The 144,179-nt window shown below is 34.5% G+C and overlaps 3 protein-coding genes across 4 annotated transcripts; 2 read left to right on the top strand and 1 right to left on the bottom strand.

The window, feature by feature from the left end:
* The first annotated feature begins 3,120 nt into the window (after nucleotides 1–3,120).
* On the top strand, nucleotides 3,121–89,791 carry LOC100255257 (protease Do-like 7). Of its 2 annotated transcripts, XM_002271787.5 has the most exons (24): nucleotides 3,121–3,816; nucleotides 3,895–3,965; nucleotides 4,362–4,496; nucleotides 15,756–15,814; nucleotides 21,306–21,342; nucleotides 31,804–31,929; nucleotides 41,547–41,636; nucleotides 46,043–46,108; nucleotides 46,207–46,263; nucleotides 46,363–46,428; nucleotides 52,061–52,168; nucleotides 55,347–55,427; nucleotides 61,919–61,968; nucleotides 77,379–77,544; nucleotides 82,303–82,821; nucleotides 84,380–84,562; nucleotides 84,661–84,766; nucleotides 85,131–85,301; nucleotides 85,384–85,463; nucleotides 85,541–85,768; nucleotides 86,854–87,069; nucleotides 87,218–87,375; nucleotides 88,622–88,733; nucleotides 89,269–89,791. In XM_002271787.5, exons 1-24 carry the CDS (start codon nucleotides 3,531–3,533, stop codon nucleotides 89,443–89,445), a joined length of 3,348 nt encoding a protein of 1,115 aa, XP_002271823.2. In that variant the 5' UTR covers nucleotides 3,121–3,530; the 3' UTR covers nucleotides 89,446–89,791. The 2 variants fall into 2 exon arrangements, with proteins under 2 accessions (XP_002271823.2, XP_010660333.1); XM_010662031.3 differs by lacking the exons at nucleotides 3,121–3,816; nucleotides 3,895–3,965; nucleotides 4,362–4,496; nucleotides 15,756–15,814; nucleotides 21,306–21,342 and adding exons at nucleotides 29,832–29,874; nucleotides 29,953–30,080.
* A 3,425-nt stretch (nucleotides 89,792–93,216) lies between these two features.
* Nucleotides 93,217–93,693, bottom strand: LOC104881591 (uncharacterized). The gene has a single exon (XM_010662167.1). The coding sequence runs from the start codon at nucleotides 93,691–93,693 to the stop codon at nucleotides 93,217–93,219; it is 477 nt and encodes a 158-aa protein (XP_010660469.1).
* A 26,969-nt stretch (nucleotides 93,694–120,662) lies between these two features.
* Nucleotides 120,663–121,436, top strand: LOC100243237 (uncharacterized). Its single transcript, XM_003633670.4, has one exon. It carries the CDS (start codon nucleotides 120,666–120,668, stop codon nucleotides 121,230–121,232), a length of 567 nt encoding a protein of 188 aa, XP_003633718.3. The 5' UTR covers nucleotides 120,663–120,665; the 3' UTR covers nucleotides 121,233–121,436.
* The last annotated feature ends 22,743 nt before the right edge of the window (nucleotides 121,437–144,179 follow it).

A 144,179-nucleotide genomic window follows, 5' to 3' on the forward strand; every position in this document is an offset into this window, starting at 1 on the left:
CACCTTTAGTATCTTTAGGTTCTCCTTTTCACTATCTATTTTGCCCATCAATCATCTTGAGCTTTATTATTTCATAATCTTCTCAATCATCTTTTGGCTTGGAGCCACACTTTAATGTTTAGTGTTATTCTAGTCACATTTTCAATCATCACAACTGTGTCTTACTATCACATATCAAGCTCTTTATATTTTCTATTAGTTTTGTGCCCCAATCATCTAATCTTTTTATGTTTTTATTAGTATCCATAAAATCAAAATACCAATATATCTATGATTACCGATATTTTCATCCTTGGTCCTATTAGTGCTACACCCCAAGTATTTAATCTTTTTATGTTTCTATTAGTATTGTGTTTCAACTATCTGACCTTTTTATGTCTCATGTTACTATTAAGCCCTAACTGTCCAACTTTCTTTATGTTTTCTATTAGTGACACACTTAGACCGTCTAACCTTTTTATGTTCTTATTAGTGTCATTCCAACTATCCGACCTCCACTATGTTTCTATTAGTGTCACGCCTAAATTGTCCAACCTTTTAATGTTCCTATTAGCATCGCACCTTGATTGTCCAACTTTCTTTATGTTTCTATTAGTGTTGCACCCAAATTGCTCGACCCTTTTATCTTCCAGATAGTGTCGTGCCCTAACTATCCAACCTCCTTTATGTTTTTGTTAACGTCACACCCTGATTCTCCAATGGTTTTATATTTCTTTTAATGTTACACCTTGATTCTCTAATCTTTTTAATGTCTCCTATTAGTATCGTGCCTCAATTGTTGATCTTTTTCTACTTTCTTTTATCGTTGCACCCATATTGTTTGACCTTTTTATATTCTTATTAGTGTCACGTCCTAACTATCTAGCCTTTTATTTTTTATTTTTAGTGTTGAATCCTAATTGTCTAGCTTTTTTATGTGCCTTGTTAGTGTCGTACCTAAATTGTTTGGTCTTTTTATATTTTTGTTACCATCACACTTCAACTATCTGACCTTTTTATGCCTCTTGTTAGTGTCGTGCCTTAACTATCTAGTCTTCTTTTGCTTTCTTTTAGCACCATGCCCTGAAATTTCAACCTTTTCATGTTTTTCCTTTCATTCATAGCATTGAGTTATTCCTTTTTGTCCCATTTTATTTGTTAGAGCTTTCTAGTTGAACCTTAACCTTTTTTTATCCATTGTTTGACACTAAGTCACTTCCATAATAATTTGTTTCCTTTTGCCCTTCTCTTTCTGATGTTCCCATTTGCCCTTCTTGATAGCGTAGCCCTTAGTGCTTCATGTAGACATTGTACCCTATTATCCATCATATGAAATTGAGTCACTCCCTCGGTCATCTATTTCTTCTCTTGTTTCCTTTATAGTATGCCCATTCAACCATCTTAATAGCATGAACCCTAGTGTTTCACGTAAACATTGTCATAGTCCGCTTTGACAAAGCCTACTAGAGTTTCACATAGATATTTCACATTTCTCCTCAGCCACCCTTGAATACCTTTCATGATTTATAAAATGATAAATTTGGTGGTCTTTCTTATTCTCCAGAGCTCATTTTGTTTCACTTGTATATACACTCACCTCATTTGTGGACTCTATTGAAGAGGGGTGTGTATTTATAGACCCTAAATTTTGTCTTAAACCCATTATCACATATACTTATTATTAAGCCTTATTTTGTTTCCTTTATTTTCTTTTCCTTTTTTTCTTCTCTCTTCCCTCTTATTTATCTCCATAGTAACACCCAGTTTCCATTCTTCCCTTCCTACTTATCTTCATAACAACATCCACTTTCCATCCCTTCTTTCATTCATTTTTTTTCTTCCTATTTTTCCCCTCCACTTCACTACCACTATCTTCACTACGCCACCTATGTTGATGCCATCTCTCCACCAGCTTTGTTACATTGTTAACATCTCTCTTTTCTTTGTTCATTGTCAATCTCTACATAGCCGCCAATAAGGATTGATCACCACCAGTTCTTGCCCACTCCCACACTGCCCAACTTGTCCCCGAAAGCTCCACCTTCCTCTCGCATCCATGCCCATGGTTTCCTAGAGTTTCAAAATGGGTAAGGTGGTGTTTGTTTTTTACTTAATTCTAAATATAACCTTAATACTTAATAGTATTAAATATTAGGTTGTTTGTTTTTGTAGTATTTTATTTCTATTAAGTATTAAAAAGTAAAAAAAACCATTGTGTTATTTTTTCTATTTAGAAAAAGCCACATATTTTGACTTTTTCTATTTAGTAAAAAGTTTATAATAAGTCATGAAAAAGTAAAAAAACAAAAAACCTAAATTCTAAAACTAAATGGTTTTCAGCAAAAAGCCAAAAAAAACAAACACCACCTAAGTCTTCCCTTTGATCTCTATAGTTGTGGTTTATGGATTTTGGGCCCTTTAGGCTTTGATTTTTAAGCATTATTTTGGGCCCACATACTATCTCAATTTAGGCTTATTGATTTTGATTATGGGCTTTATTTGTGGGCTCTAGAATGTTAGCTTGAATTTGATTTGTTGGGTTTGGTGTATCTCATATGGGCTTGATGCCCTAGGTTTTTTAATATGCTTATGATGTAGGGTATGGCTTTGGGTTTGACTAAAATTTTAATGTGGGCTTGGATTTATATTAATTCGGGCTTGAGATTTTAATTTTACTTTCGCTCTTTTAGGCTTAGCTTTTTTTATTGCTTTGGGTTGTTATTTTACATGAGCTTCATTATTGACTGAGAGATGTTTTTTGAAATAGAATATGAAAGCTTAATGAAACTCCACGTGTATAGTAGAGACGTCGACAAGAGAGGGTGAGAACAAGATTCAGGGGGGAGGTAAGAGTGGTCTGAGGGGTATTTGAGCTTTTACTGGAGACCATGTTGCTATGTTTGGGGTACATCCTTCTCCTTTTCTTTCATTCATTTATTTTGATTTATTCTTTTCTTTGATTCAATTTTGTAAATATTGGGTGAGATGTATTTGAGCTCTGCTTTGTTTCAATTTTTGCATATGTGATATTTTGATTTTATAAAATATTTTTTTATTATTTAATTAAAAAAACCATAAATTTAACTTTTGGTGATTATGATAAATACAAAGTTTAAAAGCTATCGCTATGCAATCTTCCCCAAAAATTATAGCTTCAAAGTTTTATAGTTTTATTTGTTAAATAATTATTTGCGAATAATGAATGACCGCAAGGATGCGCAAATTGGAAAGATGCCGAGTCCTCAATCCCCGAGTCCCCGAGTCTCTGAGTCGCTGCGTCGTCATCCAAATCGTTTTGGTGGCGTGCTGAGATTGAACCTCGTCAGCACAGAGAGTGGACTTGAACCAAAGAGACAAAACGGCTGCTTGCACGTTCTTATAGCCTCATTCACTGACTCTCTCACTCGATTCAACCAAAACCCTTCTTCACTCTCACCCTTTTCCCCAAGATTATACCCCATTGTGAAGCCCTAGTCCCCCCAATTCTCCTTTCGCTTCTCCCAGTTTCTCTCCGATCGAAGTCCAAGAACCCCAAGATTTAGGGTTTTCTAATGGGTGATCCCTTGGAGAGATTGGGATCGGAGGAGGCCGTCGGAATGGAATCCTGTTTGAAGGAGGAGCTCTGCATGGAGATCGATCCGCCCTTCCGGGAAAATGTCGCCACCGCTGAGGATTGGAGAAAGGCACTCAACACGGTGGTTCCGGCGGTGGTGGTGCTCCGGACCACCGCTTGTCGGGCCTTTGATACCGAGGCCGCCGGTGCCAGCTATGCCACTGGGTTTGTGGTCGATAAACGCCGCGGAATCATTCTCACTAATCGTCATGTTGTTAAGCCTGGTATGCTTGGAGCTCAGTTTTTGACATCAATTTGTGTTGTGATTTTTTCAAACTCTGTTTTACTGTTATGGTTTATAGGGCCGGTAGTTGCGGAGGCCATGTTCGTGAATCGTGAAGAAATTCCTGTGTATCCGATATACAGAGACCCTGTAAGTACAACGTTTCTTGGTCCTATTATTTTTATTTTATTTTTTTATCAGAAACAAAGATACATTAAATATGGATAAAAAGTAGAAGGATGAGGGTCCTTCCAAAAAATATAAGAATCTGATCAGAATATAATTGAAGCTCCTCCGCTGTAAAGGAAACCTATACGTTCTTAGTTCTATTGTTTGTGATGATTACGGCTGTTTAGCATACTGGTTGAAGTGAGATGGGAACTAGAAAACAACTACCATCCACTATCCTTTTATTTGGAAGAGAATTACTCTGCAGGATTCAATATATGTCATCTTTTGTTGACTAAATGTTTTTATTTTTTTTTTTGGTATTCATTTGAGTATGTCAAGACACGAACCACTAACATTGCATGTACTTTCTTCTAGGTCCATGATTTTGGCTTCTTTCGGTATGATCCTGCTGCAATACAGTTTTTGAGTTATGAGGAAATTCCTCTTGCCCCTGAGGCTGCTTGTGTTGGACTAGAAATCAGAGTTGTTGGAAATGATAGTGGAGAGAAGGTATTTTCATTATATTTCTCCTTCCGTTGCAAGGTTGGATAAAATTCACATGCTTCTTTGTTTAAGCAGGAGAGGATAGTCTGTAATCAATTATTTAGCTTTTGAAGGATCTGTTTAGTTTTAGCATTATTATTATTTTATTTTTTTGCAATTATGAATAGTTGAGCAAAAACAAAATTTTAATATGTTACTTAACAAGGGAGGTAATTATTATCTATTAATTAAATTAAATAAAAAAGGATTGGGTAAATTTCCTTTCTTAAAAAGATTTTAAATTGCCAAGGCAGTGACATAAATCTTTTCTTTCTCCAATTGTCCTATGTTTTATATTGTCGCTGAAGATTTTTTATGCCCAGCATCTATCAATGGACTTTGAAGCATACAATATTAAAGAAAGAAAAAACCCAGCAATGTTATCGCTTTTAACATGTCTGGGGTGTAAAATACAATGCCATAAAAGTCCTTTTCTTCCTTAGTCTTTGGTTAGTTGTTGCTGTTTGAACATCTTTTTCAATTTAAATGTGCCACTATCTGCTGAATAGTCAAGTACCAGTGGTTCAAAATCTTCAATTCATATCCAATGATTCAGATGGATGCAAGGATGGAATTTCTCGGTTAATACTTCCCTTTTAGATCCCTCAAACCCTGACCACCAAGTGCCTAGATTTGGGGCACCACCATGCCCTTGGATGAACACCATGCTGGCTGAAGAGCAGCGCCATCAGCTATGCATGCACTTTGGCTCCAAGCACGTGCCTTTACCTCTATCATACTCATGCACCTATGCCCGTCTCTAGCATATTTACTTATATAAATTTTTGGCCTTTTTTAAGGAAAGAAAAAACCTAGAGCCAATTGGCCTTAATTCTGGAAAAGGAAAAAAAAAAAAAAACATTGATTCTCAACCTTTTGAAGGCACTTGCCAAATCCAGACAAGCTCTTCTGCTGTTTACCTATGTTTAGGTGGTTGTGGTTCCCACGTCTCCAAGCTCCATGCCCCTCATGATTTCACAACTCCATAGTGTTTTTTTACTTTGATGGGCAAACAAAAAAAAGTATTAATAGAACCTAAAAAATGGGTGCATTAAAGTACCCATGACGTGTACAAAAGATACCACAAGGCAAACGACAAAGAAGAGAGAAATAGAAAACAACTCCCTTCCTCTACTTAGAGCTCAAATAATCAATAAAGTCTGCCATAGACATTGAGATATCATCTATGTAAAATCTAGCCCACTCCAAAGAATTACATATAAAAGAGGTTATGATTGCTTGATTTTTTCATTCAATATTTTCAAATTATCTCCCATTTCTTTCCTTCTATATAGTCTAAAATAAGTACAAAGGGGCAACCCTTGGAGTTTTTTTTCTGCTTCTTTCCAATAACGGACGATCCTAACTCAAGAGAGATACTCTTACTAAAGAATGCACCATCCAAACTATTCCGAGTAGGGGGTAAACTAGCTGCTACAGGATTCTTGTTTTAAAACAGTGAAGGACGATATTGTCAATTGACTCTTCTTCACTTTTACATGTAACATCTGTTCAACATATATTTATAAAAAAGAAAAATCTGTTCTCCAACATTCATCACCTACTTTAAGCTAGTCTAGTCTCAAAATCCTCCTCAAGGTTGCTTCCTAGACAAACGATAACCATTCCAACTGAACCCATGGATTTTAAATTACACCCACAGGGAAGGGCTCTAACCTTCCTAGTGACAAAAAGGAATAGAAGAATTTGACTAGGAATTACTCATACTTCAAGTCCATCTAAACTAATCGATCCTCCTCATCCCTTCATATTGCTTTCTCTTTTAGTCTCCAAAAAATGCCTTTGTCCTTTCAAGTTCCTGGTTATGGAGTTGTCTTAAAAAAAGGGACTCCAATACTAAGCTCCCTTTTCTTCTTGTACAATCAAGTAATTAACCAATTCACTAAATGAGGCTTTATTATTTTTATTTTTAAAGTGCTCCCCCAAAGAAGTTACATTGAATCTTCTTGAGCCTAATCTTACCTTTCTTAGAACAAAAGGTGCTTTTAATTAGAGTAAGCCTCCCCCCACATAGCAAGCCTTTTTAAAAATCTCTCCTTCACCATAAGTCCATAGTGTAATACTTTGATTTCTTTGTGAGATGATATTTCTGTCTTTTGTTTTTAAAAATCAAGTTACTACTAAAATTAGAAGTAAATCTTTCTTTCTTTCTTTTTTTTTTTAGTATATAAAAATTATTTTAACATTTTTTTTGTATTTCACCAACTTTGTACTTTGTTCAGTAGTGTTTGCATGCTGAATTCTATATAATTGCCTTGTTTTTTTTTTTTTTTTTTTGTAGAATACTTATTTTGAATGTTTGGTATCCTCATTTTTATTTTTTTATAATTTGGTTGAAAATTTGAAACATATACTATCCAAATTTGTAATATTTTATAAAATTGCACATGCGCCTCACTTTACTGAAGTCCGCCCTTGGGTTGCACCTTGTGCTTTGGCCTTGGGAGACCTTTGTGCCTTCAGCATGCCTTGAGCCTTTTAGAATTATGATATAATATTTTTTGAAAGGTTCTATAGAAAATGCCATCTTCTTGGGATTTCTTCTAATGTGATGATTTATTGGGAGTGTTACGTATTTTTAGACATTTCAGCACTATTTTTATTTAATTTATTTTTATGTTGTGTTTGGGTACGATGCTTATGCATTTATTTACAAAATACACCTATAATATGCATATCTACATAGTTTGAAAAAAGCTTATGCTGTCTGCTTTATTGCTTTATTTACTTATAATTCACCACTACTGCACACATGTGCCAGCAATACTATACATTGTACATTATTCATCAAAAAAATATTATACATTGTACATTTGTTTTATGTCTCCCCTACTACTCTAGCAAAGGATGGACCATTGACTGAACCTGAATTTTGAGTCTATGTTTTCATCTCATCTCTACTAAAGTGAACCATTTCATGAGCATGTTCACATCCCTTCTCTCTTTGAGATCATGTCAAAAGAGCTTGGATGGAGCTTTAAAGCCTTTATTTTCCTAGTCCCCTCAGCGACCATCATTGTCAAATAGTGCATATGATCCCAAAAATTTATTAGAAGCTTTGTTTCCTATTAAGAGAAAAGAAAATTCTATTAGGAGAAGATTTGTTACAAATGGGTGCCTAAATCAATACTTTCTGTTTTCAAGCAAAGTTAAGATTGTAGCTAAATATGCTAAAAAGTTTTATTGCATTGTAAATAGAGGTTTTAAATATGGATGGCACAGGAGGTCTTGAGGCCTGACTCAAATGGTAAAGGTTGTGCTAGTATAAGTGTCACGTATAACACAAGGGGGCATTGATAGTTACATTTTAAGTGGTAGTGACAATTACAGTGAACGTAGTGACAATTACAATGACCATTATAGCATTCCTAGGAGTTTCAAGCTTATCTTTTCTTTCCAACCCATCCAATTACAGTGGTTTACTCTGCTCTTGATTAAATCATAAGAAGGAATCCTACCTTCCTTTTCTTATGTACTTTTTCCTAGGTTCAAGTTCCAATGAGGACCAAAATAAAAGAAAAAAAAAAAAAGAAAAGAAAAGGGAAAGAAAAAAAATTACCTATCAAAAGAACACGAGATATTTTACGACTCTATTATGAATGGGATAGTTTATAAGATATGTGGCATCCTATATCTTGTATTGCCAAAAAAAATGAGCTTTTTGACATACTAAGAAATATGTTCAGATTTGATGAAACTTTGAAGGTATCTTTTTTTTTTTTTTTTTTTTTTTTTTTTTGTGAAGGTAACTCTTTTTTGGTACATGGACTTGAACTTGGAACCTCCTCATCCCCACTCTTAACCCTTGCAACATCATCTAGGCCTCAACTTTATTAATTGTTTTTTTTTTAATTTTTTTTTGATAAGTAAAAAAGAAATGCATTAAAGAAGAGGCAAAAAGCCACAAAGCATACAGGGGTATACAAGGCGGCTAAGGCCTCTAACAACAACAAAACCAGAAAAGACTCACCTCCCCTTAAGTGGATGCTACCCACTCCAAAAAGCCTATAAGGGAGAGAGACTCCTCACCTAAACACAATTTGACCCAGCTCCATAAATTACAAATAAAAAAATTCTTTAGTTTCTGGATATTCAACACACCCCCGCTAAAAGCTAATCTATTCCTCTCCTTCCAAACCGTCCAAAAAGAACACAACGAGATGGATTTCGAAACCTTTTTCATTTTCTTCCCCACAAAGGGGCCCCTCCAACTAGTTATGACCTCCTTTACAGTTTCTGGAAAGACCCATTTTACATCTACTAACCCAAAAACAATATCCCACAAGGCTCTAACCATTATACAGTGTATGAGAATATGATTTACATTTTCTTCTTCACAACCACACAAAAAACAGTAGTTAGGAAGTTGCAACCCTCTTATCTGGAGCCTATCTAGAGTAAGCACCTTCCCCCACGTCGCCTCCCAAGCGAAGAAAGCGACTTTAGTTGGCACCTTATCCACCCAAATACACCTCGAAGGAAAAATGGTGTCATTAGGATTGACCAGCAAACTATAAGCTTCCTTGACCCTGAACTGGCCATTTCTTCCTCCCCTCCAAAGAACTGAGTCTTCCTCCAAAGAAGGCCTATGACCCCTTAAAACATGGAGCAAATCCCCAATCATATCCAACTCCCAATCATTAAAGTCCCTCAAAAAATTTAGATTCCAACCTCCTTGACTAGAATTTTGATCCCACATTTCCTCAACTGTTGCATTCCTATGAACAACCATGACAAAGAGGTGAGGGAAGCAGTGGGACAGCGCTATACCAGTACATCAAATATCTGTCCAAAATTTGATTTTGGTGCCCTTCTCAGTTAGAAACACCATGTTATCCCAGCACCAAACAGATTCTTTCAAGATCTCCGTCCAAACCCCTACTCCAACCGCCCCATTAGCCTTCTTTAACCTCCATCCAAGGCCCTCTTGCCCATACTTTGTCGTGATCACTTGTTTCCAAAGATTATCTTTGTTGCAAGCATACCTCCATATCCACTTACCAAGTAAGGCTTTGTTCAACAGGGCTAGCTTCCTTAGGCCTAGCCCACCCTTGTTCTTGTCTGTACAAACCACCTCCCATTTAACTAGATGAGTTTTCCCCTCCAAGTTTCCCACCCCCCCACAAGAAGTCCCTTTGCACTTTCTCTAGCCTTCTAGCAACAATCTTGGGCATTTGGAAAATAGACATTTGATAGATTGGCATGCTAGCCAAAGTGCTTTTTATGAGGGTGATTCTCCCCCCTTTGGAAATATATTGCGGTTTCCAAAGTGCAAGTCTCCTCCTTACTCTCTCTTCCACCCCATCCCACATAGAAGGAGCCCTATTAGGAGCCCCTAGTGGAAGACCCAAATACTGAGAGGGCAAGGATCCCACCCTACAGCCTAACTCTACTACCAACTCTTCAATCTCATCCACCTCACCAACTGGGATAATTTCACTTTTGTCTAAGTTAATCCTTAGACTTGAAGCAGCTTCAAACCAGAGGAGAATCCAACTTAAGTGAGTTAGGTGCTCTTTGCTTGCCTCACAGAACACAATTGTGTCATCAGCAAAGAATAAATGGGAGATGTTCAAAGTGGATCTACTACCACCCCGAATGCTACACCTTGATAAGAATCCCCCCTCCACAGCTCTCCTAATGAGAACATCTAGCACTTCCATTCCCATAACAAAGAGGTAGGGAGATAGGGGATCTTCTTGTCTAAGCCCCTTAGTGCTTGGGAAAAAGCTAGCTGGAACCCCATTAACAAGAACTGAGAATTTGGCTGAAGACAAACAACTCCACATCCACCCCAACCACTTAGACCCAAAGCCCATTTTTTGCAAGACCTTCAACAAAAACTTCCAGTTGATGCTGTTATAAGCTTTCTCAATGTCCAATTTGCAGATAAGCCCCTTCTCTTTTCTTTTCTGCCACAAGTCTATCACCTCATTTGCAATTAAGGATGCATCAAGAATTTATCTTCCCGTCACAAAGGCATTCTGGGTAGTGGAAACCACCTTTCCTACCACTTTCTTAATCCTGTTAGCTATCACTTTAGCCAACAATTTATAAAGCCCCCCCAAAAGGCTAATAGGTCTAAAGCCTCCAAGATCCTCAACCCCACTTTTCTTAGGAATCAATACCAGAAAAGTATTATTAAGGCTCTTAAGAAAAGAGCTATGCTCGTGGAACTCCTTAAACATTTCCAAAATCTCCACTTTAGCAAAGTCCCAACAGCTTTGCCAAAAGGCTACAGTAATGCCATCCGGACCAGGGGCTTTGTCCCCATTCATCTCCATCAGAGCCGAATGTACCTCAGTCTCTAAAAAAGGAATCTCTAGCTCCGCATCTTGCTGACTGATTTGATCAAGCTGAAGCCTCCTAATATCTGCCTTCCATCCCATATCTTCTGAAAGCAGTTGCTGGAAAGCGTTAGCAATTCCTTCCCTCACTTTCTGTTCCTCTGAAAACCACTCCCCATTAATTTTAACTTTGTCCAGGGAGTTGTTTCTACGATGGGCACTTGCCATATGATGGAAAAAGCCCGTATTTCTGTCCCTCTCCCTTAGCCAGATCTCCCTTGAAAGTTGTCTCCAATGAATTCCTCCAGAAGCACCCACTTTTTATAACTTTCTTTTGCTTCTTTTTTTGACTCTGTTTCCTCCACAGTCAAGCTTCTCTCGCATTCCACCCAATCCCAGAAATCCACTTGCTGTAGCGTTGAAGATTTGTTACAGTCCAACCTCCCAAACACCTCTCTATTCCGTACTTTCAACTTCTGTTTGATTTCCTTCATCTTAGCAACCAATCTAAAGCTAGCACTGCCCCTGACCTCAATCCCCCACCACCAGCTTCGAATAAGGTCTTTGAATCCCTCAACCTTAAGCCACATGTTTTCGAACCTAAAAGGAGCAGAGCCTCTTCTTATCCCACCCCCCACTAGAAGGACTGGGAAGTGATCAGAAACCGGCTGAGGCAATCTGCTTTGGAAAACTCCACTAAATTGGTCTAACCAGCTAGGGGACACAAAAAATCTGTCTAGTCTAGCCCATGACTAGTTATTGAGACCCCCATTCCAGGTGAACTCTCCCTCTGTAAAGGAAGATCCACCAGCCCAAGTTCATCAACAACCTCAGCAAATCTCCTCATCGTTGAATTTATTCTCCTTTGACTGCTCCTTTCACTTTGGAGGAGGGTGATGTTAAAATCCTCCCCTAGGCACCAGGGGTCTTCCCAAAGGCCTCTAATCGCCCCAAATTCTTCCCACAGACCATCCCTTTCCACTTTGGTGAACGGACCATAAACTCCAGTGAACACCCAGACAACCCCATTATCTACATTCCTAAATCTGCAGGATAGGGTGAAATGGCCCTCCTCCCAATCCAGAATGTCCAGAGACCTCTTGTCCCAGCAAATCAGAATACCTCCCGCAGCCCCCTCCGCATCCAGAGCTCTCCAATCTAAAAATCTCCCACAGCCTAAACTTCTCACAACACCCTCCGACATAGGTTGAATTTTTGTCTCCTGGATACATAGTAAATCCACCCTTTGGTTCCTTATAAAAGGCTTAATAATTTTCCTTTTGGAGCTATCGTTTGCTCCCCTCACATTCCAACTCAGGACTTTTAGCTTCATTGGGCAACTACGATTTGACTCCCTTTGCCCTGTGATGGGCCTTTCTGCTTATTCCCCCCTTCATAGTTTACAGAACACTCCAACCTCTTTAACTCCCTTTCGAATTTTGTCTTCTCCAGAAGCTCTTTGCTATGTATCTTCTCCTGTCTCTTTCTGATTTTAAACAAAAAGCTCAGGATTTCCTTTTCCAATCCCTTTGCCGGGAATCCCGAAAAGTGGTTGAATTTTGCCAGACTACTTTCCTCCCATTTTTCCTCATTCTCATTTCTCACAGCTTGGGTCTTAGGCGTGCCAGAATCCCCCTCCGTACCCCTGACTTTATCACTGATTCTATTAGCTTCTCCCAAGTCCCAGTAGCCATTGTCATTCTCATTGGACCCCTCATCCACTGTTAACCACGTTGTGTTCTCAACCCGGAATTCCTCCTCTATAACCCCAGAACGATCGTAAAACTCCCCCTTCGGAGCCCGATCAAAATAAAAAGAATTAAGGTGAGAAGCCCCCAAAGCCCTTTTTCCCCTAGAGTAGAAAACTGACCCATACCTCAAAGCTTCCTCTTCAAGAGCCCGGTCTGTCGTTGAGTAGCTAACATTCATTTGCTGCTTCCTGAAATCCTCTGTTTCCCAGGCAACAAAGGGCTTCGTCTCTAAGAGGTTCACTCTTCTGGAAATATTGCAATTCAGAAGGCAGGCCTGCTCCTGAGGGCCTTTGCTTAAGGCTTGGGTTATTAGCATGACTGGGCTGGCCCTTTCCATACCTTCAAGCCCAATTAGCTTTTGGCAATCCATTTCTACAGCCCACCTCCTAGACGATGGGCCTGCTTTTGATCCATCATCACCAGTCGCCACTTCTTTTAACTTTGAGCCCAAAGATCTATTAAGCAAGACAAGCCCACCAGCCCTCCTCGCATCTTTAGGGCCCACGATTGGGCCTGACGTAGTCGACCCAGACACCAGCACATCGGTGGAGGCCCAGTCCCGGATCGTCGGACCTTGGGCCCGGTTTACAAACATCTCTCGGCCCGACCCACTTTCCTGCGCACCCCTCACTTCAGCTGACAGGTTTATTATCTTAAGCCTTGCGCTTACCGACTCTTCCTCCACGCGTAGCCCCGGGCGTGAAACGACATCACCCCTAACCTCATCACTCTCTCGTCCAGACGCTTCACTACAAACCATTTGTTTTTTCCTCACTACCGGTCTGAACTCCCACCAGAGTGACAGGAAATAGACGTCCTCCTCCACTTCGATTTCCAACACACTCAACATAAAATCTCCTCTCGTTTTAAACAAGATTCGAGCCCACTGAATCTCCCCCAACGTCTTTGCCTGATCATTGACTGCAACAAAACCCCCACACTCTTCCCCCACTCTTCTCAAAATCGTTGGGCTCCATAGTGAGATTGGAAGCCTAACGATTTTGACCCAGACTTCATTTCTTACCTCCTCCCCTACCCAGCAGCCAATCCTAGGGTTCCATTGCTCCAGCCCCAACTGGAGCCCTCCCAACGATTGATTCCCTGAGGATACGACACGTCTTGCTTCTTCTAGATCTTCAAACTCCAGCAAAACCCTATCCTTCTCCAATCTAGTCGGCCCTAATTTTCCTTTTAGGCCCCAAGAGTTTGCTTATAATCTTCCCAGTCTCTCCAAGTCCTCTTCTACTACTGTTCTGGATTTCTAGCTCGCAACAAGGCAATGTTCCAATTTCTGCAAATTTCCTAGTGTTTCCTCCCTTTTAACCTTCACTCTGATTGAGTTTGTAATTCTCCAACTTGGTCTCTTCACTACTTCCGCATACGATCTCTCCAAGGCAGATTTCCCCATGACCCTTACTTCCTGCTTATTTGCTTTTCTGCCAATAGCTCCTTCCATTTGATGTAGTTTCTCTGCCATAGTCACCCATCCCCCTTTGTCCCCTTTGCCTCTCGGAATGAAGATACTGAAGCTCTTCCTTTTTGAAACGACAATCCCTAGCCGGAGAAACCACCCCGCTCTGTCTATCCCTCTCGTCAGGGAGTACGATCTCCCTTTGTCCTTCCACTCCCTTCCCCATTTTCCTTCTTTCTCGTCCTTAATGCAATGGATTAGGCCCTCCATGAAGAACCCTAGACTCTCCGGTCCCAATCGGACCCATGACGAAACCCCTTTCTTCTTCTCCACGATGAGTACTTGGGGTTTTCCTTTTCTTTCTTCTAATACGATCTCAAACACCTTGGACTCCACTGCAAAGCTGCTCTCCTTCCTTCTTCTTCGAATCGCTGCACTATCTTCTCCCTCCTCACCATCGCACTCTCTCTCACTCTCTCCCATCTCACTCTCTCTCAGTTTACCAATAACTTTATTAATTGTTATAACCAGCATTTTTTGTTTAGAAATAACTTAACGTCACATGATTTAAAGAACAAGGAAAATACTTTTCTTGCTTAAAGATTGTTAATGGAGTTGGTGGCACAAGAGTTTTGCAGAGAAGAAAAGAAGTGAAGTATGGAGAATGATCCTTCTATTTTTGTTTTGGACTATTTGGCAAGTGTTGAGCTATATGACCTTTGACATGGAGTGTTCAGTTCAATCTATGAAAGATGTTTTTATTAGTTCCCTTTTGTTCTTGTCTAGAGGTTATTTGATTGTTGATTGTTCCTTTTTGTTTAATATAATTGTTTGTATATGGTCCATATTATTTTTTCTTATTTCTTATAAGCCTTTTGGCACCCTTTGTATATTCCTTGTGTAATTGGGACGTATCCCCCTTTTTCTAATTAGCTTGTGTCAATATATTTCTATTTGTCTATTTGATGACATCGTGTATAATTCATGTTGCATGGGTTCAGGTATGAGTGTCGGATACGGGTATGTGTGTAGGTGTTGGATCCTTCACAACTCAAATTGTAGGATACAAGGACTAGGCTAAAAAAGATCTAAAATATGGACATGGGTACTGGGATATGACATAATAAAAGAAAAATCCATTAAAAGTAAATTGGAAGTGAAAATATCCTTTTTAAAAGCTTCAATCTTTTCCCTCTAATCCCTTTTTTTCCTCTTGTCCCTAAATATTCTTATAAAAAATCACTTTTCAGCTAATTCTTTCTTTCTTTTTTACTTTAATGTAATTATTACCAAGAAAGTTGAAAAAATAAAAGGATATCAACGAAAAAAATAAAACAACCACACCTAAAGTAAAATAGGAGTGTTTGACAGGGATCTACTTATAAAAAAAAGGAGTGTTTGATAAGAATTCCATACCCACATCCTCACCCATGTCATTTCATGTTGACACAGGTACATTTGATGAAATTGAAGGATCTAGGTATCATAGTGTATAATGGTGGAACATGTTATTAGCAGTGAATTTGTAATTTTTATTGATTGGTTTATTACATTTACTGCATAAAGTGCTGAGAATTCAATTTATGGCATGCACTTGTACGTTTGTTATGCTAGCTTCCTATCATTGGTGTTTAAATTTTATTGTCTTTAATCCTATTAATTGGGGGCATTATGCTATTTCTTGGTTGCAATATATTGGAACATGATTTGGTGTTTTTTGGTCTAATTTTCCTCTTTTTGAATTTTAAATGTACAGGTGTCTATTTTGGCTGGGACTCTTGCTCGTTTGGATAGAGATGCCCCACACTATAAAAAGTATGTTAAAGCTTTACAAATTTCTTTTCTTCACTTCTTTATTCTCTAAAGAACAATGCAAATGTAAAGAAAGTTTGATCAAACCACTAGTCTCTTATAGTGCTACTCCTTGCTATTATTGTTTTGTCATGTTCTGTGTAATGATTCTGTCTTCCTATTGATTATTGTCCCATTTGTAATGGTTATGAACTTATCACATATTAATCCTTTAGTGAGGTGGGATGTTGTGTGCAAACCGAAGACAATAGGGGGTTTGGGTTTGGGGAATATTTCTTGGAGGAATCTCGCTCTTCTAGGGAAATGGTTATGGAGGTATCCTAGAGAGGGTTCAGCTCTTTGGCATCAGGTCATTTTAAGCATTTATGGTTCACACTCCAATGGTTGGGATGCTAACACTTTAGTCAGATGGTCACATCGCTGTCCTTGGAAGGCTATTGCTCAAGTCTTTAAGGGGTTTTTTTTTATTACTCTATATGTGGTAGGAAACGGGGAAAGAATTCGGTTCTGGGAAGATTTGTGGTGGGGGGACCAACCTTTGGGAACCCAATATCCAAGACTATTTAGAGTAGTCGTGGATAAAAACATTTCTATTTCTTCAGTTCTTGGTCCATCTCGGCCTTTCTCGTGGAATTTGAATTTCCGTCGTAACCTGTCAGATTCTGAGATTGAGGACTTAGAAGGCCTCATGCGGTCTCTTGATGATTTGTATCTCTCTCCTTCGGTCCCAGATGCCAGATTTTGGCCATTATCCTCTTCAGGGCTTTTTTCAGTGAAATCCTTTTTTCTAGCATTATCTCAATCTTCTGGATCTCCTCAGAACTTTCCTTCAAAGTTCGTGTGGAATTCTCAAGTTCCTTTCAAAGTGAAGTCCTTTGTCTGGTTAGTGGCACACAAGAAGGTGAATACTAATGATATGTTACAAGTGAGAAGACCCTACAAAGCCCTTAGTCTTGATATTTGTATCCTGTGCATGAAGCACGGGGAATCAACAAATCATCTTTTTCTTCATTGTTCCTTGACAATTGGGTTGTGTCACAGGTTATTTCAGTTAGCTAAGATGGATTGGGTTCCCCCAAGGAGCATATATGACATGATGTCCATCAAATTTAAAGGCTTCGGTAATTCTAAGAGAGGGATAGTTTTGTGGCAAGATGCGAGCATAACTCTAATTCAGGTTGTGTGGTGGGAAAGAAACGCAAGGATTTTGGAGGATAAAGCAAGGAATTCAGAGTTCCTTTGAGACTCTATTGTTTTCCTTGCTTCTCTTTGGGCTTTCTGTTCCAAGACATTTAAGGGGATTCCCCTTAATGTGATTCAACTGGATTGGATAGCGGTGTGTACTCCATAAGGATTGGTCCTTAGTGGGAGTTCGTTTGTTTTATGTGTATTTTCCTGTAATTTAGTTGTCTTTGGTGGGAGGATTTCTCATCCTTCTTCTTGTACTTCTTTTTTATATTAATATATCTTTGTGGTGTTTCCAATCAAAAAAAAAAAAAACATATTAATAAGCTTTATAGCCAAATTACATCTTGATTTATTAGCTTTTCGATACTCCAGTTTTGGCGTGAGTACTGTTCCAACTTATGATTTCAAAAACTTGTTATTGTATTCGTGTCTTAACTTATGCTCAATTTTAATGAAAGCTAGACAGCCAATCCAAGGAGAATGGGCATTGAAAGCTCCTCTAGAGATCATGAGAGTGAGTCAATTAGGATTTTCTATGAGTTGGCAGGTAATAGTTGGCTCTTAAAGAGGTAAATACTAATGACATGCTATAGGTGAGAAAACCCCTACAAATCTCTTAGTCCTTAGTGGTACATAAAATGTGGAGAACCAATTGACCATCTTTTTCTACATTACCCATTAACATTGGGGCTTTGGCTTAATCTCTTTAGTGTAGCTAATATGGATTGGGTTCCTTTTAGGAGCATTGAAGATATGATGATCATCTCATTTAGAGGATTAGGGAATTAAATCAGAGGCAAGACTCTTTCGCAAATCGCTTACCTCACTGTATTGTGGATTGCATGGCAAGAGAGAAATGCTAGGACTTTTAAGGAAAAATACAGGTCGAAAGGGATATTGTGGAATCTTCAGCACTTCTACTCCTCCTTTAGCCCTCTTGTACAACTGCGTTTAGAGGAGTTCCACTTAATGTTATTCAACTTTGTTGGTTTTTGGTTTGTAAGTCAAAAGGGGTGGATATTATTGAGAGTTTAATTTTGGTTTTTGAAATATTTTGTACATGCCTTTATTTGTGGTTCTCCTTGTATAATGGAGGATTCTAGTCTTACTTTGATTAGGTCTTGTATTTCGTGGGAAGGACCTCTCATTGTTCCCTTAAACTTTACTGTTATCAATATATATTTCATTTCTAATTGGAAAAAAAAAAAGTTGGCTCTTAATGCTCAATTCTTAGCTTTACATGCAGTTAGGAGAGACCTTTTTGATGGGGGTTAGAAACCTTAAGAAGGGGACCTTTTGGTGATTACCTCATGGGCTTCTATTCAGTTTAGAGGTCATTGGAAATAAACATTGGATAGGGTTTGAAGCCTTGGTCTATCAAAGGACATGATCTTGTTCTTTAGTTGAAGGCCAATGTTAGCAAACTGGGAGTTCAAAGATATCTACCAAGAGAGAAGCATTTGTTTGTAAAACCTTGCCAATATATATATTGATCTTAAAGTCACTTGGAATTATAAGGTTTATAGAGGAAAAGAGCATACCTAGGGCTTTTGTGAAGCTAGAAGGATGATAAATTGGTTGAATAAAAGTCATTTAACATCAAAGACTTGAGAGCTCATTTCTATGAACCTTGAAGATAGAAAGATGTGAAAGATAGGGGGTTGTGGGAAGCCTAAGATGCACAACAAAGAACAAACAAATCCAAGAGAGATTTTTCTTTTTTTCTTTTTTTTATTCTTTAAATTTGAAATTTGAAATCTTTATTTATATAACATTCTCTTTCATAGTCTCCTACTTGGGCTATATAAGTGGGATTTTTGGGGTTTCTTTGATCTTGGGTCAAAATGGTTGCTATATCTAATAGTTAACTCTCAACTAAAATAGTGAACAAATTAATTATTGTAATTAAAAAAATAAAAAATTACAATTAGGCCCTATACAGGTAAATGTTTGCTCTATGCCCTTCCACCAACCATAGGTGACATTGGAGTAATGTGGAACTTGCCATCATATCAATATGGGTTCACATCTATAATTCTTGGACCTAATCAAACATCTTTAAATCACTAGTTACACTTTAATAAATAATTTATGAAAATCAATAGCTAGGTAGTAGAAATTTATTTATTTTTTTTTAAGGAAAAAGGAGTGAGGAATGGTCCACAAGAATATTGGATTTATACAATGGGCATAAGTGGTGAGAAAAGACAACAGAACCAAGACATAGCTACACCTTTTTTTGCAATCTAGGAAATCCAAAAGAGACATATTTTTTTTTGATAGGAAACGACAACGGGATATATTGATAAAAAGAAGTTACAACTAGAAGGATGAGAAATCCTCCCACCAAAGAAAAACAAGACTACAAGATCAAATAAAAGAAATACAACTAGAGAATAAGCAAACGGTCTATTTACACACCGCTAACCAATCAAGTTGTAACATGTTAAGAGGAATCCCTTTAAAAACCTTAGAACAAAAAGCCCATAGAGAAGCCAAAAAACGAATAGAATCCCAAAGACACCCTGAATTCCTTGCTTTATCCTAAAAAATCCTTGCATTTCTTTCCCGCCACACCACCCACATTAACGCGATGCACGCGTCTTGCCATAACACAACCCCTCTCTTAGAAGAACCGAAACCATTAAAATTAGTAAAGAACATGTCAGAGATGCTCCTTGGGGAAACCCAATCCATCTTTGCTAACTGAAATAATCTGTGCCACAACCCCTTGGTCAACGAGCAATGGAGGAAAAGGTGATCTACTGTTTCTCCATGCTTCATGCACAACTTACATATGTTGGGACTAAGTGCTTTGTGGGGTCTTCTCAATTGTAGCAAGTCATTAGTATTAAGCTTCTTGTGCGCCACCAACCAGACAAAGGACTTGACTTTGAAAGGGACTTGAGAATTCCAGACAAACTTAGTAGGGAACACTGGAGGCGACTCGGAATGTTGGGATAAGGCCAGAAAGAAAGATTTGACTGTGAAGAGACCTGAAGGAGATATGGACCATGATCTCTTATCTGGAACCGAAGGAGATATGTGAAGACGATCAAGAGATCGCATGAGGCTTTCTAAATCTTCTATCTCAGAATCAGTAAGATTTCGGCGAAAATTGAAATTCCAAGAGAAAGGACGGGAATACCCGAGACATATTTGAAAACCTAAAGAAACCTTAATCCACCCACATGTGATCTAAGACAAACATAATAAAGCTTTCTCTACACCTTTCTATGCATCTTGCCTACACCAATCAACCTTTATTGACGAGGAAAAAAATGCAAGAAAGATCAAAGAGAGAAAAGAGGTTTCTCAAAATCTAAGCCAACTTCCTGTTATTGCCATCACATACTAACCGCATAACTTGTGATTTGTATTGACTCCATACTGAGCAGTTCACATAAAAAGGGTTTATTCATTTATTTATTTATTTTTAATTTTCTTTTTAAACATATTTTTAACCTTATATGTTCAACCTTTGTGGACTGCACATATTTTCTTATCAAATATATATGGTATTGTTTGTTCATGAAGTAGTTAATCTCTACACCTTTCTATACATCTTGCATACACCAACCAACCTTTATTGACAAGGAAAAAATGCAAGAAAGATCGAAGAGAGAAAAGAGGTTTCTCAAAATCTAAGCCAACTTCCTGTTATTGCCATCACATACTAACCGCATAACTTGTGGTTTGTATTGACTCCATACTGAGCAGTGCACATAAAAATGGTTTCCTTTTTTTTTTTTTTTTTTTTTTTTAATTTTTAATTTTTAACCTTATATGTTCAACCTTTGTGGACTGCACATATTTTCTTATCAAATATATATGGTATTGTTTGTTCATGAAGTAGTTAATGTTTTGTTTTTTTGTTTTCTTTCATAAAAAACAAAATACGTATTAAATATGGATAAAAAAATAAATACGAAGGATGAGGAATCCTCCCTGAAATACAACAAACTGATCCACATCAGTGTAGTGGAGTCACAAATTCCTGACCCTCAAAATCTTTTCAGTTTTGCCCTTATATATATATATATATATATATTTTCCTACAAACAAAGCTTGTCTAATTCAATCATGATTTGGTTATAGATAAGTTGGCTCAAATTGGAGTTGTGCAGTTGCCTTTTATTTATCTATTTTTTTGGGGACTGTCCTAAAATTCTTGAAAGTCATGATGTAGTGTGCATTGTGCTATAAAAAAAATTCATCACTTGCTTTTGTGTCCAGAACTCATAGCAGTTAACAAATATATATTCTTTTGATAGGAAAAGCTTTAACAAGTATATTATGTGTGCAGGGATGGTTACAATGACTTCAATACATTCTACATGCAAGTAAGTTGCTTAGCACTTTATGCTTTTAATGGACCAAAAAGAAAAAAAAGAAAAAGAAAGACTATTCACTTTTTCTGGAGCTGTGTTAATCAGTTCATTCTTGTTAGTTTTCGTGCCATCAGTTTGTTTACCATTAGTAAGTTTTGGTTCATCATTATTTCAAATTGATTATGAGTCATTCCTCTTTTTTCCTTCCAAGTAAAAAAGAGAATTTTTCTTTCTTGGGTTTGGTGGGACCAGTTTCATATATGTATCCATGTGTGTGCGTGTGTACAAAATTATATATGAGCTATATAGAACATCATTTTCTTGTTAGTAATGAAAGATTTGTTGGGCATCATTTTCTTGTAAGGAAGAAAAAGAGATGTTGGTTATAAAAAGCTAAAGCTAGGAAGAAGAGAAATATAAGTCAGACAGATGCACAAAAGAAGCATATACCGAAAAATAATGCAAAATGGAAGAAGACTAAGATTGAATATTACAATTGAAAGGCTTCTAGCTGGAATTCTTTTTTGATCAGTGACTTCTGGCTGGAATTCTCTCTAGATTGAAGAGATAATGTTCACTGTTGTCTGATATGGGGCATAATGCAAAACCTTTGGCATATGGAATGTTGTGATTTTCTTTTATCGAAGACATTCATAGTTTTTGACGAGTTAAGTTAGCAAAATTTTCCTGCTTCTATTTATGGTTTTCTTATTTTACTTTTAGTTATTAATTTCATGGTTTCTTTGTTTTTGTTGTCATTCTGTAGTGTATATTAATTGGTCAAATTAGGATATTTGGATGGCTTGTGTTTCTGTTATGCATATGCATATATATGGATGGATAAATGAAAGGGTGGTACCTTTAAATTGCTTCATTCTAAGGGTAGTGGTGGCAGTATTTATTCAAGATTTTGAAGGGAGTGGGGGGAAGAGAAGAGGGTGTTGGGAGGGGTTTGCAGGTTTCAAAGTTGTTATTTGCTGATGGCTATCTGTTGTATTGTGAAGTGAATACTGACCACCTGCTATTTATAAAGTATGTCCTTTTGTGCTTTTAAATAGTTTCATGTCCAAAAGTTAAAATTTCTGGACAAGAGAGCTTATTCAATAGAAAGCATGAAGAATGTGCATGTGTTGTTTTGCTTGGTTAGAAGTGGGTAAATTGCCATCAACTTACTCAGGTTTGTGTTCTCAGCATCTTCCTCCCTTTAGGCTTAAGTTAAATTTTGATGTTTGTACTTCAACAGCTGCTGGTCAATTGCATGTTAGGAGGGTTATCAAAGGTATTGGAATGCTATTGAAGGAGATATTGTGGGGTTTCCCCATAATGATAGGCATTGGAGTGCTATTAAAGGAGATATTAAGCTTATTTAGAGATATTTTTTGCAAGGTGTACCTTTGAGAAAAGTTTAAATCTTACTTTCATGGTTTTGATTCTGAAAAAGGGTGGAGTTGAAGATCTAAAAGTTTTTAGATCCATTAGCCTTGTGGGTAGTTTGTACAAAATTCTAGTTAAAATTGTAGCTAATAGATTGAAGAAACTGGTGGTGTCGGGCCATATTGTGAAGGAGAAGATATTGGGCATATTCAGAGATTTTTTTTGCATGTTGTGCTTTTGAGAAAAGTCTAAATACTACATTTGTGGTTTTGATCCCAAATAAAGGTGGAGTCAAAGATTTAAAGGAGTTTTGACCCATTAGCCTTATGGGTACTTTGTACAAAATGCTATTTAAAATTTTAGCTAATAAATTGGAGAAAGTGATTGGGAAAGTGGTGTTGGAATCTTAGAATCGGTTGTGGAAGGGAGACAAATTCTAGATGTGGTTCTAATTGCTATTGATTAGAGATTGTGGAGTCTTAAAGAAGAGGAGAGTGTGGTTTAGGGTTGTCTGTAAGTTAGATATTGAGAAAACCTATGACCATTTAAATTGGAGCTTCCTCTTGGAGGTGATGCAGAGAATGGGCTGAGGAGACGGTGGAGAGAGAATTTTTTTTTGGGTGGGGGGTGGTTTAGGGGCGGTTTGGGGGCTTATGGTTGAGGAGGAGGAGGAGGTGGGGGATAGGGGGTGTGGTTTAGGGTTGTCTATAAGTTTGATATTGAAAAAACCTATGACCATGTAAATTGGAGCTTCTTCTTAGAGGTGATGTGAAAAATGGGCTTTGTGGAGAAATGGAGATTAAATTCAATTTTGCAGTTCAATGACAGGGTTTTTAGTTTTGGTAAATGGTCTTTCTACAAGATTTTTTAAGAGTAGCAAGGGTTTAAGACAAGGGAACTGTCTATCTGCTTATCCTTTAATTTTGGTGATGGAATCTTTTGACATTATCTTGAGAAGGGTAGGGGAGGGTGGGTTTCATGGTTGGAGGGAGAGGTGCAAAAGGAGTGGAGATTTTTCACCTTCTATACATTGATGATACTCTTTTTTTATTTTTATTTTTGTGAACTTTGTTAAGATAAATTCATCTCTATGGCTTGGTTTTTGCTTTGGTTTTGAGGCTTCTTTAGGACTAAAAATTAACTTGAACAAAATGAACTAATTCTAGTAGAGAAGTCCTTAATGTGGAGGAGCAAGTGTTGCTATTGTGTTATAAAGTAGGAAAACTACCTCTTGCTTATTTGGGCTTGTCCTTGGGTGCTCCTTTCGAGGCTTCGGTTGCTTAGGACATGGTAGAGGAGGGGTTCTACAAAAGACTAGCATTGTGGGAAAGGTAATACCTCTCAAAGGGAGGTAGACTCACCTTGTTAAGATGTAATCTTTTTTTTTCATCATAAACGAAGAAATATTTATTAATAGTAGTAAAAATACAAAAGAAGCCTCTATAGTAGTAAAAGAGGGATGAGAGGTCCTTCCCTCAAAAACAGAAACTGAACAAAGAAGAAAGCACCCCATTATAGAAAACAATATACAAAGAAATCCTCAACTATCTCAAACTTTTGAATCACAAACTACAGTCCAATTAAGTTATAAAACACTAAGAGGAACTCCTCTAAAAACTGCAGTACAAGAGGCCCAAAGAGAGGAATAGAAGAAAAGTAAATCCCATAACATTCCTTTCGATCTTCCTTTATCTTCAAAAATCCTAACGTTCCTCTCTTGCCACACAATCCACAACAAAGTGAGGCAAGCAATTCGCCAAAGTGTCTTGCCTCTAAGTGAATTCCCCAAACCTCTAAATGCAATAATCATCATGTCTTCAATACTCCTTGGTGGAACCTAATCCAACCCTACTAAAAGGAAGAGTTTGCGCCAAAGCCTAATAGTTAAAGGACAATGAAGAAAAAGGTGGTCAATTTATTTTCCATTTCCTTTGCATAGAATGCACCATTGAGGACAAAGGGATTTGTAAGGTCTTCTCAATTGTAGCTTATCATTGGTGTTTACCTTCCCATGTACTACTAACCAAACAAGGGCTTTAACCTTTGAAGGGGCTTTTGATTTCCACAAAAACTTGGTTGGAAGGAACAATATAGGATTTGAGAAATTTGACAAGGCCAAGAGAAAAGATTTAACAGTAAACAAGCCTGATGAGGACAAAGACCAAGTTCTTGAATTTGCCATAGAAGGAGAAAAATGCATTGAACTAAGGGAGAACATGAGTCTCTGAAGGAGTTCAATTTCTGTATCAGTGAGATTACAACGAAAATTAAAATTCCAAGAAAGTGGATAGGAATTACCAATGACAACTAAGACGGTGAGGTTTTTCATAGAAATAACTCTATAAAGACGAGGGAATTGAGAACATAAAGGTTGAGTACCCCACCATAGATCCTCCCAAAAATGGATTCTCTCCGCATTCCCCACCACTAAACCGATATATGGGGAGAAATCCTGGAAAACTTGAGCAATAATCTTCCAAGGACATCTGTGTGACCATATAACCACCATGTTGGCATCCCATCCATTAGGATGTGTCCCATAAATACTTGCAATAACCTTATGCCAAATACCACTCCTTTTCCTAGGGAACCTTTAAAGCCATTTACCTTAGAGAGCAATATTTCTCAAGGAAGTCTTCCCGAAACCCAAACTTCTCGACTCCTTTGGCCTTCAAACAACATCCCACCTTATAAGATGATCTTTTTTCCTTTCACCTACCCTACACCAAAGGAAATCCCTTTGCAGCTTCTCTATCTTTGAGGCTATTGATATTGGAATTTTGAAAAGGGAGAGGAAGTAGAGTGGGATGTGAGATAGACTTGAAAGAATTAAAGTAATCCCCTCCCCCTCCCTCAAAACCCAAAGACAAAAAGGTCTTTTTCCACCCATTCAACCTTCTCGATATACTCTCAACCACTGGATCCCAAAAGCCTACTAACTTTGGGTTCCCTCCTAATGGAAGACCCAGATAAGACAGAGGCCACTTTGACACTTTGCAATCAAGAATCAAAGCCAAACTAGACAACAACTCTTGGCTTGTATTAATACTTGAAAGGGTGTTTCTTTCTAAATTGATTTTCAATCCTGAGACTTGCTCGAAAACCGAAAGAATTAGCTTAAGGTTTTGAAGATGTTCCAAAGAGGCTTTAGAGAAAAAAAATGGCGTCATTTGCAAACTATAGTAAAGATATTTTAGTCCTATCCTTGCCCACAATGAAACCTTCAGTTAACCCAGTTTCCTCTGCTTTGATCATCATCCTGCTTAGAACATCTGCTACTAAGGTAAAAAGAAAGGAAGAAAAGGGGTCTCCTTGTCTCAAACCTCTAGTAGCCTTAACCCAACCCTTTGCATTTTTGTTAACTATGATTGCAAAACTAGTTGAAGACAAACATCCCCTCATCCAAGATCTCCATTTTGGGCTAAACCCCTTCCTTTCTAGCACATGGTCCAAAAAGCCCCAATCCACATGATCATAGGCCTTCTCAAAGTCGATTTTGAAGACCACCCTTTCCCCCCTCGCCCCGTGGCCTCCTTTTCTCATCCACCACTTCATTAGCTATCAACACAACATCCAAAATTTGTCTCCCTTCAACAAAGGCTCCTTGAGAGCTAAAAATTGTTTCATGGAGGACTCTGCGTAAATGCCTTGATAAGACCTTAACATTTATCTTATATAAGCTTGTAACCAGGCTAATAGGTCTAAAATATGATATTTTAAAGGTTTGACTTTTCTTGGGCATCGAAGCAATGAAAGTAGCATTTGTACTTTGATTTATTATCCCGTTTGTTAAGATGTAATCTTAGTAGGCTACCAATTTACTTCATGTTCCTTTTCGTTATTCTCAAATTGGTGGCTCTAAGACTAGAGAAAATTCAAAGGGATTTTTTATGTAGATTTTATGGGGAGGAGGGCTCTTGAGAAGAAACCCCATTCAATGAAATGATTGTGGATCAGCGAAGATAAAAAGAAAGAGGATCTAGGCTTCAAGGAGCTGTCCATTCTTAATAAAGCTTCATTGAGAAAATAGTGTTGGAGATTCACTTTGGATAGAGATATGCTTTGGTGAATGTTTGGAGAAAAGCTAGTAGGATGGTGCTTTCGGTTATGGAGGGAAGGTTATGGTGTTGGCTTGTGGAAGTCAATAAGAAAAGGATCGGGAGTTTTTAAAGCCAAACGATATTTAAGGTGGGCTATGGGAGAAGGATAAAAAATGAAAAAGAAAAAGAAAAGAAGGAGAAGAATCAAATTTTAGCAAGATGTGTGGGGTGGTGATTTGCTTTTAGAGGACTCTTTTCCATTTTTATCCTCTTTTGTAGCCTTTAAGTAGGCATGGGTAGCAATGTCATCAAAGGTGATTGCTTGGGTGCTTGGGCCACTAGGCTAGGTGAGGTAGATAAAAATTGCCTCTTGAGGACCTAGGCAAGGTTGCTTCAAGGAGGTGATGCCTAAGCAGTCGCCTTAGGATAAGGTGCAAGGCATGGAGGTAGATCGCCTTTGACCATGAGTTAAAATTAAACATAGATTATAATTTAATTCAATTAACATTAGATTAAATAAAGTATAAGATGGAATGTTATATTATCAATCACGGTGATAATGAGATGGAGAGCTATCAATCTAGTCTTAATGGAAGTGATGACAATTTTAATTTCAATGATGACTATGATGATGCCCAAACTTCTCTAAGATGGTCATTCTCTTATTTTGTTTTTTATTCTAACTTTTACATGTTTGGAAAATTTGAATGTGTATTTGGACAAGATGAATTTCTCTCAACAATATGATGTTTCTTATGATGTGGCATAAAATATTTAATTCTTTGAATAATTATTAATATTTTGTTAATTTTATAAGATACCACAAGGGATGAAAAATTAATAGTGTTGATTGTTGTAGACGATGCTTGTATTGTTTAAGTATCAAATAGGTATATTTACTTTTTATTGTCTTACAATAGTTGGGCTATTGCCTTTTTTTTCGCCTTTTGCCTTAGGCTAAAAAGAGTCCTATCGCCTTGACATCGCATTTTACCTTTGACAACATTGATGGGTAGATGATGCTCGTGAGGTAGAGGGCTAGTTTGGTCATGTGTATATTGTGCTTTTTAAGACATTTTTCAGATTGGGAGATGGATCATGTTGAGGAGCTTCTTCAGAAGCTCTATAAGGTAGGAAGAAGTAGAGGAGATGACAAAATGGTGTGGAAGACCATCAAAAGTGCGGAATTCATGTTGATGTCCTTCTACTCTACCTTGGAGTTGGAGGATGAAGTGTCTTTTCCCTCAATGATAGTGTGGGGCTTTTGGGCTTGTACCAAAGTGGGTTCCTTTTTTTTTTTTCCTGCAGGAAGCGGTTTGGGATGGTCTTAACTATGAACTTAACAGAAGAGGATATTTTTTGCAGGTTATTGTTGTATGTGAAAATGAAGAAGAATCAGTAGACCATCTCCTCATCTATCGTGAGAAAGCTAGAGGGCTGTGATGCTTTTTATTCTCTTTATTTGGCATTTCCTGGGTTCTCTCATATTTGGTGAAGGACTTTTTACTAGGTTAGAATATGAGCTTTGTGGGTAAGAAGAGAAAAAAGGCTTGGAGGAACAACTCCTCTTTGCCTTTTCTGGTCAATTTGAAGGAACACGATTGAAGAACCTTTAAAGGGGTGCAATGCACAAACCAATCTCTTGAGGACTCCCTTATATCTAGTCTAGACATGTGGTCTTACAGGTATTTTCATGATGAGGTTCAAGCTAGTCTACTGTCCTTGATAGATTTTATTTTATTTGCCTATCAAAAAAAAAAAAAAAAAAAAGAAAGAAAAAGAAAAAAAAGAAGAGGAATGCTGTTGATCCTGAGCTTAAACATGACTACTGATTTGGGTGTATGATGCCTTCTTGTGGAAGCCAATTTCTCAACTATATTTTTCATGGGTTCTCATAAAAAAAAGAAAAGAAAAGAAAACTATATATTTCATGGGTCTCCATGGGAGACATAAGTCTTTTCGCAGGTTGCTTGTTGGATGAGGAGTTGTCATGCTTTTGCTAGAGACATTGTTTCTTTTTTTATCTCGAAATCTAGATCAGTTAACTAGTGGCTGACCCTTTGCTCAATGGGGGTGTTTGATCTCTAGAGTTGCTTACTGGGAACTACCTGCCTTGATTTGTTTCTAGGCATATAATGGTTTGAGATGTACGGTTTGTACTTTGTTCCTCTAATTGTTGCTTTGTTTCTGAATGTTGCAAAAGATATCTTATCATTCTTGCATCGTTCTCTTTCTTAGTAGGGAAACTCATAATCACTGCCACCTTCCTCACATATCCATTTCCAAGTCAATGCCACATTCTAGACCATTTATTCCAAACCAAACCACATTTCCAATTCCAATCCAAACCTCTAAATCCAAAGCAAAATTCCTATCTCAAGGCCAGAAGTCCCCCAAACCCATAAATCTGAAGCTTTCTTCAAAGGTGCCAATACTGGAGCTAAAAAATTCCAGAAGAAAATCCTGTTCTGCATTGGGTTTGGGCCTGATCAACTTGCTGCCTTAAAGACAGCAATAGCTAAGGTCCTTGTACACTTCAGAATTCGTTAAATATTAATGTCCAGAATGAGATGGCATGGTTATAGGTATGAGACATGTTAGTAGGAAATTTGCCTGAGGGGTGTCCAAAAATGGAAGAGAGAAGCAGATTTGTAAGTTACTATTATAAGTATTTTTGTATATTTCTTAATCTATTTCTTTGTTGCATGGGTATTTCTATAATATAAATGCCTGATTTGCATTTTCTATGTTACATTTGCTTCATTTTTCCCTAGGGTGTGGATAGAAAAAAAAATTGGATACTTAAAAAATTCAGCTGTGTCTCAACATTCTAATTTTTGGGATTAGATGAATCAAGATGCAAAACACTCACACCTAATAGTTGTACCCAAGTCCATGTAACATAGGCTATCTGTAACTTTGTTTTATCAATTGACAATATGTTCTTTGCCTGGTATTGATAGGGGCATATTGTGTTGATCGGCTGAGCAGATACACTTCACTTATAATTGATGGGACCTTGGGGTATTAATTTTTGTATGAATGATTGGATATCTAGAGGTGGGATCCTAAGTCTTGTTTTTTCAGTTGTAGCTAACAAGAAATTTCCATGGGAGCTGCTATGGTGGTGGTATGTTCTTTTTGATGATATTGATAGAATTTGTCCTTCAATCTCCCAAATATATGATATTAACAAATTTAACCACAGGTGTCTTGGCCCAGTGGTAACATGTGACTGCTATATGGAGCGGATGCCGTGGGTTCAATTCTACCTAGTGACCAAAAAAGAGAAACAAATTGATAGATGTGCTTGTGATTATGGGAAGGGCATCTAAGGTTAATCACTTTATGATTCCTGGTCTTGTACTCCTAGTTCAATTAAGTAAACTGTCTTTCTAGAATCTAGACGAACAAAATTTGGTTAGTGCTGGTTGTCAGTCGTGTATTGTTTGTTTTGTTGGTGCATGTTTTTCTTTTCAATTTGCATTAGAATTCTATGTCTTATTATCCATTGTACTTCATTTTAGTTTAATAATCAGGTATAGGTCTTAATCCCTCTATACTTATGGGGTAGTTTTTTGTTTCCAGACTTGTACCTGATAGTTGATGGCTCATTTTTGTTTTGTTTTTGGTGTGATATATGCTAAATTCAGGATCTAGTTTTTCATTCAGCAACATTAGCTACCACTCGGTGCTAGAGATGTCCCTAGGTGTTTAAAAGGATACTTGATAGTTGTGTTGGGGTAAACTTCTTCTGTCAGTGAAACTGATTGCGAACCGTATCTTACCTCATTGGACTATTTTTTTTCCTCCATATGCGGTGAACCTTAGCTAGAAAATGCTCAGTAGTTTGGTAACTTTGTCTGCTTGATTTATTGTTAAACATATTATGTCAAGCTGCAATGCAGGTGAAAAACATATAGGGCTTATTTATGCCTTGTTGGTTTAGTTGCATCACAAGGCTGGAAAAAGATTAATACTGTCTGTTCTCACTCTCTCATTTTGGTTAAGAAACAAAACTTTATTAGATATGAAGAAAAATCATGGAAATCTGAGATATCCTTTTAAAGCCAAAACAAATATGTTCAAGAAAACAAACTATACGAAGCATCCATCTGAAACATCAAAACACAAAAAGAGGTAGGTATCTCTAATCAGGATCAATACCATCTTCTCTTGTTTCTGCTTTGTTTTCTAAGATTTTATTTAATCAGAGGAGATTTGAATGTGTGTGTTGAAAGCTGGTTCCCATCATGTCTTTTGAGGCAAATTGTCCTGTCCTGTTTGACTGACCTAAATGCAAGACTGTATTTTATATTGTTTTGAACTTCCATGTTCAGTTCTTTTCCTGAGAAAGGCAACACAATATTACTTTGAACTATGAAAGTTGGATTCTGGCTGATTCCTCTGGGGGTTTTCGAGATATAAAATAGAATTTGGCAGGGATTTGTTGTCTTTGTGAAAACTTGAATGTGATACTTATGCAATTTTCTTATTGGTCTTATTCTTTTATGTTGTCTATGGATCTTAATTGGAGAACAGCTGGGTTGGGTAGTCTTTATTGTTAGAATTAGACAAACAATTTAAACTTGTATAACTTCAGGGGTCTTTCACTTATTTTCGAGCATTTATGTTACTGAATGTCCTTTTGGAAAAAATTTAAAATTCCTGCAATAGAAATCAATTGAGTAGTCATGGTTCAAATTCTTTGAAAGTGTTCTTTTTCTAGTTTGGCAGTTGTTACTGTCACTGGCCACATGGTTCCCCTTGGATTAATGCAGCAGATAAATTTGTCTGTTTATAGATATGGTCTTTTGAGTTTTAGTTATAAAGGATAATGGCATGAATCATTTAAAGATCCTCAATGATGAGGACAACTACTGCCACTTTTATAGGAGATACTTAATATCAAGAAGGCCTCTTCTTGATCATGGTGGTAACTGAATTTTGCATCCTTAATCTTTCTATTGAAAAGAAATGCATATTCTGGTTTTTAATATTACAGTCTGCTTAGTTTCATCTGGGGTTAAATTTTTGATTGGTTTTCCATTACTTTCAGGCTGCATCTGGGACTAAAGGTGGTTCAAGTGGTTCCCCAGTAATTGATTGGAAAGGAAGGGCAGTTGCCTTGAATGCGGGGAGCAAGTCTTCAAGTGCATCGGCATTTTTCTTACCTTTGGAACGAGTGAGTGCTTTCATGTTTATTTGCTGCAACTTTTGATGCTATTTGCTTAATCAAAAACGAAAAAAAGAAAAAGAAAAAGAAATTGTCAATGTGCAAACATGTCCGCAATCCAAAATTCAAAAACATCATGCAAAAACATTTGGTTGAAACATTTGCCAACAATTATCAATCATCACTCATAGTATCAAATATTACATAAAATAGGATATTTGGATTATGAGAGTGTTACATAACATAGTATAATAATAAATGTAAGAAGTAATTTCACAATATAAACTATCATAGTATTGTTATATAATCATCACAATAAATGGATTATGGATAATAAAAAAAATAAATTAATCACAATATATTAGGTTTAAAAAATGATGTAAAATAATCTCCAGTATATCTTTACATTTTGATTTACAATACATGTATACAAAGAATGAGATCCCCTAAATTAGGCAACTTATAAAAAAATCCCTAAAATCAAGTAATTTGATTGCAAGATTCCTATATGGAAATTTACCTAAGGTTCCTATATGGAATTTACCTAGATTCTTGGTACAAGAATCATGAATCAGTTTTTACAAGAAAGGAAAAATATGGTAGGAGAAATTAGATATATATCGAGAAAAATAATTGTTGATTTCTGGGCTTATTCTTCTAACTCTCACCCTCGAGTTGGTGCGAAAATATTTTGCATTCCCAACTTGTCTAAGATTGTATAAAAAGTTGAACTTGGTAGGCTCTTTGTTCGTATATCTGTGAATTGTTTAGAAGAGGGGACATACGGAGTGCAAATCAGCTCACTATCAAGTTTTTATTTGATGTAATGCTGATCTATCTCCACATGCTTGGTTCAATCATGATGAACGGGGTTATGGGCTATATTTATAATGGCTTGGTTATCACAATATAACCTCATGAGTTCTTTTAAAGTGATGCCAAGGTTAGTAAGAATGATCTTTATCCAAAGTAGTTCACAAATCCCTTAGGCCATGGCCCTAAACTCAGCTTCTGCGCTAGATTTAGCCACCATTGGTTGCTTTTTACTTCTCCAAGTAACTAGATTTTCTCCTAAAAAGGTACAATATCCAGAAATTAACCTTCTATCAACAATTGATCCAACCCCATCAGCATCACTGTAAGCTTCCAATTCCATATTTCCTGTCTTCTAAAATAAGATTCCCTTGTTTGGTGTAGACTTTAAGTAACGAAGGATTCTATATATTGCCTCCATGTGAGATTCATGTGGTGAATGCATGAATTGGCTTACCACACCTACAACATATGCAATGCCTGGTCGAGTGTGAGATAAATAAATTAATTTCCTCACCAATCTTTGATAGAGGTCATTGTATACCATATCATCCTCTATTTTTCCTCCTAATTTATGATTTTGCACAATCGGAGTCTTTGTTGGTTTTCATCCTAGCATTTTTGTCTCGCTTAGCAAATTGAGGATATATTTCTATTTGGAAATAAATATTCCCCCTTTCGAACCTGCCACTTCAATCTCGAGGAAATATTTTAGAATCCCTAGATCCTTGATCTCAAATTCATTAGACAAACAAGTTTTTAGTCTTTGAATTTCCCCCTTGTCATTTCCAATAACAATAATATCATCCACATAAACTATTAAGGCAGTCAATTTACCAGAGGAGTTATGTTTGATAAACAATGTGTGGTCTCCTTGGCTTTGATGGTAGTTCATTCTTATCATTGATTTTGTAAATCTCCCAAACCATGCTCTTGGAGATTGTTTAAGTCTATAAAGAGACTTCTTAAGCTTGCAGACTTTGTTCTTCCAAGCCTTGTCACCAAACCTCGGTAGAGTGTTCATGTATATTTCTTCTTCTAAGTCACCATGTAAGAAGGCATTCTTCACATCAAATTACTGCAAAGGCCAATCAAGATTGGCAGCTAAAGACAATAGAATACAAATAGTGTTCATTTTTGCCATCGGTACAAAGGTCTCTTGGTAGTCATGCCATAAGTTTGGGTAAAGCCCTTAGCTACCAATCTAGTCTTATACCTTTCTATTGTCCCATCGGCTTGGTATTTAATTGTGAAAATCCACTTACAACCTACTATTTTCTTCCCTTTGGGAAGCTCAACTATATCCTAAGTCTAATTTTTATTTATTTATTTTTTTAAGGCTTGCATCTCCTCATTAATTGCTTTCCTCCAATTCTCATCTCTAAGTGCCTCTTGGATTGTGTTTGGAATCTCAACAAAAGACATTTGGGTAATAAAGGCTTGGTATGTAGATGATAAATGATGTAATGAGGTAAAATTTGAAATAGGATGCTGAGTGCATTTTCTAGTGCCTTTCCTCAATGCAATGGGCCAAATACAAATCATTATAGACACTAGAATGAGTATTTTCATTACTTGATTTAGGGTTGGATGATGGGATATGAGAGGATGTTGTAGATTTTCCCTTCCTCAAATACACTTTTAGTTTGGAGGTGTTTTCTGGCAGCATGTATTCCCTTTCTCTGAGCTGAATCTCAAGTTCATTGGCTGGAATTTCAGTGGGCAGCTTTTCTACAATTAGCTCTTCATTGGGAGTATGCTGGAATTTCTTATGTTCACTAGTTGATTCTTTAGATGAATCCAAGGCTGGAACATTTGGAACAATAGGGAGTGTTGGTGCAGAATCTGAAAATTCTGGGGCTGAAATATCTTGGACAGTAGGGGAACTGGATGTGTTTGAGGTATAGACATTTGACACGTTAACCAGTTGTGGAAGGACACCCCCACCATTCTCACCATTCCTAGGAAAAATTCCTGACAGTTTATCTTCCGTTCCTCCAATCTCCCCTTGAAGATAAGTGTGTGTGAAATATGGTTGACTCTTAGAGAAGGTAACATCCATGGTGATATATGACCTTGTGGGTGTATGGTAGCACTTATATCCCTTTTGATTGGAAGAATATCCATGGAAGACACACCTAAGAGCTCTTAGGTCAAGTTTGTCTCTAGATTGTTTGGGAATGTGAATGAAAGATACACACCCAAATATTTTTGGAGGAAGTTCCAATACCCTTAAAGTTAGGAAAAAACTTTGAAAGTACATCAACAGGGAATTTAAAGTCTAAGACTTGAGAAGGCATTCAATTTATTAAAAATGTAGCAGTCAAAATGACTTCCCCCCAATATGTTTTTGGAACACTCATTTGAAAAAGTAAAGACCTAGCAACTTCTATGGGATGTTTGTTTTTTCTCTCTGCTACCCCAATTTGTTGTGGGGTATCTACATATGAAGGTTGATGCATAATACCTTCACTTTGGAGATAGGTGATATGATTATGGTTGAAGTATTCCTTTCCATTATCTGACCTTAAGGTATGGATTTTGGTGCCAAATTGGGTGCAAATGAATTTGTGGAATATCGGGAAAATGGAATTAACTTCAAATTTGGATTTTAGGAGATAAACCCAAGTGGTATGAGTGCATTCATCAATGAAGGTAACAATCCATCTAGAACCCGGAATGTTTGGAATTCTAGAGGGTCCCTAAACATCAGTATGTATTAAACTAAAAGATGTTTTTTTATTGCTTATTGGAAAAGGCACACGATGGTGTTTTGCAATGAAAATCACGGGATTTAGTTTTACTAAACAATGTGGGAAACATTTTTTCCAAGACAAAGAAAGGTGGGTGTCCCAATTATTTGTGCCATAGCCATTATTCGATCAACTTTTGATGTATTGTTGGTGGGTAATAAGAGCTTGTGGGATAGGATCACCAATCTTCCAATGTGTATCAGGGTAGTAGAGTCCACTTTTCCTCTCATCGTGCCCAATCATCCTCCCCATTATCTGGTCTTGAAAAACACAATGGGAAGGGGTAAATGTTACAAAACAATTCAAATCTTTCGTGATTTTACTGATAGAAAAAAGATTACAAGACAAGTTTGGAGCATGTAACACATTTTGCAAGGTCAAAGGAGTGATGGAGGCTATGCCTTAACCAATTATGGAAGAAAAAGTGCCATCAGCAACCTTCACTTTTGGCCTACTTGAAAGTATTGTATAATTGGAAAAAAAAAATTGGAGTGACTGGTCATATGGTCAGTAGCACCAGAATCAATGATACAAATGCTAGATAAACAATCCTTATAGGCACTTAAAGCTTTGATATTTCCTGTTTGGATGAGAGAGCATGAGGCAGTTTTTGCTGTGGGAATTTCAGCACGTCTGTCAAGCTGGTTGAGAAGCGTTTTCAGCTTTTCATAATGCTCCTTGCTGAGTAAAATAGGTTCTTGTTCAATGGTAGGGATATTTTCATGAGAGACATTAATGGTGGCAGCTTGATGTGCCTGTCTAGATCTTGTGGCAGGTTTTCCTCTATTGCTTCCCCCTTTGCTTCCTAACTGAGGCTTGCCATATGGAGTTTCCAGCAAGATTCACGTGTATGTCTTGGTTTGTGACGATAATTACACCAAAGCGAATCTTTATCATCTGTTTTTCTTCCTTCTACTTTGGATCCCTTGACTTGAAATTTCCAGCCATAGCTAGTGCTGATTTTTCTGGAGTATAGCCTCCTAGCATCACAACTCTACGACTTTCTTCTCCAATCATATAGGCATAAACCTCCTGGATGGATGGACGAGATTCTTTCCCCAATATTTGTACTCTTACTTGGTCTAATTCAGGATTAAGACCAGCGAATAATTCGAATACTCTCTCTTGCTCCATTATCTTCTTCAATCTAGTAGTGTCTTTGGCAACTACCATTTTTTTGTGCTAGTAATGATCTAATTCCAGCCATAGGCTTCGCAATTTATTGTAATATTAAGTGGCAGACCAATTTCCTTGCTTTGTAGCATGAATTTGACACTTCAACTCATATACTTGTGCTGTTATTCCAATCTTGGAATACGTTTGACTGATGACACCCTAAATCTCTTTGGCGGTGGAGAGAAACAAGTATGTTTGGCTAATCTTCGGCTGCATGGAGTATAGTAGCCAAGACATGACCATAGAATAACTCATCCCATAATTCATACCGTGGATCATTGGAGTTGGGTTCTGATTTGACACCCGTGATATAGCCCATCTTCCCTGTACTTTTAATGAAAAGTTTGGCTGATTGGGACCATTGTAGGGCTATCATTGAGTTTTTAAGTGGTGATTTGGAGTGTAGGGCTATCATTATGATGGGTAGATAAAGGTGATAAGGTTTGGAGTGTAGAGGAGGGATTGAAGGGTAGGGTTGTTGAGAGGATGGTGTATTTTACTATTTTCACTAGTTTCAGACATTTTAGGGAAAAAACAAGGTTTCAGGTTTTTTTTTTTTTTTTTTTGGAGTAAACAAGAGATGACCTTGAGGGAATTATAATGGGAACTAAGGAACCAACAACAAAGGTCGGTTAAAAGAGTGAACGAGCTACAACAATGAAGGTTGTATGTGACTGAGCAATGAAGGTTCTATGGATCTTGGCAGAGTCAAACTTTTGGCTCTGATACCATGATGAAAAATAATCTCCCGTATATCTTTATATTCTGATTTACAATACATATATACAAAGAATGAGATCCCCTAAATTAGGCAACGTATAAAAAAATCCCTAAAATCAAGCAATCTGATTGCAAGAGTCCTATATGGAATTTACCTAGATTCATGGTAAAAGAATCATGGGTTAGCTTTTACAAGAAAGGAAAAATATAATAGGAGAAATCAGATATATATGGAGAAAAATAATTGCTGATTTCTTTGCTTATTATTCTAACAAAAAAAATTTAAAAATGAGATAAATAAATTTTAAGAAGTTTTTCATTTTTCATAAAGTCTAGAATTTAGATATTCATTATCTAGTATCATAAAGATAAATAAAATAAATGAAATCTAAAAAATAAAATAAGAATAAGAAATACAATTTCGCTATGTTGTGAAAAAAAATATACCACTAAAGGAATCCGAGGTCTGAGCACCTTAGGTACACTCTTCCTCTTCCTCCTTCCTCTCTTTTTCTTCTTTTTCTTCACCTTTGTTGTAGTCATTGGTTTTGAAAGCCTAATTTGGGCTTTGTTTGTTTTATTTCGAAGAGCAAAATGTACTGTTTTGATGCTACTCTTTTTTTTTTAATTTTTTTTTAAAAGGTCAAGATGATGTTGCTTTGCCTGTTTTTTTTTTTTTTTTTTTTTTTTTTTTTTTTTTTTTTTAAAGGAAAAAAAACTACTCTAAAACAATGTTTTTTGTTCTTTGTTTATTATTTTGAAAATAGGCATTTCAAAAGGTTCCCTCTAGCAAAACAACTCCCCTCTACTTCTTTTGTTGGATGCTTACCCTTAGAAAGAGATGAAGGAGAGATAGGTCCACACCTTAAGAAGGACAAAGGAGGAACCATACCTAAGAAATGGGAAGCCTTTGCCACTAGTCCTTTGTTAGTGATAGTTGTCTTCACCAAAGTTGACTTTAGTTGAGCCATCTCCCCTATAGCACAACGACAAAGATCCATGGCCCCCTTTACCATTCCTTTGATTGTTGGAGTGGTGTTACCCACACTGTGGCTAGGGCTTGAGGAAGCTAACTCTAGAAAATGGGCAAAGGTCTCTCCTGATTCATAAGAGGCCCAATCCACTTGCAAAATCTCCATTGGGCTTTGGGCTAGCCCCCTTTAAAACATCCATGCACACTCATTTTTGGCCCCAACCTCCCCAAGGCCCACTTCTTAACCCAGGTTTCCATTCAAGCTGTCAGTGCCTAGGCCGAAGAACCCCTCTCATTGCCTCGGCCTTTAATTGTTTTTGGGCCTACGTCTCTTTACCAACTCACTTGCCCTTCTTTAGGTCTAAAGCAGTTCAAATTTTATTGGGCTCTTTGTGGGCGATGCCCAACTTCTTGTTTAGGTCTCTATCCATCTCATGGCCCACCCCCTCATCTATAGTATCATTCTTCATAAGGCCATGGTTTAAAGTTGTGGTCTTGGTCATTGACTCGGGAGGTCTTGAGGCACATTGGTCTCAATATCTTCGATTGGTATCGATGGATACATAAAATATATTCAATTAAATATACTTTTATAAAATTTTAAGTTTAAGTATATTTAATGTTATTTAAGTTTACAAATCTGTTTTCAGTTTTTAATATTAAAATTTATTTTATTTAATAATTTCATATCAAATTTAATTAATTATAAAATTTTTAAAATTGTCTATCACCATTTGATTTAATGTTGATAATAGTAATTGTTAATTTTTCTAGTAATATATTATCTAACAAAATTTAATTTGTACACCTTATTTAATTGTATTAAAAAAGTTGGTAACTTATCTAAAATATAATTAAATTAAATTCTTATAAATTATATTTACATTTCTATTTATCTCACTTTATTCATTACCAATTGTAGAAATATCACTATATTCATCACCCATTGTATAAATACCCAAATACCCATTAGATAAATCATGAGAACCCATCACCATATAACCCAATACCCATTTCTTCTTTCTCCTCAGTCTTTTCTTCTCTTTTAGACCTTTTTTTTTTTTTTCGTTTCTCCACTACTGGATGAATAAAACCATCTACGATTTGAGTGAAATAAAACCACCTTTCTAACTCCAAAAAATACAGATTCCATTTCTAAATTAAACATTTTCCCTTTCTCCTCTTTCTCCTCAAGTTCTAGGCTGCTTCTCATCTTTCTCCTCAAGTTCCAGACTGTTTCTCCTTTTGAATCAATCCAAACCATCTCTGAGTCAAACTTGGATATCGGTTTTGTAGTAGGTTAGCCGAGGCAGATACGACTCGGCCAAGTTGTATTAGGTCTCAGCCATTACTTCAAACCTTGCATGAGGCTCCTTCTATCTAGTCAGTCCCCTCTGCTACATGGGCCCACTGTTGCTGCTCACTACGAGAAAATATTGCTTCATCCTTATCCATTTTATCCTCTTACACCAAGGGGTGATATATTTTCTTCCACTTTTTGTTAACCCTACTCTCATCATGGCACATGAAACTCCCTCCATGTCTTCCCTAATTTTCCAGCTTCTTACTAGTTGTGCTCAGCACCACTTGAGACAATCATGGCAAAATCTCACACAACAGTTGAATGGAGTAACAAAAGCTGCCCCCACCACAACCTGTATACTTCCTAGCACCTTCCTCCCGTTTGTTCTAATCAAGACACTCTTACCACTACAAGTAATGACTATAATTAGTATCTGCATCCATTGCCATGAAACCTCCACAAGAATCTCCCAATGGTTTAAAAACCTCCCATCCCATGGGAAAGTTGAAAGTCTCACAATCTTCACCCAAGCTTCCTCAGCATGAACTTCTCTAAAATAGCCAACATATGCGACCCCCTTGTCCAATATCAACCCCTTCTTGAACACTCTTATCCCTTCGTTGAAGACCCTTTTTTGCCTTAGAACTTAAACTCAAACAAGATGGGAGAACCTCTCATTGAGGCTAAATGGACATTCCTTTTCAACCTCCAATGATATCTAGCCCATGCCTATAGGAAAGGAAAAAATGGGGCCTTGTTGAGAAATTCCCCCATCTCCCCACTAGATACCAACTAAGAGCCCTTCAATTTTTTAAATGAGTTGAACCCCCCAAATTGAAACCACACTACATCTCCCACTTCCCAATAGCCCTTTTTCACTACACCTACAGAGTCATCTCACTCTCTTGGACCCCTATCACCACGCTCCTGAAAGGGGGATTTACCAGCTTTAGGCTCTTCAATAGGACCCAAGAGAGGCACTACTCTGAAGCTCCTCAATGTTTTGGCCAACAGACCCCTCCTCCTAAGCAACCCCTTTCCTTTTGGAAACACTAGGGAGGATTTCTTTTCCTCACTTGAGAGCATGAACACATAAGGAATCTCCCTGCTCCATTACTTCGAAGCTTCAACTTGTAGCTTTTCCCTCCCTTCATTCACAACCTATTGGAATTCTTCATGTTCTCACCCTCATTACAAACTTCCTCCCCTTCCAAAAGGGAGGACAAACCCTTTGCACCAAATCTGACCCATTGCGAGAAGCCTTGGCCCCTCTTAGGGATTGTTGTAGTCATCTTGCCTTTGGTTTGCTCAGTTAAGATCTCAAAAGATTTTTACTCTATTGCCTTTGGTTTTCTAAATTATGCAATTGTTGATCTCTTGTTTCTCCTTTCCTTGAAAAATGCCGAATTTATTCTTATCTTTTCTTAATGAGAGGTATACCGTATAATCTTTAAATTGAAAAGTCTCTTTCTTCTAATTTTTTTTTTCCTGCTTATTTGACTCGTATTCTGTTCAAAGTGAATTTCGAAGAATAAGATCCCCTAGAAAGTCAGAGTTTGTATGGGTAGTGGCCAATAAAAATGTGAATAAAAAAAAATATGCTTTGTTTAGAAAACCTACAAAGCTATTATCCTTATGAGCTGTGCTTTATGGTGGTGTCCACATGATATAGGTCCTAATGTGGGAAATTTTGTCACCAAAGCTTTGTCATTCATGCACAACTTTTTTATCCTGTCTAAATGTGTTGAAGAAAATAGAAATGTCTCAAACCTTCTATTCAAATGTTTTCTTTCGAACCCTTGAACCCACAGATTTCAAGTGTGCTTCGGCTTTTACTATAAATCTTTTTAGTTTTCAGCCGCTAATTCACACTGTTCACAATTTCCAGGTTGTAAGAGCTTTACAATTTCTCCAGAAGGGCAAAGATTCTTCTACAAGTAACTGGGAGGCAGTTAGCATTCCCCGTGGTACCCTTCAGGTTTGTTAAGTTTTATGTATGTTTCCTGTATTTAGTTTTTGTCAGTTGAAACTGCATTAAACAGGGAAATTAACATGTTTAGTGGATGGTATGTTAACTCTATAAATATTTGTGGGATGGGGCTGCCTTCTCAGTATCTGGGGCTCTTAACAAGGCTCATTCTGTGTGGGATGGGGTGGAAGAGAGGGTGAGGAGGAGACTTGCGCTTTGGAAACGGCAGTATATATCCAAAGGTGGGAGAATCACTCTCATAAAGAGCACATTGGCTAGCATGCCAGTCTATTAAATGTCTCTTTTCTTGATGCCCAAGACTGTTGCTAGAAGGTTAGAAAAAGTACAAAGAGATTTTCTTAGGGGAGGGGGAAACTTGGAGAGGAAAGTTCATCTAGTTAATTGGGAAGTGGTTTGTGCGGATAAGGATAAGAGTGGGTTAGGCTTAAGGAAGCTAGCCTTTTTGAACAAAGCCTTGCTTGGTAAATGGATTTGGAGGTTTGCTTATGATAAAGACAATCTTTGGAAACAAGTGATCATGGCGAAATATGGACAAGAGGGTCTTGGTTGGAGGACAAAGAAGGCTAATGGGGCGTTCGGAGTAGGGGTTTGGAAGGAGATCTTGAAGGAAACTGATTGGTGTTGGGATAATATGGTGCTCATAGCTGGGAAGGGTACCAAAATCAGATTCTGGACTGAAGTATGGTGCACTAGTACAGCGCTGTCCCAAAACTTCCCTCATCTGTTTGCCATGGCTGTTCATAGGAATGCTACGGTGGAGGAGATGTGGGACTAGAATTTTGGACAAAGAGGCTGGAACCTAAGATTTTTGAGGGATTTCAGTGATTGGGAGTTGGATATGGTAGGGGACTTGCTCCATGTTTTGAGGGGTCACAGGCCTTCTTTGGAGGAAGACTCAATTTTTTGGAAGGGAGGAAGAAACAGACAGTTTAGGGTTAAGGAAGTGTACAACTTGTTGCACACCCCAATGACACCGCTTTTCCGACAAGTTGTATTTGGGTGAATAGAGTTCCAACCAAAGTTGCATTCTTTGCTTGGGAGGCTACGTGGGGGAAGGTGCTTATTCTTGACAGGCTCCAGAAAAGAGGGTGGCAGCTCCCTAATTGTTGTTTTTTGTATGGGTGTGAAGAAGAAACTGTAAATCATATTCTTATACACTATATAGTGGTCAGAGTCCTATGGGATATCGTCCTTGGGTTATTAGGTGTTCAGTAGGTCTTTCCAGAAATTGTAAAGGAGGTCTTAACTTGCTGGAGGGGCCTTTTTGTGGGGAAGAAAAGGAAAAAAATATGGAAATCCATCTCGTTGTGTATTTTTTGGACGATTTGGAAGGAGAGGAATAGATTAGCCTTTAGGGGAGGGTGTGTTAGATATTTAGAAACTCAAGAATTTTTTTGTTTGTAATTTATGGAGGTGGGCTAGATTGTATATGGGAGAGGAGTCTCTTTCCCTTATAGGCTTTTTGGAGTGGTTAGCTTCCACTTAAGGGGTGATAAGGCTCTTTTGGCTTTCGTTTTTGCTTTTGAGGCCTTAACTGCCTTGTATACCCCCTGTATGCAGTGTGACTTTTTGTCTCTGGTTTAATACAATTCTGGCTTACTTATCAAAAAAAAAAAAAAAAACTCTATAAATATTTGTCATTAAATTGAAAAATATTGGTATTTTTCTTGGTTATTTCCATGTAGCATGGACTCTTTCAAAGAGTTGTGTCCTTGTTGGACACCATGCCGGACATTGTACTCCCAGTGATTAATGTTTTTGTGTGTGTGTGTGTGTGTGTGTGTATTCTCTCTTTGATAGGCCATGTGCTTATGGAAAGGTTAACAGAAATGAGAATCTTCAAGCCAGAAAAGATGACAAACATTTTGCCCAGATATTTTATGTGATATGTAGAAACAGTAGGGATATGATTGACCATCCTTTTCTTCATTTTTGTTATTTGTTGTCTTTTTTTTTTTTTTTTGTTCTTTTTGATCAGAAACAAAAACATTTTCATTAACAGAGTAAAACTGAAAAGGATGAGAAATCCTTCCCTAATTACAAACCTGATCAAAACAAAGGAAAAGAAAAAAGAAAAAGAAGACGTCAAAATGTCTCAACATTACTATTTTAACACTTTTGAACTACGTATTGAAATCCAATTGAGTTGAATAAAGTTACGAGGAATGCCCTTGAAAGCTATAGTAGTAGATGCCAAAATGATGAATAGAAATAGATTTAGTCCCATAACGCTTCAGATGTCCTCCCCTTGTCCTCAAAGATCCTTGCATTTCTTATCCAAATCAAAGTAAGACAAATGATTTGCCATACAACTTTGCCCTTATTCTTGCTTTCCAACTCCCTAAAAGAAATGGTCCACATGTCACATACACTTCTAGGAGGAACCAAAATCAAGTTTGCCAAGCTACAAAGCTTATTTGTTGTCTCTTTGGCATGACTTATTTGGCTTAAACTCTATCTTTGGTGGATTGGTGCTATAGCGGAGATTGTACTTTAGTTACATGGATCAAGAGTGTGAGAGGAAGATATCTTCGTTCTTTGCTGTTATTCAGATGATTGGAACATATCACATGAATTTAGATATTGATGGCAAAGGTAGACAAACCAATGGAGAAGTGGATGAGAAAAGATATTCGAAAGGCAAAGGAATTGTTTTTAAGATCAATTTTGACAAGCTTATAATCACATGGTTTGGGCCCTTTTAGAGTATGCATTAGAAAAGAAAGGTTTTAGGCATATGGAGATTGTGGATATTTGGATGCATCTTGTAACTTTCTAGAGTTAATAAATTGGCATGACAAGGGCTGGGTCAAGGCACCTAAAACTTTAGATAGGCTGATCCTTTCTCTCCTTTTCTTCTTACTTTAGTTGCATATGTTCAGAGCTAATTGATGTTGAAAGCAGAGGAAAAATGATAATCCAGAGATCTTTTTGTAGGTAGAAGTAGGATGAAGGTGGAAGTATGTTGATGACACCATATTTTTGTCAAGAGCTTGATTGGAAGGATGTATGGAGCCTCTTATTTTGTTGGTGTTTGGTCACACATTTCCATGCTCAAGTAAGTTTAGATGAGAATACCCTGTTGGGTATCCGTAGTGTTAAAGCCAAGTTCTTGTTTTCTCATCCTTCTTTTTAATTACTATTTCAAAGCATTGAAATTTTTGTTTCAGATAAAAAAAGTTGACTGCTGCTTTGTGATTACTATTTCAAAGCAATGACATTGTTGTTTCGAAAAAAAAAAGTGTCCTATTGCAATCATGTGTTTAATCATCTTTCCCTATACTGTCATGTTGTATTATGACTGTGGCACAAGTTACTTATTCTTGTTGGGATTGCTTGGGTGCCTCCCAAAAGTGTAGGCAGTATGATGATCATTGTCCTTTTGTGATGTAGAGGATGTACTAGGAGTAGAATTCTTTGGCAGTTGGCTAGTCTCACTGTCATCATATTGTGGCCCGAGAGGAATTGTAGAACACTTTAGCATCATAGGTGGAGTATTTCAGGATCTTTGTTGGACAAGGTTTATTTTTCCTCCTTTCTTTGGGTGTCACTTACTTGTACCTTTTTAGGTAGTCTATTGAGTCTGATGTTGGATTGGAGCTTTCCTGTGGGTTCCCTTGAGCTTCATTTTGATGGGTGCCCTTTCTGAAACCCAAGATTATCGGGGACTGGTGCTGTTCACAGAGATCATTCTGGTAGATTGGTTAGATTCTTTCCAGACCTGCTCGGATTGGGTTAGCTATAGATGCAGGGCTCCTTGCCTTGTTGGAAGGCCTGCTTCAGGCAAGACCTCTGGGTATTGATTATCTCCAGGTGAAAGGCCCTTCATCCACAGTCATCTCATGTATTCAGAGGAGAAGTGAGGCCATGGAAGTTTGCCATGGTTACATAAAATCATTGATTTTGGTAGAGGTTTTGGTTCCTCTTATCCTTGGATTCCTTGTTTGATACACTAGACAGCAGGGCAGTTGGCTAAACAAAGTTCCTTGGATATCTTCATCGGGGATATTATGCAACCTTAATTTGTGGTCTCTTAGTTCTCTTTTTGTTGGATACCGTAGTGTTTACTCATTTTGTTGAATTTTCAAATGTCTTTCAGTGATGGTTCATCTCTCATTTGCAAACTTCGAAGTGGTAGTTTCTGTTTTCATTTAAAATTGTAGTTACAGATGGATAATACCATTCTTATGATGCTTGATTTGCTTTTTACCTTGTATTTACAATAGAATCATATTATTTGATTGGAGAAGATGGTTTCATTTTCTCAAATTGGGAAATATCTGTTTCTAAATCTTGCAGACTAAGAAAAATATGCATGATGTCTTTTATCATTTAGGTGAAAATTTATGGATTATTATTGTTGTGTGATTTTTCATCTGTTATTTGTGATTTAGGTGACTTTTCTTCATAAAGGATTTGATGAGACACGTCGGCTTGGCCTCCATAGTGAAACAGAACAGGTATTTCTTTGTTATTCCTTGAGTTCTATTGTTTCCATGGATAACTGAAAAAATAGACTGGGTTCCTGAATGTTCTGTTGTGCTCTTCATTTTATTAGATGGTACGACATGCATCTCCACTAGGTGAAACTGGAATGCTTGTTGTTGATTCCGTGGTGAGTTTATCTTATTGGTCTTAAAGTTAAATATGTGGTTAACTGTTGGTTTTGTATTGTTCATGTTCTATGATTTCTAGCAACAATGGAGTGTTGCAGGTGCCAGGTGGTCCAGCTCATAAGCAGTTAGAGCCAGGTGATGTGCTTGTTCGAATGAATGGGGAAGTAAGTTATGACTTAAATAACACAGAATTCCATTGATGAGTTGCAGTGAGATATTGCTTAGTGATTTTAAGTCTGCCTTTTATTTAGTGAGCTGCTTTCTATGGCTAGAATTTCCATTCTTGTAGATGAAATTGTTAAATTAGAAAACCCATTTCCTACCTTTCTGTACATGCTCCTCCTGTTTTTGGCTGCACTTATTGGTTCTGGGATTGCTTTTTCTGTCTGTTTTTTGTGTCTGGTTCCATATTTGGAATCAGACATTACCTTTGGAAAGTCTGATTTGATATCATTTGAATGTGTTCTTAACTTCTCCATTGTATGATATCATATAGGGTTGTAGCTAAGACTACTTTGCTGCTTTCTTTGCTGAACATTCTGCATTGCCCCTTCTCTTTAGAGTTATGGATAAGTTGTTCTCTTGGGTTAGATTGCATTGGTTGCTTGAAGAGTGGCCTTGTGGCCATCTCTTTTCTTGGATTTGGAATAGTGGCCTTGTGTAATGGGGCTATCCTTGCTTTATTATGGGTTATCTGCCTAGATAGAATTGCTAGAATTTGTTTGTACAATTAAAAGTAAAGAAGATGCTCAGGAGAGATTGTGTTTCCTCTCAACACTGTCACCTAGGAGGTCCTTTCAACATTCTGTCTCTGGACTACACATTGTGCTTTTAGCCAATTTTTGTTATACTTCTTGTACTTAGCTCTCTTCCTTCATTTTTTAGATTCTACCTTTCTCTGTCTTTAACCATCTATATATATTATCACTTGATGGACTTTACTTAGGTTGAGAATGGACAAGTATTAGATGGAGGATGGGAATTTCTTTTACATATTTCTCTAGGTAACCTATTGAAAACTCCTCCTTGACTCCTTTTATTAAAAAACAATACAATATTTATAACTTGTCTCAAGCAAGAGAAAGAAACAAACATTAAATTCTTTACTAGCTATACACAAAATGTTCCCAACCCTGAAAGTGCCATGAAGAGCAACCATAGTCCATATTGACTTTGAGAAGTAAAGTCCTTTTGCTTCAAAGCTCCCATAGTTACAATAAAGAATGTGTTCAACTATTAGTTAGAGTAGAATGGTGTTGGTTAAGAAATTGCAACTTTCCAGGTAGGAACTAGATGAGTATACCATGAAGTTACAAGGTTGTACCTGCAGACCAATCCTGTAAATCAAAATAGGTACAAAAGTAATACATTTCTATTGTTTACTTGGATTTGTGAGTGGAAACATGGTGTGATGGTCCTGTATCAAGTGGTTGTACAACAAAGGTAATAGATCATGAAAAGAGTGGTTTATTATGTATATAATTTTGAGTCAATATGGATAAAAGATCTTTGGATATTATACTACTCAATTCTCTTTGAACAAATTATTTTTAAGTAATATAAGAAAAAGAAAAAGATGATGTTAAGAAGTATTCTCGCATTTATTGCTATTGATTGTTTATTCTAATTTATATTGCCTATGTTTGTATCATTTATGTAAAAAAATTTAGTCAAAATATGAAATTGAATGATGTAGGATTATAAAAATTATTTTTTTTTTTTTTTTTGATAGGAAACGACAACGGGATATATTGATAAAAAGAAGTTACAACTAGAAGGATGAGAAATCCTCCCACCAAAGAAAAACAAGACTACAAGATCAAATAAAAGAAATACAACTAGAGAATAAGCAAACGGTCTATTTACACACCGCTAACCAATCAAGTTGTAACATGTTAAGAGGAATCCCTTTAAAAACCTTAGAACAAAAAGCCCATAGAGAAGCCAAAAAACGAATAGAATCCCAAAGACACCCTGAATTCCTTGCTTTATCCTCAAAAATCCTTGCATTTCTTTCCCGCCACACCACCCACATTAACGCGATGCACGCGTCTTGCCATAACACAACCCCTCTCTTAGAAGAACCGAAACCATTAAAATTAGTAAAGAACATGTCAGAGATGCTCCTTGGGGAAACCCAATCCATCTTTGCTAACTGAAATAATCTGTGCCACAACCCCTTGGTCAACGAGCAATGGAGGAAAAGGTGATCTACTGTTTCTCCATGCTTCATGCACAACTTACATATGTTGGGACTAAGTGCTTTGTGGGGTCTTCTCAATTGTAGGATTATAAAAATTATAGCATTATAGAAGTACTTCTTTGTTGTATAATGAGATGAGAGAGACACAAAATGATAAGAGAAAAGGAAAGAAAAGAACATGGAATCCTTGGTGATCACTCGTAGGCTCCTGGACAATCGCACATCGAGTTCACCTTGAGTTTCTTAGAAATCTCACTTAAGAGGATATAATCACACCTCAAGAAGCTATGTAGCTACTGAACTTTCAATAATTTTTATTATAAAATTGAAAGACTACATAGATTTATGTGGTACTCATAGAACTCCTTATAGACTAGGACTTTATTTCATATTTAGAATATGACTTAGTTTCCTAAATAAATTATAATTTAAAATAAATAGAAAGTTGATTAAAAACTTTATTACTCAAACTGATTCTAATAAAAAAAAAATCAATTAAAAGTATGAGATGCTAAAATTAGTAAACTATACTAGACAAGTAATTTTGATTTTTCTTGATAGGTAAATAAAAAACATGTATTAAAGAGCGCCTAACAAAAATGATGGTCCAATCCCTGTACACTGAGAGTCTAAAAAGCACACAACTATACAACCTATACATTATCCAAGCCCTCTAAGAAATCCATAAGGGAAAGGTTTGCTTTCCCAAGGGTCTTAGCTCGTTCTAAAAATGTTTTCAAGAAAAAGTCCTTCAATAATTGATCAAAATGCTCTTCTTCCCTGAAAATTTTACTGTTATGTTCCTTCCAAATATAGCAAAATAAACCAAGGGCTCCATGGTCTCTTATGCCTTTATTGCAGAGCATTGTGATTGACTTCAGGAAAACCCACTGCAAGCCAATTAAAGATAGAACAAGGTCCTAAAGCTTAAGTTGTTTGATGGAATGAATTAGAATGTGACTAGCTGTCTTCTCCTTTACCCTGCGCAAACAGCACCTGTTGACCCATGTCCATTCTCTTGTATCATTTGTTAAAATCTTCTCCCGAGCAGCTTCCCACCCTAAGAAAAGACCCTTAATGGGTTGCAAGAATTCCAAATCTTATTAGCTGGAAATTTCTTAGAAGTCTCAGAAATTAAAGAAAGAAAACAAGACTTAATAGAGAACTTTCCACTCCTCACCCCCTTCCAAACCAACCTGTCTTTAGATCCCTGTACAACGGTGATATAAATGTGCATAAAACAGTTTTCCATTTCCCTCATCTCCTAATCATGACAATCCATTTTAAAACAAGGGTTCCAATGTCTTCTCCCATCCTCCACCACCCTAAGCTTTCCCACTCTAGCACTCCTATTGGAAGCAAAATTAAACAAGGATGGAAGTCAATCTTGCAACATATAGTCACCACACCATCAGTCAAACCAGAACTTATTTTTAAACTCTTAAAAACTTTCAACCGCATTTTTCCTTCTTTTGTGAATCTCCAAAGGCTGCTTCTAAAGTTGTTCCCCCATCACTACACTTCTTATTCTATCAATGATTGATTAAATAAAATGAAAGGGTTCCAATTTAGTGTCTTGAATGAAATGAGCAGACTAAAATCAGTAGTATTCTAATAGTTAGAATGGTAAAAAGATTTATATATGATACTATTCGTTTTTCATTTTTTCTTACAACAGAGGTCATAACTAAGATTGTTGAAAAGTTGCCTACATTTTTCGTATAGGGGTTTTTAACTTTGTGTTTAGGTTCAGCTTTGGTGATTTTAAAGTGGGATAATTTCTTTGAAGTCAATAAGTTTTAAATTTAAATAATTTAAATTGTGAAACTTGAAGGTTTAAACGTCTTATTAACCTTAGACTTTGATACTTCTGAATTTGCACTTCTAATTTATCTAAAACTTTTGCTTTTGGAGTTTAAATTTCGTAATATTAATAAACACCAATCACATACGAGACCGCAAATATATATATATATATATATATTTGCAATATATCATGTATCAGGACCTATGGAAACGATATCAAGTGGAGAAATATCGTTTGGGTGAAATTTTGAGAAAAATTGCCGATATTTCCTGATATTTTTGGTCAATCAACACTGGTTAAAGGGCAGTCAACACGGGCTTGGGGCGGTCAATGTGGGCGTGCAATAGTAAAGCTCAAAAATGCCTTTGATTTTTGTAGTGAAGGGGACTTGAACCCCAAACAAAAGGCTTAGCCTACCACTAGGGCAAGTTTGGCCCTTGTTAAATATATTGCACCAAACATATATATATTAAAAGTCATCATATAAACAATATTAAAAGAATATTTTAGAGAACAAATTAATTATAACTATTTTATAATTAAATGAAAAAATTTCGTTTAATTGATTACCAAAAATATAAAAATTATCATGATAATTTTCTTCATAGTGTTTTTAATATCATTAATAGATTAATTAAAAATTAAAAATTGTACATATATCATCATTTATTTTATATCATTTAATATAATTGAATTAAATAGATCATAATTTTAATATTAAATATATTTTAAAATTAGACATATTATAATATTATTATGAAATAATATTTGATGTAATTCAATAATAAATGTACACTTATAAAATTCAAGTTTTTTAACATGGCATACGATATTATTATCAAATATGATAAATCATATCCTATATATGTTACATTCTTCAACAAAACAACTTTAAAATGTCTGTTATACTTCTAATTACATTTCTATGGGGTTTTTCTTATATTTCCATAAATTTTGATCAATTTTAGGTCTATCGATATTTTTTTTCCAAAATATCCGTTGATATATCCGTAAAATCAAAGTACCGATATACTCATAATTACCGATATTTTCATCCTTGGTTACACCTCTTTCACCCAACAAGAAAGCACCCAAGAGACACCAAACAATGAGCACAAGAAATGCCACAGCCTCTTAGTTAAAACACCGTGGATGAAGATGTGGTTTGACTATTTGTCAATGAATAGACCCAAGCACCACCACTTAACTGAAGGCAACACTCTTCTCCTTAGATGGTTCACATTTAAAATCTTTCCCCAAGTAGCCTCCGAAGCTGAAATCCACTTGTGGGTACCAGTGAAGGGCTACACTTACTCTGTTGGAAAATGGTCTCTAATTTCTGATTCTAACAAGCAATAGAAGGATTTAATGGAAACTTCCCATGGTTAGTAAGCCTTTCCACTAACCCATCTTCACAATCCTTGAGCAACATGTTCCCTTGAACTTCTAACTTGTGTCAAGCTTCAGTACTTCGGAAGTGAAATTAATCTGTAGGATTATATGAATAGAAATTCAAATTATAACCATGTAAAATTGCTTAACATTTTCTGCCCTGTTTTAGATGAAAAACAAATGGCATAGAAAAAATGCCAAAGGGGGGGTGAAACATTACCTTCTCCGCCTTAATTTGTCTATAAAAGAAAGTTGGTTAGGACTGGATCGAAGAGCCTCTGTTTTAAGTAATTTTGATCAGTTTCTTACTTATGACTGAATATGATTGGTATTTATAATGCTGAATGTTAAACTTTCATGAGTTGGGATTAATACGATTGAAATCTGAGTGCAGGTAATTACTCAGTTTTTAAAAATGGAGACTTTGCTTGATGACAGTGTTGACCAGCCTATTGAATTACAGATTGAAAGGGGTGGCACATCCTTAACTGTAAACTTAAGGGTGAGATTTGCTCTTGCTTATATTTTACTTTTCCTTTGTTAAATTTACCATTATATGATATATTTGCTTTCTTTGGAGAAAAATATGTGGTGTTATCCTGAAAATCTTAAAACTTTTTAGGAGATGACCCAACATTATTTATCAGACATACTAATACTTAACAAGATGTGAGTGTATATTTCATATTTTTATGTGATAGAATTTGCTTGTGGTGCCAAAATCAAGTTTTGATTTGGATCTCATCATATCTATACTTGGGCTGACTAAGGAATTGGTTTGAACAACTTTACCCTTATTTAGGTACTGATGTTGTTTCAATCATCAAAATTTCTTGACCCATTGGATTCCAGCATGAGCTTATCAGTAGATACTTGGCAATGGTTGTGATGGTTAATGAAGTAAAGTATCATAAATTGAATAGGTTTAGTCTTCTTGAATAAGGTCAATGGCTGCAGGTTTCATGAGCAAGAGTGATTAGGTGTTAGTGCAGGGTAACCATGGTGTAAGGATGACTGGTAAATACTATAATACTAATAAAACATTTCGTATTAAAGGCACGAGTTTTAGAGGCTGAAAGTAAGATATTAGTTGCATGCACCTAATAGTTGGCAAGTAGGATGGTCAGATGACAACAGGTTCCTTATCATATAAAATCCTTGTGTTCTTTTTAAGTATCAATCTTCAGTGTGCAAAATAAATTATGTAATATTAATTTTCATTGCTGGCTGAACTCAACCAGAACTCATTACTACACTGTATGGCTGTATAAGTTTCTGATGTAATAATTTTTTTAGGGAAAAATTGAAAAACAAATTTTAGAAAAGGGACAAATTTTAAGATTGTGCTTTTTGATGAGCAGTTGTATCATGGTTTTGTGGAAGAGTTTTAGAAAAGGAGTAGAGAACATCTGATAGGCTGTGGTATCCTTGCTGTTTGGATCTAAGCCTGAGGAGGTATGGTTCTGGGGTTAGCTGTAAGGAAGGAACTTGCTAAGTGGTTTTGGCAGGGGGAGTTGGCCTGTACTCATTATGAAATTCTGTTATCTGAAGCAATTATGGATTGCACAGTGATGAGTGGGATGTTAAAACTATGGTAAGGAAGTTGCATTACTGTCCTTGGGAAGCTCTTCTAAGGCTTCCATGATTTCATATGTCATATTTGATGCCTTGTTGGTGATGGACTAAAGATTCCATCTTTGCAGGAGTTGTGAGAAGATGAACTGCTCTGTTTGTCTTTCCCTCATCTCTATTGCACTTGAAGGGGTAGAGGCTCTTCCATTGCTTGTATTTCTTTATTTTCATTTAACTCTATATGACTATATCCAGGAACTTTGAAATCTGGTGAAACTTGACTAATCATAAAACTGATCTTTTGTCCCATTTACTTTTTTCAAGAAATTTTATGTTTCACCTTCTTTCCCACATTTGAGTGCTGGTCCTTAAATCCCACAGTTCTTTTTCCTTCTTGATCTTTCATCTAATTTTTCTCTAAGAGTAATACCCCAATGTTTTTTTCTTCCGTTCCTCTTTTCTTGTTTGGGATGTACTTTTGTTGCATCATCTCTATTCTAGTCACCTTTTGATAAATCACTCTCCTTCCGAGTTTATGCATAAAAAAATTATGTCTCAACAGGAAATTGGATTGGGAAAATATGGGGAAATTGATGTAAAGTCTCTTGTTTGCTATCTTTGATGATCAAACTTTTGGTGGTTGGCATTTTGAGACAAAGTAGTGGTTCCAAATGCTAATAGGTAGCAAGATATTTTTGGAGGGCCTAATTGCTTTATGTGGTGAATTTGGAGTGAGGGATTAGGAAAGCTTTTGAAAATATAGTGCATATTATAAAAATTATGAGGATATCTCAATGGTGGGCTTGGAGTCGGGAGGTCTAGTTTTCTTGAGTCTGTGGATTTCCTATGTTGAGAGTTAAACTCTCCCTTTTATAGCTTTTGTATACTTCACATTTATATGGGCTCTCCACTTTCTTGGTTCTTTTGAAACATGATTATCTTAAAAAAGGTTTAGCCCCGTTCTTTTTTAATCAATTATTTCAAACTTTAAGGTGCCTAGGTGCTTAGTTTGTTTACCTATTTTTCTTTTAATGGAATAATGGTTCATGAAATGTAGAACAAATATAGTTATCTCCTTTGAATTTTCAATTGGAGAGTTAAGCTTGTTGTTACTTTTGAATGGTGCAAAGCTTTGTGGCCGGGAGGAAAAAGGAAATTTGTGTCTTTTGTTTTGGGAGGAAGAAGGGAGGAAATACAATGGTTGGAGAAAAGTGTTGATTTTAGATCAACTTTAGAGGAGAGGGTGACCATTGGTGAATAAATGCTTTCTCTATAAAGATGAAAAGGAATCAATTGATCACATTCTCCTTCACTGTGCCAAATCAAGGGTTATATGGCAACTGTTATTCTCCTTTAGCGTAGTTTGGGTGTTCTCTTCCATAGTCTAAGAGACTCTTTGAAGTTGACATGGTTCCTTTGTGGGAAGGAAATAGAAGTTGTTATGGAGAGCAACTCCTTTATACATTTTTTAGATGATTTGGAAGGAAAGAAATTGAAGTGCGTTAGATTAGGATGAGTTGTTTGTTTAAAAGGTGAAAGTCATTCTTAGGTAACCTTTTAGTATGAGTTAGGTTGTATAAAATGATTTTGTAGATTGGTTGCGATTGTACTAAGAGAGAGAGAGAGAAATCTCTTTTGGATTGCTGTTTGGTGTCCATTGTATATGATTTGTGTGCTTTGGTGTATTGCTTTCTTTCTATATCTATAAATTTTATTGATCAACTCTCTTTTGGCATTGTTGTTTGGCGCCTGTTGTATACATCCTATGTACTTTGGTGTATTGCTTTATTTTTGTATCTATACATTCTACTACTTAACAAAATAAGCATTTTAGGCTTGCTTTGGATGTTTTTAATGATGAGCACTTCTATCAGACCCCATTTCTTTTTTATGTTATTAATGTTGCTGATGGACTCAAATAATTTTTCCTTATAAGACATATATTGATGATCAGCATTTTAACATCTTAAAACTCCTTCAATGCTATCCATTTGGTCCTGTCATCCATCCTAGATGTGAACATTTACCTATTTATCGAGGATCTGTTGTTTACTTCACTATTTTTTCTGGAATAGTAATGTTAATATCCTACTTAAATGTGGCTTCAGGTTCAGGATTTGCACTCAATAACTCCTGATTATTTTTTGGAAGTTAGTGGTGCAGTAATACACCCTCTTTCTTATCAGCAGGTTAGTTGTGTTTTGTTGCTTTCTTTATATTTCACATCACAACATTTTAATCAGAGATAATTTTCGTACAAGGAGCATTGATTGGGTATGATTGGATGGCATTTCTGGTTGGTTACAAATCAATTAGGAATTTAGGCAATTATTTGGTAGATATACTCAATAGTGCATATTGCGTGCTTTTCATATGGATGCTCTTTAATAAGGTGACTTGCGATAAATTGACAATAAAACTTTACATACTATTTAGAGTCAGCTACATGAACCAGCCTTGTGTTCTATTTAGTGTCATATTTTCTTAGTTTACTATGTCTTATATTATAGCCTTAGTCTATGTTTTGTTAGACTACTAGCCAAAATGGGGTTTAGTCAAATGTGCATCAATTGGATAAAATGGTGCATATCTAGGCTAATTTCTCTATGCTAGTTACTAGAACTCCATCTGGCTTCTTTTAGAGTTTGGGCTTGAGGTAGGGTGATCTCTTATCCCCTTATTTATTCATTTTTAAAATAGCGGCTCTTAGTCGAATCTTGAGTAGAGAAGAGGAAGAGGGCTTTTATTTCGGGATCCAAGGTTGTTGGAAGGGGAGAGAAGGGGACGAAAGTGTCCTATCTTTTGTTTGTTGAGGATACCCTATTTCTCTTTGACAACAATCTAGAGCAATTAGAATATTTAAGTTGGGCATTCATGTGGCTTGATGTGATCTTTGGATTAAAAATTAATATGGAGAAAGTGAGCTTATTCCTATAGAGGGAGTAGAGAATGTGGAGGGATTAACTTTTGTGTTGGGTTACAAGGTGAGGAAGTTGCCCACTGCCTACTTAGGCCTCCTATTGGGAACTCCTCATTAATCTTTGAATGTGTGGGATGGTGGATGGTGTGGAAGAGAGATTTCGTAGAAGATTGGCTATGTGGAAAAAGTAATATCTTTTAAAGGAGGGAGACTTACTTTGATCAAAAGCATGTTATCTAGTCTTCTAATCTATTTCATGTCTTTTTCCCTTATTCCATGATGGGTAAGTTCAAGGCTTGAGTAGATCTAGAGACATTTCCTATGGGGTGGTGAGACCTTAGAGAAAAGACCTCTCTTGGTTAATTGGTTCATTGCTTCTTTGGAAAAAAAGGACGAGGGCCTTGGTATTCGTAATCTTTCCACTTTAAAAGAGGCTTTGCTTAGCAACTAGAGTTAGAGATTTGCAATATAGAGAATCCTTGTGGAAACATGTGATAGTTCAGAAGTTTGGAGAAGAGGAAGAGGGATGATGTTCATGGGGTGTGCAGGATGGCTATAGGGTGGAAGTGTGGGCGACAATCATAAAAAGCAGGCCTCATTTCAAAGTTGGGAATGATTGGAGGGTAAAATTTTTGGAAAGATAGATGGTGCGATGATTTGTCTTTGGAAGAGTCCTATTTGCTGTAATTCTTTGTGGCAACCACTAAAGATGATTGGGTGGTAAAGACATGGGAGTAGGTTGGGGAGGAGGTAGATGAAGTCTTCACTTCTAAAGATAGTTCAATGATTGAGAACTTGAAGAAGTGAAAATCTTTTTAAGGAAATTGCGTTCTTTCTCAATTAGAAGAGATGAGGAGGATAAATTGAGTTTAAAGGAAACTAAGTGTGACAAGTTCTCTATTAGATCCCTATATGAATCCTTAGCTAGGCAAAGTAGAGAGTGCTCCTTGTAGTCATAGTGTGGAATCCTTTGGTTCCAACAAAGATAGTCTTCTTTGCTTGGGAAGCGACATGTGGAAGAAATTCTACACTAGGTCAACTCAATAGGAGAGGATGAAATTGCTGAATAGATGCTACATGTGCAAAGGTGATAATGAATCGGATGATCACTTGCTTCTTCATTGTACCAAAGCAACAATGTTGTGGCAGTTGCTATACTCTCTATTTGGAGTGGTTTGGGTGATGCACTCTATAATTAGAGGAAACATTCTGTGTTGGCATGGCTCATTCGTGAGGAAGAAGCAAAAAAAGGTTTGGAGGGCCTCTTCCTTGTACTTGTTTGAATATTATGGATAGAAAAAAAATTAGAGGTCATTTAATGACATCAAATAGTTGGACCAAACAATCAAATCTTATTTTTTGTTCATTTTTTAGTATTACGTTAAAGTGTACATAAAGGACTATTGCATCCATGATAGACTTTGTAGATTTGTTGAGGTTCAAGGAGAGCGAATGGAGGTTTCCCATTTGTTGTTTGCGGATGATACTTTAGTTTTCTATGGGTTCTTATGTTCGAACGACCTATTTAAGTTGGTTCCTTATGTGGCTTGAGCCATTTTAGGCTTGAAAATAAACCTAGTCAACAAGAAGCTGATTCTAGTCGAGAAAGTGGAGTACATGGAAGATTTGGCTTTTGAGTTAAGTTGTAAGGTGGGAGATCTTCCATTCACTTATTTGGGTCTTCCATTGGGTGCCCTTCTAAATCAATGACGGCTTAGGATGGGGTGGAAGAGAGGTTTTGTAAAGAGTGACAATGTGGAAAAGGTAATATGTTTCCAAAGAGGGGAGACTCACTTTGATCTAGAGCATTTTATCTAGTTTGCTTATTTATTTCATATCTTTGTTTTGGATGCTAAGGAAAGTTAAATTGAGGTTGGAGCAGGTGCAAAGGGATTTCCCTTGAGTTGGCAATGCTCTATGGAGAAAGCCACATTTAATAAAGTAGGCTATTGTTTGTTCAAATAAGAGGAAGGGGGAGCTTGGTAGTTAGGTGTCTTTCTTTGCTTAACAAAGTCCTTCTTTGCAAGTCAAGCTAGCATTTTGCATTGGAAAGAGAGGCTTTCTACAAGCTAAACATAAGTGGGAAATACAAGGAAGATGAAGGGGGTGACATTCCCAACAAGTGAGGGGCAGGTATGGAGTTGGATTATGGATAGCTATCGGGAAGGATTGAGAGATTGTCAATAGTAGGGTCTCTTTTTTTGTGGGCAATGGGAGGAGGTAAAGTTTTGGAAGGTAAGTGGTGTGGAGATGAGTGTTTATGTGTATCTTTCCTCTCTTTATTTGCCTTAGTTGCATCTAATGAAGGAGGGGTTTGGAATCCTTGCTTCTCAAGGCATCTAAACAATTGAGATATCATGATTGTGGAGCAATTCTTTTCAAGGCTCCACAAAAAGGCGATGAATTGAGGAGGAGAAGATAAGGTGATTTGGTTGGAGACAAACAATAGAATTTTTTTTTTGTCAAATTCCTTTACTTTGTTCTAGAGTTTGGGAGATCAATGCCTTTCTTAGTGGGAATTGTTTAGAGTTCCTTGGTTCTGTATAAGGAGTTTCTTTGCTTGGGAGGCAACTTAGGAAAAGTTTTGACCTTGGATCTACAATGGCTAAAAAATGCTTCTTTTTCATATCTAGGAGGAAATCAATTGACCACATCCTTCTACATTAAGCTAAGATGAGGGTTCTGTGGCCGCCATTGTTTTCTCTTTTTGGAGTGTCTTGGTTGTTATCTTCCTCGGTTAGAGAGCCTTCTTAGGATGACATAACTTCTTTGTTGGGAAGAAACAAAAAAAGTGCAAGAGTAACTCCTTTGTGCATTTTTTGGATAATTTGGAAGGAAAAGAATAGAAGATCGTTTGAAAATGGAGGAGCTTTTTGACTGAAAACTGAAAAACATTTTTCTCTGTCATTTGTTATCTTGGACAAAGTTATATATAAATGAATGTCCAATGTCCTTAATTGACTTTGTTGATTGGTTGGGTTCTCATTGAAGGAGGGAGGGAGTAGTTTTTATTTATTTATTTATTTTTTATTTTTTTATTTTTTTATTGTCCCTCTTTCTTTTTGCTCGCACCTTTTGTTGGCCAATTTTATACATCCTATGTATTTTGGTGTACTTGTTTTGACTATCTTTTTATACAATACTCTCTTTATTTACTTATCAAAAAAGAAAAAAAGGTAGACTTCCTTGTCTAGAATTTTTGTTACCCATTACTTCTCATGCTTCTCTTTCCCTCACTCATCCTCCTCTCTCTCTTGCTCTTTCCTTTGCCGCTCTCTCTCTTGCTCTCTTTCTATGCATGCCTCCTAACCATTTTCTATCCCTCTTTTGTTAAATGGGATTGCCAACTATTTTAAGGGAAATACAAATCAAGAGAAGGAAGGTGGCTTTCAAAAAAGGGTAGAGAATTTAGAAATTCCTTGCTAAATTCATAGATTAAGATTGCATGTCTTTTATCCCCATGAGACTTCTGGCCATGAGGCTATGCCATGGGATGGTGCTAGGCACAAGGGTGTGATGTGGAGCAATTAAATGAAAAATACAAAGTGTAGGAATGAAAATATATAGAATAAATTAAACAAACAACACAAATGACATATAACAAAAAAAGGCATATAGAAAACATAGAACTTGGAGAGACTCATATCCTTTATTACACACTTCACACCGTCTGTCGTTGATACAAGAGCTTGGTCTTTATCTTCATTGAGAATATTCTCTACAAGATCTTTCCTTTCAGTTCTCTCCAATTAGCTAGCCATGTCTCTTCTCTTCAATGAAACTCATATGACAATCTAAAACCCCATCTAAAGTCAAGGTTGTTGCGTGGCCAGCGGCCAACAAAAAGGTTAATACCAATGATTCTTCTTCTTCTTTGTGGGCAATGGGAGGAGGGTTAAGTTTTAGAAGGGTATATGGTGTGGGGTTGAGCCTTTGAGTGTTTCTTTTCTTTCATTATTTTCCATAGCTAGTTCAAAAGAGGCATGGGTGGTAGATTTGTGTATTCAATCCAGTGAAAGGGGTGCTTAACTCCTAAGTACTCTAGGTGTCTAAATGGTTGGCAGATTGAGATTTTGGAATGTTTCTTTTTGAGGTTGCAAGCTTAGGTGGTGAATGGGGAAGGAGAGGATAAGGTGATTTGGTTGGAGACAAACGTGGAACTTTGTTCGTTAAGTCTCTTTACTTTGTTTTGGAACCTAGGAGATCAATGCCTTTTCTAGTAGGGGTTGTTTGGAATGGGTGGGTTCCACCAAAGGTGAGTTTTTTTTTTTTCTTTTTTTTGGCTTTGAAGGCGTCTTAGGGAAAAGTTTTGACTTTAGATCAACTTCAAAGGAGAGTTGGATGTTGTCTAATTGATGTTTCTTTGTCATATTTAAGAGTTAATTGACCACATTACGCTGCATTGTGGCAAGGTGAGGTTTTTGTGACCACTTTTGTTCTCCCTTTTTGGTGTTTCTTAGGTGTTTCCTCCTTCGGTAAAGGAGAAGATTTATGTATGATTGTAATGAAAAAGATTTTGACTTTACAGTTCAAACAATTTATTGATAGGCAAATGAATAAATAGATTAAAGATTTCCTCACAAAGAGAGCACCTTAGAAATAGGATCCTTATGCACCTTAGAAAGATTTCCTAACAAGGGACCATATAATCCTTCATTGTTCGAAAGCTCATCTGTTGTGGCAGTTTATCTTTGCACTCTTTGGTATTCAGTGGGTGTTGAACTATTTAGTTAGAGAGGTTCTTCTGAGCTGACATAGGTCCTTTGTTGGTAAAAAGAGGAAGAAGGATTGGAAGGCTGCTCCGTTGTGTTTGTTTTGGGCTTTATGGCGAGAGAGGAATAGGTGTGCTTTTGACAACTTTGAAAGCACGGATCAAACAATTAGACATTCTTTCTTGTATCTATTTTGGGATTGGGTTAGACCGTATATTGAGGGTGATTCTTTATCGTCATTAGACTCTATGGATTGGGCAGACTCTTGGTAGGGCGAGGTAGTGGGTTTTTGTGTCTTTGCGCCTTTTTTGTCTTTTGTTTTCTTTGTATATGGTGTGTATACTTTCTTTCTTTTAATACAATTCTTATTTACCTATCAAAAAAGAAAAAAAAATGTGTATATACGAATCTATAGATTTTTTACGTGCCTTTTGCGGTAGCTTTTAGTGGCACATTCTTGTCCCCAACTTTTTTCTCCAATAAAGGATCACTTGGTATCCTTTGTCTAAGGGTTTCTAGGGCATGTGCTAGACATGTATTTCTTTTGATTGAGTGTTGTGTTGTAATCTCTCTCTAGGTTTGTACAAAATAAAGCCACTAATTTACAAAATTGATCATGGTAGCATTAATTTTTTCCTCCTGCATTGCTATCTTAGCCTTTCTCAAGCATGCATATATGTATTTTTGTGTATGCGGATCTTTTTGCTTACCTTTCATTCTCTTTTTGATTTTTTCCACCTCTTAAATATCATATTTCTATCACCAAATTTCCTTCTCTCTCATTCCCTTTATATCCTTTTGGCTTGAGGGATTTCTTTTGCTTTTTTTTTTTTTTTCACACTATGAGGCCTTTAATTTTGCATTAGTCTCTATTCATTATCACTAAGGATATCATGGGGGCTCATTCTTCATATAATTTAATATTAAAAAAAAATTCCTGAACTTAATTTTATTTAATTATATAGTACTTGGTATTAATTATGTTTGAACCCCTTCTTTCTCATTTCCATGAACATCATGACTTATTTTATTGTTGTTCAATACACAGGCTAGGAATTTCCGTTTCAATTGTGGTCTTGTATATGTTACAGAACCAGGGTATGTTTATTCTGTTCCAGTCATGAATATTTATACCATTGGATTTCACATTAGTTAGTCTCATGCAGCGTACCATCTGCTACATATATTAATTACTTTGGATTGCATTGTCTGTGTTTATTACAAACCATATATATGATGCAATAAGGGAGACTTTGGTTAAACTGTATGATTTGATCTTTGTGGGAAAGTAAATAGTAAGATAAGAGCACCAAACTATAATGTTGTTTAACCAGTATGGCTGATGCTCTTGATAGACACAAAGAAAAATGGACTACATACCTTTCTAGACTTGATTACTTATTATTTACATGGGTGACACGACTTTGAAGGAGTTACCAACTCATAACATAAGATAAATGTGGATACATACCTAGGAGCATAGTTGTTAAAAACTTATGATACACGATAGGATACAACGATATGATACATTCTTATGGAAATGAATATGTATTGCAATCCTTATCTTATTTTATAGTGTATACTACGATACATACATGATACTTGATATTACGATACAACGATGAATACATCTTTAACTATTTTCTACAATTTTTTTTTAAAAAATAAATTAATTTTTTTAATAAAAAAATTTGTTATATTGATTCTTTAAAATATACTGAAAGATTAAAAATTGATCATAAAAAGGAGAAATAGGTAAAATAATCTTATATGACAAGCGACATTCTTGTTGTTAAATGCTATATTAGAAGTTAAGTAAGTTTATTTTTGCAATGAATATTAGAGAATTTTCATTTGAATGGTTTGAATGTTGACAATGAAAATAATGGTGATCAGTGAATAAAATTTTTTACTCAATATATTAGTTTTTTTTATTTCTTTTTTGGTGGAAAAAGAATGATGACAAACTTGAAAAGTTGAAACTTTGAAGATGACACATAACAACATCTATATATATATACACACACACACACACACACACATACATATATCAATTAACGACACAATAAGTGCATATTGTCACAGACTTAGTCATTCACTAAGTTCGTGCGGCACTTAGGCAAGTCAAGACGCTTGATCTTGCTAAGTCGGCCTTGCTCCCAATGCTTAGCTTGCTAGGCTAAGATGCTCACTACTCGAAAGCTTAAGAAGCGTAGTAGGCAACTCTTTAAAGAATGGAAGCTCTTATTAACTCAAGGAAGCCTTTACAAGTGCTTGGAAGCTCACTTGCTTGGTTAGGAAGTGATTTGGGTGGTGCCTTGGCCAAATGAGGGTCTCACCTATTTATAGGCACCAATGGAACTCTCTGGAACCTTGGAGGGTTCCTTACAAATCAAGAATATTCTAGAACTCCCTACACTAATCTATGTACAACCCTATGTACAAGAATATACAAGAGATCTCTAGAATTCTCTAGAAAGCCTTGGACTCCTCTCATGTCTTCCACCATAGTGTAGAGATGTGTGGACATCTCTAGGCATTTTTAGAACCTTCCACACTCTTCCAACCAATGTCTTAGTGTAGATGGCTCTAGGAGTCTCCAGAAGCTTCCCTCCTCTTATATAAGCCCATGGGGAGGGTCATTTGAAGCATCTTGTGACAATATGCCTAACTAGAATTTGGAACTAAAAATCATAGCTAAAATTTGAAGAGTTTATTATTATGGATTATCTGATAAATCTATATATTAAAGTCTGATTTTGTTAATTTGAACTTGTCAAAACTTTAACATTTAATGTTTTCATGTAATATAGTATAATTTATCTCTTTTGATCCTAAGGTCTTCCATAAAAATGGTTATATATAAGGCACTCTTTTCTTTCTCTCATTCAACCATACTTTTTTGCTAAACTGATCTAACTTCAACTAGAGATGAATTCCAAATTGTAACAACAAACTCCTTTAAGATAACATCGTTTATGGGAACACAAGAAGTATTAGGTGAGTTAGAGAAATGGAGTGCTCTGAAGTGGAGAAGAAGTTCTTTGAGGTTAGGTTTGAAGGTATCTGGGGGGTCCTTGGATTTCAGTTTTGGAGAGAACTCCAAGACGTGCATTCTCGGTGGTTTTTGAAGAGGAGGAAGTAGTATGGATTTTGAAACTGTTGAAGAAAGCTGTGGAGTTGAAGGCAAATTTGGGTTTCATACAGAAGTTTAGGGGCAGATTGAGGACTCATCTGATGGAAATTTGTTTTAGTAGCAGAGGAAGATTCATTAGAATCTTGGAATTTCTCACAGGCAGAAAAGCTACCTTTTTTATTGTTCTTGAAGGTTTCAAAGGTAGCGGTTTGGAAGCCCTTATGAAGTCAATCTCATCTGTGGTGGAGCGGCATGGTTTTGTTGTTTCTGGAGTAGTGAAAGTGAAGGCAGTTAATAAGGTGAGTTTGTGTGGGAGGTCAAGGGATCGTTCTTATGCTAGAGTTGTTGATGAGAGTGGCCCAAGGAGAGGGGCTCTCTCTCTAGTCGGGAAGTGGGCTAGGGCTGTGATTTGTGAAGGCTGAGAAGCAATTGAAGATTGGGGTGTTGCAGGTAAGGCTCTTGCAAGGTTGCTAGGGGTGAAGGGAGTGATCTCCATAACACCTTTTACAACCTCCAAAGGTATCTTTTTTGTGGATTTAGTAGAAAGAGCAGAATGGCTTCAGGCAAGAAGAAGAGTGTTTGGGTGGAGAGGTTTGGTTTGGAGCTTACGGAAATGGTCGCCGAGAGAAAACACTATGGTTCTTGGAAAGTTCCGAAGGGGGTGGTTAGAATTGTGGGGTCTCCTGTTCCATCTGTGGAATGAAACCCAGTTACGGTTCATTTTGAAGAGTTAAAGGTGGATTGGAATACTTTGAGGCCAGTAGATTTAACAAAGGCCAGAGTGAAGGTAGAAATGAACCTTAATGTGGTGTTGCCAACGTTGTTGGAGGTGATTGATGGCGCCTGGTTTTTCACTGTTGCAGTTTCAGTTGTTGGAGGGGAAGAAGATGAACAGCTTAAGCCTGTGTTGACTCACTGCAGAGGTGAGTTAGCTTCGACGGGAGGTGGTATGTGGCAATATCCGTTGCAGTCTAGGAGGACACATGGTGAGGCTAAGACAAGCGAGGGAAACAACTGTAGGCCACCATCTCAAGTCTCCATTTCAAATTTTAATGGGATTACAAACTGGGCTGATTTCTCAAAAGAGGAGGTGGCCCATGCAGTAGGTGATCTAGGCCCATTTGAGGAGGAAGACCCAAGTCTTCCCAAAGCCCTTCTGGTTAAGTCATTTGAGGCTAGGCTTTGTGAAGGCAAGGCTTGCACCGGTGGTAGCCCATTTCACGGTACAAATCTTGGGCCTTATACCCCCATCTTTGATAAGTTGGCCCATTTGGATGGCATTAGGGGGAAGGGATGCTGCAACACTTTCAAGGTGCTGGAGATCTCGGGGGAAAACACTAGGGAAGCTGCGATAAAGCATCTCAGTTCCTCTCTTTGTGCGTCAATGTCCTTTCTTAGCTCCTGTAGGAAGGGGGGCAATAGTTGGGCGAGGAGTTTGCCGCTACCTTATTCTTTTGGAAAGACGTTAAACTCATTCGATGGGGGTGTTGCAGCGAACAAGGGTTCTTCTCTTCAAAAGATTCAGAGGTCTTTGGAGAAGCTAAGGGAAGGATTGTGCCCAGTTTTGTCGTGTTCAAGGGATGTACCAGGAAGGGCTGAGGTCAGTGATGGTGTTCAATACTGTGAGAGTCAAACCCAGGTACAAACTTCCACTCCACGCTCCATGGTTAAAGGCTATGTCTTAAAGGGGGCTTTTGATCTGGCTCTTTCTACCTTACCCCCCACTATTGCTTTGCAGTCCCGTGGTCTGAAGATGGCTTCTTTGCCATTACCTTTTAACTCTTCATGTTATCCTTTTTCATCGGTGGCCGATCCTTCAAGGGTTAATAAGTCTCAACTTGCTTCTATTGGGGTTGTGTCTAGTCCTAAAGGTGTGGTATCCTCAAAAGTCAAGCCCAACCAAGAGTTAGAGGGCAGATCTTTTCATAGCTTATCACAAAACAACCTTAGTGATTCTTTTTCTCTAGTGAGGTGTTTTCTAGTGGAGTCATGTCTTCCTCAAATGGAAGATTTCGAAATTGAAGGCATCTCTCCTTCAAAATTGGCTTCCATTAAGCTGTTGGGTCAATGAGTGTCAAGATTGTGAAATACAATGAGAATGGAGTTCAGTTAGCCAAAAACAATTGTTGCTCTGTGGTAAAGGTTTACTCCAGAAGGAAGAAAAGATTTTCTTCCTCTGTCCTTAGACATTATTAGGCTCGATGGTCTTTTGGGTGGTTTATGGGTTTTTCTATTGTTATGAAAATCATAAGTTGGAATACTAGAGGTCTTGGATCCAGAAAGAAAAGGATCTTTGTTGCAAAAACCCGGATATTATTCTGTATAGGAAACTAAAAGGGAGTCTTGTGATAGGAGGTTTGTAGGCAGCGTGTGAAGGGTAAGAAACAAAGAGTGGGCAGTCCTTCCAGCTAGTGGGGCATCGGGAGGAGTGGCAATTCGTTGGGACGCTTTGAGGTTTAAGTGTACGGAGGTCATTTTAGGATCCTTCTCGGTAACAGTAAAGCTGGAGTCAGGGGATGATGGGTCTTTTTGGTTATCTTTGGTCTATGGTCCCAACACGTCATAGTTTAGAAAGGATTTTTGGATGGAGCTTCAAGATCTTTCGGGCTAAACTTTCCTGAAATGGTGTGTTGGTGGGGACTTCAATGTCATTAGAAGATCTTCTGAAAAGCTAGGAGGGTCTATGGTAACCCTAAGCATGAGGGATTTTGATGACTTTGTAAGGGATTGTGAGTTGATTGATCCACCTTTGAGGAATGCCTTCTTCACTTGGTCAAATTTGCAAGAAAACCCCGTTTGCAAAAGATTGGATAGATTCCTTTTTTCTATTGGTTAGGAGCTTGATTTCCCTCATTTTGTCCAAGAAGCACTCCCCAGATTGACTTTGGACCACTGTCCAATTGTGCTAGTTACCAATGCATTTAAATGGGGGCTGCCACCTTTTAGATTTGAAAACATGTGATTGAGTCATTTAGAGTTCAAGCAGAATTTAGAGTGTTGGTTTGAAGGGTGGGAAGGTCACAAATTAATGAAAAAACTTCAGTTTGTCGAGTCAAAATTAAAAGAGTGGAATAAGGTGTCTTTTGGAAATTTAAAAGATAAAAAGAAAAATATCCTTTTGGACTTAGTGGAACTGGATGAGAAGGAACAAGAAGGGATTTTTTTTCTCCTGAATTGGCAGCTAGGAGGTCTTTAAGAAAAGGGGATCTGGAAGAGGTGTTGCTAAAGGAAAAGGTGTTCTAGAGGCAAAAGACAAGAATCAAATGGATAAAAGAAGGGGATTGTAATACTAAATTTTTTCATAGGGTGGCTAAGGGCGGGAGGAATAGGAGTTTCTTTAAATCTTTGATGTTAGAAGATGGGGTGATCTTAGATAACATTGAATGTATTTCAAAGGAGATTAAGCGTCATTTTGGGAAGTTATTTTCCAAACCTTCAGGTGGGTCTTGGAGATTGGAAGGCTTGGATTGGTCTCCTATTTCTATAGAGAGTGCCTTTTGGCTAGATTGCCCTTTTTCAAAGGAAGAGATTCTCAATGCTGTGGTGCTTTTAAATAAGGAAAAGGCCCCTAGTCCAGATGCTTTCACAATTGGATTTTATCAAGATTGTTAGGAGACGGTTAAGGATGACTTATTGTGATGTAGGACAACCCTAGGATGGTTGCCTACACTCAAGGGTAGGTGGGCTAGGGTTTTATTTTTAGGGTGTAAGAAGAGGAACAAAGAATAAACTTTATGGTAGAGAAAATTATAAGATAAGAAATAGAGAGAAAGAAGAAACAATGAAGAAAAGATGGAAAACCTTAGAGTCTCACTAAGGCCTTCTAGGAGTCTCACCTAGAAGAAAATCAATGGAGTCTCACCATTGAGGGTTGCAACCTTGCAATGAAAGAAAGTATAATATTATTCATCAAAATTCATTCCTTTGATTTACATTGATTAGCCTATTTATAGGTTTCTCTAAAAAATCCAAAGTCTACTAGGACTCTAATAACCTATTCTACTAGGACTCTAATAACCTATCATGACTCAAATTCTAATTATATTATAACTCAACTAGCTAATCCTAATTAGACTCCAACAAATACCAATCCCTATTCAATTCTAATCAATATTAATCCTACTTAAAGTTTACTTAGGTCTTTCCTTTCTTCCTTGAATAAACTTTAAAAGGCTTTCCCCCATCAATTCTCCCTGGCTTGAAAGAACTCGGCTCCGACGAGTTAGATGCTTGATACAATTCATAGAGATCGGGGTTAATCTTCTGAAAATCCGTTGTTGTAATCCATGTATTCTCAGAATGTGGTTTGCCTCGCCATTTCACCAAAAATTTTTTGGTATCCACCTTGTCGAGTAGACACAAGTTGATCATCAAGAACATACTCGATCTCAGGACGTGGGCTAACAGTAGGTGGTAATTGAAGATCCAACTCTTCACTTACATCGTTGTGATGGCCATGGTAGATATACAAATCTTCCACATTAAATATTGGACTAAAATGCAAGTTTGAAGGGAGCTCTAACAAATAAGCATTCTCACCCAACCGCTTTAGTACCCGAAATGAACCCGCTTTCTTAGCTTGAAGCTTTTGATATGTGCTCGGATGAAATCTTTCTGGTTGTAAACAAACCATCACTAGATCACCTTCTTGAAACTGAATATATCTTCGATGTGCATCTGCTACCTCTTTATAGTTCTCATTGCTGATTTTGATTTTTTCTCGTACCTTTTCATGTATGTCTCGTATATGACGTGCAAATGCATCACCATCTTGGCTGGTGCGGACAGAAGTAGGTAATGGTATAAGATCAACAGGTTGCTTAGGTTTCAGCCCATATGCCACTTCAAAAGGTGAGTACCCAGTAGTACGATTAGTGGAGCTATTGAAAGCAAATTCGGCTTGTGGTAAGATATTATCCCACTTTCTCAACTGATCTCTCACAATGCATCTCAAAAGATTACCAAGACTGCGATTGACAACTTCTGTTTGTCCATCAGTTTGAGGATGAAAAGAACTTGAAAATTTTAATTGAGTACCTAGCTTGGCCCACAAGGTTTTCCAAAAATAGCTCATAAACTTGACATCGCGATCAGAAACAATGGATTGTGGTAATCCATGCAATCGAACTACTTCTTTAAAGAATAAGGCAGCAACATAAGAAGCATCCGAAGCCTTCTTACATGGGATAAAATGTGCCATTTTGGAAAATCTATCAACCACAACAAATATAGAATCAAAGCCCCGTTGTGTCCTTGGTAATCCAAGTACAAAATCCATGCTCAAGTCTTCCCAAGGTTTGGAAGGAACTGGTAATGGCGTATATAACCCCGTATTTTGCTTTGAACCTTTTCCTACTTGACATGCTCGACATTGTTTGATAACCTTCCAAACATCCTTCTTTAAACTAGGCCAAAAGAAGCAATCTTCCACCAAAGCAATGGTCTTATCTCGTCCAAAATGTCCACCCATTCCGCCTCCATGAAGTTCCCATATGATCACGTAGAGAAATCCTTGGTAAGCATAAACGATTTTTATAAAACAAGTACCCTTCTAAAATCTGGAAATCAATACATGTTGCTTTTGAACCACTCAAAAGAGAGGAATAAACATCTCCAAAATCAGCATCATTGTCATAGCAATGCTTTAATTCTTCAAATCCAATTGTAGTGGTTGACATGTTTACTAAGAGAAGGGTCTTCCTGCTAAGGGCATCAGCTACTTTATTTTCAATTCCTGCACAATGCCTTAAATTAAAGGTAAACAGTTGAAGAAAACTACTCCATTTTGCATGTCGAGAGTTAAGCTTCTTTTGAGAATTAAGATATCGCAAGGCTTTATGATCTGAATACAAAACAAATTCCTTGTAACTGAGATAATGTTGCCAATGCCTAATTGCTTGCACCACTGCATAGAATTCAAGATCATATGTGGAGTATTTTTTCTTTGCCCCATTAAGCTTCTCACTAAAGAAAGCCACAGGATGTCCCTCTTGGCTAAGGACTGCTCCAATTCCCACATGGGAAGCATCACAGGCCACCTCAAATACTTTCTCAAAGTCTGGTAGGCGTAGGATAGGAGGGTTCACCATCTTGGATTTGATTTCTTCAAATGCCTTGTTGGCCGCCTTGGTCCAAATAAATAAACCAGGTTTCATGCATTCAGTAATTGGGGCCATAATAGAGCTGAAATTTCGAATAAATCGTCGATAGAATGTAGCCATTCCATGGAAGCTTCGCACCTCATGGATATTTGTTGGTACTGGCCAATCAATAATAGCTTTGATCTTCTCCGAATCTGTTTCAACACCCTTAGAAGACACAACAAAGTCAAGAAATACAACACTAGGGCTCATGAAAGTATATTTTTTCAAATTAATGTAAAACTTTTCAGCCCTAAGAGTGCGCATTAATTGCTTCAAGTGTTCCTCATGATCTTCACAAGATCGACTATAGATAAAAATATCATCAAAATAGACAACAACAAACCGTCCAATAAAAGGTTTTAATACCTGCGTCATAATCCGCATGAAGGTACTTGGAGCATTGGTTAGTCCAAACGGCATGACTAACCACTCATACAATCCATCGTTAGTTTTGAAAGATGTTTTCCATTCATCCACTGGTCTAATACGTATTTGATGATATCCACTTCTTAGATCAATCTTTGAGAAGATTACTGATCCAACCATCATATCTAGCATGTCATCAAGTCTTGGAATTGGAAATCGATACTTGATTGTGATTTTGTTGATTGCACGACTATCCACACACATCCGCCATGATCCATCCTTCTTTGGTGTTAGTAGGGCAGGAACTCCACAAGGACTTAGGCTTTCACGAATAAAGCCTTTAGTAAGTAATTCATTAACTTGCCTTTTCAATTCAGCATGCTCTGTTGGATTCATTCTATAGGCTGGTAAATTTGGTAATGATGCACCGGGAATCAAATCAATGGCATGTTGTATGTCATGCATAGGAGGGAGTTCATTAGGTAACTCTGCAGGCCACAAGTCAGAAAAGTCATCAAGGATTTTACTTGCGTTTGCTGGATATTCCTTATCTTGTTCTTTAAATTCTTCCACTTTCCGAGCCATTAAAGCAAAAATAACTTTAGTTTCCTTGCTCTCATTTTCAAATTGACACATAGTAAGTACCTTTTTTGGTTGTGCATTCTCATCCGACTTCTTAATTGGAGGGACTTCTTTCATTAGACGAAGGATCTTCTTACGTCCGTTGTGTATGAGAGCATATGTATTTTCATAGCCGTCATGTTGAACTTTTCTATCAAAGAGCCAAGGTCTTCCAAGTAAAATATGACTTTCTTTAATGGGTAAGACCTCACACCATACAGACTCTTCAAAGTCCTTACCAAAAAGGAATGTTACTAAACAACGAAAACTTACCGGGATAGAGGTGTCATTAACCCATGCTACTCTGAATGGATTTGGATGTCTCTCTGTTTTAAGGTTTAGCTTCTCAACAAGTTCTTGTGAAGCTATGTTCAAACTGCTACCTTCATCAATGATCATGGTGCATAATCTCCCTTGGCAAGAAATACGTGTTTGGAAAATGCTAGTACGTCGCCAATCTTCTTCTCCTTTTACTTTTGGAACGGTTAATAAAGGTCGTACTACAAGACTATGTCCTTCTGTCATACCATCATAGTAGTCACATTCTTCACTAACTTCATCTTCATTGTAGGTCTCTTCTTCCTTTGGGTAACTTTCCAATTCAGATTCTGGTTCTTCAACACAAAAGTGTAAACTTTTGGTTGGGCATACAACAGCATAATGACCATGCCCACCACACTTAAAGCATAAAGGAGTCACGTATACTTTTCTATCTCCATTACTCATTGAATTTTTACCCTTATTACCATTCTTATAAGCCACATTCGAAGTTTGTTGAGTGTTGCCCCCACCATTCACATGATTAGGAGTTCTGAAGTTTGATGTGCTTAAAGGTTTGCTTGCTGTCCTATTGTCATCTCAAGTTGAATCTCCATTCGAAGTCCAGCTTTGTAGCGGGCTGCAAGTTGAGCATCACTTTCCCGCACTTGATTTCGAATGCTCAATTCATGGAATTCTTCTGTATATTCTTCAACGGACTTGGTACCTTGTTTAAGGGAAAACAATTTTGTATACATAAGTTGTTCATAATCAGTTGGGAGAAAGTGCTCCTTCATCTTCAACTTCATCTCGTCCCATGTTTCAATAGGCGGCTGGCCAGTTCTATGAGCTTGATTCTCAATATTATGTCACCATAGACGTGCTGCTCCTTTCAACTTTGCCTTCACAAAACGAACTTTTCTATTTTCGGGCATTGCATACCAATCAAAGTAATCTTCCATTGACATAATCCAATCAAGAATAGCTGTTGGATTTAGTTTTCCATAAAATTCAGCAACTTCAAGACGTACCTTTTTTGTTACATCATCATCTAGCTCAAAAAGTTTGGCCCTTCTTTGATTCCCCATCATAAAATTGTCTTGTTCTTCGCGTGATCGACTTGGCGATTATCTAAATTGATGACTTGCAATCTCCTCTTCAATTGGTCGTTTTTCTTGGCTCTTTTCTAATAACTTCATGATCTCATCAAGTTTGCTATTTAGTTGTATTATAGCATCTTGATGGGATTGTTGTGTGGCTGAAATTTCCTCCAAGCGTATTGTAGCGGCATCTTGATTGCTAGAAGTTTTTTTGGAACTCATGCTTGCATAAGTTGCTTCGCTCCTTAATTGCATATGCCTTCAAGCCAAGAATTTTGGCTCTGATACCAAAATTGATGTAGGACAACCCTAGGATGGTTGCCTACACTCAAGGGTAGGTGGGCTAGGGTTTTATTTTTAAAGTGTAAGGAGAGGAACAAAGAATAAACTTTATGGTAGAGAAAATTATAAGATAAGAAATAGAGAGAAAGAAGAAACAATGAAGAAAAGATGGAAAACCTTAGAGTCTCACCTAGAAGAAAATCAATGGAGTCTCACCATTGAGGGTTGCAACCTTGCAATGAAAGAAAGTATAATATTATTCATCAAAATTCATTCCTTTGATTTACATTGATTAGCCTATTTATAGGTTTCTCTAAGAAATCCAAAGTCTACTAGGACTCTAATAACCTATTCTACTAGGACTCTAATAACCTATCATGACTCAAATTCTAATTATATTATAACTCAACTAGCTAATCCTAATTAGACTCCAACAAATACCAATCCCTATTCAATTCTAATTAATATTAATCCTACTTAAAGTTTACTTAGGTCTTCTCTTTCTTCCTTGAATAAACTTTAAAAGGCTTTTCCCCATCATATTGAGAGTGTTCTTAGAGTTTCACAATAATGAGATAATTAATCAAAGCACGAATGCTACCTTCATTGCTCTAGTGCCAATAAAGAGTCAAACAAGCAGGATTTCAAAGCATTTGCTTAAAGTTCTCCAAGAAACCATCTATGTGACTCTAGGTGCTTTTGTTGAGGGGAGATAGATTTTGGATGTCATTTTGATTGCTAATGAGGTGGTAGATGAGAAGAGGAGATCTAGAGAGGAAGGGGTAGTTTTCAAAATTGATTTCGAAAAAGCGTATGATCATGTTGATTGGGAATTTTTGGACCACGTACTTGAAAGAAAAGGGTTTAGTTTAAGATGGAGGTCTTGGATGAGGGGTTGTTTATCTTCGACAACTTTTGCAATCTTAGTGAATGGTAATGCTAAGGGGTGGGTTAAGGCCATCAGAGGTCTAAGACAAGGAGATCCCCTTTCCCCTTTTCTCTTCACCATTGTGGTTGATGTTTTAAGCAGGTTGGTTGTGAGAGCGGAGGAGAGAGATCTTATTGAGGGTTGTGGGGTGGGTAGAAATAGGACTAGGGTGTCGCATTTACAATTCGCGGATGACACCGTTTTCTTTTCTAGAGCTTCCTTAGAAGAGTTGCTCTCGCTGAAACTAATTTTGTTAGTTTTTGGGCTTTTGTTTGGGCTAAGGATGAACCTAAATAAGAGCACTCTATCTGGAATCAACAGTACCCTTGACCAAACAGCCAAGTTGGCTTAGCATGTTTTGCATATCTCCTAATATCGATTCAAGATATTGAGACTAATATACCTCAGGACCTCCCTAGTCAGTGGCCTATATTGTGACTTTCAACCATGATTGAGAGGTAACTCTTTTTGCTTCTGAACCAAGGCCAAATCTTGGTCATCAAAAGTAGGAGTTTCATTGATTTTCTTCTGTTCCTATGACCTTGAAACCGTTCTCCCTCCACTTCCATTGACTAACTCAGGGACTACTACCTGCTTGATGTGAATTTAAGGGGGAAAAGCTATACTAGAATTGTTTCAATGCAGCCGTTAATGCTTTGGCAACCATAAAAATACATAGGCTGCTTTTATTGGGAGATTGGACATAAGGAGTTTCTCTAGCAATTGATAGAAGACAAAAGAAGGTAGCCCAGGTTCATGGGAGCTACACCTGCAAACAAGTCTTTTCTCTCCACTGGACTGTGGTACCATTTATAATAAATTCAGCAGCAGGAGAGACAACCTTATGTTTTCAAAAGCATTTCATCTTTCTCCCCTCCCTCCCCATTAGCCTTTGCATAGCTTGGAATGATAATGTGTGAACCAGTGGTGGTTGGTCAACGGTTGAAACACTGCAGATTTGATAGTTTTAATAGGCAAAAATCAATCGTGTTAATAGCCCCTAAAAATTACTGGTGGGCAAACTATCCATATTTGAGTTAGTGAATATAGATAAAAAAAAATTACATAATTGATTCATGTTGTCTTGAAAATCACACAACAGTTGGCTTGGCAGTGAAGTAGCAGTAATTTGCATAGGAAGTTCTAGTAAGTGGACCATTGGTGAGAAAATTGAGGAAAGCCAATATTTAATAGCATCACCAGGATCTTAAAAGTGAAATTGCTTTAGCACTTGTGGTTGAGTTTCCTCCTGTGTGGGGAAATGAAGCAGAGCAGGTCAACAGGAAAGGGGAACTGGGTTCGTTTAGGATGATATTATGTTGGAATAATTATGAATAGGAATTCTACTTGGCTAGTTTAAACTAATAGTCATATTATAGATAGTAAGTCATTAATTAGCAAGTATGATTAATTTTTTCTAAATAATTACTATTGTAGTAGATACCATTCATGATGCAGAGATGCAGTAGTAAGTTACTGTTCACATAATTAGCACAGTAATGTTAATGATACTGTAGCTGCAACTATTAGAGACCTTGTAGTTGAGTTTCCTCCCATGTGGGGAAACGAAGCAGAGCATGTCAACAGGAAAGGGAAACTGGGTTCGATTAGGATGATATTATGTTGGAATGATTATGAATAGGAATTCTACTTGGCTAGTTAAACTAGTAGCCGTATTACAGATAGTAAGTCATTAATTAAAGTATGATTAAATTTTTCTAAATAATTATACTGTAGTAGATACTATTCATCATGCAGTGATGCAGTGATAAGTTACTGCTCACATAATTAGTGAAGTACTGTTCATGATACTGTAGCTGCAAACCATTAGAGTTTTATTCTATTTTGTTTGGTTCTTTCCACTTATGTTTTAATCAGTAGGTGTTACATATGTAAATGGGTTGGGCTTTGAATTATATATGGATTTGAACTACTTCAAAACTTGCTAAGGTGACTAACCCAAGGGAAGTACCTTCAGCCTAATTTGCTTATGGAAATTAAATAAGAACCTTTGGCCTAATTGACTTCAGGAAACTTATATATGACACTGCTGATAAACTGTTTGAGGGTAGAAAATTTGGAAATTTGGAATTTTTTTTCTACAAGTACTCATCTTAGAAACGGTCATACATACACACAAGACACAAACACAGGTATTGTCTTTTGCAAATGCAAGTTTTCTTTTAGAATGCTCCTCAACAGAGTCCCAAATGCCTGCCCTCTCACATACACAAATATTATCTTTTCAAAAGCAAATACGCACACACACACACACACACACACACACACACACAAGTATTATCTTTCTAAAAGGCTAGTCTCAGTTTTAAACTCTTGAAAAAATTCCCAAATGGTGTTGGCCTTTTGCTTGCACACATACACATTCCTATTGTCTTGTCAAAGGGTGAGTCTCCTTTTAAAATGCTCCTCAACAGAGACCAAATGGTGCTAGCCCCCAGATTGACTTTAGATCATACACCACCTCAAGGTATAGAAGAATCCACTTCAATTATAATTGCTGATCAGAGTCTGCCTTACAGACAGAATGGTATCATCAGTAAAAAGCAAGTTTGAGATCTCTATCCCCTCTTGCCCACACCTTAAACTCACTGGTAAAGCCTTTCTCCACGCCTTTGATGTTGAAACAACTCAAAGCTTCTATCACTGAGACAAAGGGATAAGGAGAAAGAGGGTCGCTTTGCCTAGGGCTTCTGAAGCTTTGGAAGGAACCAGTCATCATTCTGTCAACCAACACTCGAAATCTCATTGTGGAGATGTAAAATTTTATCCACCCAATTCAGTTCAACCTAACCTCATTTTGCCTAAAACTGAAAATAGTAACTCCCTGTTAGCTTGGTCATAGGCCATGCCCAATCCACAAATAACCACAACCCCTTAAGCTCTTAATTCTGAGTCAATGACCTCATTAATGATAAGATTTCATCCTGAATCTACTGCCCTTCCATGCAAGCTTTTTGCTGATCCCACCCCACCTTTTTAGTCTGTTAGCAAGGTTCTTGACCAACAGCTTATACACACAACTGACACAACTTAAAGACCTAAACTCCTCCTAAATCCTATCATTTTAGACACCAAAACAATAGAAGTGGCATTCAAGCTTCAGCTTAAATGATCTGTGCAAATTCAAATCACTAGGAAATCTCAGCACATCTCCTTGACATGTTGCCCAAACAACTTGCCCAAAAACCTTTATCAGCCCTCTCAGAGAAGCACTTAATAGAAACTGTAGTTAGGGCAAGTTGTAAGTCTGAAATGGAGGGGCATGTAGTGGTAGCCTTTTTCTTCTTGATATTCTTATATTCAATGGTTAATTAGAGACAAAAGTAATTTTGATTCATTTTTAACCAAAATTTTTTTGTTTACCTTGTTTTTAGTTTATTGTTATTTTTGAGGATTGATTAATTCTAGTGAAATTTTGTTTCCCTTGGTGCCTGAAGGATTGAGTAGTATTATTCAGAATTATAGATTTGCAGTGTTTGGCTTCTAAAGAAGTTCTACTTTGTTTTTGGACAATATTTTATGTGATCCACAGGGGAATGAAGGCAAAAGAATTGAGTGTCTTCAGGACTATATTCCCTTTTGTATATTTTGTCACTGTCTTTGATTCAGTTTATTAAAAAAATAATTGGTAGTTGTTGATTTACCAATTATAGGTATATGCTCTTTAGAGCTGGAGTTCCTCGCCATGCCATCATTAAGAAGTTTGCTGGTGAAGAGATATCACGACTTGAAGAATTAATTTCAGTTCTATCTAAGTTGTCTAGGGGTGCTCGAGTACCATTGGAATATATAAGCTACATGGACCGTCATCGGAGGAAGGTATATGAGATGTTACCTATTATATATTTTTCACAAAATGGATTTGACATATCCTATCCTTTTGCATGCCCAAACTTCAATCTGCATTTACATTTTGTACCTTGTCACATAAATTGAATGAATATTATGCAATCTCTCATTTTTGCTTAAATTGAATGAATATTGGTGATAAATCCCCTAGTCTTTTTCAGAAGGAACTATGGTGGGGAGTCAACCCTTATGTCTTTTCCCTTCTTTGCTACCTTCAAGTTTGAGGTGTCTCCCTGTTGCTGGGAAGTATTCTTTAGTGCATGACTCCCTTTTGAAGGCTTGAATTCCTCAAAAACTTCTTTTAATGTAAGGCATTGAAATATATTAAGTCATTGGACATCTTTGTGTAGTGTCATCCTCTCTCTTGCCTTCCCCAAGTAAAGTTGTTGGGCTAAGGTCCTTAATAGTTATCATCTAGATCTTTCTTTCAAGCCATTTCTAAATTTGATTGTTCTTCCTGCTTCCAAGACAAACTTACATGGAACTCAAGCTTACAAATGACATTGGGAATTCTACTCTTCTACCTTGAATCTATGGCCTCATTAAAAATCAAAGTCACATCCAAAATCTTTCTTCCATCTACAAATGCATGTTGAAATTCAGACATGACGTTACAACTCCTTACAATCTCTTAGCTAGAACTTTCGCTAGTATCTTGTAAAATCCTCCCATGAAACTGATAAGCCAGAAATCTTTGGAATCCTCTTCACCCCCTTAGGAATCAATACCAAAAATGTAATATTTAAACTTCTTACAAAGAAGGCCTGCTCAAAAAGTTCCATGAAAAAGCCCATTAGTGCATTCCTAATTGAGTCTTTACAATGTTGTTAAAAGCTCATAGTGAAACCATTTGGCCCAGGAGCTCTGTCTCTATTCAATTCGAAAAAGGAACCTCCAAGCCTCTTGAGTCCATGCCCTTAAGATACATGAAATCCATCCTAAAGAAGCTAAGTCTCATAGTCCCTAGGCTTTGATAGAAGACTATGAAATGCATTTGCAAGCCCCTCCTTTATTTTTGAATTCTCGATAAGCCATGCTTTGTTCACTCGAACTCTAGCCATATAGTTCCTTCTTCTACATGCATTGGCAATTTTATTGGAAAAGAAAAAAAACAAAACAAATAACTAGTGTTCCTATCTCCCTCTCCTAGCTACAACTCTCTCAATATCTGCCCCTAAGAGATCTCTTCCAAAATAACCCATCTGTTTAACTCCTCCACAACTCTCCTTTTATCCTCAATCTCTTATACATTGAGAATGGCCTCTCTCTCCCTTAAATCCCATAAGACAATCCACTTTAGAGCCTCTTCTTTCCTAAGAAATTCCTAAATGCCCCTTTGTTCCAAGCTTTTAAGTCATTCTTCAAAGCTTTCAATTTTCAAGCCATCACATAATTGGACAATCCATTGACAGAATAGCTTGCCCATCACTTTTTAATCAGCTCCTTGAAGCCTTAAGATTTGAGCCATATATTTTCAAATTTGAAAGGAGTTTGGCCCTTCTCATCCCATTACCATCTAGCAAAATAGGGCATGGCTAGAGATTGGCTAGGTAGAGCATTCTTAAGGATGCCATTGAAGTGACTTTTGCAATCCTCTTAGACAAGACATTGATCCAACTTCAATATATATTGATTGTTCAAACCACCACACCATGTATATGGCCCTCTGATTAAAGGCAAATCATGTAAATTCAGCACTTCAATTATCTCAAAGAAGCGCCTCATTGATATGAAGAACCCCTGTAGCAATTTCTCTTTTCATTTGGAAATCTGATCACATTGAAGTCCCCCTTAACACGAAGGATTATTCTAGAGGCCTCTAATGTTGGCTAGTTCAACCCAAAACTTCTCTCTCCTCTCTAAGCACAAACCCATACACTCCAATAAAAAACATATGAAACCATTCTCATAGCTCTTAACATGGCAAGAGATGGAGTAGGCACCACCTCTGTCTCTATAAGCTTAAGAACAACTATATTATCCTAGAAGACTATAACTACCCCAATAGTTCCCTTTGCTCCCACCAGTCCCCCTGCCCCTAGGCTCCTTACCAATTGAATTGACATCTGTTGCGCCTTAGTTTCTTGTTAGCACACCAAATTGGTCCTTTGAGACATAGCTAGTGATTTTATAATTTGTTTTGTTTCTCTCCATCATGTACCCCTCTAACATTCCAGGAAAGAACCTTCAACTTCATTGACTAACAAGAACCAACTCCCATGTAGTCTTTCCATGCCTCATGTCCTTGCTTGAAGACCCTTTGTAATTGACCAAACATGCTAGCTTCCTAAGCTCTCTATCTCTTTTTGTCATTGGCCTAGACTTCCTCTTACTCCTAGTACCAAGCCCCTCCCTTGGATCTACGAGCCTTCATCTTTTTCAGCAAAAGCATAATTTAATTTTTAAAGCCATCTACAAGCATCACTAAGAACTTGCTAAATTTTCTAGTTTGCTGCCATATAGATTTGCCATTGACTCCACCTCTTCTTGACATCCAAATAACAGAAGCCACTGATAAAGAATAAATGGGAGGCAAGGTTGGAAAGGAGGATAAGTTCTTCTCTCCTCCCTTCTTGTAACCACTTTCAATCTCCTTGAGCTACTCGCAACGTTCTCTTGAAACTCCACAAAACTCCCATCTAACAAAAGCATCTTCAACGGCCCTCCATCAAAGAAGTGGTTACCTTCTATGACCCCTTCCACCATTTTGGCCCCACTTCCCAAACCCCCCACAAGCAATTTCCTATTTAGAGAAGGAGAGAAAGAGAGCCCTCATCCCCCCCACCCTCTCCTCTCTCAACAAGGTTATGAACCTCTAAACTTGCCACAAACAATGACAACATTGTACCCCTTGGAGCAAGCACCACCTCACTTACCAAGTAATCTCTATGCATCAAGAGCATTTGATGTAAGAGCTAGTCTTCATCCCCAACTCTTGCCCCCTCCGAAGGCCCTCCATCGTCTAAAGGATTCTCGACATGCCCTTGAACTTGTAATTATTAAAAGAAAACAAAGATGGGCCACTCCACTACCATTAAAACTATTGTTGGGTCAGTCCACTTCATATGATTGGCACCCCTTTATTGAATATATTAGGCCCTTGGAGTAGAGAAATAATAGATGAATCTGATTAATCATTTTATTTGATCATGCGGTGGCTCAAGATCTATTCTTAATGACTTTTGTACTTCCATTAGTTGTCAGTTTTTCCCATGATTGTTGTAAGAGATGTGTTTAGGTTGGCATGGAAAATTCATGAGGAAAAGTAGGAGACATGCATGGAGGAAATTTTTACATTGTTTGGGAAAGTGTAGAGAGAGAACCTGAATGTAAGTATCTTTTGAAGCATGGAAGTGCCTGGTTTCAAGTGGAAAGAATTTATTTTTATGTTTATTGACTCATAGTATGTATGTTTAGTTGAATGGCCCTTTGATAGGCATGGCTACTTTGTAGACTTTATTGATAACTTTGTAGGATAGACAAATGACTTTCCTGCTTCCATTTTTATTTTGGGGGTAGCTTTTAGACTACAATAAAACCTCAATAAATAAATGTGCGATAAATTAATAACCTCAAATAATAAAATCTTCTTGTCCCAACTTAGTACTAAATTAATAATCTCGCTAAATGTATAAAATAATAATTTCCTTAGAAATCCTTAAGGATCCAAGGAAATATAAATTAATAATTAATGAAGTACATAAAAAAATAGCAAACAAAAATTCATAATATTGTATTAAGTTTTTACAACTTCCATACTTCTCAATTCAAATCTTTCTTGAAATCACCACATTCTTGAAACCTCTTTATCTTTTAGGCCATTAAGTTTTGACACTACATCTCTTCCTTTGAGGAGTCTTTCTATTTTCTGTGATTAATAATCATCTCTCCTTTTTAAAGTCACTTAGACTTCTATGTATTAACTTTTGATCATATCCACTGTTTTTTATTTATAGGCCATACATGTATAATTACTGTAAAATAGAAACATAATACCCTCGAAATTAATAAATATTTAGTTATGGATAAATTAATAAATTATTCATTTATCAATAAATCAATAACCTTGTTAAGATATTAATTTCTCTTGGTCCCAAGATTATTATTTTATAGAGGTTTTACTGTATATTGATAGCTTTGTTGTATAGATAAGGGGCTGTTGTGCTTACATTTTTCTTTTGAGGGTTGTTTTCATGGTTCTTCATGCCCTGTTTGATTTTTTTTTCTAATATATTTGCTTGATTGCAAAAATGGGCTAATTATTTAACATTTAGGTTGAGAATGTGGTTAGGATGATGACATTACTTGGATGGCTTAATTAATCTTTGTAGCATTTTTTTATCTTCCTATTTCTTAGTAAATAGCTGAAGAGATATATTACTACTTACTGAATATTGGAGCCAAAGAAGCCTTGATATTGACAATGTTTGCAAGAATGACACCAGCCTTGATATTTACTGAATATTCATGCTATATGTTGTTGGTTCTATGTCAAACTTTTTGTGCTTCATATTTTTGTCTATTATTATACTGATATTGATTATGTACTTTGATCATGTATATTCACTCTTGTTTGTGTCTGGATGTCTATATATGCACACACCTTTATGTGTTTTGAGGAGGAAGAAGGGAAAGTTGTGTTGGATTATGAAGGTGGTTGGATGTGCTTCTCTTGCTCCTGCTATTTAAATTAAGTAAAGAATTTTGTTGATACTTTTTCGTCTACAGTCTGTTCTGGTCACAGTGGATCGCCACGAATGGTATGCCCCTCCTCAGATATATACTCGTGATGACAGTACTGGTTTGTGGACAGCAAAGCCAGCTTTGCCACCTGAGTCTGTACTTCTCTCAGCTGGTATCAACCATCATGGGGAAGGCCTACTAAACCAAACAGTTGCATCAAATACTTGTGAGGCTAGTATGATGGAACATCTTCATCATGATAACAATCATGAGTTAGCTGATGGACTAACCAGTATGGAAACTAGTCAAGAAAATGTTTCTGAGGAAACACAGGCTCGTGATGAACCTGATGTTGGAACAAAAAAGCGACGAATTGAAGAGGATTCATCTGCCAATGGAATTGTGATAGCAGACTGTTCATTAAATGAACCCACAGAAGAAAAGTTGGAGAATATGAGAACCATGCAAAATGCCGTTCTAAGAGATTATCAAGGTGCTGCAGCAGCAGCAGCCAATGCTTCAATTGCTGAACGTGTGATAGAACCCACTCTTGTGATGTTTGAGGTAATATCTCAAGGCTCTGCATTACTCCTTAATTCATAATTTTCTATTTCTTTTCCTTTCTTTTTGTTGTAGAAATTTTTATTCGTAAAAGAGAAGGGCTTCATACTCTTTCTGCAAATCAACTAATTTTGGTAACCTGGAAAATTTATCTTGGTCTACTAACTGTCGATATCTTAGTCTTCATTTCCATAATCTCCTTTTTCTAAATTCATTAGGAACAAAGATACGCTGGATATATAAGTTCAAAACTAGACTAGACTAGAAAGATTTCAGTGGATTTTGTTTCATGTTCCTTTTTTTGGTTCTAGATATGTAAAAGGACTCTGCTGGCTTGGCAATTTCAACACTGGGGTTTATTAACAGGATGAAATGATGACTTTCTGACCAAATTTGCTGCCTTCTTTTGTTGGAAACAATTTATGATAATTTTGAAATTTCTAGTCTCAATTTGGTTACAAAGCCAAGGTGCATTTTGAATTTGCTATCTATTCTCATCTTTTTCTTTTCAAGATATATTTTGAGGCTGTGGCTAGACACAAGTTGAGGTCTGAGGCAAAAACTTTACTAAGATCTTTTGAGGTCTGGAATATATGAGAGAAGGTAAGAAAAAGAGAAGTAGAAGGGAGAAAAAAGGGCATGAAATAGGAAAAGAAGCAAAAGAAGGTGATCAAAGAAGAAATGCCTTATCACAAAATTTAATCGTCATCACCAAAATTATCTATTTGTTGTTTAATAATGCATTAAAAAAAATTAAATAAAATAAATAAAAAAATTTAAAAAAAATCTGTAAATGCAATAAAGAATAACATAAAAAAAATTAAATTAAAAAAAAAATCTCTAATAGAGTTTTGTCCAAAGGGGGCACTGAGGCTTTAAATTCCATAACAAAATTGTGTAGTTGGTTTTTTTTTTTCCTTTTTTCTTTTTGTTGGGGTGGGGGGTTATAAATTAGATGAGAGAGAAAAATCTAAAATGATGATATAGAAAAGGTCCATACAAAAAAGGTAATGGATCTTTAAATCATGATTTTACTTGCCTTAAGATGGACTGGGCCCTGGTACATTTCCAACTTCCTCCTTTTGGCATTTCGAATATCTCATGTATGTAATTATTCTTGATGCAAGTTTAAGAGTGGGTATTAGAGACAGATGTTTGGAGTACCCTTTTTTTTCCCTACTACAGATTTGCCTTATTTTATTATTTGTCCCCTTTGGTTAATTGTTATGATTATGGGAACCTGAGCTTCTATATGGTTGTACAATGGTTTTATGTTTTCACCATGGTCTGACAATTCTTCTTCAGTAAGGTTTTGTTGTCTCTTTAATTTCCATCTTAAGTATGTTCCTTTTTGATATCTATGTCTCGTATAGTTATGTTTTATGAGTCTGTCTTCTGTGATCATTTTACCAATGATAATGGATCAAAATTGCACTGATAGTGTTGTTCTGAAATTGGTTAGCATGAACAAACTTATTGCAATCTTTGATTGGGATATTCTCAGAATAATCTTCTCAGAGTAATGTTATCCAACTATTTAAGTCGATGTTTAATATTGCAGGTTCATGTACCACCATCTTGTATGCTTGATGGTGTCCACTCGCAACATTTTTTTGGGACCGGTGTTATTGTACATCATTCTCAATTTATGGGATTGGTTGCAGTTGACAAGAACACAGTCGCAATATCAGTGTCTGACGTGATGCTCTCCTTTGCTGCTTTTCCAATGGAAATTCCAGGAGAGGTAACTTTTCATTTTATTTGTTTATTTATTTTACATGTTTACCAACCTTGGAGACCATTATGTACAGTTCTAATTAAGTTGCCTACTTCTATCTGCAGGTTATTTTTCTTCATCCTGTTCACAATTATGCCCTTGTTGCATATGACCCTTCTGCTCTGGGGCCTATCGGTTCTTCAGTTGTTCGGGCTGCTGAATTACTTCCTGGTAAATTTGAATCCATTTATTTCCCCAATTTTATTGTTTTCTATTGTTGAACAATTACATCATGAGTATCAGATTTCAACAGCATTGTGTTTGTGTTATTTACCATCTATATTTTGCTAGAAACTGCAATATATGAAAGCATTATTGGTTGAGAAATTCATAGTTGGCGTCTGGAGAAGAAAAAATATTGTTATACAATCTTGTTACATATCAAAATTTATTCCCATCCCTTACACCTACTGTCCCTGAGCTAGAATGTTGATTTTAATTACATTGGAGAAAAGTCAAGTCATTTTAAACCCTATAATTAAGTGTCCATATTATTCCTTCTTAAGAACATATTTATATATTCTATCTGAGACAGAGCCAACATTGCGCCGTGGGGACTCAGTCTGTCTTGTGGGGCTAAGTAGAAGCCTACAAGCAACATCAAGGAAATCGATAGTCACCAATCCATGTGCAGCTTTGAATATAGGCTCGGCTGATTGTCCACGATACAGGGCAACCAATATGGAAGTCATTGAGCTTGATACTGGTAACTGGAATTCCCGCTGCTCAAAGTGGATTAATTCATTTTGGATGTCTTATATGCATATATCTATTATAATGTTTTCCAGATTTTGGTAGTACATTTTCGGGTGTACTAACTGATGAGCATGGAAGAGTTCAAGCCATATGGGGAAGCTTCTCCACTCAGGTTCAAAATATTAATTTGTTGCTTGTGATCTAACTCATTATGCTAACCTGTTCTGATGCTCATGTTTATAATTGCAGCTGAAATTTGGTTGCAGTACATCAGAAGATCATCAATTTGTCAGAGGCATCCCAATTTATACAATCAGCCAAGTCCTTGACAAAATCATATCCGGTGCTAATGGACCATCTCTTCTTATAAATGACATCAAAAGACCAATGCCACTTGTTAGGATTTTAGAGGTTGAACTTTATCCTACTTTGCTTTCAAAAGCCCGGAGTTTTGGATTGAGCAACGATTGGGTCCAAGTATACTCTCTGATACAACTTTCTTTCATATTTTCTTTTTCTACTCACGCTCTATGAATGTCTCATTTTTCTTGCTTTAGTCTTTAGAATTGGTTTTAATATTTTGCAAGAGAATATATGTTTGTTGAATCATTTTATTGCTTTTCAGATTCACGTTTTCTTTAAGGCTTGGCTTATGTTTGTGTGCCTGTTGTCTTTACTGGCCATGTGTTTTGAGTTCTGATGAACAAGCAATGAAAAATGGATGCATAAGACATTGCCTTATTTGATTATAAATAAATAAATGGGCATGAGAGGATTCAAATCTCATGAAAGTGAATGAAACTAGCAACTTGATTTCATTTTATTATTACTACTTTGCCTCAGGGTACTGTTAAAATATGTATTCATATCCATTATTCTCAGACCCTCGCTTTCTATAATTTGTTGGGCCCTTAACAAGAAACATCATTAAAAGGAAAGAACTGAAGAGTGATGACAGGAGCAATGAAAATGAAATTGTGGTTCAATTCTGTGACCAGAGGTTTCTAACCGGACAATGGAGCAATTAAAAAGGCATGTTTTTATGTACTGAAAAAGATGATTTGAGGCACAGATACCTGAATAGATATGGCTCAACCTTGGGATTTTATGAATTAGGCATGGGCAGTGATCATGATTCACAAACAGACAAACGTACATGCAGACATGTTGACACTCTTGAGCAGTGAATTGGAGTGGGTTTATTTAACTTGGTTTCACAGGGGAAAAGAGAAGGTCAATTTTTAACATTCACTTTGTTTCCATCATTTGGTTTATTTAGGAGAGAAGAAATGTGGGGATAAGTAATTTTCTTTTCCTCACCACCTGTACCCTTTTCTATTATGTACTTATAATGTTGCATCCTTCAATAGGATTTTTTGTGTGTATTTTCCTTCCATGTTTTTTGGGGGGCCGGATGACCCCTATATAAGCTTTTGCACTATTGCTCCTCATATGTGGGTATGTGCTTGTATGCCTGTCGGACAAAAAGAAAAAAATGTGTATGTGCACATTAACCAATGCTGTCATTGTTGTAATTAAGTGTTGGTGATTGTTTATTGTAGGCTCTTGTCAAGAAAGATCCAATTAGACGTCAAGTTTTACGTGTTAAGGGTTGCCTAGCAGGATCAAAAGCTGAGAATCTATTAGAACAAGGTGATATGGTTTTAGCCATCAACAAAGAACCAATCACGTGCTTCCGTGACATAGAAAATGCCTGCCAAGCATTAGACATATGTGATGACAATGATGGGAAGCTTAACATGACTATTTTTCGGCAGGTGAGTAGATTAATTTGTCATATATAACTTTGTTTTATAAAGGTGATATGGTTTTATAAAGTACATTTAGTTTAGAAATTGCTTGTCTCTATGATAAGAAATTATATAAATAAATTATTCTTCATACATGATCTGCATCATCTGGCAGGGATGTGAAATTGAACTACTTGTGGGAACAGATGTTAGGGATGGCAATGGCACAACACGGGTGATAAATTGGTGCGGAAGTATTGTACAGGATCCTCACCCGGCGGTGCGTGCTCTTGGATTTCTTCCAGAAGAAGGGCATGGTGTCTATGTGGCAAGGTCAGAAATTTTGATCTAATTGCAAAATCTCCACAATGGTGTGATTTTAACACAACACAAGCATTAATATGTTATCAGCATTGTTGGGGGATCTTTATTTGAAAGCATCAATAAGATTTCTATAATGTGAATTAAACTGAAATTTTTAGGAGGTCGACTCACCGTAAGCTGGCCTTTTCATAGAGAAACTGATTGTGATGTAGATTGGGAAAAATGATAAATTGAAGATCCAAAAATTTATTGCAGAATAGAGGGTGTTTAGTAAATCGACTAAATGACTTAATTTAAGTTATTAAACATATTCATTATGACTGGTAAAGTAACTTAATATTGTAACTTAAAGGTATTAAGTTATTTTAGTCAATAAACTTGATGAATCAGTAACTCAAGAATAATTTAACTTAAAGTTAAAACTTAAACCATTAAGTAATAAGTAATTAGTTTTACAAAACACCCTCTAAAGTTAATACTTATTACCGAAGGACTTAAGTCGACTTTATTAAATTATTCTTGAGTTGTTGACATAAAATCATTATTTGATTTTTTACTTTAAAATATCAAGATCGTTTGGTAAAGTCAACTTAAAATTTTGTTTAAACTAACAAATTGACATATTTACCCTCATTATTTTACTAATATTTACTTTCATTAATTTTAATTAATATTTACCTTCATTAATCTTAAGTAATAAGTTTGTGGGTTAGATATCCTAATTAAAAGTATTATAAATGCATAAAATAACTACAAAACATTTACTATAAACAATAGAGTGGTAGATTTGGAGTCATGGATGTGAAAGAGACCCTTACTAGACATGGGCAAATGGGGTAAAAAAGATTTGAAATTAAGAATAAGTTAATAATTTTGATTTAATACTTAAAGTTACTCTTTATTTTAAGTTGGGACATTAAGTTATTTTACTAAGCATGCTTAGTCTATTTAATGACTTAAATTAAGTTATTAAGTCATTAAGTTGATTTATTGAACAACCTCTAAGTCTGATCAGATTTATATGTTTTCACCCCATACTAGTTAATTGACTAAGACTGGCATTGTTTTGCCATTAACTTGTGTTGGCTTCCAAGCCTAGGATGATCCTAGTCAATTGCATCCCTTTGGAGATAAAAATTAACACACAGTATACAGTATTAATTTCTCATCTATTAATTATTGCAAAAATTACATTTTTGAAGTTCTCTTTTTGTGAAGTTCATTCAATTAATGTGACACCTCTCAAATTTACCAGGTGGTGTCATGGAAGCCCAGTACACAGATATGGCCTATATGCTCTTCAATGGATTGTTGAAGTAAATGGAAAGCTGACTCCTAATTTGGATGCTTTTGTTGAAGTTACAAAGGTTAAACTACTTTCTGTTTTTTCTTATGATGCTTAGAAATTGAACAGTTTTTTGTTGGATTGCAATATTCTCTATTAGTATCTACCTATAGTTCATCATAATGCACCGAATACATGAAACTCCCATGTGAAGGCTCAAATATGTTAATACAAAAAGTGATTTCAGTCATCTATCTGGAACAAAATGTAAACATGCCTCTTACATTTCAGTTCTAGATGAGAATTCTTCTTGGATGACACGTGAGGTGTACAAGGCTCAATTAAGGCGTGTGATTTTTAGCAAGGAATGTGGAAATAAGTAGTTACACCCCTGATGTGTATACATCTAGAGCATTTGTACTTGGTAAATTGTGGACTGTCTCTCATAAGATTTTAGCATAAAATATTTTTGGCTGAGTTGCAAGAACAACACAATGATTTGCTAAAATATTATGCATGTTATATTGATAGTCATACTATTTCAAATGTTATTCTGCAATTATTTCATTGTTGTTTGGGCATTATTATTTACTATGATTTCCTAAATAAATTTACAGGAATTAGAACATGGGGAGTTTGTGCGAGTAAGAACAGTTCACTTGAATGGGAAACCTCGAGTACTAACATTAAAGCAAGATTTGCACTACTGGCCTACATGGGAGCTGAGATTTGATCCTGAAACTGCAACTTGGCGCCGCAGGACCATCAAAGCATTAGATTCCTGTGCTGCATGAAAACCCAGTACAAACTGTCATATTTTCCTTGGAAGAAGCAAAATTGCTTTTGGTCCCATTTTTCAGGGAACCAATGTTCACTTGCGGTTTTCATGCTGCTGTTCTGAGACTTTGAGGTGGAGTTAATTGTACTAGTGCTAGGAGGAAGTGGCAAGGGATTTATCTAGAGTTCTAAGGCAGGTTATTGTGCGTATGATGTAATTTATAATTGATAATTGACGATAAACTCTAGAGGATCATCATTCTCAACAGAGGAATCTTCATTTATTAGTATGGATGAGTTAAAAGGGTTACTACATGTGAATGATTGGATAAAAAGAAATAAAAGGTTCTTTGTTGCCACCTATCATCTTTTTATCCATTTCCATTCATATATACATATTGGTTTTCCAGTAAGTTTTCTTCTAAAGTAATGGCGGTTGAGATGGGCAAACCCCACGGTTAGGGCCAACCTCGAGACAACTAACTCATTGTTGTTCCTAGGGCGAGGAAACTCCTTGACGTAATTTCTCCTATATTTATCTCTATTTAAACCAAATACGTTTTTCTATCAACTCTGCAGAGATTATCCCCTATTTATTTCCCATTCATGGGAGTTGAAGTAGCTTTATCAAGCACTAATGCTCTTTCTCTATACCAGAAAAATGAGAGAATCTTGGATGATTTAAGGTTGATGCAAGGCAGGTCCGGGGTGTGGTTCTTCAATTGATTGCTGCTTCTCCACATGCCACCCTATTGGGTGTCGTTTGCGCTAAACATTGGTCGTATTTCCCTACTCTGATATGCCGTTGTGGTTCCTCATTGGTGAGCAACAAAATGACATTATTCAATTACGGGATCATGAAAGAAAATATGTTGGCAGAACTTTTGTTTCTTACACCGAAACATATGACTGAATCAATGCATCTATGGATGCTTCCCGTTCTACTGTCATCAGGGAAATCGAAGTTGACCAAACAAGCAAGAGTAAGCTACTGCCACATTCTTATCCCAGCCTTCCTTCCCCCCACTCGCAACTACTTTGTCTAGGAAAAATGATAATAACAATCACCATTCCCCTCTATTCCATCTCTCAACTTAGATACCCTAGATGCATGCATGATTATCAAAACAAAGGCAATAACAGTAACAATATCAAGCATGGAATCTCTGGAGTGTCCATGGCTCAAGTCCAGTGGTAGCAGATGAATCGTCTGGTAGAAGAGGGTGCTTGTAATACCAAGGAAATAAGGTAAAATGGGGTCTGGAGGGGGGAGGTGCATGATAGTCCAAATACCCGTCTGGTGGCAAATAGTCCTGGGATGGAGGGGGTGGTGACGATGGGCGGTGGAAGGTAATGGTAGGTACACGAGTAAGGTGGGAGTGACGGAGTATAAAACACTTCGGTAGGATGTGTAGTTTGAGGCATCAATGTGGCCGGAAAATGCAATAGTGATGAACCAAATATATGATGAATTGTTTTGTCCGCTTATTCAATTTCTAACCTTCTATGGTATCATCTATGTTTTCAATGTTAAATTTATTCAGGAAAACAGAGTTGAAATAGCCTGATGAAAAACTCACAATTTGCATTGAATTATTCATCAATTTAGGCCATTGAGATATGTAAAATTTGTAACCCTAGATCTTTCCATTACAGGCCTAGCTCAAGTATTAATTAAATAGATGGGGAATGAGGGAGATTTTCTCCTCATTTTCATTTTTTTTTAAATTCTTTTGGTTGGGGTAGTATGAAACGAGTCATGAGGTAGACATAGATGGGAATGAGTAAGAATGATAAATGTAAAATCCACCCCTATGGCCCCTTTGATTCAATAATTCAATGGGCAGTCAGCACAGGCAGGTTCTTTAATGCCATGAAAATGATTCATAACCTAAGCTCTTAGTTCATACCACACTAATATGTTTTAAAATAAATTGAATTCATTAGGATGTTGCGCTCTGAAAGGGTGAGAATATTTTCTTTCCAGCCAATCAAAGTCTGGGCAAGCCATCCTTTTTCTTTAGAAAGATTTTCGTCTGCTGAACCTCTGAGTACCTGATCTATTCTTTAACTGTGCCTCAATGTTGTTCTTTTGGTAAAAGATTAGTGATGTCTCCATTGGGTTTTACGGAAGGGGTAAGGTTTATATATAGATATAGGGCTTCACTAATTAGAAGTCTCTCTCATTGAATAACTGACAGGTGAAAGTCAAAGAGTGTTGTAGTTGAAGATATAAATGCACATTGTGATCAAACCAAATAATTCATTACAAGTAATGAATGGACAGTTACTTTGGCACTACCTGAAAAACTCCATGAGACCAATGCACATACATTCATAATTTATTGTGGTGAACTGGTGAGACGTTTAGAGATAAAATTCAGCAAATTAATGGACAATAATAAAACACCCATCATTCAATATTTACCACATATGTAGTATAGCACTTTCTCAGTAGTGGACCCAGTCCTATACTCCTACATGAAAGGGTTAAAAGCTGAAACCAAATGGGTGCTTGCTATGATCTTGGATCACAGGTTTATTTAGCTGTCATGATAACCACCATTAAAACTAAGTTCAAAAACTTGGATTTGAATCTAGTTATTGATTTTCAATCACATACATATATCATGGAGGGCACTAGTGCTAAGCATTGTATAGTTAGGCTCCATGGACACTATGTTCTAACATTGAAGTTAATAATTTAGTACTGATGTGTGAGCACATCCAACCTCTATTCTCGTCTTCATCTTGCTCCAAGAGATCGAAACAGTTGTGCCCATTTTAGGTATAAAGGTTTGTACAGGGAAAAAGTAATGCCAAGTGCATCAAATGTTAATATTTAATAAGAGCTAAAGATGATTAGTTATACAACATTAATTGGCCAGTCACAGTCAGGCCTAAATTTAAGGAAAATGGTCCCTAGTCCAAAAAATTGCTTGACCCCTAATGCCTTAACTAGCCCACCTTCTCAACTTTTCAGTTCCTTTTCAGAGCTCACGGTGTCAAATACTGTGGCAGTCCTACATTATGGGATTGAAAGCATCCCTTCAAACACATGTTTTGCTTCTGACAAAAGCATGGAGCTGCATTTGTTTAGGTCACACCCCTGAGTGATAACTTCCTTTTCTTTTTCAAATTAATTTATCTTTCAATTAATTTGAGATTCTCACTTTGATTTCTTTTGAGGGTACTACTTAATTTGGTTAAAAAAAAACTCCTTTGCCACTCACATGGGGGAGGTGGTAAGTAGTAGTGGAAGAAAAACAAAACTTATTCCTCATCTAATCATCACCTGTCACTAAGGTAATAGAAAGGGTAGAATGACGAACATTTTCATAATATTAATATCATTTTTTTAAAAGAAAAAGTAATCCAAGGAATCACCCATTTGTCGGTGTAAATTAATACAAACAATAGTTATTTGTAATTTCCAAAAAAGTTATTTTTCCTAGTATTATGTTTGCTTGGATAAAGCGTACATGAGATTCATCTTGTTAAAATTCAGTCATTTTTTTCTTCTTTCAGACTGTTGTATACATCAAGAAGAAAATTGCCATGCACAGGTACAGAGACAATATACAGATAGACCTAAGGTTAACAGATTGACCATATAGAAATATGGAGTGTGAGAGAGAATAGCGAACAGAAGTATTGATCATCAACCTTGAAAATAAAAGCTTGTTCTTCAACTTAAGACAATTGACTGAAATCATTAACAAAATCTACATAAAAAGGTACTAGACATTGGATCACATTATATATGAGAAGTCCTAAAATGATACTCACTAATACTCCATGATCAGTACGTCTAAAATTCCACATCCAACCAAAACCATAAACCCAATAACAACATTCCTTCCAGAAGCCGAGTAAAACCCTAAATTAGAAGGATTAGTGGCATACAAATTCCCTGGTTCATTGATTATGTAGGTGAATCTCGGTGGTGGTGGTTCCGTTATGTAAATGAACCTAGGCGGTGGTGGCACCTGCTGTCCACAATCCTGCGTACGTGGCGGCGGCGGCGGTGGTGGTGGTGGTGGTGGTGGAGGAGGAGGAGAGTGCTGATCAGAACAAGGGTTCACACAAGGACATGTCATGCACTTTATACTCGAATCAGGCACTTGTGGAACCAAAATTTGGTCGTGCTTTTCTGAAGAAGTACTAGTGGCATTGATTAATGGAGCTGAGAGTAGGATAAGCATCAGCATCATGAGAAGAAGTGGTTGAGGAAGGAATTGGTGAGTCCGTGGCCACAACCCCATTTCCGGATTGGAGCTGGAGAAAATAAAATTGTTGTCTTGCTTGGTATGGAGATCAAATGGGCAAAGAGGAAAGAGGTAGAGTTGTGATATGAAGAAGGGTGGTGGTGTGAGAGCATAGTTGCCTATGGCTTACGTTTAAGTGCATGGGCAGTGCCGGAGAATGGAAGGAGTCATTGCATTAGGTATATTTTGGCTTTATTGGAGAATAACAAGTCTCTCTCACACCCTTAATGGATGGGGAGTGGAGAGAGGGACATGGTGTAATGAGCCTCCATGTATGGTTTGTTTTAGTGTTGAAAAAGAAGTGCATGTGGACGTTTTAAATGTGCGTGACCCACTTCCAACCATCCTTTTGTTCTTCTTTTTCATCCATGGGAGAGTAAATGCCTGTGCACCTTTATGACCTAGCTAGCGTTTTAGCAATGCACTAATGCTCAGAATATGTTCCATCGGTTGGCTGGAGATAATACCTAAGAGCCCCTTTTTCTTTTCCTCTCTTCTTTTCTTTCTTTTCTTTCCTATGGAACATTCTTCTTTGTTCGGTTAGAAAAGAAACGAGTAGATTGTCATGTACTCTTTCCTCATACATTGAAAAGAGGCCCTCTCACTTGAAGGCAAAGAATCCCTGGCCTCCCCTATTCTTAAATGGTACGTGTTGGAGAACATTTTTCAAAGTATTACCAAGTTGAAAATGAACTCTTAGTACTCAAATAAATCCTTTCAATGTATAATAATATAAAAATTGTTCCATTAAAATCTATTGTTTTTCACCATTTTGAAAACGTTTCTCATCTTTTATTATTGTCAGAAACTTATCACAAAGCCCACCCCTTTGATCTCAGCATTTTGATACTTTTCTTTACATTTTTTTTTCAATATACAATTAAAATCAATTATTTATATATACAAGTAGATATATATTGGCGTGGGAAAGTTGCTTTAGGCTCCATTTGAGTTGGCTTGATGCTTTTTGTCACACGGAGAAAAAGCTACAACCATGATTCAATTATGAAAAACTTGTACGAAATCCTTATTGTTTCCTTGTTAAATTAACTTTTTCCCGTTTAATGGTGGAAGTGTTTGAATTAAAGTCATGCAAACACACACAGAGAAAAGTGTATGACTTCCAAACATAAAGATACAAAGCATAGATCTACTGCATTAATTCAAAGTCTTTTGAGGATGATGGAGCTAGTTCATATTTTGAAATATATTCCAAGGTTAGTATCCTTTCATTTGAAGGCTGAAAATTTAATATTTAAAGTGATGTCTCAATTCCATATAAAGCAAAATTGAATGACTTAATTAATTAAGTGAATTCCTTTCAATTCATTTCTATCATCTGTCAAAAGTGTCTTAAGTCAGCATCACACTTTGAAATAAAATGAAATTTGATCGACTTTAATTAATGGGTCTCTTTCCATTATGCTAAAATCTAGCTACCATGTGCCTAGGATGTCCATCTCATCATGTTGATTGCTGGTCATTTATTTACTTAAATCACATCATGACAACAATTGAGAACACTACTCCTAAAACTAATGGTTAGAGATGATGACAGTTTGTAGTGGTGTATGGATATATACTTTCATTTTGCTTGAATTTTTAAGTTTCAAGTGTGGGGACTTGGGAAGTGTTACTGGTACAAACACAGATGTTTGGTGCATTATAAAGGTCTTACTTAGAAGATTGTACCTTCTAACTGCAATATGTGTGGTGCATATATCTTTCTTTCAAGAAACTTGAAATTTCTTTTCTTCATTAAAGGAATTGAATGAGCTGATAGAGACCTCAGACAGCCTTAGACATCATTAATTGCATGAATTCATGGGACTTCACTCCAACTGTTGCTGACCCAACTACTTGGTAGCTAGGTTTAATTATTAATTAATTACTTAGAATAATATTTTCTCAAGTTGTAAAATGTCTTACAACAATTCATTGTGTCAGCAAGAGGCAGTTTGCAAATCTTTTTAAATAAAGTATTATTTTCTTCACTTTATATGAACCATCAAGGAAAAAAATTTGATGCTCTTGGCATTATCGTTAATGTAAGTATCTTATTTATCACGTAAAAAGACATTTACGGTCGAGGCCATAATGCATTTTAAATATGATTAGCTGCATGCAGGCATATGCTTTTGATTTTATTAATTAAGAACCCTAAATTGAAGTAATAATATTATTAAATCATTAGAATTATTTCAATATTTCTTTTTTAGTTCCCACACATGGCTTTTTGAATATATCCATTTGAGTACTTTAGTTCTTTCCCATTCCTCTTTTTTTTTTCTCTCTCTTTTTCTTGATGATCTTATGCTTGGAAAAGCAATTTGGGAATATCTCCTATTATGATTTAGAATTCACTTTTAAATTAATTAATCGAATATAAGTACCCCTAATCAATACGAAAAAGGGTTATTTGATTAAAAGCGTTTTTGAAAATCCAAATTTTAAAATATGACCTTCCACCCTTTTTTAGTCTCATTTGAATAAAAATATCTTCATTATTTTCTTGAAAATTAACTCTTTCTTTTAAAACCTACATGTAAATATTTGAAACGATAAAATGTATTTGTGTCAAAAATTGATTATTTTTCAAGAAAAAAACATGGGAAGAATTTAATTCACAATTTGAAGATTATTTCATCTCTTTTAACTAAATATTTCTACGAAAAATTCTTTACCATCAATTGCATTGATTTTCTATCTTATACATCTTTCAATCAAGCCAAGAATACCTTGTGACCAGTTTACAGAGGGAAAAAAAATTGGTAAATTGGGTTGGGTCATTGATCTACAGATATGAGTACAGGTTTGGAATGATTCACATAAATAAATGTGTCCTGGAAAAGAACGTTTGTACTTTAACACAAAATGGGAATCATATACCTAGCAAAAGGAGTTGATCGAAAGGAATATAGTTCTCCTTTTTTCTTCACCAAAGCCATCAACTTCTTTAGCACTAAAAGCATATCTTCTCAACTATGCGTTTGCAAGGCCCAGCACACCTCCAAAGTAACACTCCCAATCCAACCAAAACCAGTATCACAATTACAACATCAAGTCCAACATTGGAAGAATCAGTATCATACAAATCCCCCATATCCTCCAAATCACTCATTGTGTAGGTGCTAGGTGGCGGTGGCGGTGCCAGCTGACAGCAATACTGAGTTGACGGAATAGTGGGCGGAGGTGGCGGTGGAGGAGGGTGCTGGGCACATGGGTTCACACATGCACATGGATTCACACAAGGACAGTCCATGCACTTTATGCCCGAATCTGGTACTTGTGGAACCAATACTTGGTCGAACTTTTCAGGAAAAGTACTTCTTGCTTTGATTAATGGAGCTGAAACTAAGATAACCATTAAAAAACCAATCTGAAGAAGTACTTGAGGATGCCATTGATGTGGCCACCACTTCATTTCAGGACAGAAACAGTATATATTTTTTTGTTTAGGAATGGTGATGAAATGAACAAAGAGAAGAGAGTGAAATGTAATATGATGATGGCTGGGAATATGTAGTTGTCTATAGGAGCGTATTGGCCTATGGATTACGTTTGAGTGCATCGGCAGGGAAGAGGAAGTGAGAATCAATGGTTTAGGTGTGTGCTTTTTGGCTTTTCTTCTAATAACAAGTCTCTCTCAGTCCTCCAATGAGTGGTGAGTGATGAGGGGTAGCGTAATGAGCCTCCATGGATGGTTTTGACATTGTGTTGAAAGCAAAGTGCATGTGAATGTAGTAAATTGTGCGGCCCACTTCCAACAAACCAAATTTTTTGGCGAAGGAGAGTAATGCCTAAGAGCCATTTCATCTCTCTTTTTTTTCTCTTTGGAAGGAAAAATAATTCTACTTTTACGATGATATGAAATTAATAGCATGAATATGTAATGTAACGAGCCAGTGTCAAGGTGTACACATTGGAATCGCCACATTTATTAAGCTACTTGGTTTTTAATTTTTCAAATTGATAAATATACACTTTCTTTGTATCCATATATATGCGACTCAAAAATCTACAATATATATCCGTATATATTAGAACAAAAATAATACTGGGTATAATATCACAGGTCATCATATGGATTGGAGTTCAATAACTCATATTAGCAATTATTATCTGAGTTCTTAAGTGCTCACATTTATGAGTACCAATCTAACGTTTCACACCTTGTTGGATTTTAAGGGTATGAAAACAAAATACTAGCCAAAAAAAACACAAATAAATAACATAATGAATAAAAAGAAAATGGTATCGGCTAAGGCGTGATAAATACTGTCCTTGAAATAGATCCACCCTCATTGAAGACGAACTTGGTGCACTAAGGTACCAGTGGTCTACCTCCAGGATTCAACAGCCAGATCTCACATTGAAAACGAGATGTGTATAGCTCTGGTTTTTGAATAAATTCCTCCAAATAGATGTATGAAAATACTCCCAGAAAAACTCTCTGAAAAAATTCTTTGAAAAATTGGTATTCATGTATAGAGAGAGGTTACCTGCTTTTATAAGCCGCTAACACAGTTCCAATGGAAATATACTTGTAATTAGAAGATAACACAAAGTGGAAGGTGATTCTACTTATAAAAGGAATGAGACTCCACTAGCACAATCCCAATAAGATTCTTCTCAAAAATATAACACTAATAGAATAAAATAAAATATAATATAATAAAAAATAATTCTCAATAGGACACTTCCCAAAAATATAAGATTAATATAATAAAATAAAATAAATTAAAATTAATTTCCAAAAATAAAATAGAAATTATTTACATTCTTCCTACAATCCCCTACAAAATGTAAACATAATTTTTTTATTTTTTTATTTTTTGAGGAAAAAAGAATCCAATGCATCAGTACTGATGCCCAAAGGCTATGAACCAATCTTAGGACAAATAAGTATTGAATCACAAAACATGGTGAAAATAAATTTCTATGAACCAGTGTTTCTTTATGTAACTCAAGGGACTTTTATCCACATTGGTTTTCTCAACTACACTACGAGTTGTACAAAACGAGTTGTCACAAATAGGTTATGCGCCTTGCCTGGATATTCATGAGAGCTCTAGAGAACTTGCCTAAGTTCTCATAGGAAGCGGCCCCACCTCCACTAATCCATCAAGTATGTTCTGCATTTGAACATATCATCCATAAGGAATATTGTATTCATTAATAGTAAACACTCAACCTTAATCAATGCAGAACACGCTCTATTTACACCATAGGGATGGACTCTCATACAATTAGAGTTGATAAAGCACCTCAAGTCAACAAGTGATTTGTTCTTACCCATATGAACCTACTTCATGGAATTTCCATTCTAATAGGTTGAGTTACCACCATTCTTAACTTCTGTAATAGGCATAAGCCCCATCCTCCTCGATGTTTCTTTCACTAGTTTCTTATTTAGTGGTTTGGTCAAAGGATTGGTCAAATTCAACTCTGACCTCACAAATTCTAAGGATATAAACCCTGTTTCAAGTAGTTGTCACACAATATTGTGCCTTAGGCGTATATGCATGTTCTTCCCATTAAATATTTTACTCTTAGCCTTAGCAATTGCAGCTTGGCTATCACAACGCATAAACACAGACGGGACTGGTCTCGTCCATAAAGGGATATATGCTAAGAGGTTTCTAAGCCACTCAACCTCAGAACTTGTCTTTTCTAAGGCAATAAACTCAGCCTCCATAGTATACTGAGTAATGCAAGTTTGCCTGGTAGACTTCCAAAAAACTGCACTCCCACCAAGAATGAAAACATATCCACTAGTGGATTTCATCTCATTTGAACCTGAGATCCAATTTGCATCACTAAATCCTTCAAGGACACTTGGAAATCCACTAAAGCATAAACCATAGTTAATGACACCTCTCAAATACTTAAGGACTCTACAAATAGTAGTCCAATGATCCTGATTAAGACTTTGGGTGTACCGACTCAATCTACCAACTGCATAAGCAATGTCAAATCTGGTGCAATTCATTAAGTACATTAGGCTCCCTATGATCTAAGTATACTTTACTTGGGCAACACTATGTTCTATATTTTTCTTCAGCTATGAGCTGGGATCATAAGGAGTTAACACTGGTTTACAATCAAAGTGTTCAAACTTCCTTAGGATCTTTTCAACATAGTGCTCTTAAGAAAGTTTAAGCCCATTAGGTGTTCTAGTTATTTTAATTCCTAGAATCACCTCTACCTCTCCTAGGTCTTTCGTATCAAACTTAGAACCTATGAATTTCTTGTAAGGTATTCTATTTTGAATATGACATGCGAATAGGATAACTTCCCCCCACAAGTTCAAGGGTGCTCCTGAACTTACCAACATTGCATCAAAGGTTTTAGGACCTAGTTTTTGTTTTTTTAGGTTCAAGGAGAAAAACTTTAGCTAAATACCCCCACACTTTCAGGTATGCTATATTAGGTGTGTGAAACCAAGGTTTGGTTAATCTTGATTTTGATGATAACAAAATTAGGTTTAGAACTAATGATTATATTTCAAGTGTGATTAGGCAAGATGATTTCCAAAGTGTCAATCACAAAGACAAATCAAGCCAAGGAGAAATCATGAAGAAGAAGACCACCTCAAAGAGAAGTGTTTTTCAAGACCCAAGCTTCATAAGATCTCTTTGTAAGGTTGTTGGTGCACTAGGATTTTCATGCATTACATTCTTTACTTATGCACCAAAATCATCCAAGAGTTATTTTGTTTTAAATATTTTAAGAATTGGATGATTTCATGTTTTCAACTAAAACCTTGTGTTAAATGTTTTTCAAACTTATTTTTAAAAGGTTTTAAGTTGAAAAAGTTGGTTGTTGAGCCAAAAAATGGCTCAACCGGTTGAAGAACAGGTCAATCGGTTGTTCTTGTCTGGTCGAGGACCGATCGAGGGATGCCAAAAACTCTCTCTCTCCTAGTGGCCTTCTCTTCCCGGTCGAGGTGATTCTCTTCCCTATCGAGGACCAGTCGAGGTCCGATTGAGGCTCAACGGTCACCTACCAAGCATTAAATGCTAATGGCTGGTCAACCAATCGACCCCTAGCTCGACTGGTCGAACCCCAAACAGTTAGTTTGACTTTTTTTCTTCTATAAAAAGGCTCCAATCTTCATTGTTTTATAAGATTAACCTTCCCAAACCTTTCTTGAATATATTTGAGCCTTGGAAGAGTGTTTTGAGTGCACCATTGTTCTAAAACTTGCATATCTTTAGTGCACCATTCAATCATAGTTTTCTTGTATCATTTGAGCTTAAAGTTTTTGTACTAGGATTTTATGAGATCATTTATTTATAAATCTTTGAGAGGAAGTTTCTCAAGTGTGGGGTATCACTTGAGGGGTTGTTCAAGAGTGGGATATCTCTTGAGAAGTGTAAAGGGTGCTTGGAGCCAAAAGTCCAAGAGGGTGAATTGGAATCATAATCCAATTGTATTGCTTAAAGGCTTGGTTTGGAAGCCTTGAATTAGTGGAACCTCAAGCTTGGGATTGAAGCTAGAGGAGAGTGGATGCAGGTCGGGTTACGTCGAACCACTATAAAATCTTGTGTTTTTGCATTCTCTCTTCCTTACTCTTTTAATTTATATGCAATTGTCTTTATATTGCTTATTATATACTTGCATATAATTGTCTCTTACATTCACATAGTTTAAATTTGCAAAAATAGACCATCACCCTATTCACCCCCCCCCCCCCCCCTAAGGGTGACTACCATAGGTTGGATTAGCCTAATTTTTCTAACAAGGTGCATAGCCCTTCCACAACTCATTAGGAGTTTTACCAGTTTTCCAGGTTGGTAACAGATGAAAACCATCTTTTGGTTTTAGGTCAGTCAAAATGTGTCCCATGTTCACCACATCAATTGCAGAGAGAACCCTTTCCTGCCATCTCTTAAAGAATGTCCCATTGAAGAGATCAATTTTAGAGGTGTCAGGACAGGTGTGAATTAGGGAAGCTTCCATTTGGATTTATTTCAAGATTGTTGGATTTTAAGGGTATGGAAACAAAAGACTAGCCCAAAAGACACAAACAAAGAACATAATGAATAAAAAGAAAAACTTATCGGTTGAGGCGTGACAAACACTATTCTTGAAATAGATCCACCCTCCTCGAAGATGAACTTGGTGCACTAGGGTACCAGTGGTCTACCTCCAAGATTCAATAGCTAAATCTCACCTTGGGTGCACTCTGAAAACGAGATGTGTACAGCTCGGGTTTTTGAATGAATTCCTCCAAATAGATGTATGAAAATACTCCCTGAAAAACTCTTTGAAAAAAATCTCTAAAAAATTGGTATTCATGCATAGAGATGGGTGACCTGCTTTTATAGGCCACTAACACAGTCCCAATGGGAATCAACTTGTAATTAGAAAATGGCACAAAGTGGAATGTGATTCTACTTATAAAAGGAATGAGACTCCACTAGCACAATCCCAATAGACTCTTCCTAAAAATATAACACTAATAGGATAAAATAAAAAATAATTCTCAATAGGACACTTCCCAAAAATATAAGATTAATAGAATAAAATAAATTAAATTAAAATTAATTTCCAAAAATAAAAATAAAAATTATTTACACTCTTCCTACAATCCCCCACAAAGTACAAACATAATTTTTTTTGGAGGAAAAAAGAATCTAATGCATTAGTACTGGTGCCCAAAGGCTATGAACTAGTCTTAAGACAAATAAGTATTGAATCACAAAACATGGTGAAAATAAATTTCTATGAACTAGTGTTTCTTTATGTAACTCAAGGGACTTTTATCCACATTGGTTTTCTCAACTACACTACAAGCTATACAAAACGGGTTGGCACAAATAGGCCATGCGCCCTACCTGGATATTCATGAGAGCTCTAGAGAACATGCCTAAGTTCTCATAGGAAGCGGCCCCACCTCCACTCTCATATAGGTAAATCCATTAAGTATGTTTCCACATTTAAACATACCATTCATAAAGAATATGGTATTCATTAAGAGTAAACACTCAACCTTAGTCAATGTAAAATACGCTCTATCTACACCATAGGGATGGACTCTTATCCAATAAAAAAATTATATATATATATATATTGCAAATTTCCTAACTTGAGAAGTCAAATTTCTTAAATTAAATTAAAAAAAAATCAATTTCTTAAACCAAATTAGTCATATAAAAGCTTTGAAGATAAAATCCGAGGTCATTTTGAGATCAAGCATTTATGCCCTTAGTGAATGTAAGCAATGCTAAAGTCCAAGCCTGGCCCAAGACACACCAAGGTCTAAACCTAAGTTGAAGACATGTCGACATCCAAGTTTGGTCGAAGACATGCCAAGGTCCAAGCCTAATTTAAAGGCACACCAAAGTCTAAGCCCTAGTTGAAGGCCTGTTAAAGTCCAAGTCCAACCCATGACATACTAACGTCCAAGCCCAAGTTAAAGACATGCCAAAGTCCAAGCCTAAGATGAAGAAACACCAAGGTCTAAACCCTAGTTGAAGGCATGTTAAAGTCCAAGTCCAATCCATGACATACTAAGGTCCAAGCCTAAGTTAAAGACATGTCAAAGTCTAAGCCTAAGATGAAGAAGCACCAAGGTCCAAGCTCAAGTCTAAGACACTTCAAGGTCCAGAATCAAGTTGAAGACGCACCAACGTCCAAGCCCAAACTAAGACCCACCAAGGTCTAAATTAAGGTGGCATTTGTTTTTTTGGTTTTTTGCTGAAAATAATTTGTTTTTAGAATTTAGGTTGTTTGTTTTTTTACTTTTTCATGACTTATTATAAACTTTTTACTGAATAGAAAAAGCCAAAATATTTAGCTTTTTCTAAATAGAAAAAAATAACATATTGGTTTTTCTTTACTTTTTAATACTTAATAGAAATAAAATACTACAAAAACAAACAACCTAATATTTAACACTATTAAACAGTAAGTTTCTATTTAGAATTAAGCAAAAAAACAAACACCACTTAAGTTAGGACCTAAGTCATGTCTCTCATTGGAAGAATCAAAGGACTGACTAGAGATTGTATCTCATTCCTAAAGTTAATAAATTTTCAATTTGGCTACTAGTTTTCTTCTAGAAAAAATTGTGCACAAGATACTAGCACGAACATCAATTTAAGTAGAATGATTTGCATGTTTTTTTTTTCCACAAAACATTATTTTTAAGCTCTTGGAAAACGATGATTTACATATAAATCAATAAATTTATTATCTTATCCTTAATGAGCCTAGTCTTAGTCTTAACCCTCATCATGCACTAATCTTCCAATGCTTAATCAAATAGGAGTACACATCACTAATAGCACGAATAGGGACTTTTAAAACCCTTAGGCTATGTTTGGTTGGTAAGATATAACATGGGATGGGATATAATATATCATATCCCATGTTTGATTAGTGATGGAATATAATAAGTTATCTCATCAATTATCCTATCCTATGTTTAACCAAACATGGGATAGGATAAGTGGTGGGAGATATTATCCACCCTCTATTTTTCATCCCTTTCAAATGGGATATATTAATCTCACGGTAAGATATGGAATATACATATCCCATGCACCAATTTTTATTTTTTATTTTTTATCAATTTTTTATTTTTAATATATTCATTTTATAAAATAAAAAAATATTATAAATTAAATTTACAATTAAAAAAACTAAACAAATATATATGATATATAAATTATTTTTATATTTTAAATAACATAAAATAAAATAAAATTTGTAAAATTTAAATATTTTAATAATAAATATTGTTAAATATAAAAAATCATTTTTTTTTAAATAGAAAATATTTGAATATGATATTATTTTTATTTTAAAAGTGGAAAAATAATATATATTTCATATTAGTTTTTATTCATTTCACAAACTAAATATAGATATAATATAATATAACATATCTCATTAGATATATTATTTTAAAATATTATATCCATGTAATATGTATATCCAAGATATCATATTCCATTGAAAATCATATTATAAGATATGCATATCCTATCCAATGAGATATGATATCTTAGGGTATACAAATCATATCCTATTTTATTCAGTCAATCAAACATAGTCTTAAAATAATCGGCTTCCATGAAATTAATAAGATAAAATCTTGTCATTATTTTTTTTTTCCTTTCATTCCTCACCTCTCTATTAACTTTTTGTTTCCTTCTCTCTCTCACACACACACCCCGAAAGTGGTTTTATCAGATTGCCCCTTCATTTATTAGTTATATGAAGAACATAGCTACAAAGTCTATATAACTATGTTGTCCACATAAAATAGAATATTTTCTTAAAATTTCACACAAAACGGACCATGTTTGATCTATTAAACCAGCCTCCAAAAGACCCATGGCACTCTCTAACTCTATCTTTTTTTTTCTCTTCCTTTCCTCACTTCTCATTTAATTTTTTGTTTTCCTTCTCTCTATCTCACCATAAGTGGATTTTCACCACTTAATACAAGACCACTTCTTTTCTTTTCCTTTTTTTTCACACTTGAGCCAATACTTCCCCTTATTTTCCTTATATGCGAAATATTGCATTTCCCTCAAAACTAAGTATCAACCTATGACCTCGTGAATAAAAGGCATTGCCTTTGCCACCCAACCACATGTGCTATGTTATATTTACTTCATATAACAATGCACATGTATTCATATTTCCTATCTTTTTTTATATATACTATATATTAACTAAATTAAAATTATTATAATTAATTTTATTTTATTTATCTTATTATGCATTTTATATAATAATTAAATACAAGACAAAAATAAATTTATACCCCAATTTTAGCCTCTATTTTTTTAAATGTCTTAACTTTAACTGAATCATTAAGGCTATGTTTGGTTCTTGGAAAATTTGAGAAAAAATGCTAAGGAAAGAAAATAGAAGAAGAAAATAAAAGGAAAGAAAAAATGAAGGAAAATGAAAAAGAAGATTTAAATTAATAAATTATTTTTATATGCTTTTTCAAATTTATTTTATTTATTTATCTCTATTATAACAAGATTAAATAATTTAAAAGTATATAAATTTCATTTAATTTTAATTATATTTATTTTCTTTTATATTTTATATAATGAAACAAAACATAAGAAAATCATTTTTCGCGAATCAAACATAGCCTAACTATTTAATTATTTAATCATTCAACTTAAAATAATTAGATTTTCAACCCTTTAAAATGACATTAATATAATCCACTTCATTCATCAATGATACCTCAATTAAATCAACCTTTCAAAAGTTAATTTATTATAATATTAAATCCATGTTTTTTAAATTCATTATAACAATTTCATATAATATCATTTTATTGAGGTTATCTTATAATTACCTAATAATTATTAAACTAATTCTCAAAATACACTTAATATTCAAATCTCAAAAATCCAATCTCCAATAAGTTATTAGTTAAATTTCCTTTAGATTTAAATTTAATTTCTCAAACTCTCATTTTGAAAATTTGACTAATTAAATTTGAAATTTTGTGGCTCTAAATTTGATGTGGTTACCATAAGCATCTCCTTTTGAAAAAAATAATGTCTTGACAAGTAATGGTATAGGGAACTCACTGCCCTTCTACTAGGATTAAACTAAGTCATAACCATACTTCTATTGTTACGGGAAGTTTTTAGCTCCTACTAACAAGATGTTACTTTTACAAAAAAGACTATTTATTTTATTAAATATATTTAATATTAATACATTAATAAATGATAATCTAAAAGGGCTTTTAAGGGAAGTAGGGAATTTCAGGCGCAAGCTGCCACTGAAGAAGTTTCTGGTGGCAACCTTTTGGGAGTCAGAGCTGAGTGAAAACAAGTGTCCCAAGCATCCTGATCCAAAACCAACACGTATACAACTCAACACCCTCACGCAACAACACGTAGCACCGTCCTCCTTCAATAAAAATTAAAACCTTTCCCTATTATAAAGACAAGCCTCCGCATCCTCACACCGGAGTCATGCTACCTTTGAATCGCTTCCTTCAGTTCGTCACACAAGCTGTCCTCTTCATCTTCTTGCTCCACCAATCCCTCGCTTCTCCAATTATACTATGACTGCCGGAGTTCGAATCCCCCTTTGCGTCCAGTGCGGCACCCACTCCAACCCCTGCCGCTGCAAGGTGGTGGGCCCGACGCTGGGGTTCTTGGCCTTCGCAGTCGCCGCCATCGTGGAGTGGCCGGTGGGGGCTCTGGTATACTGCTTTCGCCACATGAAGGGTCGCCGTATCATGGCTCACCCTGCCGCTGTGGTGTATCCGTCTGTGTCCAACGCTTTTCCCATTTGATGATCGGCGTGCGCGCGGTGGACGCAAAAACTGTGTAGATGTGCTGTTCTTGATCTACTTGCAGTAATAATAGTAACAGTAATCTACGTGGTTGAGTTGTGTAAATGGTTTCTGGAGTATTTGGTGATTAATGAAACGGAAAATGTGGTGTTGCAGAAAAGGAATGTGGAAAATATAAACAAATATTGCTGCGTGGATGCCCATTTTTCATGCATGACACGTGTTTTTGTTCCATCATACTTTTGGGATTTTGATTCCATCGTAATAATCCACCCGGTATATGTGGGAATCAGCAGGGATTGAAAAATCGGAATTTATCGGCGATATTTCGCCGAAATATCGGATATCGGTCGCCCCGATTATCGATTTCCAGGAATATCGTCAAAAAATCGGCCAACTGGAGGAGGATTTCAAAAAATCGCCAAAAAAATCGCCGATATTTCAGTATTTTTATCGGGAAATTTCCCGATATTTCCTACCAGTTCAGCCCGCGCATAGGATACAAAATCTGTCCATTTTTTTTTAAAAAAAAAGACATAAGATGCTATTTGGTAATCTGATCATGATTTGCAGGCAAAGGTTTTGTTTTTCAGCCTGGCTCAAAAATCGTGGATTTAGGGTTCGTGAAATTTAAATCCAATGGCACAACAGCAAAACAGATCCAGAAAACAGAGGGAGCAAAAGAAAAGCAATTTTTTGGTTTTCCTTGGAGGTTTTGCATGGATTTTCTCGGAAATCAAACGAGGATGAATTTTCCCGGAAATCGAATTGGGGATGGTTTTTCTTGGGAATCAAACGGGGGTTGCAAAAATAATAATAATAACAAGATTAGATTAGTACCTGCGAGGATTGAGAGTGGCAGAGGAAAATAGGGCTTTTTTAGGGATTCTCTCGTCTGGAGCTTGATGCCCGAGTGAGAGAAGTCGGTGGCCCGAGTGAGAGAGGTCGGTGGCCCTTTTGATTTTTAGATTTAGTAGAGATAAAAAAAATAAACAAATCATGAGAACAATTTTCCTCTCTCTATGTAAATAATTATTAATTATCCACTTTTATTTTGATTATTAAATAAATTAATATTAATAGAAAAAGTTATTACTATATATTTTTAATAAAATTTTAAAAATTAAATCTTAAATAAAATATTTTATATAAATTAATTTAATTTTTCATATAAAATAAAATAAAACATGTTTTAATAAAAGTATTCTAAAACTTTTAAAATAAATATTGTCTTCAACAAGTAGGGTTCCCTTCATCTAACAATATAATGGAACCACATCGATCTTTCTTTTGATAATAAGGACTATTACAACGTCATATATATTATATTTATATATAAATTATTTTTATTCAATAAAATCAAATATTTTTTTAGCTTAATTCTAATTTTATACACTTTCAAAATTCATATTTATTATTTTTAAAATTCAAATATCAAATCTACCTATATATCTCTATTTAGGATATTTTTCTTTTTTATCATATATATATATATGCAAATTACATTTACAAGATAACTTTAAAATATGTATTATTACTTATTTTATCATTTTTTTTTTAGTTTTTTCAAGCATTCCTATGAATTTTAAATAATTTTCGTTGCACCGATACTTGTGAAAAAATATCCACCAATATTTGTGAAAAAATATCCACCGATATTTTTTCGATATATCTGTAAAATCGAAATCCGATATATCCGTAAAATTCGATATTTCAATCCATGGGAATCCCTCAAATGCAGAACCGATCAATAAAATTATCGTTTTAAACAAATTTCTTACTTTTCTTCTACCATAATTTTCTGCGTAATATAATTTTATGATATGAAGATGAATAAAGACTTTCTTCTTTTTTTCCGTCAATTTCTTCTTTTAGGCTAGTCCATGGTAAAAAAGTTTCTTTTAAGGAGTTCTTTTAGAGATCAATTTTGTATTCATGCCCAATTAAAAAAAAAAAAAAAACACCCTACATTTCATCACATTATATATTCCTTGTAAATAATTTTTATAATCTTTTACATGAATTTTGTATAGTAAAAACTTTTATCCCACAAATTTTTATCCAAAAAGTACTTTAGGGATAATATTTGTAGCTATGATAAAAAAGTGATGAAACTTATATTCATAAAAAAAAAGTTTTTTTTTTTTTTTAAGGATAGATTTCTATTGCCAAAATAAGGCATAATTTTTCACAATATTTTAGCCATGATATTCTTCATTGTTCTTCGTTATAAATTGTAACCCAAATCTCATAGCCAATTTTTTTTACTTACCATTTTATAACTAAACAACTACAATATATATGTATATATACATCCTCATAATAAAATTTTTGTGACATCAATTATATAATTGTTGACTTTGCAATTTTTTTTTTGTCTCCATTAGATGGCAAGACTCTTTTGTTTAGTAAAAAACTTAATTTTTAGTTTCCTTCCTTGGTCAAACCTTTTTTTATGTGAAAATTTGATTTTTTGAAAAGTTAGAGTTGTCACTTATTTTTATTTATTTTAAAAAATAAAATAAAATAAGAAATAAAATCCTAAAAGTGACTTCTTCTAAAAGGAAAAACATGTCTGTGAAAATTGAGTCTAAGTTCGGGGTCAAGTTATTTATTAGGAAAGTATCACACAGTAGCATATTTTTAAGTCCTAAGGAGGTCTCTTAGAAACAAGCAAATAAACTAAAGCAATTGACTAATAGACCAATAGATATCAAAATGTAGAAGGAAATTAAAGTAATTGTCTAATAAATCAATTGATATCAAAAAGCAAAATTAGATGCATGCAACAAGGTGTTGGTGATGATAAGTAGAGCATAACATGGTTTGTATACCAAAGGAATAAAATACAGAAAGAATAGAGTGTACCTCAATAATGCTCAAAACGAGCATGCGTTAAATAAGAAAAGAAAGTTCACATGAAAATAAGAGATACAATATCAAAACATGAGTGCCTTAAAATGTACAAGTCATATACAAATCAAATCAAGAAGCAAAGATGGCTAATCTAGAAGTAAAGTAAGTTAAGATACACTAAGTATGCATAGGGATCAAATTAGAACAACAAATATATAATCACACAATAAGTCCAAATAAAATAGCCAAGGGGAAGATATTAAACAAAAAAAATGCTTTTTTTAATATGGACAAGATGTATATAATAAAAATCAAGAGTCAAAGGAAGATAAAAACAAGTCAAAGAGAGTCAAATCAACAAGTTTATACAAGATATACATAAATTGGATAGAATATAGGGTGTTACAAAATAAATCAAAATAAAATAGTTAGAGATGAAATAAAATAAAGAAAAAAAAAATAAAACATATTCAGATTGTCTACAATACAACCCAAAATCCAAAAATACCTAAGCAGGCATCGATTATCTCATATTTAACAAAACATTTTATTACTCAAAAACATTGCAAAATAGCAAGTCATGCAAAGACAAATTTAGTTAACAAGCCTAGAGGTAAGAAAAAATTGTACAACATATTTGAAGTATCTAGATCACACGAAAAATACTTATGAGGCTAAAAAAAATACCAATCATCTTAGATTTCAAAGAACATTTCATTACTCCATATTTAAGTCAACTTAGTCAATACAGAAATATGCAACTAATTCTTAAGTTTTGAAAATTATTTTTAATGAAAAAAAAGCCCAAAACCTTATTTGAGAAGCCTAAAACATAGAAAAATTATCAAAAATAATTACAAACCCATGAGCTAATACTAATTTTAAAAAACATTTTGAGTCTAAAAAACAAGGTGAAATTTGGACATTTGTAAAAACCAATTTATTAAACGAGCTTGGATAGGACTTTTCAACGAAACAAAAATTATTGGATACTCTCAAGAAGTTCAAAACATCATCCAAGTCTCAAAAATATTTTAGGACATATCAAAAAGTTCATATTTAATCAAACATTTTGGGTGTAAAAAACAGGGTTAGTGGGTGAATTTTGGAAACCAAAGAATGTGGGTTTTACCAAATGCCCAAATTGATTTCCATGTATTGATCCACATCCTCAACCCCCTAATGATCATGCAATTAAAGAAGTTCATGAGAGTTGGGGGTTATCCAATTTAATTAAGATTTATGAGATTCATCTATATTTCCAAAATCAAGAAAATATAAAAATAATTAGTTTGAAAATTAGGGATTTAGATGAAAGAAAAGAGTCATGGATCTATCTATGGGGCATTCAATCATTTTCACCCTCAAATGAGTATGAAATTGAGCTCAAATGAGGCATGGTGGGCTAAATTAGCAATCAAGCATGGAAAAATAGTATTGAATTCATAAAGATGTACCCATAAATAAGGATATTCTCGTATGAAATCATGACAACTATTAATGGTTATAAAAACAACCATAATCTCAAGTCCCAAATGACCATGGAAAATGATTAGAAGGATTGAAAATAGTTCATTAAAAATCAATTTTTAAAAGTCTTTCAAATATACATAAAAACAAGAGAGTAACTATTGGTTTTATCAAGCATAAAGATGAGATCAAAGCCTATAATGAGAGGCTTGATCCTTGGCTCTCAACCAAAGAGGGTTTGAAAATGCATTTTACAATCAAATTTGAAAGAATTTTTTTTTATTTAAAAAAAGGGCCAAAAGATGTCTCAAAATGTATTTTCTATAGAAAATCAATTTGGCAAATGAATAAATACCTTTGTGGCTCTCAAATTATTTTAAAATCTATGTAAAAGGTTTTCAAATATCATTAAAAAATCAGGGAAAATAGAAATTCCAAAGAGAAAAACAAAAAATTAAAATCAAGCAAAGCTTCATTTAATGAATCATCAATGAGCTTGAAAAGGGGTAAAATACCCAAAATAAAAAACAAAATGAAAGAGGAAGGATGGGGAATGACTTTGTTTTCAGTTGGGAATGTTCTTGATAAAGGAGACTACAAGCCTGGGGATCTTGCTCATCCCGTACAATAAGACCAATATTAAAGTGGCAAAGGAACGCCTTGAGAAAGACTTGCTGGAGGTAAAGGATATAACTTAAGCATTACCTATGCACCAAGTATAATCCATTCAAAACTTATTTGAACCTTGTTTATGCAGTCTGTCACAATGACTGTTATTGACAGAAGTATTAGTTGAGTCCGTCCTTGTTTTGGATTGTTAATAATAACTCCTGATGAACCCTTAAAATTTTGTCTGATTAAATAGTATAGTTTTATTATCAAAGATCTAGTGGTATATGTGTAACTTGTCTGCAATTTTCAGTCAAATATCACAAGCCTGAAAAGATTATGAGATGTCCTCATTTGATTGTCATTTAATTTGGAATTCAGTCAAGGTAAGGGATTTTCTACTTAGTTCTTCAACTAATTGAAATGTTGGCTTTAAGTTTTTGTTTTTGTTTTTAAAAATCTCTTTTAAACTGCTAGAGTCAAAGTATTGGCTGGTGGAAATTCAACAAAAAGGAGATTCAGGTAAGGTTATCTTGCTCAACACCATGCTAACACTTAAATCTTAACGCGACTGTTTGTTTAATTTTTCTTACAGAAAAAAAGGCTAAAACTTTGTTTTCAGCTGCAGTCAAGCCCTTTTAAGTTTCTATCAGCTGCACCTGTCTCTTTCTCTCTCTTTCTTCATGCATGTGGTAATTTAGTGTTTTTATGCAGTGTTTGGATAGGAGGGAGCTTATTAGCATTCTTGGTTCATTCCAACAAATATGGTTCTCCACGTCTGAGTAAGTTTCACCTCTTTGAAATTAACTACACTGTAGTGTTGGGGTATAATCTCAACCTTCATTGTCTTTATTACTTTGATTTTTTTTATAATTCATCATAAGGGGGACAAAAAAGGTTATCGAACCTTCAAACCTAGCAAAGAACTTAAGGTAATGTGGGAAAGTAGTAAGGAAAGAAAAAAAATATTAAGGAAAATTGTTTTCTCATATTTGATTTCATTATAAAAAATATGAAAAAAAAAAAATCTAATATAATTAAAATAAGTTAGACGTTTAGGAATTTAAAATTATTTAATCTTTATATGATAGAGGAAAATAGGTGAAATGAATTTAAAGAAGAAAATAAAAATAATTTATTGATTTTGAATCTTTTTTTTATTTTCCTTTACTTTTTTTTTTTCTTCCGTTTTTCCTTTCTATTTTCTTTTCTTTAAATTTTCTAAGAACCAAACACAACCTAAAAGTTTTCTTACTATGATCAAGATTTAAATATATCTATCACCACTGTTTCTTTCAAGATGCAAATTTATGTAGTTTTTGTTTTTCAGAACAAAAGATAATTTTAACTAATTAAAAAATAAATCTAATAATTTTTTTTATATTGAAAATGGCTTTTTAAACTGACAATCAACAACCTTTGACTATATCTTCCAAAGAGACTTTGGATATTGTGGCAAGATCTCAAAGGATCTCAAATTTCTCGCGGAGCAGAAAGCACATGATTGGTGATGACCAATTAAATAAAATTATTTTCATTTCATATTATATTTTTTATTGTAGAATATTAATGTTATTTACTATACTTAATTAGTAATATTTTGAAGATAATTAAGAGTAGACTATTTTATAAAATATTTAATTAAAATTAAATAGGCATTTTTTTTATTGGTTTGAATTCACACATATGAAATAGGTCATAATCTTATTATTTAATTATAAATTATATTGTTCAATATACTTTTATAAATTTCTTTAAAAGAGCTTATTTCATTTTTACAAATTATTTTTTATCATTTTTGTTAAATAATTTTCAAAAATTTATTTAGTATTAACTTTATTAAGTAACAGTTCTCATGTATTAAACCCAGAATTTTTTTAAAATTCAAAGTTGTTTTTGTTTTTATCAAGAGAAAAATGGATTTTGACTCACTAATTTTTAAAAAATATGGAAAAAAAAGTACTTGTAGACCCCTCGAGAGAATAATTCTTTTCTTTTCTTTTGACCACCCTGAGAATGAGCGGTTTTGGGTGGCTAGATGGAACTAGAAGCGGGCTATTTTTGGGCGGCCAGATGGGGCGAAAAGAAAGGAAGCAGAGAGCTACTCTAGAGTTTTCAGAGGATGACAACTCTTTCGATTGGGCTTTGGTGGGGGCCCTACATATGATCTTTTTCGATTGTCAACTGTTATGCTTAATGAATATTGTTTGATATTTACTTTACTCTTTGATATATGTGTGATAATTTTATACTTGAGCTAACCTTGTTTCCATGATAGCGCAATATTACTTACTGCCAAGGTACGCTTTCACTCTCACTTTGCTTATTGTCATACATGATTCATTTTATTATTTGATCATTTCATTGGTATCTATTGATTTCCTAGTTAATTGTCATGGTTGCTTCACTTTACTTAGTAGAGACTCGTTTTTAAGGACTTAGAGGGGTGCTTCAGTCTTTTTACCGTACATTTCCAATAAGTAACCTGACTCCCGAATCCAACTCGGTTTTTCACAGACATGTTTTTCCTTCAGGAGTTACACTTAAAGTTTTTTTTTTCTTATTTTGTTTTTTCCCTTAAAAAATAAGTGGCGACTCCAAATCTTTTTCTGAAAATTAGTTTTTCATAAATAAATAAAAAAATGAGTCACGCCATCAAGTGGGAACACATTGTGCCAAAAATGTGGGGTCCAGTACTCCAAATTATATAAATCAAATTTATCTTCATTCATTTTAAAATACTTTTAAATACATATACTTTTTTATAAATAAATTAATTATTTTCTGAAATACCTTTCTACTTGATAATATTAAATTAAATTATCAAATAATTATTTTATCATTTTAATTTGATAAAAAGTATTTTACAAATAAATATATTTTAAAATTTTTATTATATAATATGAAATATAAATCATTTTAAAAAAATTCTCCAAGATCCTCAAATGCTAAATAAAATATTTCTAATTCTCTAATTAATAACAATTTTATCTTCTGTATTATATAAATCCATTTGTCTTTGCGTCACTTTTTTTTTATAAATAAAATTGAATAAAAATTTTGTTAGTTGACATCAATAATAAAATAAGAAATTTTAAAAATTAAAAGTACAATTAAAGTTAAAATACTTAAAAATTAAATACAATTAAAATAAAATAAAAACTAAAAAATAAAATACAATTAAAAAAATTAAATTTTAAAAAATATAAAATATTGACTTTCATTATATTTTCAACTCTTTTTTTTATATCTATATTTTCTACTAATGTACTTTAATGAAATGAAAGTTAATATTTTATTTTTATATTTTTATATTAAAGTTTTTTTTTTTTTTTTTAGGTTTAATTGTATTTAAAAAAAATTCAATTGGTGTTATTAACTTGATGAGTGAAAAGGTCCTTTCAAGAAATAATTGTTTGGATTAGGAAATAAAAATGCATGTATTTTTAAATATTTGTAAATGGATGGGTATAAAAAAATTTTATAAAATTTGAGGGGTCTTTTTTTAAGGGAAGTTGTGTTTTAGGAGGCCCATTTGAAGGTTATATGGGAATCAAACCCATAGAACCTGGAATACGAGCTTTGTCCATTAATGATCATAATATTTTTTTTTTTGTGCACTAATTACTGTTTGAAAAAGTTATTCCAAAATTACCCTTTTGTTCTCCTTGTCAGCAGCCACCACGATCTCCATGTAAGCAGCCACGGGTCTCCAAAATTGGCCATGTAATCAGTACTCAAATCTGAACCGAAAAGAACTCGATCAGAGGAAACATGGCATGAGGTATGTGGTTCTCCATTCAGTGGGCTTTACCTCAGGTGTTTGTTAGATTTTTGGGCAAAGGGCTATCTTTTACATATGGATTTGGATTTGACCTAACCATGTATGAAAAACATCGCCTGTTCACCCCATATTACTGAGTTTTCCCTCCTCACTGATCACCTTGTACACTCACCCTGAATATGAATAGAAATAGCTCATAAGGGTAGAAGACCTAGTAGTAATATGTGGAATTAGATCAACCAGGGCTTGTAGTCCCACATGGTTATGTGCTATGGGATTTATTTCAGAATTCAACTTCTTCTGAAGTTTACTGAGATGTGAAATTTTTATAGCATATTGCTGACCATTCATATCCAAATGACCCACTTTCGATTTTTGTTGGCACTACAAGTACATTTTCGGATCTGTTTTGGTAAAATATCTCGCTTTTACACATGGGTACGAATTCGGTTGATAATTTTGGTAACCATTCATCTAATATTCCAGTTCAATTTTTGAGGGAAAATTCTCTCTTTTGGGTGTGGGTTTGAGGATTTTGATGAACATTTCTACATTTTTAGCCCATTCTTCCTATGACCTAGGTGAAGTTTTGGCATAACAAGTAAATTTGAGAATGTGTTTTTGGAAGACAATTTCATTTTTACACATGGGTTTGAATCTGATTGATGATTTGGTGAGCATTTCTTAACTATATGGCTACTCATAAAATGACCCATGTAAACTTCTGACTGTATTTTTGGGAAAAAAAGGTCTTAGATTAGATCATTTTGTTGACCATTTCTCTAATACATGGCCATCCATCCAAAGGCCCACTTCCAAGTTTTGGCATAACATGAACATTTCCGTGTATTTTTGGGAAAGTACATAAATAAGGCCTCACTTTTACATATGGGGTTGAAATTGATTTGATGATTTTGGTGAGCACTTCTCAATTATAGAACCATTCATCCAATGACCCACCTCAAGTTTTGGCACAATAATAATATTTCAAAAGCTAATTTTGGGAAGTAGTCTCGCTTTTTAGGGACTGTAACTTAGGTACTACCTTAAGGGACCCTAGGTACTACTTTAGCTAAACTTCAACTCAACCTCTCTCAAACCTCGGGTCTTCCTTTGTTACCCTTAGACCATGCCATTATGTGCTTCTCTTGAGTGCTCAAGTGGTCCACCAATGATTTTTTTGCTACTGTTCCTTAAGTACTACCTTAATGACCTTTAGGTACTATCTTAATGGCCTTCAGGTACTACATTAAGGGACCCTAGGTACTACCTTAGCTAAACTTGAACTCAACCTCTCCCAAGCCTTGGGTCTTCCTTTGTGACCCCTAGACCATGCCATTATGTGCTTCCTTTGAGTCCTCAAGTGGTTCACCAATAGTTTTTTGCTACTGTTCCTTAGGTACTACCTTAATGACCTTTAGGTACTACCTTAGTGGCCTTCAGGTACTACCTTAAGGGACCCTAGATACTACCTTAGCTAAACTTCAACTCAACCTCTCCCAAGCCTCGGGTCTTCCTTTGTGACCCTTAGACCATGCCATTATGTGCTTCTCTTGAGTCCTCAAGTGGTCCACCAATGGTTTTTTGCTACTGTTCCTTAGGTACTACCTTAATGGCCTTTAGGTACTACCTTAGTGGCCTTCAGGTACTACCTTAAGGGACCCTAGGTACTACCTTAGCTAAACTTCAACTCAACCTCTTCTAAGCCTCAAACCAATAGAATTTATACCACAAAAAAGCAAAAGACACAATATATTATCAGCCGATTTAATAAAAATTAAAATGGATAATTAATAAATAATAATTATTTATATGGAGCAAATTGTTCTCATTATTTCTTTCCCTTTTTTTTTTCATACTAAATCTAAAACTCAAAAGGGTGACCCACTTCTCTCGCTCAGCCATGAAGGAGCCCTTTTTTGAAGTTGCCTTCCAGACGACAGAATCCCTAAAAAGGCCCTATTTTCCTCTCCCACTCTCAATCCTCGCAAGTACTAATCTAATCATCTTATTAATTTTTTTTTTGAAACCCCCGTTTGATTCCCAAGAAAATCCATCCCCCATTTTATTTCCGGGATAATTCATCCTTGTTTGATTTCCAAGAAAATCCATGCAAAACCCCCAAGGAAAACAAAAAAAAATTGCTTTTTTTTCTTCCTCCCTATGTTTTCTGGATCTGTTTTAGGGGTCTATTTGCTTTTGTGCCATTGGATTTAAATTTCACAAAACCTAAATCCACGATTTTTGAGCCAGACTGAAAAATACCACTTTTGCCTGCAAATTGTGATCAGATTACCAAATAGCATCTTATGTTTTTTTTTAAAAAACAAAACTTTGGACAGATTTTGCATCCTGCGTGGCCTTGGCTGGTAGGACATATCGGGAAATTCCCGAAAATATGGAATAAAATAGCCATAAATACCAAAATATTTCTCCATATTTCAAACACAGGTAGTTCTCAATTTTTTTTCCTCAACGATTCCCCACAAACAACTGTCTTGTAAACATAAATATTTAAGATTTTAAAAAAATAAAAACCCCAAATATTCTAAATCACAGGGTCGTCAACAATGCAAAACAACATTTGGCCCAAATTTCTTCTCAACAGCCAAACAAATCCTTAAATGGAATACTCACCTACGATTAATCCAAAAGAAAGAGAAAGCTCTACTTCGGTTTCCAGAAACCTTCAAAATATTGCACCTTTGATGAACAAAGATGAAGAAATAGCTCAACTTTGGCTTCGTTGAAGGTTTTCGGAAAATGCAGATGGATTAGGGCAAAATGAGGTTTTCGGAAAATGCAGATGGGTTAGGGCAAAATGAGAGGAAGTGACAAGTTTTCCCAAATTTCTAACTTTGTCGGGTCGGCTGGATTTTGCAAATTTGATAACTTTTATATTTTAGATTTTTATGTTTATTAAACGCACAATGTTCGGTGACATGGAGAGGGGGTTGGCTGCTGACAGGGATGCAAGGAGGGGTATTTTCGGAAATTCAATTACAAACAGTATATAATGCATGAAAAGGAAATTTTTTTTTGAAATAGTGGACATCTCTTGAGTCACGCAAACTTCGGTTTTCAAAACAATAATATTGAGAAATGGGCCTCCCGAAACACAACTTTCCCCTTTTTTTTATATATATTTTTTAAATTAATCGGTGGACATCCACAGTTCCCTTGTACCACTGTTTTGAAAACCTCGTTGGACCGGGTGAACAGCCGTTTGACCCAACACTTGTTGGTCTTTCTCTATTGGCCCAAGCACGGCAAGCATCTTAGATGTGACCACACATGTAGTTGGTAATAATCTTGACAAAATGAGCAGTGCTTGGTGATATTCTTGACAAAACGACAACCATTTTGATGAATGTAATAATAATAAATATTTATATATTAATTTTCTTTCAATTATTTTATTATATAAAATAATTAAACAAATGTAAATATTTATATTCACCTTTATTTTAATAATAATGAGGAATCATAAGTATGAAAATAATATAAATTAATTAATATAATATTTTTTAAAATTTTAAAATAACCAAATATGTATAAATATGTAGATAAAATTAAATATTTAATTTTTTTCAACTTAAATATATCATCATATTTTAATATTATACGTATTTTATTTAATAAAATTGAATATAATAATATATTTATATCTATCATTTAATTTGATACGTCAATTATAAAAATTAAATATTATTAAATTTTTTTAATAAAATATAAATTATATATTTATAATATTACAAGTTTGATTGTGGTTTAATTACTGATCCATCCATTAAACTTTGAATTGATAATTTTTTCGATTTAAAGTAATTCAATAATTTTTTTGGATTTAATGGCTCTAATTTTTAAAACATTGGTTTTTACAATTTACAAATTATTTTATTCCTATTAATTAAAAACCTGTCCAAATTGAACTTGGGTTAGGCCCACATAGGAGCAATCTTGGGCCATGATCATGCTCCCACAAATAGGCAAGCGATGCCCTACTCTTATATTTCACATTAATTTATTGTCGCTTTTAAAAAATAGGATTAGAATGTTTTAATTTTGACAGAACATGCTCCCATGAACGGGCAAGCCATACCCTACTCTTAACTGCACCACAGTCCCACCATGAATTCTATATCATTAGACTGCTCTCGTCTATTGTTACTAATTCAAGATGATCAACCAGAGAAGCTGATGTATGCCCATCAACAATATTTATGTTATGAAACTGCATTAGACCCACCTACAGATGATGCTATAACAACTACCAAACCACTACTGCTTAAAATATTTTTGGGTGGTTTCAGGCACCACATGAACTTTGCTTAGAAGCCTCTCCTCCAATTTTTTTTTCTTCATATATAAACCAAGCAAAGGTGCACCATAGAATAAATAAGTTCATGGAATCACTTAATTTATATTTTAACCCCTTAGATTTTTATTTTAATTTACATCCATTCCTACGGTTTAAACCCTGAAATTTTGATAATTACATTAGCTTGGGCAGTAAGGCTTATTGGTGGGTTGAGTTAAATGGGTATACAATCCTTTTGTAATGAAGAATTTTACATTATAATATTATCTTTTGTACTGTGTATGACTCCTTGATAAACTCAAGAGTTACAGGAAGGTGGATAAGTATGAATCCATTGCAGTGGTCTGAAGAAAGGAACAAAAAAGAAAAAAAAAAAAAAAAAAAGCTGCTGAGTTGAACTCTTCAACGCTGATGACTTACAACTTTCAAAGAAGACCCACGTCAATTAGTCGACTCAACATGACAGGTAAAACACGGAGCTCCATAGGTTTATTAGCCTTCCTTATCAAAATAACGCGGTGGATGACTTGACTCTTTTGTTGACCTCAAAAATAATTAATGGAAGTGATGAAGGATATTTTCACTTTAGTGGTGGTCCAGTGGTCCTATTATATCTCTTTTGCTCTCTTTATATGTGGGCACTAATTATGGTCCAACAAAGCTTAAACCCCACTTCTCTCGCCTGCTGCCTTCTTCAAGTCCTTATTAGCTCGCTTCTCTCAATCACTGCTGCCATGGCAAGGCCTCTTCCAAGCCTCGCCCTTCAAAATATTTCATTCTTAACTTTACCTGCAGCCACCGTCTTCTTCCTAATCATCGCCATCTTCTCTATCATTTCATTAGTATCTTTTCTTTGCGCTTCTCACAGAATCACAAAGCCACACAAGCTAAAGGAAGAAGGAAAGGGTGCAGTCAAGAGTAAGCTTGTTCGGAGTCTAAACAGCAATATCAGTAGCAAAGCTCTTTTGATGGTGAAGATGGTATCTTGGAGAAAGGTGCAGGTGGAAGGAGAAGAAGGAGATTATAATAGTGATGGTGATGACGACGAAGCAGTTTGGAAGAGGACGATTATGATGGGTGAACGATGTCGGCCACTGGATTTTTCCGGGAAAATTGCTTATGATTCTCAAGGAAATCTTCTGCCCAATTCGCCAAATAAGAAGCACTATAGTGCCCTTGTTTCTTTGGAAAACTCCTAAGCTTTCTCGATTTGGCTAGCTTCTTTTTTAATAATTAACGAGAGTTCGGCTACTAATCAAGTTTGGGCAATCGACTCCTGAGAAGTTTTGGGTGTTTCTTCTTATTTTTCAATGTCTTGAAGGAAGTGTTGTGGGAAGTTGAATTTTGTGAATAACTTGTATAAATTTAAAAAATAAAATAAAATTAGGTTGATCTTATATTTAGTTTATAATTCTTTGTTGAGTTTATTTATCTCTTTCATCGCTTTTGCTTGCTTTCTCTCTCTGCACCTTGATTTCCAATACATATAACTCATATATTCGAACTACAAGAAAAATAATTTTCTGTCACCACTATTTGCAAAATACCATGATCACTGCATATTGCTTTCTTAAGATATTGGTCAGGGTTACATCAAAGTGCATGACTAAACCTTACATCACTGTTTTTATGTGGAGCCGTGATTGCATAGGTCTTCTTTAATTTCTATGATCAGATATTATTGGATGATTATTATTAGAATGCAATTGAAATTCCTAGAAATTATTTATTTTTTGAAAAAAATAATCAAACAATAGGTAAAAAAGTCTTCCTTGTTTAGGAATATTTAACCTTTAGTCTTTCCTATTATTGAAATAGATGTCTTGTACATAGGTTATGGTGGAATTTTCAAACAAGATTTTTAAAAACAAATCTCCATTATCTGTCTTCATTCTTGTATATCAAGTGGACATCAAGAAAACTATTCAACCATCAAAAAGGAAATTTTAGCAATTAATTGTCTTATGCATTCAAAAGTTTCAAGAAGATGTTTTGAACAAAAAAATCCTTTTAGTAGTAGATTGCAAAAGTGTGAAAGAAATTCTTTAAAAAGATGTTTAAAATATTGTTTCAAAATAAATTTTTGTTAGATGGCAAGCAATCTTATCTGTTTTCGATTTTGAAATTGACTTTATCAAAGGAGATTCAAATTCTCTTCCTGAATTTCTTTCCAAGGAATTCTTACAAGGAAAAATGAGCACATCGAAGTAAGAAAAATAGGCCCAATTCCAAATCCTCTTATGCTATGGCATCTGAGAAACAGGAAAAGCCTAAAACTTCAACCATCCCCTTAACCTCAAACAAATTTTAAATCTTAGGAAATATTCATAAGTCGACCAAAACCTATTCCCAAACAACAACTTTAAACCAGACTTCTTGTAACTATGTTATGAAAGCCCATTTAATGAAGGTTTAAATTCTTGAGCCCCATCATTATTCAAAATTTGGTTCATTAAATATTTCAAATTTTTTTAATAAAATAAAATTTTCTTCTAAAATAATTTGGATAAAACAAGAAAATTTTATATTGTTGACACTAACTTTGTAGAAATCACATATTCAAAGTAAAGACTCCATTAAAATTTGCTATTCAAAATGTAAAGTTTTCAGAATCAATGGGAATAGGCTCCTAAAACCCACAAAATGTTGTCTCAAAATTTCAAACCAAAATCATATGATTATTATGATTATATGATGTTTGGTTTTATATATTTATTTTCAAACCAAACGATCATTCCCGGTTCTTCCAATAGAATGATAAGATTCAAATTGAGTTTCCAAATTGGTTTCAAGAATGGTGCCCATTTTTTTTAACACTATTTAAGAATTTTTTTGTCTGCAAATCAGAATTACCTATGATTATTTCAAAGAGCATGCTAGGGGTTTGTTCCCAACTTCTTTCTCTCAAAACCTCTTCTTCAGGTTTAGATTTTCAATTCTTTGGATCCTATGTTGGGACTTTGTTCAAACACAAAATATTCCAAAGCATTTTCTCATGCATTTGTCAAGGGAATTCAAAATCAAATAGTGGTCAAACTTTGTTCCTTCCCCCTCATATCAAAAATTGGATTTCTACTAAATCCCCAATAATGGTTCAAACTCCTTTTCAAATGCCCTATATCATTTTAGAATCACTTCTCCTTCCTAAAAAAAATCTTTTTCTTCCAACAAAGATTTCAAAAATCATCTCAAAATGATTCAACAAAAGGCTATTGAAACTTTGTCTACTTAGATTCTAAAGACGACACAACCTCTTCAAGCTTCAAAGAAAATCAAAATGAAGACTTTGTGCTATGGATTGCCATACACGCCTTTGGAGTAAAGGCTCCAATAAAATTCAAATAGTCTTCAAACCTCCTTTCTAACAAAGACTCCAATGCTACTCTCAACCTCCTTTTCCTACAAGTCAAGTTTAAGGGTTGGATCTTCAAGCTGCTTCAATCGGTTTAGAAGATGAACAACTCAACACTTTTCTAGAAGGCTAGACTTCAAAATTTTGAAATTCGGGTAGGCAAAGGAGGACAACTCAGAAGGACAACACACACAAAAGAACAAAACTTCTTTCGATGAATCTCAAAGATCTTCAAATCCGTGAACTTCAGACCTATTCAAATCCGTCTTCAAAGCCCTATAAAAGGGCTCAGTTCTCATTTCAAGGCATCATAAAAAATTGAGAGAAACTTGAGTGAATCTTGTTGTCACGTGAGGAAAGCCTTATAATGAAAAGATTTGCTCAAAAGTGGTTGTAAAGTTTTTCAAAGTTTTGTTTAGCAAAGTTCTTTGTAAGTTTTATTTTATCAATATCAAGTTCAAATATTATTTGTTAGATTAATTTTTGTAATTAATCTATAATTTGGGCCACACATGTAAATAATTAAAATGTGTGTGCTATCATTTAATTAAGCCTAAATATAGTGATCTAATTAATAATTGATTAATTGGCTTAAGGGTATAATTGTCATGAGATTATTGTGTAGATACCATTAGATAATTATTATTTCTATGAGGGGCAGAAATATAATTATGATAAAATTAAAACTGCCCTAGCGGTTTATAAATAGGGTTATGGTCCCCATTCTACGACTACGCATTCCAATTTCTGAAAATCCTTTCAGAAAGAAATTGACACAGAATCTAGTGGCTAGAATTGAAAGACCATCTCAAAGGGTTTTCTTCCTATAAGGTTTCTCCTTCAATGGATTCAGGTATGCTTCCACTATTATTTTTTCTACTCATTGTTTTTAATCAGGAGATTCCAGTATATATGTAATTAGGGTATTCACCTTGTTAAATATTCCAGTATATATGAAATTAGGGTATTCATCTTTGATTGATTTTAACATTATTTTCATTTGTCAAGCTTTTTATTCGATTTGATAAAGATCTTGTTTGAATATTTATGAACTATATGAAAGTTTTGTCTAAGGAGATTGGGTTTTAAGCAAGATTGCTCATGACACCTCAAGTTTTTGTTGGGAGATTTCTTTTATGTTCATATAGAGAATTCAAATCGTGAGGTCTATCTTGCATGTGTTTTGATTTTATTTTAATGTTTTCATTTTAAAATATTAAAAGAATTCTAAGAAATCCAGAAATACCAAAAATTGATATTTATTTAATTTTTTTATATTTAATAAAGCAACTTTTTCTATCATTTTAAAATTTTTTCTTATTCGTAATATGTATATCATTTTATCTCGATATATCCATAAATTTCTATTATTGTTATATCCGTGAATTATAATACTCTGTTATTGATTTTGATATGATTGGGGGATTTTTGAATGACATACTAAGAAGCTTTAATCGTTACAGCAACGATCCGTGAATGATGTCGTATTATAGATTTTGATGAATATGTTGGGGTTCTTCGAATGACATAAAGAGAAGCTTTGATCATTACGGCAACAGCCAAACCATGGGCCCAGTCAAAGCTAATAATGACAGAAGAAAATTCAGACCAAGTTTGCAAAATAGTTAAGTGTAAGTATCCAAAATCACATCAATAATTTATGATGTGAAATTATGAAATTAATGATTTATACAGCCGTGAGACTGAAATTTTGAAAACAGTCCATGTGTTAAGGGTTTGGTCATTTTCAGACTTGGATGCATTCGTATTAAGTCAGTATAAAAAAAATTGACGGTTCCAAACAAAGCCTTTAAAAGCAAGTTGTATTTAATTAAACTCTAAGTACAATTAATAAATATTAAATGATATTATCTTTCCATCTTTTAGTGACCCAAAATCAATGTGGATGACAAAGCTATGAGGGTATTCTAGGGTCTGGCTAAGATGCCCAAGCCATGCTTTTCATGGGTTTTCCAAAAAGCTTCCTCCAATAGGTAACTAATACGTGGACAAAAGATAAAGGAAAAAGATCAAAACTTGGAAGAAGTGGTGATTAGGTTTTGGTTTTATTTTTTCATTTCATAAAAACACAAAAATCTATTAGTATTTTAATAAAATAAACTATTTAAAAACGTGTGCAATTTTTTTCTTTAATCTAAAGCTGATAAATGAATTTTAAAATATTTTATGAAGATGTTAAAATTTATTAGTATTTTAATAAGATAAACTATTTATAAAGTAAGTAATTTTTTTCTTTAATGTAGCTAATAATAAATGTAAAAAAATATTTTATGAAGATGTAATTGCAATATATTTGTTTTTTCCATGAAAATAAATTTACTTTTGGAGAATTAAATTATAAAAAAATATAATTTATTAAGATATAAAGTTAAAGTGATAAATATGGGAAAGAATTATGGTACTGTTTTGGGTGTAAAATTTGCCATAAAAAGATGCAATAAATCACAATTTTATGATTTTTGAAATACTAGTGTAGACCCCAAAATTTATCTTATTTTTATTTTACATTGATTTTGAGTCCAATTTTGTTCATAGATTTTAAACCTCAATTACATGATTTTTTTACCCACTCACTATTTATTTCTTAGTTTTTATTATTTTGTATATTGTTTTATTTTATTATTATTATAATTATTCTATTTTACTTTTTTTTTATGTTATTTGTTATTACTATTATTATTATTATTATTATTATTATTATTATTATTATATCTATTTTATTTTTATTTTTTATTTTTTATTTTTTCTCTCTCTCCTCTCTCCTCTTTCCACCTCACCCTCTTCTTCTCTCTCTTCCCATTCTTCCCCCCCCCCACCCACTTTTCTTTCCCCTCATTTTGGTTTTTCTTCCCATTTTGCCCCCAATCTTTTCCCCCCCAATTCCCAAGATTTTCCCTCCCATTTCAGGCTCCTTTCTTCTCTCTCCTTTGGACGCTTTTTCCCCTAAGAGAGACACGGCAACCCCGCTCCCAATTTTTTTCTCTCTCCCAATTTTTTTCTCTCTTTTCCCCCTCTCTGCAACTCCACTGCGACTCAGAGTAAGCGCCCATGGATTCACTTCTTTTTATTTTTCATCATTCCATTCACTCCACTACACCTCACCGGCCGAACACCCCTTCATTTCCTTCCCATCTTTTTATTTTCATTCTCCGGCCGAACACCCCTTCATTTCCTTCCCATCTTTTTATTTTCATTCTCCATTTTTTTTCTTATTTTCTTTATTATTATTATTATTTTCAAAAACTCAACCCCTCACCGCCGCCGGCGAGCCACTGCCGGTCGGCGACCTCCTTTCCATCTCATCCGTTTCCATTACTATTATTATTATTATTATTATTATTATTATTATTATTATCATATATCATTATTATTATTATTCATTTTTCTTGATTTGATTATACTAGTAATTATTGTTTGTGATATTTGAATTGTTGAATTAATATAAAATTTGAGTTAATATGTTGGTGGTGAATTAATATGAAACTTGGGCTATTTTTGTTTTTGCATGGGTTCTACGAACGTGTTAGCTGAGCATAAATTTATGACACGTAGAGCACGGAATTTCATGGAATAAAGTGAGACTCGAAAAACTGTAAATGGAGCATTGAACTTGTTGTAAGCCTACTGGGGTATATATTTGATTTCTCATTTATATTTAGTTTTATTTTTATTGATTTATGTAAATATTTATTTATGTATATTTACTTGTATGTATAGAATTGAACATCGAACAAATTAGAAATTTTGTTTAAATGAGAAGAAGAATTCAGTAAATGTGTTTTGATGAAACAATGATTTTAAAATATTATTTTTAATAAAAGAAAGTTTTTTTTATTATTTATAAAAATTCAGAAAAATACATTTAGAAAAATCCAAAAAAATTGTTTTTAATAGAATTCAAAAAATTGTTTTTAATGACATTGTCCAAAAATTTCTTTGTTTAATAAAAATTGTCCAAATTTTGTTTTTAATAAAATTGCCCCAAAATTTAATTTTTAATAAAATTGTCTAAAAATATTTTTTTCAAATGAATTCTTTTTCCTTAATTAAAATGAGATTAAAAATGTTTTTCAGAAATAGAGGATTTAAATCTTTGTTTTTCTTTTTAATTAAAATTTCTTTTGTAAATAAAGTTATGTCATTTTAAATAATTTGTAAAAATCACTCTTTTAAATGAAAATGAATCTAAATACTTTTGTAAACAAAATTGTAAAAATTCATTATTTTTTAGTAAAAGCAAGTAAAAATAATTTTTGTACTCAAATTGAAATTTTGTAATAAATTCTTTTGATACTAAGTGTAAATAACTTTTTTGAAAATTGAATACAAACGAAGTTGAGAAAATAAATTGATTTTTTTTTGTAAGTAAATAAATTGAATTCATTAATTCAAAATCATTTTTAATAAAATCCTTTGAAATTTCTTTAAAATTTTTTTTAATATCTTTTATTTATTTAATTCAATAAATCATTCTGCATAATTCTCTTATTATTTATTTTGCGTATTTTCGTAATTAGATTTCATCATTATTTGTTTATATTGCTTTTCACTATGACTTGTACATGCTCATTTGCTTGATTATTAATTTTGGTATCCATGATTAATTAGTTAATTGTCACATTGCTTCATTTTATTAGTAGAGACCCGACTTTAGGGACTTAAAGGAATGTTATGGTCTTTACCGTACTTTCTCGATAAGTAACCTGACCCCCGAACTCGATTCGGTTTTTTACAGACCACCTTTTCCAAAATAAGGAGTCACACTTAGAGTTTTTCTTTCTTATTTTGTTTACCCTTTAAAAATAAAACAAAAATAAGTGGCGACTCCAAGTCTTTTTTCTAAAAATCAAATTTCATCAAATAAAACAAAAAGTGAGTTTCGCCATCGAGTGGGAACGCATGAGCCAAAAAATGCGGGGTCCACAACTAGTCATCTGATTTTTCTCATCAATAAATAATGGAATAATTGACAATTTTTTGTTGCTTTTTTTAAATATCTAATGTATTTATACCTTAGTCCTATTTATTTATACTTGATTCAATATCCTTTTATCTTGTCTCGTTTCTTTTTATTGAAGCTCATTATTTTGAAAAACCAAGTGTATTTAAGTATTTTTTTTTCTACCTTAAAGTTAATTATATGATTAATTTATCATTTTCATAACATATATGTATTGTTGGAAGCTAACCAATGTGAATTTTTAATCATTTTTGTGATTTCGCTCTCATATAGTCTCATTCCACTCCATAGTCTCCCATATGCACTTCGAAGTTGTCTAATTCCATTCCAAAAGAAGGAATTACAAGTAGTCCTATGATTTTGTACCCAAAGTCTAATTTGGGTATAACTAGTCCCATATCTTTGTACCTTGGACAAATGACTTTGTATCCTGGGTCAATTACTTTAAATAAGAAAGTGTAATTAAATAATATAGATTTTTTCACTAAGGGAACAAAAGAATTCATGATATTCATGTGTGTGTATATATATAATTGATACTTACATTTATCAAAATTTTCATAATTTTAGTGATTCCACTCCCATCCCTTCACAATCCCCTTCCTAATAGCTCAATGTGGCTCCCTAATTGTCCAATTCCATTACTAAGGACAAAATTATTAGTGCTTTTGATTAACAATCAAAACTGATATTTTTCCAAATGTTAAAATAGATCTTTGAATAACTTTTAAGTACAAATCATTATCTTTTAGCTTAAATACATGTTAAGCTTCAAATTGAAGACAAATGTTTACATCTAGTAAGAATGCAATCAAAAGTGGAATTTTAATACAAGAGAGTGGATTTCAAAATTACTTCTATATAAGAGAGTAAAGTCAATCTAGATGGAGTTTGAAGTGTTATTGGAATGAATTTTGATATTAGGTGATACAAAATTGACACCAACATACCAATTTGATACAAGAAATGCATTTCGATACCACTTTAAAGGTATCAAAATCACCCATTACAGTAACCCAAAGGTCTAATGAGTTTAGGAGATTATCAAAAGAGATTTTGATACCTTATTGATATAAGGGCTAAATTTCGATATCATTTTAACATAGTGGAGGTATCGAAATTTGTCTCTAAAAGCATTCCAAAGATACAAAAAGTTAAAAGGATTATCAAAATGAATTTTGATACATTACGATACCATTTCAATACAACTGTAAGTGGAAGATTTCGATCTTATATATCAAAGTCCATTTTGATACCAAAAATGAATTTTGATACCATTGTGATACATGGCGATACAATGTGATACAATTTCAATACAAGAAGCGAAATTTTGATACATCACGATATATGAAGATACACCATGATAAATGTTGAAACCAATCTAATACCACATTAGAAACATGCCATAAGGCTGAAAGGTGTAGACATTTATCAAATTCATTCTATCACCATTGTGGAGGTATTGAAATTTTCAACATGAGTTGCAATTTCCAGAATTTTACATCAAGACTTGCCTTATTCGGCTATTTTGTTTTTTTTTTTGTTTTTTTTTTTTTTTTTATCATTTTAGGAATTTTTATTATGTTTTTAAGTTAGTTTTTTGAAATAATATAAATACTATAGAGAGGATAAATGATAGAGGTTGCATACATATAGAGGAGAAAGGGGAATTATCTTTGATATTTTTGTTTTGGAGTTTTTAATAAAATCATCCATGGTTCAATTTGATTCAATGCATAGTGTTAATCTGCACATGAGTGGTTAAATCCTTCCACTGAAGACATAACAATGAAGGTAGATAATCCGAGAAAGAGGGATGATAAGAAAAGGTGATATTTCTCTATGATAGTAAGTTTCCAATCTTTAAATCTTGTATGCAAGTTAAATTCTTTGTTAGTTCGTCTCTTATAGAGATACATAAGATGCATGCCCAATCCATTGATGCATAAAAGATTATGATTAATGATTGACCTGGTGTGATATTATATGAATGGTAACTAAGGTGAATCTACTAAATTAATACTGAGTTGTTAAGGTCATAAAGATTATTTTTTTTATCAAATTCTTGTTGGAAGACGGTTAAAGAATGACTTTTAAGTTTTAAAACATGATTTTAGACTTGGATAACAAATATCAATGATTCAATCTTGGAAGACTAAAAATTCTTTAATCATTATTTGTTATCCTTTAATTCTAGGTCTGAAATCAGATTTGTGAAAATCTCTAAATTTAATTAACATAGTTTTCTTAGTTTATTAATCAAATCACAATTCCAATCTAATTACTTTTTCATAGAAAACATTACTTGATTTGGTTTAGGCAAAACTAGTTAAATTTCTTTATTCCATAAAGACAATAACCCGAAATACTCCAAGTTATAAAGATCTTTTCCTTTGATTTTTTTTTTTTATAACCAAAATCACTACGTAACTAGACTTTGATAATCTTATACAATAAATAAGAAAATATCGGTCATACTCCAAAAGCAATGTACCTACGTTCTCACTTTATATTTATATATATAAAGTGAGAACGTAGGTACATTGCTTTATATATATCCACTCATTTATTTATAAAAATTTAAAATATTTATAAATTTTAAAAAGACAATCATTGTTATATTTTGATTAAAAATTTAAATTATTTACAATTTTTAAATAATACTTTGTATAGCACAATTTATTTGAAATTTAAAAAGATAAATGTATAATAATAAAAGGTTAAAAGCGATGTTTTCAGAACTGAACCGATCATTGAACCGAAAAAGTTATTGGTTCACGATTCACTAGTTAGTCCTAGGACCTAGGTGGATTTCAAGACTTCAAAAAGTATTCTAATCAGTGTTCACTCTTTATAAAAAGAGGTATTCCTTCACTTCAAGAGTTACAAAGGACTTCAATCTTGTTAAAATGCATGAAGCTGAAAACTCCTGAAACTCACCCACAGTGCTATAAATGAATGGAATTTGCTCTTCCTAATATTGTTGCAGTTAATTGGATATATATCCCTATCTTAAATTTAATTATTCTTTTAAAGAACAAGTTTTTCCAGAAAAATAGATTTCAAAATGTCAATCACCTTTTGTTTGGGTTGAGAGAAAACTAGGGATAAAAAGAAAAAGGGGGAAACTTTCAAATCTCAAATCCGTAATGATTTGGTTCCCAGAACGTAAGATTAAAAAAGGGAAAAAAATGACAAACCCACCTCAAGCAGCGGTTTCCCTAGTAACCCAAAGTAACGAAAGCCACAAGATTCATTTTCCTTGTGTAAAATTTTCTCAGCAACCCAAAGAGCCTTCAAAGGTGTGTGCAACGTCGCAGGACAAGAGCCGAAAAGGAGTGACAGTGGCATCATTGTTGGGATGAAGGCAACATCATCGTCAAGCCGGCGACGTCGTAGGACTAGAGTCGGTAGAAAGTGATAATGGTGCGGAGCAGGTTGAGCAGCGAACGTTTGGGGAGGGGATGGGTTTAAGAGTAAAAACGACGCCATTTTTAAGGAGAAAAAAAAAATCTTTTGAACCGTTCAGTTTGCCCAAAACCGGACGGGTCAATCGGTTCACCGATCTGACCACCGGTTCCAGTGGTTCAAGGGCAATTCAAAGGCTGGGCGGCTCAAAGATGCAGACTGGACTGGAATGGTGGTTGGCTGACGGTCCGACTGATCGGACCGGCCAGTTTAGTCTAATTTTTAAAACCATGGTTAAAAGTGAAGGGCTAGACCATTTTTTTTTTAATTTGGTTGATGTGATGATATGAAAGAAGTATTGTGATCTATATAATTATTTTAAAAAAATTTAATTGATAAATACAAAAAAAATAAACATAAAAAAGCAAAATCACTATATTTAGTAAAATCAACAAAAAATTGAATTGGAAAATTTTGCATGATATATATGCAAGCTTTCATAACTTTTTAGAATAAAATTAAAGTGATAAACATGGGAATTTTATTTTATTTTTTAAAAAAGACAAAATAAATCAATGATTTTGTAGTAAAAAATTGTTGGAAAATCGATAATAAATTGGGACTTTTTGATCTTTACAATGTCGATCTTTCCTGTTTATCAATAAATCATTAAGTAATTGATAATTTTTTTTTAAAAAAATCTAATGTCTTTATATCTTGATCTAATTTATTTGTACTTTAATATAATTTTTATTTTTTTATTTTTTATCTTAGTTTCATTTCTTTGTATCGCAGGCTAATGGTATTTGTTTCTAGATGAATAGAAAAAACCTAATTATTTAACTTTTTTTATTTAGTTAAAAGTAACATGTTGATATTAACTAATATAACTAATAAGTTCAATTTAGTTATATTGGTTGATATCAACATGTTACTTTTAACTGAATAGAAAAATTAAATATTTTAGTTTTTTTATTCAACCAAAAAACAAAAAGTATATTTAAGTTTTTTTTTTATACTTTTTAAGATAATAATATAATTAATTTATCATTTTTATAATATATATATGTGTGTGTGTGTGAGCTAAATTTTTTTTTTTTTTTTTTAACAATTTTTTTGATTCCACTCTCATAGGGTTAACTTTTCCAATCTTGCTCCGTAATTCTCCATTCTACTCTAAATGATGAAATTATATGCAATCCCATGGCTTTATACTCGAAGTCCTATTTGATTGCACCATGGTCCTATCTTTTTCGACATTGTCTTGTGACTTTGTACTCTATGTTGATTGCTTTCAATAACAATGTGTAGTTAAATAATTTTGATGCTTGCACTAAGGGAAATGAAGAATGCATGATCTTTGGTATATATTGATAATTTATACTTGCATTTTTCAATTTTCTTAATTTTATTAATTTTGTTCCCATGCTTTTTAGGGTTGTAATTTGGATGGGTTGACCCAAACTTAACCTGAACCTAAGTCGATATTTGGACAAATTTGGACAAACATTTTGATTAGTTGGGTTGAACTTGAGTTAAGTTTTCTCAACCTAAACTCAATTTGGGTTGGGCTCGGGCCAAGGTTCAAACAATCTGAGTCTAACTCAAACCTAATTTAATATTTTTATAATAATTATAATGTTTTATAATTCTATGTGATAATATTCATTTTCTTTTTTAGATTTTAAAGAAAATATATCAAATTGTTGTAAAATAAAAAAATAAGGGGAAGAAAAGACGAGAATAAACAAAGGTATTCAAAGAAAAGTAGAATTGAATGTAGGAAGAGAACGTAATGAATTTTCATTAGAGGTATTTCCCTTTTATAGGAAGTTACAAAGAGATATACATCAATATGGACGATCATCCACAAGTTCCCAAAATTCGATAAATTCTTATATTTTATAACACTTCCCTTTAAATGATCATAAGACTATGCCTCATTAAAACCTTACTAAGAAAAACCTTATGGGAAGAATCCTAGTGAAGGAAAAAGAGTACAATATTCTTTTGGATTACTACCTGCCTTATTAAAAACCTTGCCAGTAAAACCCAGTGGGACAAAACCTGGAAGAAGGAAAAAAAGAGTATAGTGTAGTAATATTCTTATCAATTTGCTCTCCCTTATGTTGACATGATTATATTTTCTCTAGTAGCACAACATGAAGATCTTTGAGTCAGTGTATTCTAATGAGCTTCTTGAGTATTACAGTTGACAATGCCTTTGTGAATAGATCTACTAAATTGTCACTTGATCTTACTCGTTGAATAGCAATTTCATCACTCTTCTGGAGTTAATGAAAGTAAAAGACTTGGGCGATATATGCTTGATCATATCACCTTTAATGTATCATTCTTTAATTTGTGCCATGCATGCAACATTATTAACTTGGTAGCATTACCTCTGATGGAGGGTAGTCCACATGTTTTCATTATTTGCTTGATTGATCTCCATGATATTGTCGTACCACCATAGATAAATACATACCTCATTTGAGATCGATCTTTGTGGGGATCTGAAAGATAGTCAACATCTACATATTTAAAAAATTAAGATTTTGATCATTCGAAATAACATAGACCTATCTTATCATAGTATATGATTGACTTTATTTCAATGTATCTGAGTTGGTGCAGAACTATATCTCATAAGTAAGTTAACAAGGAATGCAATATCTGGTCGTGTGTAATTTGCAAGATACATTAGTGCACCAATAACTTAATAATATGGTACTTCTGAACCAAATAGTTCTTCATTATCTTCTTTAAGACTAAAGAGATCTTTTTTCACTTCAAGTGAACGAACTATCATCGAAGAACTTAATGGATGTAATTTACCAATATGAAAGTGCTTCAAGACTTTCTTTGTATATGTTGACTAATAAATTAATATTTCATTTGAAAAATACTCAATCTGTAGGCCGAAGCAAAAATTTTGTTTTCTAGGATCTTTCATTTCAAATTTACTTTTTAAATAGTCAACTATTCTTGTAAGCTCTTCAAGAGTTCCAACAAAATTCAATGTTCAACATATACTGTAATAATTGCAAATATTCAACATAATGAATATGCATAGACAAATAAGGCAATACATACATACTTCCTATTTCAAATATTCATTGAAGTGATTGTACCACATGCCTTTGGATTGCTTAATCAATACAAGAATCTTTGTAGCTTAATTGAGTACATGCTACAATGTTTTGAATTAGTTGCTTTGGGCATTTGAAATCCTTCAAGGATTTTCATATATAGGTCATTATCTAAAGATTCATGTAAATATGGAGTAACGACATCCATGAGACACAAATCTAGTCCTTCTGAGACTACTAAACAAATTAAATATCTAAATATGGTTATGTCCATCATAGGAGGATATGTTTACACTTTCTTATAAATACTCATTTATATCCAACAAGTTTGACAACTTCAGGCGTCTAAACTATAGGTCCAAACACTTCTCATTTTTCTAATGAGTCTAATTTTTTCGGGATGTATTCTTTCCATTTTGGCTAATCTTTTCTATGTTGACATTCATCCATAGTTTCTACTTTGGGATCCTCACCATTTCTTATGATGTCAATAACCACTTGGAAAGAAAATATATTGTCAATGATAAGAGTATTTCAATCTCATTTTTTTCCATATATAAGTAGATAATTAAGATCTCATCAATATTAGGTACTTGTAAATTGTAAAATATATACCTCTCATAAGGCTACTTGTTTAAACTGTGCCTCTTCAAGGGCTGCTTGAGACTAATTAGTCATTTTAATAACTCACTTTATATGCAACTTCTTCAAGAGTGCCACCTTTCATATATCTTTCCTTGTGTTTTCCTCTTCTAGAGAATGTGTTTGCCTCTTTAGGGTCTACCATGCTTTAAGCATGCCTTAGACTCGTTATTTAATTATCCTTTAGGGACATCAACTCATTATTTAATTGTCCTTCAATGACATCAACTTATTCTTTAATTGTCCATCAAAGACATTAACGCATTATTTAATCGTCCTTCAAGGACATCAATTCGTACTGGAATATTCTAGGTCAATGAAAATGATTTTGTCACTTTCTTTGCATCAAAGAAAACATTTAGTAGTTGATTCACAAGTCCTTATAAATGAATAATCTTTTTGAACTTCTTGATTAGTACGAGGATCAAAATGAGTCAAAGTTAATGCATTTCGAATAATTTCATGACATTCTTCTAGAACTGGCTCTTCTCCCCCTAATGGTAGGACAATTATCTCATTAAAATTATAATCTACACAATATGTCCTTTTACATTTCAAGTGTATAGGTAGATTAGTCACTAGATAAAAACTTTTGGTTTTATAATGTATATCCATATGACTTTACAAAAAAAAAAAATGTATCATCGTTCACCTTGGAGGACCAAGTTGGTCTTACAAGATTCTTCTGGATCTAGCTTCATATAAAGTGTCATTCACATGGAATCAAATACTACTAGTGACATAGTATAAGCTCTTTTGGAGCCTTTAATCAGGTTTCTATCGCCTGATATAGTATGAACATTGTTTGTCATCAATGTTATACAATTAATGAGACGAGTTTCATCAAAATAATAAGATATAAAATATATTATGATGACCTCACCTTTATAGAGTTGAAGAAATATTATCATGGAGGAAGAGTTAAAATCAACAAAAAAAATATTAGTCATCGATGATTACTTAGCTTAATAAGTTGTGTAAAAGCAATGAGAGCATATATAACACAACAAAACAAATATGAAAAAAAAATTAAAGTTATATATTTCTTAAAATATCTCACACATTTGATTTTATAAGTGTAGAACAATTTATACATGAAATAACTATGAAGTATTTCAATAATCAAACTAATTGCAATGATAGATAAATAATTTTGATTCAAAATATTATTATGATCTAAATCAATATGCAAAAATTAATTCATAAATCAAAATTTCAAGAGAACATATCATGATTTAAAGCATTTTGTTGTCTTAAAACTTTAATTGAAACACTATAAATCTATCTAAATATATGTAAAGATATAACAAAATATATTAAAAACAATAGTTGAATCTATTGTGACTGAAAAATTATTCTTGAATAACGAAATTATTGCATTAATAAAAATACCATGTGTGACAACATGCAATAATATATATTATTTTATTCAACTAAAAAATTATCAATCATAAAAACATGTCTTAAAGAAAATTGACATGCAAAATCAATTTATTAATCATATGACCAAGTCATATATTTCACATGTATTCAAAAAAAGAATAATAATAATCAAAATTTTCAACATATAATTTCATTATTAAATTCTTAATAAGTAAATCCAAATAAAATATGTTATCTAGAATTTTTAATATATAAGTACATATGCAATCCAAAAATCTCAACTTTCGAATGAAACAAGTATATTTTACATAAGATATTAGAAAATCCAACTATTATATCAAAAGATTATTGTGTATTAAACAATTAGAATAAAAAAAAAATCTAAAATATCACCTCTAACACAAGAATATTAAATATAAATATCATACTTTCATGCAACCCAAAAATTCCACATCTATATGTAAATATTTCTATTAATGACATTATAACTTCTAATAATAGGAATTTATAAAAACTATCAAACACTTACCTATTTGTATAACTTGATATACAAAATATTAATCTTTTGATAACATATAAATATTATCTATATGCTTATTATCATAGATATATTTTACTATAACTTTTGGTTACATGAATTTCATAAAGTTGTATAAAATCGTTAGTTAACAATTTTGTTCTCTATAGTTTCTAACTATAAGCAAGTACATATTAACAACTTTGATATAACATTTGGTTAGTACAAAGAATATTAATTTTCTTATTTTCATAACTTCAAGTTATGAATAATAATATTTATATAACTTCTAGTTTTATAGCTTCTAGTTATACAAGTTTTAACAATTATTAATTTACTAATTTTTTCTTCATAACTTCAGGCTATGAATAATTAAAATTTGAATAATGGTATAATAACATTAAACAATTGAAATTATGTTATGGTATAACTTCTTGTTATATAACAAAATTAAAAATTGTCTATGTATCTTCTAGTTACATAATTGTTAATTGACAATTTTATTTTGTATAACTTCTGGTTGCATAAGAAAATTAGAAATTGTATGCATAGCTTCTGGCTATGAAACAAATGTTAATGAAAATTGTTTTCATAATTCCTATTGTGAAAAATAAGTGAATACGAAATAAAAATTAAAAGCCAATATTTTGCATAACTTCAGGTTATGATTATTTTGTCAAAATAAAAAAAAAAATGCAAATTTGTACGTAACTACAAGCTATGAACTATTTTTTATGTAAATTTGTGCATAACTTCAGGTTATAAACTATTCATGTATAACTCTTGGTTACACAATATAATTAAAAGAAATTAAAAGTTAATATCTTTCATAGCTTCCGGCTATGATTATTTTGTCTAAACAAGAAAATATGCAAATTTATACATAGCTTCAAGCTATGAACTATTTTTATTTTATGTAGATTTGTGCATTGCTTCAAGCTATGAACTATTCATTTTATAGCTTTTGACTGTATAATATTATTTTATATAACTTTCAGTTATACTTTATAATTTGAAACAAATAATTAGGAGTTATATACATAGTTCTAACTATGTATTTATAATTTTGAATTTGTACATAGCTTTAGGCTATGAATTATTCATTATATAAATTTATAAATAGTACAAGCTATGAACTATTCATTATATAACTTCTTGTCATATAATGTTGTTTTATATAACTTCCTGTTATATAATATAATTAAAAAGTAATTAGAAATCATATGCATAGCTTTCGGCTATGTATTTGTAATTTTGTAATTTACCTCATAACATATGGTTATGAGGATTATACATATTTTTCATAACTTCTGGTTATGAAAATTTTTTCTATATAATTTCTAGTTATTAAATAATTAAAATATCTGTAATTATATGAAATATGATTTACATAGCTTTTGACTATGAGATAAAGTAAATAAAAATTACAATAATTCAATGTATACTATTCATATTTCATTCGAAGAGAATAAGGCTACAAGCCCAAAAGAAATTTTGTAGTTGAATTCTTTTTCTTTTTCCTTTCTACCTCGAGCATTCTTCTCTTTTTCTATATGCTCAGAGTATCATGTTAATAACATGTTATAAAATAAAAGAATAAGGAGAAGAAAATACGAGAGAATAAACAAAGATATTCAAAGAAAAGTATAATAAAACTAGGAAGAAAATGAAATAAATTTTCATTAGAGGTATCTCACTTTTATACGGAGTTATAAAGAGATATACATCAATATGGATGATCATCCATAAGTTCTCATAAATTCTCATATTTTATAACAAAATTATAATTATATCATATATTTTTAAAATTTTTTAAGAAAGATATATAATTTCATTTTTACTTTTCTATTGTTATCTTTAAATTTTGTATTATTTATTATTTGAATTTTAGTATAAATGTATTTTAAAAAAAAAGTTTTTTAAAAACCACGATAAGTTTTTTATTTTGTAACCTAATCAACCCAACCAATTCAAATTTAACCCGATCAAATTGAGTTTAACCTGACCAACTTGAATTTAACTCGACCAATCCAAGTTCAACCCGAATTTAGAAAAATGAGATTGAGTTGAGCTTGGGTTGAATACCTCGAGTTAGAGGTCGAGTTAGATTGAAATTAAGTTGATTATTTCTTAAATTCGGGTGAAGCTTAGGCTAGTCATCAACTTGACCAACCCACCAAAATTGCAGTCCTAATACTTTCATAATCCGTTCTTTAATTTCTCAATTTCGCCCTCTAATTCTCTAATTCCGGTCCAAAGGATAGATTTATAATTACCCAAAAAGTTTATAATCTTATTTGGTTATACTTTGATCTCATACCTTTATACCTTTATCTGATTTTGTACCCTATGGTTGTCTAATTTTCTATTGAAAGTATTTAAGTTCCTTAAATATATATTTACTCATTTATAAAAATTTAAAATAACAATAAAGCTATCAATTTTATTGAAATCACATGAAAATTATAAATAGATTAAAATTTTATTTTTTATTAATTGTTTTGATATTTTAATTAGGGAGAATTGTGTTTTGGGCCTAGTTGGGCCCAAAAATTAACCTTTGGTCCATATATCATGTATATTTAAGCCCAAGACCCAAACAAAGTATGAAAATTAAGATGAAGGATATTGTCCTTCATTAATCCCTAAAATACCCTTAATCCTTATATAGGCACAAGTGAGTATGAATTTCAATTTTTTGTGTTTTTTTTTTCCCTTTTCTATTCCCTATTAAGTATTACTCGTTTCTAACTTTTTTTTTCCTTTTTCTTCCAATCTATATTTCTATTTTATGTTAAATAAAAAGTAATAATGTTTTTTTGTTTTTCATTTTTAAAGATATTGAATCTTTTTGCTCTTATTATAAGCAATGATAAAAATTTTGGGATTTTTCATCCAAATATTTTTTATCTTTTGTATTTGGATGATCATCTACAAGTTCCCATAATCCGATAAATTCTCATATTTTATAACACTTCCCCTTGGATGATCATAAGAATATGCCTCATTAAAACCTTACTAGGAAAAACCCTATGGGAAAAAACCTTAGTGAAGGAAAAAGAGTACAATATTCTTTTGGATTACTAAAACTGCCTCATTAAAAACTTTGCCAGTAAAACCCATTGGGAAAAAACCTGGATGAAGGAAAAAAGAATGAAGTATATCCATATTATCATTCTTTCTCTCATGTAAACATGATTATGATTTCTTCAACATTTCAAATGGTAGATCTCTCGATCTTCATATTCCAAAGTCATACCTTAACTTTTTCAATGTGATCAAAGGTAACGCCTTTGTGAATAGATATGCTAGATTATTGCATAACCGAATCTGTTGAACATCAATCTCACATTTCTTTTGGAGCTCATGAGTATAGAAGAATTTAGGGGAGATATGCTTAGTTTTGTCACCTTTTATGAATCCTCCTTTAATTTGTGCAATACAAGTAGCATTATCTTCATGTAATTTGGTTGCATTGCCTTTGATGGAAGGTAGTCCACATGTTTCTTGAATATGTTGGATCATTGACCTTAGCCATACACATTCACGACTTGCTTCATGAATTGCAAGAATTTTTTAATGATTTGAAGATGTGGCTACCATTGTTTGCTTGATTGATCTCCAAAATATTGCCATTCCACCATAAGTAAAGACATATCCCGTTTGAGATCGAGCTTTATGAGGATCTGAAAGACTTCCTGCATCTGCATACCCAATCAATTGTGATTTTGATTCTTTTGAATAATATAAACCCATGTCACTTGTTCCACAAAAGTATCACAATATATGTTTAATCTCATTCCAATGTCTTCGAGTTGGAGCGGAACTGTATCTTGCTAACAAATTGACAGAAAAAAGCAATATTTGGATGTATACAATTGGCAAGACACATAAGTGCACCAATAGCACTAAGATATGGTACTCCAGGACCAAGTAATTTTTCCTTCTTTTCGCAAGGACGAAATGGGTCTTTTTTCACATCAAGTGATCAGACAACCATTGGAGAACTTAAAGGATGCACTTTATCCATAAAAACGCTTCAAAAATTTCTTAATGTATGTTGATTGATGTACTAAAACTCCATTTGGAAAATGCTCGATCTGTAGGCCGAGACAAAATTTTGTTTTTCCAAGATATTTCATCTCAAATTCCTTTTTCAAGTAATTTGTTGTTCTTGTGAGCTCTTCAGGAGTTCCAACAAGATTTAAGTAATCAACATACACTACAATAATTGCAAATCTGGTTTCTGATTTCTTAATGAAGATGCATGGACATATAGGGTTATTAATATACCCTTCTTTTAGCAAGTATTCGCTAAGGCGATTGTACCACATGTATCTAGATTGCTTTAATCCATACAGGGATCGTTGTAACTTGATTGAGTACATGCTACGAGGCTTTCTACAATTTGCTTCAGGCAATTTAAATCCTTCAGGGATTTTCATGTATATATCATTATCCATGGATCCATATAAATATGTTGTAATAACATTCATGAGACGTATATCTAGTCCTTCTAGGATTGCCAAATTAATTAAGAAACGAAATGTGATTGCGTCCATGACGGGAGACAATGTTTCCTCGTAGTCAATACTAGGTTTCTACGAGAAGCCTTGTGCTACTAATCGCACTTTATATCTTATGATCTCATTATTCTCATTGCATTTTCGTACAAATACCCATTTGTACTCAACAGGCTTTACATTTTCAGGTGTTTGGACTACAGGTAAAAAAACTTCTCATTTTGTTAATGAGTTTAACTTTGCCTGTATAACTTCTTTCCATTTTGGCCAATCATTTTTTTATCGGCATTCTTCCACATTTCGTGGTTTAGGATCTTCATCATTTCTTATGGAGACCACTTGGAAAGTGAAAATAATATTATTTTGATCCCATTTTTCTCCCGTGTATACATAATTTACTGAGATCTCACAATTTTCAGGTACCTATGCCTCTTCAGGGGCTTTTCGTTTAATATGTGCCTCTTCATGGGCTTCTTGTTCAATATGTACCTCTTTAGGGGCTTCTTGTTCAATATGTGCCTCTTCAGGGCTTTCTGTATTATTTGTGCCTCTTTTAGGGCTATAGATTTATCAACTATAAACTGATCAGTCATTTTGATGGCCTCTTTTAAAGTGCCAAGTGTTTCTTGGGTTCTCCTCTTCCAGGGAGTTACATCCTTTAAGCCGACAAGTTTACCATGCTTCAGGCGTACCTTAGATTAATTTGTTAACTGTCCTACATGGACATCAATCCATGCTGGAGTATTTGCAGTCGGGATATATGACTTCGTCACTTTCTTTGTATGAATGCCTCTTGTAGTTGATTTGCAAGATTTTGCAAATGAATGATCCTTTGAACTTCTAGTTCACATTGATTTGTATGAGGATCAAGATGAGTCAAAGTCAATCCATTCCAAATAATTTCATTATGTTATTCTGGAACTAGCTCTTCTCCCCCCTAAGGGCGAGAAAATTGTCTCATTAAAATGATAATCTACACAACATGTCATTCTACCTTTTAAGTGTATAGGTAGACTAGTCACTAATTAAAAACTTCTAGTTTTGTAACGTACTTCCATATGACCTTTTACCCTGGGGGACCAAATTGGTCTTACAAGATTCTTCTGGATCTATCATCGTATAAAGTGTCATTCACGTGGAATCAAATACTACTAGTGACATAGAATAAGCTCTTCTGGAGCATTTAATTAGGTTTCTATCACCTAATATAGTATTAGCATTATTTGTCATCAATGTTGTGCAATTAATGAGACAAGAGTTTCATCAAAGTAACAATTCATAAAACATTGTCATAAAGACTTTGTCTTTATAGAATTGAATAAATATTATCATAGAGAAAAAGTTAAAATCAATAGAAAAATATTAGTCATTGATGATAACTTAACTTAATAACTTGTGTAAAATCAATGAGAGCATATATAACACAATAAAACAAATATGAAAAAGATAATTTAAAGTTATATATTTCTTAAATAATCTCACACATTTGATTTTGTAAGTGTGAAGCAATTTATACATAAAATAACAAGGAAGTATTTCAATAACCAAACTAATTGTAGTGATAGGTCAATAATTTTATTCTAAATATTATTATGATCTAAATCAATGTGCAAAAATTAATTCATAAATCAAAATTTCAAGAGAACATATCATGATTTAAAGCATCTTGTTGTCTCAAAATTTCAATTGAAATACTACAAATCCATTTGAACATATATGTAAAGATATAACATAATATATTGAGAACAATAGTTGAACCTATTGTAATTTCAAAATTATTTTGGATAATGAAATTATTGCATTAATAAAAATACCATATGTGGCAACATGCAATAATATATGTAAATTTTTCTACTAATGGCAGTATAACTTCTAATAATAGAAATTTATAAAAACTATCGAACACTTACCTATTTGTATAACTTGATATACAAAAATATTCATCTTTTGATAATATGTAAATATTATCTATATGCTTGTTATCATAGCTTCAGGCTATAATATATTTCATTATAACTTTTGGTTATATAAATTTCATAAAGTTGTACAAAATTGTTAGTTAACAATTTTGTTCTCTATAGCTTCTAGCTATAAGAAAATACATATTAACAACTTTGGCATAACCTTTGATTAGCACAAAAAATATTAATTTTCTTATTTTCATAACTTCGGGTTATGAATAATAATATTTATATAACTTCTAGTTATATAACAAAATTTAAAAAAATTATGTATCTTCTAGGTACAT

This window comes from Vitis vinifera, chromosome 14 (genome assembly GCF_030704535.1).
Source record: "Vitis vinifera cultivar Pinot Noir 40024 chromosome 14, ASM3070453v1".
In the NCBI taxonomy this organism is placed as follows: domain Eukaryota; kingdom Viridiplantae; phylum Streptophyta; class Magnoliopsida; order Vitales; family Vitaceae; genus Vitis; species Vitis vinifera.

Coding starts and splice junctions, on each gene's coding strand:
- LOC100255257 (XM_002271787.5), top strand. CDS start 3,531: ATGGGTGATCCCTTGGAGAGATTGGGATCGGAGGAGGCCGTCGGAATG. Junction 41,637..46,042: donor TTCCCCGTGGTACCCTTCAG/GTTTGTTAAGTT, acceptor TTTGTGATTTAG/GTGACTTTTCTTCATAAAGG. Junction 77,545..82,302: donor TGGACCGTCATCGGAGGAAG/GTATATGAGATG, acceptor TTTCGTCTACAG/TCTGTTCTGGTCACAGTGGA.
- LOC104881591 (XM_010662167.1), bottom strand. CDS start 93,693: ATGGGGTTGTGGCCACGGACTCACCAATTCCTTCCTCAACCACTTCTT.
- LOC100243237 (XM_003633670.4), top strand. CDS start 120,666: ATGTGGGCACTAATTATGGTCCAACAAAGCTTAAACCCCACTTCTCTC.